This window comes from Salvia splendens, chromosome 20 (assembly GCF_004379255.2).
Source record: "Salvia splendens isolate huo1 chromosome 20, SspV2, whole genome shotgun sequence".
Lineage (NCBI taxonomy): Eukaryota > Viridiplantae > Streptophyta > Magnoliopsida > Lamiales > Lamiaceae > Salvia > Salvia splendens.
Window position 1 is genome coordinate 6,869,385 of NC_056051.1, and position 144,179 is coordinate 7,013,563.

At 38.5% G+C, this 144,179-nt stretch overlaps 4 protein-coding genes, 3 long non-coding RNA genes and 4 pseudogenes across 10 annotated transcripts in view; 4 read left to right on the top strand and 7 right to left on the bottom strand.

Moving 5' to 3' along the window:
• Window positions 1–32,729: 32,729 nt before the first annotated feature.
• Window positions 32,730–33,664, bottom strand: LOC121781920. The gene is made up of 2 exons (XR_006046209.1): window positions 33,494–33,664; window positions 32,730–33,127 (listed from the first exon to the last, which is right to left on the bottom strand). It is a non-coding gene; the product is annotated as an uncharacterized LOC121781920 (long non-coding RNA).
• Window positions 33,665–49,530: 15,866 nt separating this feature from the next.
• On the top strand, window positions 49,531–52,931 carry LOC121782490 (FHA domain-containing protein PS1-like). The gene is made up of 6 exons (XM_042180357.1): window positions 49,531–49,895; window positions 50,422–50,630; window positions 50,722–51,048; window positions 51,143–52,070; window positions 52,157–52,533; window positions 52,619–52,931. Exons 1-6 carry the CDS (start codon window positions 49,601–49,603, stop codon window positions 52,856–52,858), a joined length of 2,376 nt encoding a protein of 791 aa, XP_042036291.1. The 5' UTR covers window positions 49,531–49,600; the 3' UTR covers window positions 52,859–52,931.
• An 80-nt stretch (window positions 52,932–53,011) lies between these two features.
• LOC121782491 lies at window positions 53,012–55,781 on the bottom strand (annotated as a pseudogene).
• A 6,034-nt stretch (window positions 55,782–61,815) lies between these two features.
• Window positions 61,816–68,579, top strand: LOC121782201 (annotated as a pseudogene).
• Window positions 68,580–71,687: 3,108 nt separating this feature from the next.
• On the bottom strand, window positions 71,688–76,947 carry LOC121782498. 4 transcript variants are annotated; one of them, XM_042180361.1, is made up of 7 exons: window positions 76,510–76,947; window positions 74,928–75,779; window positions 74,418–74,770; window positions 73,541–73,752; window positions 72,545–72,801; window positions 72,277–72,455; window positions 71,688–72,181 (listed from the first exon to the last, which is right to left on the bottom strand). In XM_042180361.1, the coding sequence occupies exons 1-7, from the start codon at window positions 76,715–76,717 to the stop codon at window positions 72,098–72,100; spliced, it is 2,145 nt and encodes a 714-aa protein (XP_042036295.1). In that variant the 5' UTR covers window positions 76,718–76,947; the 3' UTR covers window positions 71,688–72,097. The 4 variants fall into 4 exon arrangements, with proteins under 4 accessions (XP_042036295.1, XP_042036293.1, XP_042036297.1 ...); XM_042180359.1 differs by having other exon boundaries at window positions 76,504–76,947; XM_042180363.1 differs by having other exon boundaries at window positions 74,928–75,722; window positions 76,510–76,946.
• A 4,972-nt stretch (window positions 76,948–81,919) lies between these two features.
• Window positions 81,920–85,202, bottom strand: LOC121781093 (beta-amyrin 6-beta-monooxygenase-like). The gene is made up of 4 exons (XM_042178785.1): window positions 84,918–85,202; window positions 83,467–84,139; window positions 82,901–83,088; window positions 81,920–82,362 (listed from the first exon to the last, which is right to left on the bottom strand). The coding sequence occupies exons 1-4, from the start codon at window positions 85,179–85,181 to the stop codon at window positions 82,069–82,071; spliced, it is 1,419 nt and encodes a 472-aa protein (XP_042034719.1). The 5' UTR covers window positions 85,182–85,202; the 3' UTR covers window positions 81,920–82,068.
• A 605-nt stretch (window positions 85,203–85,807) lies between these two features.
• LOC121781381 lies at window positions 85,808–95,782 on the bottom strand (annotated as a pseudogene).
• Window positions 95,783–109,518: 13,736 nt separating this feature from the next.
• Window positions 109,519–110,836, bottom strand: LOC121782064. The gene is made up of 3 exons (XR_006046239.1): window positions 110,753–110,836; window positions 110,573–110,671; window positions 109,519–110,488 (listed from the first exon to the last, which is right to left on the bottom strand). It is a non-coding gene; the product is annotated as an uncharacterized LOC121782064 (long non-coding RNA).
• A 13,968-nt stretch (window positions 110,837–124,804) lies between these two features.
• On the bottom strand, window positions 124,805–128,368 carry LOC121781382 (annotated as a pseudogene).
• A 3,739-nt stretch (window positions 128,369–132,107) lies between these two features.
• Window positions 132,108–133,824, top strand: LOC121782586. The gene is made up of 2 exons (XR_006046432.1): window positions 132,108–133,454; window positions 133,561–133,824. It is a non-coding gene; the product is annotated as an uncharacterized LOC121782586 (long non-coding RNA).
• An 8,546-nt stretch (window positions 133,825–142,370) lies between these two features.
• The window catches only part of LOC121781869 (beta-amyrin 6-beta-monooxygenase-like), a 3,028-nt gene continuing 1,219 nt past the window's right edge, over window positions 142,371–144,179 (top strand). Inside the window, exons 1-3 of the mRNA XM_042179569.1 lie at window positions 142,371–142,873; window positions 142,986–143,426; window positions 143,930–144,117. Of these exons, the coding sequence (XP_042035503.1) occupies window positions 142,387–142,873; window positions 142,986–143,426; window positions 143,930–144,117 (1,116 nt within the window). The 5' untranslated portion in view covers window positions 142,371–142,386. The remainder of the gene's footprint in view (window positions 142,874–142,985; window positions 143,427–143,929; window positions 144,118–144,179) is intronic.

The following is a 144,179-nucleotide window of genomic DNA, read 5'->3' on the forward strand; positions in this document are numbered from 1 at the left end:
AATTTCATAGTTTTTATCCGATTGATTTTGTTCTTGCCTTGCTCTTGTAGTTATTTGATTATTCTTGGGTTTATTCCTTTCAATTGCTTGATCACCACTTGATTGTGTAGGATTAATTAGATTAATCGGGAGATGAAATAGTTAATCCGGAAAGAAGAATAAATCACACCTTAATACAATAGAACTCGGGAGAGTTGAGGTTTTGAGTGAGGTCATTAACCTAATCAAACTTTTGGGAGTTAGAGGTTTTAGGATTAGAAGGGGACTTCAATTCTAGCATCTAATCTACAGGTTTCTCACCTCGGGAGGGGGTTTAATCTATAATCGTGGTTGACTTAGTAACTCTAGAGACACCAAAAGGTAAGGCGAATCAATTGGATAAGAGCTTGGAATTGTGCATCGGATCCTTGAGTTCTACATTCTCTCCATATTATCTCTCATATCATTATCGCACCGCCTTTTCTAGTCCTTAATTGATACTTGCTTATTATATGCTTTTATTAGTTGTTAGAACAAACAAAACTGCTCTTAATTGTCTAGATAGTAGTTGATCTTTGTTCGTGGTAGTTAAGCTGATACAAAATTGTCTCTGTGTGATACGATACTCTTGCTTACTGATTGCTACACTAGCCTCGTACACTTGCGGGTACTACTTGTGTTAAAATAAGTTGAGTCAAGTTTTTGGCGCCGTTGCCGGGGACAATTGTGTGTCATTATAACTTAATATCGTGATCATAATTGCGATTACTAGTCTAGATTTTACTTGCTTTATTTTTACTTTGTATTTTGAGTGCTCTAATAGATGTGTTTCCTTGTTCAGGTTGTATGCACATGCGTTCTAAAGGTCCACCATTAGAGCCTATCGATCCCGAGATCGAAGCAACCAACAGAAGGAGGAACGCACAGAAAAGGTTAAACCAAAGGAATCGGGTTTCTTCACCCGCTCATAGGCGACTACCTTCTCCTATTCAGAGAACTCCATCACCCACTCCATCTCCACCTCCATCACCTATCCAGTACGAGCCTCATTCCCCAATTCTAATGGATAACGGGGAGGAGAACAACAATGAGGATCCTGTCATTCGTGCACTCCGTCTGCAGTTGGCTGATATGCAGAGGCAATTGGATGAGCAGAATGTGAGGCCAGTGCCCGTACAGAATCAGTTTGCCTACAGATTGGTCACTAATCCCCCTGTGAACAATGCGGGGATAGCGGCCAACAGTTTCGAATTGAGGCCGGGGTTGATAGACAGGGCAGAAGCAAATGCATTTGGTGGGACAGGCTCAGAAGATGCCAACAAGCACCTCACCAAGTTTATACAGATCAGCAATACAGTGAAGGCGAACGGGGTCACAGATGAGCAAGTTCGCCTCAGATTATTCCCATTCTCTTTGAAGGATAATGCAAAGGACTGGTATGACAGCATGGGTCCTAACTCTGTGCCCACATGGGATGCAATGGTGGAGTTGTTCTTGGAGAAATACTATCCACCTAGCGAGGCACTCAAACGCCAAGCTGAGGTCATTCAATACAAGATGCACCCTCAGGAGAATATCATGGAGGCGTGGAAAAGGTTCAAGCAGCTGATGAGAAGATGCCCCAATCACGAGCTAACTCCGGGACAACAGATCTTAACCTTCTACAGGGGAGGCACGCTGGAAGCAATGCGTGAACTAAACATGAGCGCCGGGGGATCTCTCTTGAAATTGGGGGAAGCTGAAGCACTTGAAGTGATTGAGATGGTGGCTTCAAATGATGATGGATGGAGAAACGACAGAGGCAAATCTTATAGGGTGGCATCCACCTCCGATAATGATAGAATGGATGCAATATCCAAGCAGCTGGAATTCATAACTGACAAGCTTGGGTATATGGGAACGAGTCAGGTTGGGACTGAGATGCAACCAGGAGTCGAAGATGTGAACTACGTTCATCAAGGTGGCAACAACAGAAATTTCAACAATTACCGCCCCAACCAAGGAGGAGGCAATTACAACCACTATGGGAACAAGGTGCATCCCAACTTGTCCTACGGGAACCCGAATAATGCCCTGCAACCACCACCCGGATTCCAGGTATCAAATGGCCAAATCGTAGAACCGAAGAAGGATGAGCTGAAAGATGTGCTAATGGCTTTATGAAGCAAACGGGGGAGTGCATGAAGGACTCCAACAAACGGCTAGTGCAGGTTGAAGCTAATGTGAATGACCTGAATATTCACATGAAGAGCATCGATAACCAGATGAGTCAGATTTCACAGGCTGTGGGTATTCAGCATCAACCGGGCCAATTTCCATCACAAGCTCGGCCGCGTTTGGAAGCGGAGCTATCTCCTTTACGGCCAATCCGGCACCAGAAAATCCAGCTTCATCGCCGTGGCAACGAATCTCCTAAGCTACGACGTTTACTACCTCAATCTCTCGCAAATTACTAATGCGGAGGAACTAAACTCGCTCCTAATTCAAATTATGAGCAAGTCTCTGATCTTCGTGGAGGATCTCGATCATTACGTTTCCGATTCTAGGTCTAGTTCACGGATTAATTCATCATGTTTGCTGAATTTCATGGACGGACTATTGAATTCGCAGGAGGAGTGGATTTCGATCTTCACGATGAACAGCAAGGACGGAATCGATCCGGCGCTGCTGCTCCCGGGGAGAATCGATATGCACATTCACTTCCCCTGTGCGATTTCGCCTCTTTCAAAAATCTATCGAGCAATTATCTCGGAGTGAAGGAGCACAAGCTGAACTCCGTCAAAAATTTGTGACGGATTAGTGACGGATCAGTTTCTCCCAATTAGTGACGGATTTGTGACCCGGTAATGAAAACCGCCAAAAATTTGACGGTTCCGTCCAAAATGGACCAAATGTGACCCGTTTTTATTTGTGAGGGACTGAATAATTCAAAAGATAATGTTTTGGATCAAAATAAAAAAAATCACTATATGTTAAGGACCAAAAAGAGACTTTAGTCATTAGTTTTATAAGAAAATGTAAATGAGAATAAGTTAGTGGAATGTAATGATAAGGATTGGGATACGACGAAGGACCCGTTGGATATATTGATCCAAGAACCCCACGTATAAGATTTGACAGCGGACTCCCTTGATTGATAATCTGATTTGATCCACTTCCAGAGCTTAGAAAACCTCGACCCGATGGCTATATGATCAGCCAAGAACCTCGGTATGGTTGAACGCCACAAGAACTTGCTCAAAGTATCTTGATAAGTTCCAAACAAGTGAAAACCTCTACAAACAGAATTCAACTCACAAGACAAAGTCTATTTCGTATTTGATCAATGGTGTCTTCAAATGACATGCTTACAAGCCTATTTATAGGCTAGAATGGACTCTTGAAAGTCTCACATCATTAGTCCAACTTAAGACACTTAAAAATGACTCATAATAAAAGAAAAGTAACTCCTAAACCTTTGGTGTAACTCTAGGATATCTAAAGTCACTTATTTAACATAAAATGTAACTAAAATAGACCCTTCATTTTGGCTGCTCCAACTTGGACGAAAATACATCATGTATCATCAATTTGGGCCTCCAAAATGTGATATGTAGTGACTCCACACTTCAAGTCTTGGGCTGCCCACAAACTTGAATAATATTCACCACTTGGCCCAATGTAGAATGGTCTTGTAATTGGGCTTTTATTTCAACAACTAAAAGCAACATGGACTCCTTTATCTTCTTAGCTCTAGCTCTTGTAATTGGCCCACTTGGAATGATCAATGGATCCATCTTCTTGTCCTTGAAAACTGTCAAAAATTTGACGGTTCCGTCCAAAATGGACCAAATGTGACCCGTTTTTATTTGTGAGGGACTGAATAATTCAAAAGATAATGTTTTGGATCAAAATAAAAAAAATCACTATATGTTAAGGACCAAAAATAGACTTTAGTCATTAGTTTTATAAGAAAATGTGAATGAGAATAAGTTAGTGGAATGTACATTACCAAAAATGGTAAAAAGTGAAATGTGACAAATTTTGTGGGACGGACGAAAATGAAAAAAATGTGACAAAATTTCAGGGACGGAGGGAGTAATTCTATTGCCATTATATACATAAATCGTTTGATGATTTGATGATTTGATGATTTCAGGTGGAATACCAAAGCAATTTGGCAACCTCAATTCCCTTAGAGTGCTACACCTTGGGTTTAATCACTTGACAGGCATGTTTTCCAATTTAACAAAACACCAATGAATTTTATTTGATGTTTAAATAATTTTTAGTTAAGTCATATATGTCTCATATGCAAAATCAGCTACTCAGTTTCCTAAAAATAAAAATTCTTTCCTATCTGATTTCTAAAAATATTCCATTTTAAGAACCTATGGCACACCAAATGTAACTTTCGGTATTTTGTATGAGACTATTTTCGGTGACGTACGAAAATGAAAATATGAGACTATTTTTTGTGGCCCGGTAAGAGGACCTCTCTCTATATATATCGTTGGATGATTTGATGATTTCAGGTAGAATACCAGAGCAATTTGGCAACCTTACTTCTCTGAGAGTACTCCACCTTGGGACTAATCACTTGACAGGCATGTTTTCGAATTAACAAACACCAATTAGTTTTATTTGATGTTTAATTAACTTTTAATAAGATTGGGGTTGATCAGTACGTTTGACACGAAGAGTCCTAATTTATTCTAAGTATACCAAAGTGAGGACATTTATGTCTCATATACGAAATCAAAAAATTGTTAAAATTAAGTTACTATTCATTTTGCATATTTCACATTATAAACTAAAAAAAATACTCCTCACTTAACATAAAGTTTTGACTTTGACCATTAAGTGAACAATAAAAGTAGACATAATATAGGGAATATTTTTTCAATTTAATTTTCCGCTAAAGTAAAACGTTTTACAAACAAAGCTATGCTTCACTGCGTAATCATCTTATTTTGATCATGCCAATGTTTCAATTAAATTCGCCAAAAGATAATTCCAATTATGTGGTAATTTGATGATTTCAGGTGGAATATCAAAGCAAGTTGGGAACCTCGATAGCGTTAATCCTTGCCGACAATCATTTGACAGGCATGTGTTGATTGAATAATACTACCTCTGTGTCGTAGAAATGAATATTGAAAATAACACTAATTTTAATTTTAAATTGGTAAATTATGAGAAAAATGGAGAAAAAATGGGTAAAGTAAGTGACGAGAATAGAAAAATTACTTCCTCTGTCCTATTTTAGGATGACCTCTTTCGTTTTTCGCACGTGTTTTGTAAAAATCATAATAAATAGTTAAAGTGGAGGGAAAGTAAATTAAGAGAAAGAAAAATGTAGAAGAGAGTCTCTTCCATATTATACTATCACTAAATTTACTTTCCTTCTACTTTAATTATTTAGTACTCCCATGATTTTTACAAAACGCGAGCGAAAAACGAAAGGAGGCATCTTAATTGGGACGGAGGGAATTTAGTGTTAGTGGATTTTGGGGTCCATTTCCTAAAATAAAAAGTTTATGTTTTTAGGAAATAGACCAAAAAGAAATAATTTCTATTTTTTGAAAACAAAAGGAGTATTATAAATTATTATCTCTACGTCCTACAATATGAGTCATATTTTATGTGAGTACAAATTTTAAGAAATGTAAAGAATAGTAGATTGGAAAAATTAGTGGAATATGGAGCACACTTTTTTATATTGGTTTCATAATAAAATGTGAGTAAAGTGAGTTAGTGGATTGTGAGACCTAATTACCATTTACAGTAAAAGTGAAATGCGACTCTTATTGTGAGAACCGAAATGGTAAATTGTGACTCTTATTGTGGGACGGATCGAAATGGTAAATTGTGACTCTTGTTGTGGGACGGATCGAAATGGCAAATTGTGACTCTTATTGTGGGACAAATCGAAATGACAAAAAGTGTAACTCTTATTGTTATGGACCTGTTTTTAAAAAGTGAATGTTTTGGATCAAATTCATGTTTATGTTTTTTGTCATATGTTTAGGATCAAAATTGACATTTTCGGTATTTTTAAATTCACACTAAATGATTAGAATGTCTTATTTTTTAAACAGAATATTTTACCAACTAAGTTAAGTTGTGTGTTGTATCTTATTTTAGTCTTGCTTATTCTTAAATTTCACCCAATGAGATTTCCAACAATGGGTTATATACACTTATATGGGTGGCAGGTGAATTAGCAAAAGAGCTTTGTAATTTGCAATCACTGAATACAGTCCGTGTGCCTATGAATTTGTTATCCGGCTCCATCTCACGCCACCCGCCATCTTCAACATATCAACCTTGCAAATATTAGACCTTTCAATCAATCAGTTTTCCGGCACCCTTCCTTCAACCGTGGGCTCCTCACTCCCCAATCTCAAAATCCTCGCTTTACAAAACAACAAACTCACCGGCCCCGGCCATTCCTCCCTCCATCAACAACGCTTCACTACTTGCTATCCTAAACTTGCAACTCAACACATTCAGTGGCTCCATCCCCAGTTTTCCTAGTTTAAGCCTCTTAACCATGTTTGTAATTGACAACAACAACTTGAGCTCAACCCGGGAAATGGAATTTCTCTCTTCATTCCCAATATCTAAAGGTTCTTCACATATCAAATAACCCACTCTTGGGCTGTGTTCTACCTTCTTCCATTGGGAATCTATCCCGATCTCTTGAGAATTTCCAAGTGGTCAACACAAGTATTAGAGGTGCCATTCCTTCTCAAATAGGAAACTTGACCAATTTGATTGATTTAGGAGTAGGTGACAATGAGTTAAGTCGATCAATTCCGGCAACGATAGGGCATTTGAAGAAACTCGGGAGATTATCCCTTTTTCTGAATCAGTTGCAAGGATCATTGTCAAATGAGTGAGTTAGCAGAGGTGTTAATTGGCAACAACGACCTCCAAGGTCCGATACCTGAATGTTTGGGTGGAATGCAATCGCTGAGACTGATTCGACGTTTAACTTGAATTCCACCATACCTTCCAATTTCTGGAATCTCAAAGACCTCATCTTTCTCAACTTGTCCACAAACTATTTGAGCGGTCAAATCTCACCTCAAATTGGAAAATTGGAGGTAATCAGCTATGTTGATTTCTCGTTTAATCAATTTTCCGGTGATATTCCCAGCTCGATCGACCGTTGCCAATCATTAGAATGCCTAAATTTGTCGAACAATAACTTTGGAGGATCTATGCCTCAATCGCTGGGAAATATAAAAGGCTTGACAACACTGGATTTATCCAATAACAGTTTTACTGGAGTGATACCTAAATCTCTACAAAATCTCAAATTCCTGGAGTATTTCAATGTGTCTTACAACAGATTGGAAGGGGAAATTCCTAATGGGGGTTGTTTTTCCAACTTTACTGCTCTATCATTTGTGCACAAAATTAAAATATATTAAAAATACCCAGAATAATATTACAAAATACATTAAAAATTAAAAATTACATAATTAAAATCCTAGAAAATAAAAAGTACATAATTAAATTCCTAAAAATTAAAAATTATATAATTAAATTTATAAAATTAAAAAACCCACTACTCGTGGCCGAATTTCACCCACATGTATTTGATTAAGTCTTCTTGTAGCTCAACGTGGGTTCGGGTATCGCGTATTGTGTGTCTAGTTTCGATCCTCTCACCCACCGTCGTATGCACACCTCAGCGTGGGGGAGACCTCGCGCTAGAGCTTCCGGCTTCATCCTCGTCGTAGAAGCTAGCCGCCCTCCGTCCTTCGTCGGCTATAATCATGTTGTGTAAGATAATACACGTGTACATGATGTTGGTGATATTTTTCACTTACCACAGCCGAGCTGGGGCCTTCAAAATGTTGAATCGGGCTTGAAGGACACCAAAGGCTCTTTCGACGTCTTTCCGCGCGGACTCTTGACGCTGCACAAAAAGAACCCGTCTCGGGTCTTGCGGGTTGTTGAGCGTCTTCACGAAAGTCGACCACCTTGCGTAGATACCATCGGCGAGATAGTAACCCATGTGGTATACATTTCCGTTGACGGTGAAGTCGATCGCCGGTGCTACACCATTCAACACATCATTGAAGAGGGGTGAAGAATAGAGCATGTTCAAGTCGTTGTTGGATCCGACAACACCGAAATATGCATGCCAAATCCATAGGCAGTAGTCAGCGACCGCTTCAAGGATAAGTGTTGGGCCGCCGCCTTTGTGGCCGCTTAAGTGTTGCCCCCTCCAAGCAGTCGGGCAATTCTTCCACCTCCAATGCATGCAGTCAATGCTGCCAAGCATTCCGGGAAAGCCATGGACTGATTCGTGAAGAAGAAGCAACCGTTGGCAATCATCGGTGGTGGGTGCCCGAAGAAATTCATCACCGAAATCTGCACGAATGCCCTCGCAAAAGTTTTTAAGACAAAGGATTCCAGTGGACTCACCGACATGCAAATACTCGTCGAAGAGGTCGGCCGTTTTCCCAGTAGCGAGTTGTCGGATGACACACGTACACTTATGCAACGGCAAGAGACTTTGCCGACCGGCTGCATCTGGACCTGTTTGGAAGAATTCAACACTGGCGGACAATGTGTTGACAATACGCATAAACAAGCGCTTTGACATGCGAAAACGGCACCTAAAGTAATCTTCCGGAAACAACGGCGGGTCGGCAAAATAGTCGGCAACGAGCCTTTCGTTGGCTCCCTCCTGGTCACAATGGATGTAGCGACGAGTTGATCTAGTTGGTTGAGGAGGAGGGGCGGGGGTATTCGCTGCGACATATGCTTCATAAGCGGCACGATGTTGTTCGTAGTATTCTTATTCTTCGCACTCAGCTTCCGCAATGAGATGGGTGAAATCCATTTGAGGTTTTGAGTAAGAGATGAAGGTGTAGATAAATTGTATGAAAAATATGAATAAGAGATGATTTGATGTGAAAAATGAATGATGAATGTGTGTATTTATAGATGATTTTGGGGAAAAATATAAAATAAAAAAATACAGAAAAACGGGCAAAAAAATGGCTATTTTTTTGGGATTGGGAATATATATATTTTTTAATTTTTGGTATTAGTTTCGATGTTTTAAAAAAATGATTTTCCAACGAATATGCCGTTGGCCAATCACACGCTGCCACGCCGCCTGCTCGCTGCCACGAACGTGCTCGATGCATCGAGCAGCGCCGTGCCAGCGGCAAGAGCGCAGCGGCGGACAGTGGTGCCGTGCCGCTGGCACGGACGGACGGACGAGCGCCTGCTCTCCATTGTGCATGCTCTTAGACGTCTGGTGCACCACGTAGGAATCAATCAATCAATCATTAAGGTTGGTCTCGCTGCGGTCATCAGACGGCACTAAATTCAAAAGTAGGGTATATACTCCAACCCTTATCGAACTGATAGCTAAATAATTTTACTAAAGCCCTTATCAAGGACTTAGCAAGACTCAATTTGATTTAATCCATTCACTCAAGCAAACACCATTGTATAAATTAAAGTAACCATATCGAACATGCAAATGCATTTTCACTCAAATTCCTTTCCTTCTATCTATAGTCATTTCTACACCCATTAATGGAGATTTATTTAGGTGTTTTGGTGTTGATATCAAACTACTTTTCCCTCACCTTCTCCGCACCACTCTTCAATCTCTCCACCGATCAATACTCTCTCACTATCTTAAAAAACTCCATTGCTTCCGATCCTAATGCCATCTTGCATAAAAATTGGTCAATTCACACTCCCATTTGTGGATGGATTGGCATCTCTTGTGGCACCAAACATCAAAGGGTCACTTCCCTAAACCTCTCGAGCTTCGATCTCCAAGGAACCATCCCTCCACACCTTGGAAACTTATCGTTTCTTCGAGGTTTAGACATCAGCTCCAACACTTTCACGGGCGTCTTACCATCTGAGCTGTCTAAGTTGCGACGTTTAGAAGTGATAAAGGTCGCAGCTAACAACTTCTCCGGAGAGATACCATCGTGGTTCGGAGCCTTACCCCTGTTGAGAAAAGGGGAAGTATCAATAAGCATTAAAGAAGAATAGAGTTCCAAGAATGGAGTTCCAAGAAGCATTGAAGATGTGCATGCATTGTTCCAATAGTAGTGTAGTTCCATGAATATACATTTATTGTAGGATCTCAAAAGTCACCAACATCCCTATAAATATATGGGTGTTGAGTACCATTTCATCATTCAATCAAAATACAATAATCTTCTCACATTGCTTTCTTCTCTAAATATGTTGTCTATACCATTTAACATGGTATCAGAGCGGGTTTGGACTCAGATAAGGTATCATCATCGTCCTTGATACCTTTCTCGGCCCCTTCCCGTTTTTTTGCTTTTCCTTTTTCCGCTGTACCTATAACCATAAGCCAAAATGTCAAATGACAACTATATAGTAACCGAAACCTCAGATTCATCTATGGCAGATGAATTTGCCCGGCAATTTGCCAACTTTATGCGCAATAGTTTTGCGATGAACCAACCAAATCCACCAGAAACAGCTGCCATGCCATTCAGAATTGACACGCAGTCCCTCCACATTGGTGGGAATAAGTTGAATGGACAAAATTACGCCCTTTGGTCCGTATTGATGAAGACGGCAATAAGCGGTCGGGGAATGGTATCTCACGTCACCGGAGTGCCTCCTTCCCCACCGCGAACCGATCCAACCTTCATACAATGGGAACAAGCCGATCACTGTGTGATCACTTGGTTAATACAAAACATTGAGCCTCGACTGGTCAGTCGAGTTTCACAACATCCGACGGCAAAGCATATATGGGATGTGTTGGCCGTCACATATGGGAGCGGAAGAGATAAAATCCTGGTGTATGATCTTCAGTTCAAAGAAACCACACTGAGACAAGGAAGCAGTTCATTAGAAGAAATATGGAGCCGGTTGGGAGAGATCTGGATTTCAATCGACCAAAAACAGACGAACCCAATGAAATATCCAGAGGATATGGAGATTCATAACAAATTCATACAAGATCAGAGAGTATGTCAGTTTCTCTATGCAATTGATAGCAAATATGAACCAAGAGGGAGATATTGAAAATGGACCCGCTTCTCTCCGTCGACTATGCGTACAACCTGATTCAGCAGGAGGAGACACGACTCCGAGTGTTACAATAGGCAAACACCGGCGGAGCAGCTGCCATGGATGGAATTGGAACTGGCCTCGCCATCCGAGGGTGGCAGAACCCTACCGGCGGCTCTCGGGGTGGCGGTCGCGGCAGCAACGGTGGTGGTCGCGGCAGCAACAGTGGTGGTCGCGGCAGTGGCAATGATAGAAATCGGCGAAGTGATGAAGAAGACAAGTCAAAATTGGTGTGTTCCTACTGCAAACGGAAAAGACACACAAAAGATTCATGCTTTGAACTAGTTGGATATCCAGATTGGTGGGAAGAGAAGCACGGCAAGCCGCCGCAACCGCAAACACCCTTGAACCGTGGCGGGCACGCCGCCGCAGCAGTTGAAGGCGACGGAGGCAACGCCGTGCAGGGGGTCGCGCAAACCGCCGGTGCTGTCCAGCCAGGAGGAAGGACCAGAAATGAAGCTGCTCAGCCGGCGAACTCAACCGGGGCAGCAAACTTCGTTGCCAGCGGAAGTGGGAGTGTAATTCACGATTGGAGTGAAGAATTTATGAGGGGAGAGGCGGCGCCCGATTCAGGTAGATTAGGGTTAGGGGGCTCTTTTATTGGAAGCCCCCAAATCTTTGGGAAATTGCAGGTTTTACCCCACCAAAATTCTCAGTCACAATTAGCCCCCAAATATCCTGAAAATTCCATAATTTCCCAAACCACTTGCCAAAATCGATTTCAGCCTCTCGAGAAGCTTGGAGTTGTGTGTGCAGTATCTAATGGCCATGAGAAAAATGACAAATGGATTTTTGACTGTGGGGCAACCGATACCATAACATATGATGCCTCAGACCTTACCAACCTTCAGAAACCTCTAAAATCTCATATCCAAACTGCCAATGGGGAATTTACGGTGGTTAAGGGGGCTGGAACCGTTAACATTTCCCCAACTTTGCAGTTATCAAATTGTCTATATATTCCTTCGATGTCTCATAAGTTATTATCCATTAGTCATGTCACAAAGGAATTGAATTGTACGTTACTAATGTAGCCATAATTTTGTCTGTTGCAGGATATCCGAACCAGAGAGATAATTGGGCGTGGCACTGAACGTGATGGGCTTTACTATGTGGATGAGATAGCTCAAAAAGGGACTGCCATGTTAACTCACGGATCAGCTGACCGGAAAGCTTGGCTTTGGCATCGGCGCTTGGGTCATCCATCTATCGGTTACTTAAAATTGTTATTTCCTAGTATTATTCATAAGCATGACATGTACTGTGAAACTTGTCTTTTATCCAAAAGTCATCGGAACTCTTACCCATTAAGTAATACTCGTGTTGAAACCCCATTTGCCTTAGTACACTCTGATGTTTGGGGGCCCGCACCAGTTATTGGGGGGCAAGGTTTTCGATATTTCTTAGTTTTTGTGGATGATTGCACTCGCATGACCTGGATATATTTCATGAAACAAAAATCTGAAGTTTTGTCACACTTTACCCATTTCTATAACCTTATCCAAACTGAGTTTCACAAAACCATTCAGGTCCTTCAGTCAGATAATGGGGGGGAGTTCGTTAATTCTACCATGAAACAACTCTTCCAAAACAAAGGCCTTATACACCAAACCACATGTGCTCATACTCCCGAACAAAACGGTGTGGCTGAAAGGAAAAATCGATCTCTCCTCGAAATGACTCGTTCTATGCTTATAGAGTCAAAAGCCCCGAAACATTTCTGGCCAGAAGCCATTGCCACCTCAGCCTATCTCTTAAACCGATTGCCCACAAGTATTCTCAAACACAAAACTCCTCTACAAGTCTTGTCCACCTTCACAAAAATTCCTTCGCCCTTGACTCTTGAACCTCGCATCTTCGGATGCTCCGTTTTTGTCCACATTCCTAAACATGAAAGAACTAAACTATCCCCTTGCGCTATCAAATGCGTTTTTGTAGGATATGGGGTAAATCAAAAGGGGTATAGGTGTTTCGATCCAAAGTCCAACCGGATGTTTGTTACAATGAACTGCAACTTTCTTGAAACTGAGTACTTCTTTACCCATCTTAGCGGTCAGGGGGAGAGTAATGTTAGGGATAACAATGATACGGACCCGCTAAGTTGGATCTCAATGCCACTGCCAACGCCAAGCAATCCTGATGCGGATCTATCAGAGAAAACAGTAAGCAATTCCGCTGAGCAAGTCTCTAATGTGGTAGAGTCCATCGTAGAAAGTGGCATCGCCTCAAATATTTCTCCGTTAAGGTTATCCAATGTAAGTAATCCTGTGGATACAGATAATTGTTTGGCTAACACTGTAAGTGCAGAAGAAAATTCAATTGAGGCCGAAGAAAGGGAAATTGAGGAAGTCGAGGTCGAAGGAGTTGACCCTGACACTGGGAGGTACATACTTCCACCAAGGTCAAACAGAGGAGTTCCACCCAAAAGGTATACGCCGGAGAGGATTGACAAGAAAAAGCGGTACTCTGTTGTGAACCTAGCCAAAGGCCATTTATCAGAGATGGCTCGGGCTTTCGAGAATGCACTATATGAGGAAGAAGAAATACCACAGACATGGGAAGAAGCTATGAAATACAAGAATTGGAGGGAAGCAATGAAGAAAGAGATTGATGCACTGATTCGAAACCACACATGGGAGAAATGTGCTCTACCAGAAGGGAAGCGACCAGTGGGTTGTCGATGGGTCTTCACTATCAAAAGAAGACCTGATAGCTCGATAGAAAGGGACAAGGCACGACTTGTCGCAAAAGGCTATACTCAGACATATGGAGTTGACTATTCTGAGACCTTCTCTCCAGTAGCTAAGATGAACACAATTCGGGTGTTGTTATCCATTGCTGCTAATAGGGACTGGCCATTACACCAGTTTGATGTGACGAATGCCTTTCTACATGGAGAGTTGAAGAAGGAAGAAGAAGTTTACATGGAGGCACCCCCAGGTTTTGCAACAGATTTTAAAGCAGGTGAAGGGTGCCGATTGAGGAAGACCTTGCATGGATTGAAGCAATCTCCAAGAGTATGGTTTGGGAAGTTTGCTGGGGCAATGATTAGCTATGGATATACACAGAGCAATTCAAACCATACGCTATTTTTTAAGAAGCAGGGTGATAAGATCACATGTTTAATCATATATGTTGATGACATGATTATTACAGGTGACGACCTAGAAGAGATTGAGGAATTAAAGAAAAATCTTTTTCAGGAATTTGAGATGAAGGACTTGGGGAATCTCAAGTACTTTCTTGGGATTGAAGTGCTAAGGTCAACCAAAGGAATTTTTCTGCGACAAAGGAAGTATATCTTGGACATCCTAGCAGAGACTGGCCTACTGGAATGTAAACCAGCAGACACTCCTCTGGCAGTTAATCACGGATTACAAATCAGATAAGGAGCCAAGTTGGCTGACCGTAGTCGATATCAGCGACTAGTCGGAAAACTCATATATCTCTCGCACACTAGGCCAGATATTGCCTATGCAGTTGGGGTCGTAAGTCAGTTCATGCATAAGCCGCAGACAGATCACATGGAGGCAGCACTTAGGATTTGTCGGTATTTGAAGGGAACTCCAGGGCATGGAGTGTTGTTCGCTAAAAATGGGCATCTTGAGATTCATGGTTATACAGATGCTGACTGGGCAGGGAACCCAAACGATAGGAAGTCTACAGCAGGCTACTTTACCTTTGTTGGAGGTAATTTGGTAACATGGAGAAGTAAGAAGCAGAAGGTGGTGGCTCTTTCAAGTGCCGAAGCAGAATTTCGTGGGATTAAAAGTGGGTTGACCGAGATTTTATGGTTAAGGAGATTGATGAAAGAGATTAATCTCCCTCCAAGCAAGTGCCAGTTGTATTGTGATAACAAAGCCGCTATAAGCATCTCACAAAATCCAGTACAACATGATCGAACGAAGCATGTGGAGGTTGACAGACACTTCATCAAAGAAAACATTGAGAATGGGATTGTCGAACTCCCTTTTGTTCGCTCTGAGGATCAACTTGCCGACATCCTAACTAAAGCAGTCAACTCAAGGAGCTTTGAAGATGTGCTTTCCAAATTGAGTTTTGGAGATTCCACCACTCAATTTGAGGGGGAGTGTTGAGAAAAGGGGAAGTATCAATAAACATTAAAGAAGAATAGAGTTCCAAGAATGGAGTTCCAAGAAGCATTGAAGATGTGCATGCATTGTTCCAATAGTAGTGTAGTTCCATGAATATACATTTATTGTTGGATCTCAAAAGTCACCAACATCCCTATAAATATATGGGTGTTGAGTACCATTTCATCATTCAATCAAAATACAATAATCTTCTCCCATTGCTTTCTTCTCTAAATATGTTGTCTATACCATTTAACAACCCCAGCTCCGACACATGAATATGTCCGACAACGGATTCTCAGGCAGAATCCCTTCTTCGTTATTCAATATTTCGAGGCTTCAGAGTGTGAATATGAGCTTCAATATTCTCGATGGAAACATCCCTGAGGAGATTGGTTGGCTTTCTTCAGTGGAAAGAGTTAGTTTACGAAACAATCGGTTGAGGTGGTCCATACCATATACTGTCTTCAACATTTCTTCATTGAAGTCAGTCAATTTTGGATATAATATGTTATCAGGAAAGCTACCAAACAACATGTGCAGTAATACTCCTAAGATTAAGACAATTCACTTTCTATAGAACCAACTTGATGGGGAGATTCCAAGAAACATAAGCAAATGCGAAGAGCTTGAGCTTCTGCAATTACAATACAATAATTTCAGCAGCAACATCCCGAGTGAAATTGGAAGTTTGAGCATGCTCCAGGATCTGTATCTATTGGCAAACCAATTCAAAGGCACTATATATATTCTTTGAAACATTATAATTGCCATTTTAGATAGAGAGATTTGGGGAAAAAAAGGTCTTCATTCGCATGCCTTTCAAAATTTGGGATTAAATTTGTTGACCTTTTGAAATTGGGATTTCAAAATTTGGGATTAAATTTGCTGACCTTTTGAAATTGGGATTAAATTCTCTGACCTTTCGAAATATAGGATCATGGCATGCGAATTTTTTGGAATAAGGAATTTTTGAATTTTTATCTATTTTATCTTCTTTTTTCTTATTATCGCTCTAACAATATTAATGAATTGACTAATACTTTCTTCGCCGCCTCCACCCACCTGCCCTGCTCTGGCTTGAGCTCCTTCTCCGCCTCACTATTAAGTATTAGCAGAATAGTTTGCTCTGGCTTATGCTTCTTCAATGCTCCTTGATACGAGTATATCTTCGGAAATATCTCCCATATCTTTATTATTATATTATCATATCTTTTCCATATAATTGTTATCTTATTCACCAAGTTAGGTTATTCATAGGAGTATTATAAATAAGACCTATTGTTATTCTCATAATTCAATCAATGAAATCAGAATTATTGTCTTTTATCTTTATTTAGTTTTTCCGTTTATAATTTCCGATTGTCGACAGAGCAAGGTTTCTCTGCGACTTTCTTTATCTTTTTCACTTGATAAGGGTCAAGATGAAACTCGTTGGTCTTCGGGGCTGCACGGAGGAATCATCGGGGCTCGTGGTGGCGGCGGGGCAACAACCAGAGGGTAAATCGGTTGGCCCTGTAGTGGTAGGTTGAACCCCGACAACAGTCCTGAGGTGGGCTGCTGCCAATCCGAGTGAGCATTCGGTGGTTCCGGCCTAGGAAAATCAGGCGGATGGAGGCTGTCTACGCGACGGTCGGTGACAGCAAGATGAGACTCCATCTCGACAAACACCTCCATCCTCCGGTCAGGCGGTTTAGTGAGCGGTGGGTGAAATCCCGCATCAACTAACGACGATTGGTCGTATGGTGGCGCTGTATCTGTGGGCTGATTGTTGGTCGGTGAGTGACAATGCCAATCTGGTGGATCAGGATTGGGTTGCTGTTGTGGGCGGGGATTCCAGAAAGTCTGATCAATTGCGCCCCAATTGTAAGGCTGGTATGGCTGCTGCCAATCTGGGGGGTCGGGCAGTTGAGTGTGCGGTGGGTGAAACCCTGCTTCGACTAATGGCTGGTGGCCGTATGGTGGTTGTCGGATAGCAGATGCAACCGGCCAATCAGAGGATTGTTCGTGGTATGCGTGTTGCTGTTCATCAATCTCGTCCAACTTCTTGTGTATTCTGTTGCAGGCAGCCATTATCTGGTCACATAGGTAAGATAGATAGATTTCATCGTTGGAAGTCATGGTGAGATCGCAATGAAAGCACCAGTTGATAAGGGAAAGACCCTTATCAAGTGAAAAAGATAAAGAAAGTCGCAGAGAAACCGTGCTCTGTCGACAATCGGAAATTATAAACGGAAAAACTAAATAAAGATAAAAGACAATAATTCTGATTTCATTGATTGAATTATGAGAATAACAATAGGTCCTATTTATAATACTCCTATGAATAACCTAACTTGGTGAATAAGATAACAATTATATGGAAAAGATATGATAATATAATAATAAAGATATGGGAGATATTTCCGAAGATATACTCGTATCACTCCTTCACAATAAATATACTCAGCGGCCTCATTCCTCCCTCTATCAACAACGCTTCTCAGCTTGAAGTGGTTGCGCTCAAGTGATTGTCGTTGATGAAAAACATGGTTAAGAGCCTTAAACCAAGAAAACTGGGAATGTGGCCAGTGAATGAATTCTGTTGCAAGATGAATTCTTCAAGCTGAGAAGCGTTGTTGATAGAGGGAGGAATGAGGCCGCTGAGTTTGATGTACTGTAAAAAGAGGACTTGGAGATTGGGAAGTGAACGCCCCATATTTGAAGGAAGGGTACTTGAAAATTGGTTCCATGAAAGGTCTAATACTTGCAAGCTTGATATATTGAAGATGACACGAATTCTCGAACACAACTAGCTCACCTATAGATGCCAAATTAGAAAGCTCTTTTGGTAATTCACCTGTCATATACCAAAAAATTGGAAACATCTTTCCATATAAGTTATACTTGAATAATGGCATAACCAAAATAACATTACTTAGTTGACAAGATGCTTCTCTTCATTCAAAAGTTTACATATTGGATTTATAATAATTTGAACTTGAGTCTCAAAATTCAAAATGAAATAAAAACATGGTGGAAAAAATCATAAACTTTGATTTGGTTTGGGATTTCCCACAATTGACGATTCTGGCAAAATCAAATCATGCATGGGTTGTGTTCTACCTAATTCAAGTATCTAGAGGATATTGACATATCAAATAATCTGCTATTGGGTTGTGTTCTACCTAATTCCATCGGGAATCTATCGCAATCTCTTGAGCAGTTCCTGGCGGTGAACACACGTATTAGAGGTGCAATTCCTTCTGGAATGGGAAACTTGACCAATTTGTTATATTTATATCTAAATGGCAATGGATCAATTCCACCAACAATACGTAATTTGAAGGGATTATCCCTTACTCATAATCAGTTGCAAAGCTCTTTGATGAAGATATGATAGCTCACATTGGGGATTTTGGTATTGCAAAGCTCTTTGATGAGGGGGAGGCCATGGTTCACAATAAAACGCTTGCTACAATCGGTTATGCAGCACCAGGTGATGTTTTCAAATTTGACAAAAGAATTAATTTACTTTATTTTGTATGTTTGTACATTTGTATTCTCTTATGAATTGGGTTATTTTAATAATCATAAACTTGTGATTCAATTAGAATCATAAACTTGGATATGAAAATGAATTGGCTGACATCAGTGTTTGAATTGGCAACGAAATGTTTAGCCAATTTGCCCGATGAAAGAATCAACATGATTGAAGCAGCAGCCACACTCAAAAAGATCAAAGCAAAATGTGTAGCAAGAGTGACCACAAGGTATCAGCAACATGCAATTACCATTACTTGAGATGATGGTTTCTATAACGTGTTCGAGTATAGATGGAGAAGATGAGGTTACTGTTACTAATGCTCGATGTTAGTCATTTCTTTTTTTTCAGTTGTTCTTCATGGGTTTTTCTTTTGTTTGGTTGTTTCCCATGTCATAGTCTTTGAACCAAATCGGGAGTCTATACAAAGGGACGTATCTTGCAAAAGATTATAATCATTTAATACAAAACCTTTCCTTTCTCCCCAACTCTAGCTTCTCTCGATTACTTAACTTATTATGGAAACATTATGATTCCTTGGTGTTCTAAGAAGCAATCCAGCTTCTCTGATTTCTCTCTGAACTCAAAAAAACAAGCCTTCTATTCTTCACTTCGAGAACGAAGCATATTGAGTTCGACATTGACTTCGTTCGGGACAAGGTGGTGGTGAAAGAAATTGAATTGAGACATGTAGCTTCGATGGATCAGATAGCAGATACATTTATAAAAAATTTGAGCTATCAATTCTTCTTGAAGCTCCGGAATAAGTTGGGAATTTGTCCTCTCTGTTTGCTCAAATTGAGCGGGAGTGTTAACAATTAACATTAGTATTTTTTATGAAGAGACTGAAAGTGATGTCCATCAATTTCCTTATTTCCTTCAAATTTTTCTTCAGTAATCTCTTAGAATGTTTAGTTTATTTTTCCTAGTTTGATTTTGTTTAGCATTCTTAAGTTAGTTGACAAGCAGGTTATGGGCGATCAGTCCATGTCGGCTATTGGATAGTACCGAACCCGGCCCGACCCGGTTTGGGAAATGGGGTATATGGAATATTTAGAGGCCCAATTTGTAATGGGGCTTACAAATCTTCAATGGCCCAAAACCTTGATAAAAATAGGCCTACTGCAAATTCCCATCATATTTTAACCAGTGTACATATAATTTTATTTTTTATTTTTTTAGTGCGAAGCAATTATGTTCGACTAAAAATTATAGTTGTATGAGTAATTGCTTTTACAAATATAAATATCGTTATAATGAATGAAAGTGTTGTTAGATATGGAAAAACTGTTACATATTTTATTTTCGATAACTTTTTTCTCTAACGAGGTGAGACCCATTATTCACTGACAATATTTCAATTACTTTTTTTTCTATGTCCCTCTTATTTTATCAATTATCTACTATAATTTGTGTCGTCCTAAATGCCCATATTTTCATGGAACGAAGGGTGTATTAGTTTTATACTAATAAAGAATATGAGTATAATGAGTTAGTGGAAAATTGTCCATTTACCATAAATAGAAAAAAAAATATGGACATTATTGAAGGAGAGAGTATTAACCAAGTAGTACTAGTTCATCACAATTCTTGAGTTAGCTCATCACAATCACGCAATGCGGTTGGTCTCGCTGCGGTCATCACACGGCAATGAGGGAGTATTTGTTTTTATGTGAAAATATAATTGTTTTTTGATAAAATGCTTACATTCTGAAATTTGAAAGTTACTCCAAGTTTGGGATCGAATTAAACGCATTTTGTTACTTCTATTTTTATACTCTAATTAGTTGAACTTCGTAGTTATTATCAAGACTATTATTGTACTACCTAATTAGGGTACGTATATAATTTTTTTTAGAATTTATTATCACTTTTATCAAATTAATTTTTTGAAAAGGTTTATGACATAAAAATTGACTATTAGAGTTGAAAAATTCAAAAGTAGGATATATATAATTTTGATTTTATTTTTCATTTTTAGAATAATTTCTATTAAATATAATGTGTTATGATGTAATAACTTCTCAGCGTATATTTTGGTCTGAGATTACTTACTACTATTGATTAAGCAGTATTACTCACTTTCTTGTACACTGGTTTGAAGGTCTTTCCCATCCTTTTCATCTAAGTTTGAAGGATATTATACATTTCCCCATTCTCCCTGCAACTGAACAACCTACAAACTTACCCAAATCTCACTCTTCTTGGTCAAGGTCACAATAGCTAACTTGTCGATAGGCAACGACCTTCTTCAAACAGTGAGTTACAACCCACAACTTCCATTTCCTATTTCCTCCCTGATCTTACGTGCCATTGGCTCGAGATCAAGTATTGAATTTGTTAGGGAGATTTACTGAATCATGAACACTTTCAGATCAAATCAATTTGGTGGTTCTATGATACGAACCTCTATTATTATTATTTAGTTTAGATATTATAGGGATTTAACATATCTTTTTCTATATCTTTTTTTCTTGTTCATTAAGTCAGTAGCATTATAAATAGGATAGACTGTTATCTTTTTTATTCATTCAATCAATTAATAAAATCATTATCGTTTGCCCACTTGTGGAGTATCAAGAATCTAATATTATCTATCGCTGCCGACAAGATTCATTCTTGCGCCCAGCTCTATCTCCGAAGATCACCTCCGACCCAAGACTTGGGCGCCGGATTAATCAACGGATTTAAACTCTCAACGCTGCCGACGGAGACTCCTCCGCGCCAGCTCTATCGTTTGTCCGTCGACCCAGCCGGAATTGTGGTGTTACGGTTGTGAATTCAGACGGAATTCACTGTTAGGAGCAGGAGGCTCTTAACAACTGGTGCTTTCATTGAGAGCTGACCCTCCCACCATCTCGAACCGAAGCTACACCGCTGCCCGACGGAAAACATTCCGCGCACAGCAACTGCTTTGGTTGTCGAGTCCCGCCTGTCCGCCGAGCTCTAGCCGCAGGACAACACTACTTCTGCAACGCCCGACGGGAAGGATTCCCGCGTGCCGCGTCGAAGTCAGACGATCATCATCCACCACAGCCACGCCTCAGTCCGTCAACATGTCATACGACTACGCCGGCTATCGTCGTCGTCAATACGACTTCCCTCACGCCACACAGCCATTCCGTCCCTACCATCCGGCCCAACCTCGCCGTGTAACCAGTTGGGACCCTCTGAGCAGCCGGGTGGAAGTACTCCGCCCGCCGTCGTGGCCTGATCCAGAATCACCCTACACACCACTTGGATCCACCTGATCGTCGCCCACGGCCGAGATACCAGCCCATCGGGTACCGCGATCGCGAGCAAGACGCTTGGCCCCGACACCGCGGTGGCTACGTCGAGAGGGGTGGCCACCTATCTGATCGCGGAGATTATCAGACCCAATTAGGGTTTGATTGGTACCCGCCAACCCCAACGCAGCGGCACCGCCCAACGTACTGGGACCCACCGGCTCAACAGGAGGACCGCGGCTACCCGACCGTTGACCGGCCCCGACGCTCGGAGACGTGTTGGGACCGACCTCGCCCTCGGGAGGAGGTGAGAGCGCGAGTCCAGCCCGCCTCCCACCGGCCCCGCTACTCCACCGAAAAGCCAACGCGAGACCTGTACAGTCAGCCCACGCGTGTGACCAGTCAAACTCCAGAGCAGCCACGCCTGCCGCTAATACGGGTCTCCCAAGCGGAGAAGTCAGAACGGTCCAGGTTGGGTCTCTGCTGGCACTGTCTTGAGAAATGGGTGATGAGACATGTGTGTAAACAACGCATTCTCTGTTATGCGGATGATGGGAAGGAGTTTGAGGAGAACATTTAAGATGAGAATTTAGCTGAAGAGAAAACTGATAATACTCCCACGATAGTATTCGGTGATGATGTTCCCAATGACATTACCGATGTTCACAATGATGGCGCTCCTCTTGATGTTCCAAACAACGAGTCCCCTGGAGAGTTCGTCAAGAAAAAAGGGATTGTTAAGAACGACAATGAGTCACCGCAAGTGCTCGTTGGGGTATATGATGAGAAGATTGGTGAAAATGAGGAGACATTGCTAGAAGATAAAGAGGAGGATGGTTCTATTGGTGAAGTGAAGGTCATAGTATCATTTAATGTTGCTCGAGAGTCACCCCATGATGTTCAAAATTGTTGGGGTAAGGAAGGAGGTGGTGATTACACTGTTTTCCACGAAATTGCTTGTGTCTATAAGGATTTGAATGTTGGTGATGTTACAAGTATGAATCAACGGTCAACATCGCTCGACACCGATGCAAGGTTGATTCCTCCGCGAAATAACACGCCGTGTTTAAGCATTCAGGAATGTGTGGCCGAGCTTTCCATTTTAGCGTTGAATTTGGACGACCACATTAGTCTACCTTCGTTGATTTTTTATGGAGGTGATAAAGGGAGACATCCAGCTGTTCGATATGTGTTTGATCCAGGAGGAGAAGTCTAGCCAAAGCTTTTGCTTTCAACTCTTGTCCTTGGTTCGTGGTTCCCACCTTGAGGCGAACCTCTATTATTATTATTTAGTTTAGATATTATAGGGATTTAGCATATCTTTTTCTATATCTTTGTTTTCTTGTTCATTAAGTCAGTAGCATTATAAATAGGATAGACTGTTATCTTTTTTATTCATTCAATCAATTAATAAAATCATTATCGTTTGCCCACTTGTGGAGTATCAAGAATCCAAAATTATCTATCGATGCCGACAAGATTCATTCTTGCGCCCAGCTCTATCTCCGAAGATCACCGCCGACCCAAGACTTAGGCGCCGGATTAATCAACGGATTTAAACTCTCAACGCTGCCGACGGAGACTCCTCCACGCCAGCTCTATCGTTTGTCCGCCGACCCTTAAACGAGGGCGCCGGAATTGTGGTGTTACGGTTGTGAATTCGGACGGAATTCACTGTTAGGAGCAGGAGGCTCTTAACATTCTACCAATATTTGATCAGATACAATTCAGGTTTAGAAGTTTAGTATGTTGATTCTGCGATCACACTTTGAACCGAAAAAGATCAATAAGAAGAGGCCTGAAACGAAACATCGCGTCTCTTCACGAAGCATTGCGTCTCGATCCCAGCCAGGGGCTCTGTCCCTTGGACCCCGCAACTCGGGGGCACTGCCCCCGAACCCCCCTCTAATCATAATGATTTCAAACAAGTGTGCACTCCGCACTTCCAAAACTTATATGATGTCTCATTATGATAATATTGATCAATCAAATTTATCCAATTACACTAAAATAGCCAACATTCTAATTACCCAACCTAACAAAATTTACAAGGCTCGGTCTTATCTAATCCATTTAAATTAACAAAATATCATCTTAATTAGCAATTTCACTCAAATACTACACTTCCATCGGTCCCAAACTAGATGTTACATTTTTCTTTTTTGTTGTCTAAAAAATATACATTTCCTATTTTTTGGAAATAGTAAATCACGATTAATAATTTAATATGAATAATTACACTTTCTCTCTCGTTAATACTACGCCAATCATCTTTTTCTTTCGTTTATTACTACTCCAATCAACTTTTTCTTTCTTATATTAATATATTCAAAGATATTTTCTATCTTCACTTAACACACTAAACAATATTGTATCTCCTCAAATCACGTGGCATTCCCAAATTTGGCGTCTACTTTGGGACCGAGGGAGTATATTTTTATAAAACTTTGAGGCTTCCCTTCTATAGATAGTCATTTCCATATCCGCTATTGTTACACACAAAAAAACTATCACATGAAACCATCCATGGAGATTTTCTTGTTTTATTTTAGCGTTTTGGTATTGATATCAAACTACTTTTCCTTCACCACTTCAACACCACTCTTCAATCTCACAACCGATCAATACGCTCTCACTTTCTTAAAAAAACTCCATTGTTTCCGATCCTAATGCAATCTTGCAAAAAAATTGGTCAATTCACACTCCCATTTGTGGATGGATTGGTGTTCATTGTGGCACCAAACACAAAAGAGTTACTGTCCTAGACCTTTCTCGGAAACTTATTGTTTCTTCGAGTTTTAGACATCAGCTCCAACACTTTCACGGGCGTCTTACCATCTGAGCTGTCTAAGTTGCGACGTTTAGAAGAGATAAACGTCGCAGCTAACAACTTCACCGGAGAGATACCATCGTGGTTCGGAGCCTTGTCCCTGCTACAATGAATTTTACTATTAATTCTTGAGTTCATTCCATGATTGTTGACTTCTCAATTCAACATAAAGGTAGGTCCCGTTGCCGGCGCTCATCACACGGCATAAATATGAACTATTAAATGCTTTAAATTTTCACATTTGAAATTAGTTCGAGTTTATACTAGCTTTTATCATGAAGGTTTTTAGTGTACGTAGGTGATACGATCATATCCCAATTATTTAGTTGCATATTTGATTTACAATATCTTTACCATATCTTTCCGATTTATATTTAGATATTTGTTTCTTAGTCAATAAGTTAGGGTATTAGTATTCTAGTATTATAAATAGGAGAGATTATATCATTGTATCAAGAAATCAATCAATGAATCAATGAAATATTTTCCCTAAATTTATCTTGTGCAACGAGCATATTATCGTTCCCTATTGCTGCTCATCGGAGAACGTCCGAGAACCGGCAAATCGTGAGCTTTCCTTCGAGCACGTCGAAGGTTTGGTCACAGCAACTCGCGCGAAGATCGCCATCCGGTCACGTTACGGAGGACGTCCGTAACAACTGGTGCTTTCATCCCGTGCTCATCCTCCGTCTTCGTTCATCCATATTCCCCAAATATCTTCATTCATCCATATCCCCCAAACAAATCACCAAAAAAAAAATACAGCCACAGTACCTTCCTCGATCATCTCCCACGGTCGACCTTCACCGCCGCCGTTCAACATCATCATGTTACGCAACTACACCGAAGTGGGGCATTATGAACAACTATTCGATCAATTGGATGCCGCTATCTCCAGGTTGGAAACACGTTGTGACAAAATCGAACGGCGTAGGACAAACTTGCTTGCGTCTAAAGCAACGTATACATATCAAGCGTGCTACGATTCCCGCAGAGAGATTCGCACTCGTCCGCGGCCGGTGCCACCGCCACAGCCGGCTCAAGACCTGCCATACTATTCCCTGCCTCCCTGGGACCCTCCGGGCCATTGGCGACAGTTCGGTAAGGCTGCATATGAGCCGCTACCTGCTCGCCCGATGTCGCACCACCCTGGTCGCCGGAACCCAATGAGATCTCCCCCCTATGATCAGCCGGAACCCTGCCGACGACAACACAACACATGGGCGTCCATTCAGCCTACCTGTCGGGAGACACAGGGACAACGCACTTTCCGTGGGTACTCGGCATATGAACAGCCCCTGCCTAATTGCTGGGATCCGCCGAGAAGGTGGCAGCCGCAGCGGGAATCAGCCACACCCTACGGGGAGCCGACTTACGGTCAGCCCACATGTTGGGACCCGCCGAAACAGCAGGAATACTCGTCACATGAACCACCAAACACAGGTGGATCCCCTTGACCGTGGGTTTGTAAAATTTTGACCTTTGCCACAGCCAACACTGCCGCATCGCTTGCGGAGTGAGGTAGGTGAGGGCAGATGTTATAAAGAGGTCGTTACTCACACGCATTCGCCCACACTAGACGGCGACGAGAGACTTTGTGATTTAGAGGACTCCATATTAGAGGAGGAGCATTGTGATTTAGAGAACTCCATATTAGAGGTGGTAGCAAGGAAACTCATGGATCGTGGCTTGCCTAGTGAGAATCGGGGATCGAGGGAAGGTAGAGATGGCAAACTCGAAGACCAACAAGTTTCATCTTTTGCGGAAATCTACCCACCGCGCAGCCCCGATATGAGTAAAGAGAAGGAGGAAGAGGCATTGTTAGACGATGTAGAGGAGGACGATTCCACTGATGAAGTGAAGAAGGTCATCGCCTCACTCAATGTTGTTCAAGTGTCATCCAAAAATGTTGTTGGAAATTGTTGGGGCAAGAAAGGATATGGTGCTTACACCGAATTGCCCATAATTGCTTGTGTCTATGTGGATTTGAATGTCGGTGATGTTCCAAGTATGAATCATCGATCAACATCGCTCGACACAGATGCAAGGTAGATCCCTCCGCGTAATGACATGCCATGTTTGAGCATTTTGGGAGGCGTGAACAAGCTTCTCGTTGTGGCATGGAATTTTGCCAACAACATTGGGTCTCCTTTGTTGATTTTTGACAAAGATGATAAAGGGAGACATTCAGCTGTTCGATACGTGTTTGATCCAGGAGGAGACGCCTTGCTAAAGCTCTGCTTTCAACTCTCGTCAATGGTTCGTGGTTCCCACCTTGAGGACAAGGTGAATTTCAACCGTGGGGGAGTTGATACGATCATATCCCAATTATTTAGTTGCATATTTGATTTACAATATCTTTACCATATCTTTCCGATTTATATTTAGATATTTGTTTCTTAGTCAATAAGTTAGGGTATTAGTATTCTAGTATTATAAATAGGAGAGATTATATCATTGTATCAAGAAATCAATCAATGAATCAATGAAATATTTTCCCTAAATTTGTCTTGTGCAACGAGCATTTATCGTTCCCTATTGCTGCTCATCGGAGAACGTCCGAGAACCGGCAAATCGTGAGCTTTCCTTCGAGCACGTCGAAGGTTTGGTCACAGCAACTCGCGCGAAGATCGCCATCCGGTCACGTTACGGAGGACGTCCGTAATAGTAGGCTACATAATTAGTTTTTATAATTATTTGTCATTTTTATTAGTTAATTTTTCTTGAAGGATTTATTAGATAAAACTGATTAGTAGAGTTGAAATTTCAAAATGTAAAACTAGTTAAAGTTAGAACTATTTTCTTTTACTTCATCCCTGCAAGGTAGTACTCCCTTCGTCCAACTATTCCAAGGCAGTTGAGTCGTTTTTTTTTGGATTGTCTCAAAGTAATTGAGTCAATTTTTTTTTGGCAAAAAGTCTATCTGATTCTCTTAAACTTTACTCTCTCTTTCTCTATCTACCTTTATTCTCCCTCTTACTTTACTCTCCCCACTTTAACATGTATCACATTAGTTTCTTAAATCCCGCGCCAAAAAGAAATGCCCAACTATCTTGGGATGGGGGAGTATAAGATTCTAATTTTGAAAATTCAACTACACTCCTAATCGGTGGTCCTCATTCTCTACTAACGTCAGTACTTTCACTAATCTTTCTCTTTTTCTTTATTTTACCAATTGTGAATTGTGGATTAAAGTCTGTATCCAATTGAAGCTTACACTTTTCAAGTACGGAGTTAGGCATGCACAAGAGTCGAAAACCGCCGGTTCAGGGTCATGAACCGGCGGTTCAAGGGTCGGGGAATGTATGAACCTGAACCGGCCCGCCTAGCTCCCGGCGGTTCCGGTTCCGGTTCAAAAAACCGGCGGGTTACGGGGCGGTTCAAAACCGCCGGTTTTCGGCTTGAACCGCCGGTTCGACGGTTCGACGAATTTTTTTTTTTTTTTTGCATTTTTCAACTTTTCAATTTTAATCAACTTACATTACACTTTTCAAGTTTGTTTTTTGTATGAAATGTGAGTAAATAAAATTGAAAAAAATACGGATAAAGCTGCAATTTTATTGAAATTGCATGTTTACAAATTACACGTTACAAGTTACAACAATTACAAATTGAAAACATATGGCGGTCTTGAAGTCTTAAACAAAATTTAAATACAAGTGAGACTACTAGTGAAGAACTAATTACAAATGACAAGAAACGATGTTGAAGTTCTTAAACGTATAAGTGTATTATATATATACTCTTAACCGGCGAAGAAGATCTTTCTACATAACTAAATTAAGGACACCTTTAGCAATTCAACTTTAAATGTTGAGTTTCGTCTAACAATCAACAAATATAGTAGAATTGTCAAAAGTTTCCCTCATTTAGCCGTATAGAGAAATATACTTCATCGACTAGAGTATATACAAATACAATTATGTAATTGTTTTTGCATATACAAAAGAATATGGCGGTTCAACCCTAAACCGGCGGGTTGTCCACGGTTTCCGTCAGAAAACCGACGGTTTCTGACCGAAAACCGGCGGTTTCTGACCGGTTTTGCAGGCCTACACACTGACCCTACGGCCTAGCCTCTGAAAAGTTGCCGGAACCGTCACAAACCGGCTCCCGAACCGGCGGTTTACCCATCAAACCAGCGGTTTACCCAGCGAACCGCCGGTTCCAACGGCTATACTAAACCCCTACGCGAACCCTACGAACCCCTAACCTACGAAACACTATTTAACCCTTTGAACCGGCGGTTCGAACCGCCGAACCGCCGGTTTTGAACCGCCGGTTCAGGTTCAATATATTGCCGAACCTGAACCGGCCCTTCCGACCCTTCAACCCTTCTGCCGGTTCAACCCGCCGGTTCCGGGCCCGGTTCCGGTTCATGAACCGGCGGGCCCGAACCGGCGGTTAACCGCCGGGCCGGGTCGGTTTGTGCATGCCTATACGGAGTCCATAAAAACCGAACATACATTTCACTTACTCTTTCTTCTACTTTTCTTAATAATGTTAAAGAATTTCTTAAAATCCTGACCAATCAAGCCCGCCAATCAATTATAAAACAATTAATGGGGGCCCGTATTAAGTGTTATACCTCTAACATAATATGTGATAGAGATTGATGTTCAAATGTATAAGTGTGGAGTACAACTATTTTGACTTAATTAGAAATCAAAAGAATTTAATTTATGTTCATGCATGCCGTTGGCGTTGGGGTCACTCCTATAAACATGACTTTAATCTAAAGCTGAATTTCCACTGTCGTGGAAAATTCATGACAAAAAGTTATTCGTTGATAAATCCCGATGTGAAAACAAAGGATTGATTATAACTTAATGATTGAAAAAGAAGTGTCTTACCAACAAAATTAATATTCAATACTAAGACAAGTTAGATAAATAATACTACTAACATACTTTATCACACGCTAATAAAAGTATTAATATCATCCATAACTAGACAATGAATCAACCTCTCATTCTATATATAGTCATTTCCATTCACATAATTGACATAAAAAATAGAAGTATCACATCAATGGAGATTTGCTTGTTTTATTTTAGTGTTTTGGTGTTGATATCAAATTACTTTTCCTTCACCACTTCAACACCACTCTTCAATCTCACAACCGATCAATACGCTCTCACTGTCTTAAAAAACTCCATTGTTTCCGATCCTAATCCCATCTTGCATAAAAATTGGTCAATTCACACTCCCATTTGTGGATGGATCGGTGTCTCTTGTGGCACCAAACACCAAAGGGTTACTTCCCTTAACCTCTCCACCTTCGAGCTCCGAGGCATCATCCCTCCACATCTAGGAAACTTAACGTTTCTTCGGGTTTTAGACATCAGCTCCAACACTTTCACGGTCCATCTGAGCTCTCTAAGTTGCGCCGTTTAGAAGAGATAAACGTCGCAGCTAACAACTTCTCGGGAGAGATACCATACCATATACTATCCCACGGGAGATTGGCGGGCTTTCTTCACTGGAGAGTGTTAGTTTAGAAAGCAATCAGTTGAAGGGAACCATACCATATACTATCTTCAACTTTTCTTGGTTGATGTCAGTCAAATTTGGGTCTAATATGCTATCAGGAAAGCTCCCAAACAACATATGCTGTAATGCGTCAAGATTAAGAGAATTCACTGTCTATTTTAACCAACTTGAAGGGGAAATTCCAAGAAACATAGGCAGGCAAATGCAAAGATCTTGAGCTCCTGCAATTGCCACTCAATAATTTCAACGCCCAGATCTCGAGTGAAATTGGAAGTTTGAGTATGCTCAAGCATTTGTATCTATGGGGAAACCAACTCACAGCCACAGGTATATATCATCTCCCAACTTATTCTTTAAAACAGTTCACTTGATACCATTTTAGATGTGTGGTTTGATAATTTGATGATTTCAGGTATAATACCAAACCATCTTGCCAACCTCACTTCTTTAAAGGTGCTAAACCTGGTGTCTAATTACTTGACAGCTATGTTTTCGAAATGAAAAATAATCCAATGCATTTTAAGAACATTTAGGTCTCACTTCAAAATTGGCTAGGATTTATTAAATTTATGGTTATTGCCTATTGGTCGTTGAAATCACAAACTATGGTCGGATTCTAAATTTTCCATAAACTTAAAATTTAGTCGTAAAAATCATGTTTGAAATTTACTTAGACGGTTAACGCAGATTAAATTAGGGTGGTTCACATCTGAAATTTTCTTGTTCTTAGACAAAATTTAGTGTTGAGTGCCTATGGCCATGCATGAAAAATCCCTAACACGATCAAAGTTTAAGATTTTTTCTACCAAGTTCATGATGTTAGCAACCAATATCCCTTTAATTTCATTTTGAATTTTGAGCTTATCATGATTTTTTAACCGAATTTCAAATCACTATAAATCCAATATATATTTCAACATTCATTTAATAACCCTAGTGCCAATACATTAAGCAAATGTACTCCCCCATTGGGAATCTATCCCAATCTCTTGAGTATTTCGCAGCCATCAACACAAGTACCAGAGGTGTCATTCCTTCCCAAATAGGAAACATCACCAATTTAAGCAACGTGAAGCAATATTATAATCTGTTGAGTGGATCAATTCCCGCAACGGTAGGAAATTTGATGAAACTTGGGGGATTATCCCTTGGTGCTAATAAGTTGCAAGGTACTATCCCCCCTCGAGCTTTGTCAGATGAGTTCATTGGCACAGTTGTACTTGAGCAACAACAAGCTCGAAGGTCCAATACCCGAATGTTTGGGTGTAATGCAATCGCTGAGATCGATTGATCTTGCATCAAACAAGTTAAATTCAACCATACCTTCCAATTTCTGGAATCTCAAATACCTCGTCTTTCTTAACTTGTCCTCAAACTATATAAGCGGTCACATCCCACCTCAAATTCAAAACTTGAAGGTGATCAACAGAGTAGATTTCTCAGTTAATCTATTTTCTGGTGATATTCCCAGCTCAATCGATAGTTGTCAATCACTCGAATACCTATATTTGTCGAACAACAACTTTGGAGGATCCATCCCTCTATCACTGGGAAATGTGAAAGGCTTGATAACATTGGATTTATCCAATAATAGCTTTACTGGATTGATACCCAAATCTCAAATTCTTGGAGTATTTCAATGTGTCTTACAACAGATTGGAAGGAGAAATTCCAAATGGAAGCGGTTTTTCCAACTTCACTGCTCTATCATTTATGCATAACTCAGCTCTTTGTGGTCCAGCAAGATTTGAAGTGCCGCCTTGTCCAGAAGTTGAAGGAGGATCAAAACCAAAGACTGTTGCTCGATTAATGAAGTACATTTTGCCTCCTCTCTTTTTAGCCATGGCTATAGTGATCATTGTAGTTATTCTTATAAGACGATGGAAGCCTGTAAAAGTGAGACTTCCAGTTTCGAATTCGTTAGGTAATCCTTGGAGAATAATCTCTTACCTTGAACTATCGCGAGCAACAAATTCCTTTAGTGAGACAAATCTACTTGGGAGAGGAAGCTTTGGCTCAGTGTTTAGAGGGGTATTTGATGATGGATTGAACTTTTCGGTGAAGGTGTTTAACATAGAGTTGGATGGGGGTAACAAGAGCTTTGAAACGGAAAGTAGAATACTAAGCACCATTCGACACAGAAACTTAGTTCGAGTTATCGGTTGTTGTACTAACATGGAATTCAAAGCCTTGATTCTTGAAATCATGCCAAATGGAAGCGTGGAGAAATGGTTATACTCCGATAACTATTGCGGAGATATTCTACAACTGTTGAACATCTCAATTGATGTTGCTTTAGCTCTGGAGTACCTTCATCACGGCAATACTATCCCCATTGTGCATTGTGATATAAAGCCAAGCAATGTGTTGCTCGATGAAGATATGACTGCTCGTGTTGCTGATTTTGGTATTGCAAAGCTTTTTGATGAGGGGGAGGCCATGGTCCACACTAAAACACTACCTACAATCGGTTATGCAGCACATGTTTTCGAAAATTGGGTAAAAACATTAATTTTCTTTACTATATGTATTCTCATATGAATTGAGTTTTTTTGGTGATCACAAACTTGTGATGCAATTAGAGTATGGATCGGAAGGAAAAGTATCCACGAGTGCTGATGTATACAGTTTTGGGATAATGCTGTTGGAGATGTTCACAAGAAAAAAGCCGACAGATGACATGTTTGATGGGGAAAAGAGCTTGAAGGAGTGGGTGAGTGAAGCATTGCAAGCAAATGAAATCAGTCAAGTATTAGCCCCTGATTTGCTTCCAGCACGAGATTGACATGTCGATATGAAGATGGATGGGATAACATGTGTGTTTGAATTAGCAATGAAATGTTTAGCCATTTCGCCTGATGAAAGAATCAACATGATTGAAGCGGCAGCAACACTAAAAAAGATCAAAGTTTTAAATTAGTAACAATTTTATTCAAGTGGGAGTCTTTATATAATCTAATACTCTCTACTTTTAATTTTTGAAGTAGTTGGATGTAAGAGATTTAAAAAAAATTAAATTTAACAATATTCTGTTAAACCGAGTCAGCTAGAAATAATATTCTGTTAAATTTCTCATGCTGAAAGTTGAACAAGCATTTCATCGAACACGTTGTGTACAGTGTACTTCACATAAAGATTTCTCATATCACAAAGCATTAGGAAACCACAATTCTCACAAATCCATTACAGCATTACTCAGGCCACCACAATAACTCAAACAACGCCAGAAAACGAAAGAAATTCGAGGCAAACAACTGACCTGAAGCGCGACCAATGGCGGTGGTGGAAACTGGCGGTAGCCACCGGCGACATCAGTGCAGTGAATTGAGATAATCAAATAGGCCGAACCCGACCCGATTAGGCTAATGTGCTAGGGCCCACTGAAGTATGTTTCGTGGCCCAATTTGAAAATTATTTTGGATTTATAAGAATAAATTCCTTTCATATTTTAACCCATTCATATAGTTTTATTTTTGTAAGTATTAAGTTTATAGTGCTATGTAGTACTCCCTCCGTCCCGAGCTACTCGCTCATTTCCTTTTCGGCACGGAGATTAAGGAATGAGTGTATAGGAAAGTCAAAAATGACGGCTATAGGTGAAAATTTTTACTAAAAATGGAAAGAGTGCAAGTAACTTGGGACGCCCAAAAAGGAAATACGTGCGAGTAGTGCGGGACGGAGGGAGTACTACTTTGTAAAATTATGCTAGTATCTATTTTTAGAAATAAATAGTTTGTTACTAGTGATAAATAATTGTTGTTAGAGCATGCGCAGCGGTGGCGACGGAATTGTTGTTAGAGCATGCGCAGCGGTGGCGTCCGTCGCCACCGCCGTCCGCGCCGCTGGCACGGCGCTGCTCGATGTATCGAGCACGTCCGTGCCAGCGGACGCACACGTGGTGCGCTCCCATTCGTCAACGGCATAGCCGTTGTGTTTAAACATTTTTTATTTTTTTTAAAAAAAAAATCGGTTTTTTATTAAAAAAACCGATAAAAAAAAATTCACTTCCCCAAAAAAATATATCAGTTTATAACCGTTTTTTACACCTTTTTAATTTTTTTTTTCATTTTTTTTACCCCAAAAATACACACTTTCATCTATAAATACCCTCAATTTCACCTCAAAAATTCACATCAAACTACACAACTCTCATCATCATTCTCCAATATCCATTCTCATCTCCATTCTCTCATATCCATTTTCATCTTCATTCTCTCATACCCTACAACATCACTATGTCCGGCCAAGACGATAACCCTTCGGGCTCCCACGGTTGGAACCCCGAATGGTTCGGTTCACAACCGTTTCCTAGTCCGGAAACGGAATATTCGGCCCCTCCTCTCACCCAAGATTCGGGCGTTACGGGTGGCTACCGGCCATACCCAATCAACCGAATGTAATTTTTAATTTTTAGGATTTTAATTATGTAATTTTTAATTTTAAGGAGTTTAATTATGTAATTTTTAATTTTTAGGATTTTAATTATGTATTTTTTAATTTTATTTGTAATTTGTAATATTTATTGTGGTTTTTAAATGAATTTTAATATTATGGAAATGTTTTTGTTTAATTGAATTTTATATTAATTGTGCTCGTCCTTGCGGAAGAGCACAGTTGTGGTGTTGTGCTCTTGCCAGAGAGCAGGCATGAATAGTACCGCCCGGGCCCACAACAGTGCCGCTGGCAAGAGCACGGTTGTGGATGCTCTTATAAAAACATTATATGTTATAAAGAATTATCGTTCTAGAGAGGATCAAATCTCTTTTTATATCAATTATCATGCTTTATTAGCAAGATATGATAGATTTCAAGTAATCTTCTTAATTTTTCTCTATCCATTCTTTCTACCGTTTTTAACTTCTATACATTTTAGTTATTGATCCAGAGGAAATAAAAGAACTTTATTATCCGACCATAAACTTTTGTTCTTTTACTTCTCTTTATTCGAAAAGATAGTTATTACTCCCTCCGTCTCACTCAATATGGCCACATTCTTGAGTGACACGTGATTTTAGGAAGTGTTGTTAGGTGGAATAAAGTAGATAAGAAAAAGGTAATTAAATATTTTAATGATGAGAGAGGAGAAAGGAGATTATTTCCAAAATTGGAAAGTGACCAGCAATCGTTCTGGGCATCTTCAGTGGCTTTCGCCCAGCAATAACCCAGCCACAAACTCCTCCTGCCACATCATCAACATTAAAAATCATCCTGCCACATCATCAGGACAAGCAAATAGTCCAGCAATAACCTAGCCACATCACCCCTAATTATATAAAACAAATAATTGACAATCACACAAAATACGGAATTAAATTTATGACACAGATACGGAAAATCCAATTATTTTATTTAAATTTTAAAAAAAGTACATTTAAAAAAATTACATAATTAAAAAAAAAACTAACGCCGTGCAATCCTCCGCGCCCACAACTCTTCAATTAAATCCTTTTGGAGTCGAATATGAGCATTCGTTTGGCGCATGTCGGCATGTGCTTGGAGGAGGCCGGCTTCATCGTGCGGGACCCCATTTCGTACGTTGGGGGTGGCTATGTCGTGGCTTGGACCGGCTTCATTATCGTCGTTGGCCCAACTAGTCAGTCGTACACCTTCATCTTCGACAATCATGTTGTGCATGATAATACATGCGTACATTATATCAGCAATGCAGTCGATATGTCACAAACGCGTTGGACCCCTAATTGCCACCCATCGAGACTGGAGCACACCAAATGTGCGCTCCACGTCATTGCGCGCCGACTCCTGGCGTTCCGCAAAGTAGGCCTTCCTCTCATTCGATGCGCATCTGATCGTCTTCACAAAGACAGGCCACCTAGGGTATATCCCATCCGCCAAGTAGTAGCCCATATCATGTTGGGTCCCGTTGGTGACAAAACTGATGGTCGGACCGACGCCCTGGCATTGCTCATTGAAAAGGGGCGACGAGTTGAGGACGTTGAGGTCGTTGTTCGACCCGGCTATCCCAAAATACGCATGCCAAATCCATAGCCGGTAGTCAGCAACGGCCTCCAGGATCATCGTGGGATTCTTTCCCTTGTAGCCGGTAGTGTAGAACCCCTTCCACGCAGCGGGACAGTTCTTCCACTCCCAATGCATACAATCTATGCTGCCTAACATACCCGGGAACCCATGCGCCTCCCCGTGCATCTGCATCAGAAACTGGCAGTCTTCGCGAGTAGGGCTTCGAAGGTACTGATCACGGAAAATGTCACGACCGCCCTTTAGGGTTAATAAATACGGGCGATCGTGATTAAAAGAACTTAGCAAACAGACGAAGGAAACTAGGGTTTCAATAAAGAGTTTGACAAATAATTAATATTTAATAAAAAGGGGCCAAGAGGTTGACATTATCCAAATAATTAGGTTCAAAGCTAAAAGATTGATGAGTAAAAACAATGTCTCGGCGGAAGCGTTCAAGAGAAAGAGTGACGTCATGTGTGGAGACACAACGACTCTCGTAGTTCACAACTAATCAAACCATGCTTCACTTTTAAATTTCTCAACACCACCAATTGCTCGTCGCCGCTCAACCTGCACATAGGGAAAACACTTGTAGGGCTGAGTACTTAATATACTCAGTGGGCTCATGCCGAAAATATTTTCAATAAAAATATTATTTATCATGCCATACATAAGTAACCATCGGGGTTTAGCTTTAGAAAGGCCCGAGGCACTCAAAATCATTTCCCATTGTAAAAGTCGACTGATCAGTCATTTTCCCATAGACGTTAGCCATATCTGCCAATACATGACTTGGAATGTGGCCACAAACCAAGCCACTAGACCGGCCAGCCCGTATACTAGCACACGATCTACCATAGGTGTACACTAATCCAAGTAGGGTTTGCGGCCCTACGAGGACCCGAATTCGATTTATATAATAATGGCATAAAACCACATCAGATAGGCACGTTAAAAAAATCAAATCACGGCATGATAAATACAGTTTCATCCCCATCGATAAAATATTTAGGACGTTGTACGTATTTAAAAGAAATCACACCTCGATTGCTTAATCCGAAACTATTTTCTTTCCTTTGCGTTCACGATTCCCTTGCGAGATATCACCTTTAGAATTAAAATAACACATAAATCAACTCACTTTCAAATTAAATAAATAAGATGCATGCATCCTAGGCGAAGTTATTTATCTCGTTTTATCTCGGTTTTCGATTAATCGGCAGCCGCCCAAGGCGTCGCCTGAGACGTCGGTCGGCTGCTTACGCCCATAATTTCTCTGTTGGCTCCTCGTATTTTTCCACCACGATGTCGAATTAGTTCCCAGAATTGCGCATAACTGAATTATCGCAACTATTTCCCTATTGTTAAGAAAATTACATATTCCGAACTTGGGATAAATTAATCATACTTCAAAAATTATTCCGGAATTTAATTACATAATTTCCCACAAGGAATTAAATTATCAGCCCAAAGATTTATTTGAAACTGGCCCAAGTTCTTATTTTATTTCCCAGGCCCAACTAATTATTTCACCCACCTTAAATCTTCTAAAGCCTAAAGAAATTAGAATGAAGCCCATACTTTACTAATTCATCCAATTCCAATTAATGAGGCCCAATTCCTGAAAGAAAACAAAAGGCCCAAAATTAATTATACTCCCCAATTCTCCCTCACGCCTATCTCTCTCTCTTCTTCTTCTCTCTCTCTCCCTTCTCTATCTTTCGGTCGATTGAAAGGAAATTCCAAATTCCCGTCAGCTTCCTCACTCAATTCCAGATCAGAAACCACGACTTGCCGGAGGACGTCGTCGTCGTCGCTGCAGACCGCACGGAGCTCGCCGCTGATTCCTTCTCAGCGTCCAGCCACCGTCGATCGTCCTCGGCGTCCACCGGTCAGGCTACTGCTGTCGGTCGCCGGCTTCTCCAATTCACCTCACATAGCCGACCGCCGCTCACCGTCGCACTCACGATGGCGCTGCTGCTGTACCGGAATTGATGCTCCAGCCTTCGTCGCCGGGAGGAGCTGCTGCTGCCGTCGCCGGGAACCACTGTCGGTCAGTCCCTATTCACCTCCGAACAGATACCACGCAGCCCCGATTAACTCCGAAAGATAAGTTCTCATTCAAAAACGTTTCTTTTCGTTCTTAGTTTTCAATTCGCAGCAGGGGGTTCCAATTCGTACCGTTCGATTGGTTTTGATTGCTTGATTGCTATTGATTAGTTCTTTGTTTGGGAGATTGATGCTGAGTATGTGATAGATGTTGCAGAATGCGATAATTTATGTTCAGAATTTGGGTAGGAAATTACCTCTTTGAATTGAATTTGGGTTGTGAAGTTCACAAGGCTGAAAGGCAGGTTCTTGAAGCTGGAGAATTTTGATTACTGCTGATAGCAACAATTTGATGTTAGATTCTGAAGCAGGAGAAAATTTTGATACAAACGATAGAACATAGTTTACCTTGGATAGGAGTTGAAGAAGAAAAATTTGATTGCAGAAAATGATTGGTGAGGGAAGAAATAACTGATTAGAGATTTAATATAGGGGAAAGGGGGTTGAGATATGGGAGAGATTTGTGGGAGAGATGGAGGACGGTTTTTTCCAACGTGGGGAAAGAGTAGGATTCAAATTTTCTTTCTTTTTTTTCAACGTGATTTTGATTAAATCTGGGTTTGTTTGGTATTTTATTTGCAACTTACGGAGGAGGAATAATTCCATCACGGAGGAGGAAAAATCTGCGTAGAATCTTTAATTAAAATTTGAATTAAAGATATTTTATTTTAATTAGTTTAGTTTAAATCACCGCCCATTGTATTTTATTTTAAATTGTGCAGTTCACAATTTATTTATCATTAACTGGATTTTTATAATATTTATTTAATTTGTCGGATCCAACACGAAATTGAGTCCAATAGATATTCTTCACGAACATGAATTAATTAAATTCGCGCAGTCATTTATTTCACAAATCTCTAGTCCAGCAACAATTAATTCACGGACTTCGCAATATTAATAGCATTAATACAAGTACTTTAGGGTTCGAAAATTAGGGTTCAAAAAGTGGGGCGTTACATCCTACCACCCTTAACAGAAATTTCGTCCCAAAATTTTTTACCCTCAAGTAAAGTGTTCTGGGTACAATTCCATCATCTTGTCCTCATTCTTCCACGTGGCTTCTTCATGTCCGTGATTTTCCCATAGCACTTTCACACAAGCAACAGGTTTATTCCTCACATTCTGGATCTTCCGGTCCAAAATGGATTGGGGTCTCTCCTCATAGCCCAAGTCTGGATTCAACGCGACTTCCTCAAAACGGATCACATGCTTCGGGTCGAACACGTATTTTCATAACTGCGACACATGAAACACGTTGTGCACATTACCAAGGTTTGGTGGTAGCGCCAATCGATATGCAACGGGCTGACTCCTTCGAGAATTTCGTAAGGTCCAATAAATGCGGCTTCAATTTGCCCTTGATGCCAATCGTGTTATCCCTTTTGACGGAAATACCTTCAAGAAAACTTTTATCGCCAGCTTGGAATTGCAAGTCGGTTTGTCGGACATCCGCGTATGATTTATGTCTGTCTTGAGCTTTTTTTATCCTCTCACGAATTTATCGAACGATTCCCACCATCTCTTCGACTGCATCAGGTCCGAGTATTCTTCTCTCGCCAACTTCATCCCAGTAGAGCGGTGATCTACACTTTCTTCCGTATAATGCCTCGTACGGTGCCATGTTTATCGTTGCTTCAAAACTGTTGTTGTAGGCGAACTCGATCAGTGGTAGTGCTGCCTCCTAACTTCCTCCTCGGTCGGGTACCACGACTCTCAACATATCCTCGAGAGTTTGGATTGTTCTTTCGGACTGTCCATCGGTTTGCGGGTGAAACGCTGTACTGAAATTCAATTTGGTTCCAAGCTCCTTCTGTAGACTTACCCAAAATCTTGAGGTGAATTTCGGGTCACGGTCGGACGTGATAGTCACTGGGACTCCATGCAATCGAACTATCTCCCTTATGTAGATTTGAGCCAGTTTGTTGGACCCATAGCTTATGAGAATCGGTATGAAATGCGCACTTTTGGTAAGTCGATCTATAATTACCCAAATGGCGGTGTTCCCTCTCAGAGTCCTTGGCAAACCTGTCACGAAATCCATGGCTATGTGCTCCCATTTCCACTCGGGAATTTCTAGTGGTTGTAACTTCCCATACGGTCGTTGATGTAGAATCTTCACTTGCTGGCAGATTACGAATGACGCTATATCCCTCTTCATATCATTCCACCAAAAGGACTTCTTCAGATCTTGATACATTTTCGTACTTCCTGGGTGAGCGGTGTAAGGAGTCTCATGGGCTTCACTCATAACCTCGTTTTTGAGCCCCTCGTTATCCGGCATGCATAATCTTCCTTCGAAAGTAAGAGCATTGCCACCTTCTTTACTAAAATTTCCAGATTCGCCAGTTCGCACTTCTATACGAATTTCATCCAATTTCGCATCCATCCGTTGTGCTTCAATAATCCTCAACCTTAGATCAGGTTCAACAGCTAGAGTGGCGATTCGTGCATCCACTGTTTCAGGTGCCCTCACCACTTTAAAACGCATCTTGTTCTACTCGCGAATCAGGCTTTCCTCTTTGGTGAGAAAAGTGTCCAGTTGGGAATGGTCCTTCCGGCTCAATGCATCTGCCACTACATTTGCTTTGCCGGGGTGATAATTGATGCCACAATCGTAGTCCTTTACCAACTCGAGCCATCTTCGTTGCCGCATGTTCAGATCTTTCTGCTCGAAGAAATACTTCAGGCTTTTGTGATCCGTGAAGATCTCACATCGGACTCCGTAGAGATGATGTCTCTAAATCTTTAAGGCGTGCACTACCGCTGCTAGCTCCAAGTCATGGGTTGGGTAGTTCAACTCGTGTGGCCTCAATTGTCGTGACACGTAAGCAATCACCTTGTTATTTTGCATCAATACGCATCCAAGTCCCGCCTTCGAAGCGTCAGTGTATACGACGTAGTTCACTCCAGACTCAGGCACAGCTAGAATCGGTGCACTGGTTAGCTTCTCCTTCAACAATTGGAAACTTGCCTCACACTCTGGGGTCCATTTGACTTTTACCCCCTTCTTGAGTTGTTGGGTCATGGGTCTCGCTATCTTGGAGAATCCCTCTATAAACCTTCGGTAGTATCCTGCCAAGCCTAGGAAACTCCGAATCTCATTTGGTGTTGAGGGTGCTTTCCATTATTGTACCGCCTCAACCTTGGCGGGGTTCACTCGGATTCCCTCTGCTGACACAACGTGACCAAGGAAGTTCACTTCCTTAAGCCAAAACTCGCACTTGCTGAATTTGGCATACAGTTTCTCACTCCTCAACGTCTCCAATGTGATTCGCAGGTGTTCCTCATGTTCCTTCTCGTCCTTCGAGTAGACAAGTACATCATCTATGAACACCAAAACGAATTTATCCAAATATGGATGGAACACTCGATTCATCAAATCCATGAATACCGCAGGTGCATTTGTCAATCCAAACGGCATTACCACAAACTCATAGTGACCATATCTCGTACGGAAAGCAGTCTTCGGTATGTCTTCTCGTCGGACTCTCAACTGATGGTATCCGGACCTTAAGTCTATCTTTGAGAACACACCAGCTCCTCGAAGTTGACCGAATAGGTCATCTATTCTCGGCAGTGGATATTTGTTCTTGAGAGTCATCTTGTTCAACTCTCTATAATCGATACACATTCTCATCGATCCATCCTTCTTCTTCACAAAAAGCACAGGCGCGCCCCACGGTGAAACACTGGGTCTAATGAAACCCAAGTCCATAAGCTCCTGTAATTGTATCTTGAGTTCTTCCAACTCTTTAGCCGCCATTCGATATGGGGCCTTAGACACCGGTGCCGACCCTGGCTCTAGGTCGATTATGAACTCCAATTGTCGATCAGGCGGTGGGCTAGGCAAAGCTTCAGGAAAAGCGTCTGGAAATTCTCGTACCACAGCAACATCCTCCACTTTCCTTGCTTTCTTCTCATCTCCTTGTAGATAGACTAGATAGGCAGGACGCCCTTTTCTCAACATCGTTGTGGCTTGGAGTGCGGAGATGATGGACGTTTTTCTGTTCATCGTGATTCCATGATACACGATTGGTTCCTTTCCAGGGGTTCGTAATGATATTTGTCTCTCCTTACATCGAATCGTAGCAAAATTCGCAGTCAACCAATCCATTCCCAAGATTACATCGACATCTTTCATGGCCATAACTTGTAAGTTGTGCGCGACTAGCCTAAGTTTCCCCATAACAATTTCTACGTTCGAGCATATTTGAGAAATCTCTATTACCCCTCCCACTGGTGAGGTCACCATCATCTTATGTTCAGATCTAGTAACTGGCAAACTTAATGTGTCCACACATAGTTTTGCCAAATTTCCGCTCTCGTGACTCCCTTGTTCAGTCTTGGTTTTTCTAGAGCTCAGCGCATATGCTCTAGCCTGGGAGGGAAGTCTTGGGCGGTGAGGTTGTTGTTGTCGCGGAGATTTATCACGATTCATCCTTAGTTCAGCCGGTGGTGCCCTCGACTGCTGACGGAATCCTTGATGGTTCTACCTTGTCCCCATCCCCATATTCTTGCTCGGGCACTCTCTAGAGAAGTGGTCATTTTCCCCACAGTTAAAGCACTTGGTAGTGTTCTGCATTCTACACTCTCCAAAATGGTACTTGGGCACACATTGCATTGTGGTGGTTTGGGTTGGAAGTCACCCCTCTGGTTAGAGAAATTTTTTCTACGCCCCCATACTGTGGTCGGTTTTGGGTGAGCTGGTACCTCTTGTTTTCATAGTGGGTCATGTTCCCATCCCACTTCCTCTTCTTCCAGGAATGATGTGGTGAAGGTAAAGTCAATGTAGTGTTTCACATCGCCCTCTCCTTGGGCATAGCTTCCTCCTCGTATAGTACGCGGGTCAACGATCCTACGTATGTAAGTCTTCCAAGGTTGGCCAATGCTATCCTATCTCAAGCCTTAAGACTGACAGAACTTCTCAGCCATCTTCTTATTGGTATCCCTTGTTCGGGTGCATGCCGAGCCATGTCGCAAGTGTGCGGCCATATTCTGTCACTACCATTTGCCCTTGTTCGAGGTTGTAAAACTCGGCCGCCTTCGCCTTTCGATAACTTTTTGGATATACTCGTTGTATATTTCCGCCTTAATGTCCTCCCATGTCATTGTATCCACTTGCGTAGGGGTCAGGTCCCTTGCTTGGTCCAACCAAAAGTTGGTCAAATCCGTGAGTTGGTAGGTTACATAAACCAAATGCTCTTCCTCAGTGCACTTCAAGAATTCGAAGATGCTCTCCAATGCGCATATCCAAGTCTCGGCCTTTGCTGGCTCTCCTATCCCATCGAAGATAGGAGGATTTTGCTTTAGCAAAAACTATTCAATACGTCATTTTGGCTTAAGTGGAGTAGGTGATGGTGATAGTGCTTGCACGCGTTTCTCCTTTCGATTGTTTCCCATTTTAGTTGATTCAATTTCACCACTTGCTTGTCGATTTCCTCTCGTCGACGACCTTCCTTAGTATATCTTAATCTATCAGGGTGCTCGTATTTTCATTCCAATACTATCGTACAGCGATGATCTTATGCGACGATCTTAAATACACTGACTCACCACTTTCTGTTGTTATCCGTATATCCCTTGATCAAACCACTTACATAAATTCTGAGCCGCAAAACGTGATAATTTGGAGTACACGGTTTCTCTCAGCTTTTTGTTTCTCAAGACCTAATGTCTGGTATGGCATAACGTTCAATTCTTTGGCTGCTTGCTACAACTAAGCATAGATGCGAAAATATTCGACTCCTCGTGTTGTTGGTGTATCATTTTGTATGTGTCTCTTGAAACTTATTCCTCATATGTGTTTGTAGAGATCGAGCCATTGTCTTTCTTGAGAGTCTTGTATCAAGAATTTAGAAATCTATTTAACAGTCTTACTTGGATCAGAACGGGTTTCAACATGAGGAGCACCATTGAAAATGCCCTTAAGAATGGCTCCGAAAATGACTCAAGAGGAACAAGATTGAGTCTCTACTTTCATTAAAAGGAAACAGTGATGCATCACTTGCAAATTGCGGGTCAATCAAAAGTTTTAAATGCACGAAAAGAATACCATTGTTAAGGAGCTTCATAGGAGAAATTTCTGAGAATCCAAGTAAGTACTGTCAATTAAATTCATCCATTCTAGCTACAAATGTGGCACTCCGTCGTTTCCCGAAGATAATAGAAGCGTTCTCGAAACCCCTAGATTCTAAGTCTAGAATCCTTAGCGTCGTTACAACAATTAACTGTCCTTGAAGGTCACATCTTCATATTATTTTTGGCACATCATAGCAGACATTCTCATTAAAACGTGGTAATAACCCTCATGGCCTTAACGTGTCATAAGTGTTGTCATATTTGTAACGCATCGTAGCATTAACATGTTATGCACGATTGCATTCACTTTATTTGATCGCAGGCACAATTTCTTGTCGTTGTAAGGATACATCACCTAACATTTCTTCTTATCTTAATCTCGTTAGAAACTTCCTTTCGTTTTGTTCTTCTCATCCAGGGAAAACAATAGGCAATTATAATAATCCGTCTAGTTCGAAGTATATGTTTTCGTTTGTCCCATCACTCAAGAAAGTGATATTGTAGTTATTAGTTTACAGCTACGTTCGAGCACGTTCAGCCTAGCATACTTCTTAGGCACTCTATGTTTTCCAGACGTAGTTCATAGTCTCATACTTCAACACATATTCGATCGTTGCTTAATTCAAGCTTCATATGAATTCTACGTTCGCAACAAAGTTCAAAATTCCACATCTCACTTTCATATACGATACTTCGTACTTCATCAATCATGAATTATCATCACATAAAACGTCATTTATATATATTGTGCAGTCAAACATGTTTATCCATATAAACCATTTGGCATTCCATAGCATTTCATCCAGCGTATATTAATATTAAAAAATAGTAATTCAATCAATCCATCGTCCATGAAATCACATCCCATAAATCATACAGTTCATGGACATTACAATCACAAAATTGCAACTATACACTCATCATGCTTTGTATTCACAGTTTCGTAATCATGCAAATTTCGACCACATAGGCATAAAGATAAATTGCAGTTTCCCTGAAAGAATAGTAAGGCTGGATGGAATGAAGGGGAAGGGTTTACAAATAAATCATACTTTATCTATTCGAATTGTTCGAAAAGCAACCCCTGTGGGGTATGCCGTCAGAGAACCCAAAGTCCGAATTTGTATTCTATGATCGATCGGTATAAACACCAACAGCTACGAATTGGATTAGTTTCGTCGTTGTGACTAGGCTCGAGATCCATCATCCGGGCGCCGTAGATGAATAAAGCTCGGACATCGGCCGCAGGTGCCACATAGAAGAACATCCAGCTGGGTCAACGGGAAGTAAGCAATTTGCGAAGGGGGTAGCGATCAGAGCTTTAGCTTTGTACAAGATTCAAACTTAGGAATGACGAAATATTGTTTGATATTCCAGTCAGTTAGCTTCGTCTCAAGTAATCAACATGCATGTCCTTCAAGTTAAATTCGCAATTCAAACATGTAATAGCAAGTCTTCATCTCAAGCATGCGATTCATTTTCACACTTAAATATCCATCACATTCAACACCTTCAATAACATACTCCCATAGTGTCACACGTCCCATATGACCACAACATTTTCCAAAAGCCATAGCATTTACTTTAAATTTCCAATAGGCCTACAATTGTCGTTTTCACAACGAACCCTTTGTCCATCAAATTTCAAAAAATTTCAGTGATTCATTTCAAAAGTCACCAAGAATATTCTTACATCTTCTTTCGTGGTTGGGCGTGATTAAAAGAACATAGCAAACAGACGAAGGAAACTAGGGTTTCAATAAAGAGTTTGACCAATAATTAATATTTAATAAAAAGGGGACAAGAGGTTGACATTATCCAAATAATTAGGTTCAAAGCTAAAAGATTGATGAGTAAAAACAATGTCTCAGCGGAAGCGTTCAAGAGAAAGAGTGACGTCATGTGTGGAGACACAACGACACTCGTAGTTCACAACTAACCAAACCATGCTTCACTTTTAAATTTCTCAACACCACCAGTTGCTCGTCGCCGCTCAACCTGCACATAGGGAAAACACATGCAGGGCTGAGTACTTAATATACTCAGTGGGCTCATGCCGAAAACATTTTCAATAAAAATAATATTTATCATGCCATACATAAGTAACCATCAGGGTTTAGCTTTAGAAAGGCCCGAGGCACTCAAAATCATTTCCCATTGTAAAAGTCGACTAATCAGTCATTTTCCCATAGACGTTAGCCATATCTGCCAATACATGACTCGGAATGTGGCCACAAACCAAGCCACTAGACCGGCCAGCCCGTACGCTAGCACACGATCTACCATAGGTGTACACTAATCCAAGTAGGGTTTGCGGCCCTACGAGGACCCGAATTCGATTTATATAATAATGGCATAAAGCCACATCAGATAGGCACGTTAAAAAAATCAATTCACGGCATGATAAATACAGTTTCATTCCCATCGATAAAATATTTAGGACGTTGTCCGTATTTAAAAGAAAGCCCACCTCGATTGCTTAATCCGAAACTATTTTCTTTCCTTTGCGTTCACGATTCCCTTGCGAGATATCACCTTTAGAATTAAAATAACACATAAATCAATACACTTTCAAATTAAATAAATAAGATGCGTGCATCCTAGGCGATTTTATTTATCTCGTTTTATCTCGGTTTTCGATTATTCGGTGGCCGCCCAAGGCGTCGACTGAGACGCCGATCGGCTACTTACGCCCATAATTCCTCCGTTGGCTCCTCGTATTTTTCCACCATGATGTCGAATTAATTCCCAGAATTGCGCATAACTGAATTATCGCAACTATTTTCCTATTGTTAAGAAAATTACATATTCCGAACTTGGGATAAATTAATCATACTTCAAAAATTATTCCGGAATTTAATTACATAATTTCCCACAAGGAATTAAATTATCAACCCAAAGATTTATTTGAAACTGGCCCAAGTTCTTATTTTATTTCCCAGGCCCAACTAATTATTTCACCCACCTTAAATCTTCTAAAGCCTAAAGAAATTAGAATGAAGCCCATACTTTACTAATTCATCCAATTCCAATTAATGAGGCCCAATTCCTGAAAGAAAACAAAAGGCCCAAAATTAATTATACTCCCCAATTCTCCCTCACGCCTATCTCTCTCTCTCTTCTTCTTCTCTCTCTCTTCTCTATCTTTCGGTCGATTGAAAGGAAATTCCAAATTCCCGTCGGCTTCCTCACTCAATTCCAGATCAGAAACCACGACTTGCCGGAGGACGTCGTCGTCGTCGCTGCAGACCGCACGGAGCTCGCCGCTGATTTGTTCTCAGCGTCCAGCCACCGTCGATCGTCCTCGGCATCCACTGGTCAGGTTACTGCTGTCGGTCGCCGGCTTCTCCAATTCACCTCACGTAGCCGACCGCCGCTCACCGTCGCACTCACGATGCCGCTGCTGCTGTACCGGAATTGATGCTCCAGCCTTCGTTGCCGAGAGGAGCTGCTGCTGCCGTAGCCGGGAACCACTGTCGGTCAGTCCCTATTCACCTCCGAATAGATACCACGCAGCCCCGATTAACTCCGAAAGATAAGTTCTCATTCAAAAACGTTTCTTTTCGTTCTTAGTTTTCAATTCGCAGCAGGGGGTTCCAATTCGTACCGTTCGATTGGTTTTGATTGCTTGATTGCTATTGATTAGTTTTTTGTTTGGGAGATTGATGCTGAGTATGTGATAGATGTTGCAGAATGCGATAATTTATGTTCAAAATTTAGGTAGGAAATTACCTCTTTGAATTGAATTTGGGTTGTGAAGTTCACAAGGCTGAAAGACAGGTTCTTGAAGCTGGAGAATTTTGATTACTGCTGATAGCAACAATTTGATGTTAGATTCTGAAGCAGGAGAAAATTTAGATACAAACGATAGAACATAGTTTACCTTGGATAGGAGTTGAAGAAGAAAAATTTGATTGCAGAGAACGATTGGTGAGGGAAGAAATAACTGATTAGAGATTTAATATAGGGGAAAGGGGGTTGAGATACGGGAGAGATTTGTGGGAGAGATGGAGGATGGTTTTTTCCAACGTGGGGAAAGAGTAGGATTCAAATTTTCTTTCTTTTTTTTTCAACGTGATTTTGATTAAATCTGGGTTTGTTTGGTATTTTATTTGCAGCTTACGGAGGAGGAAAAATTCCATCACGAAGGAGGAAAAATCTGCGTAGAATCTCCGTTCATTCGACGATCGTACTCCTCATCATCCCCACCACTACCACCACTACTACCACCAACGTTGCTCATTTTCTGTTGTTGATCTTGTACAGAAATTAAGATAGAGAGAGTACTCGTTAAAACAAGTGGTGCGAATGAAAATGACATGCAAATCGCGTATATATAGTGTTTCGAAAATTAAAAAAAAAACATTAAATTCGCTCGTCGATTGCTCGCCGGTCCTGAGCCTGCAATGGCGGCGAGCAGACCGGCGAGCGCTGGCGAATCGGCCAGAGCTCACCGATTTTTTCGCCAAAATGGCGCTCGCCGGTTCCAATGGTTCGGCGAGCGGACCGGCGAGCGCCGGAAATCGGCTAGCCGGCCCGCTCACCGTCATTGGAGATGCTCTCAGGATTTGTACCCTGTTTTGAGATTTGCAAGTTAACATTTTCATCAACCCTCCAACATTTAAAGTATTAGGGTTGATCGTTCAGGATTTCCATATTTGTAGTAGTTTGATTGGACACAGATTTTAAGAAATGTAATGGAAAGTGGGTTGAAAAAGTTGATAGGACGTGGATCCTACTTTTAAAGTATTAATTTTATAATAGAATGTGAGTGAGAATAAGTTAATAGAATGTGAGATTCATTACCAAAAATGGTAAAAAGTGAAATGTGAAAAATTTTATGAGACGGACAAAAATGAAAAAATGTGACAAAATTTTAGGGACAGGGGGAGTAATTTTTACTCTCACGCACATTCAATTACACATTCCGCTTTGTAACTAGCAACGTCAAACTTGTTACTTAAAAATTCCCAATATATATATAAGCTGTTTTGGAATGAAATTTACGAACTTGGACTATCATGAATATTAAGAAAATTATACACCAGGAAATATTAAAATCAATAAATATTAAATGAAACGGTAACCATTTTCAAACGATTCAATTCAAATTCCCTATATATATAAAACCTCATTTCCCCCCTCCAACACAGTCAAAACCCCCCATTTTTTCACTCAGCTTCATCCTCTCTCAACAATGGCGGAGAATCAAGAACAAGTGGAGCCAAAGGAGAGGCAAATCCCGGTTTTCACAGTCTTGAAGAACTGCTGCATACTGAAGAATATCTTCGTTTTGGATAATCCTCCTCCGATTTCTTCATCTTCCTCAGGGGAAATTTCCGGTCAGAAACCGGAAATTGAAGAGGTATTGCTGGTGGGGAGGCACCCCGATTGCAATATAAAGCTGGAGCACCCGAGTATCAGTAGATTCCATCTCCGCATTCACTCCAAGCCTGATTCTCGATCACTTTTCGTCACCGATTTATCATCGAGTAAACCTCCACTCCGTGTTTTTGTGTGTTAAACTGATTAAATCTGTTTGTGTAATTTTGATGGTGTTGAGTTTTTGTTCACTTGTTTGAAACTCTTTAGTTGAATTGCAACATTTTTGCATCAGGGCATAAGTTCCTGAACAGAATTCTCTGTTTTTTGGGGGAAAAATGTTAGGGATTTCGATTTGATCGAAAAATTTAGGTGGAGAAGGTTATTTGCGTGTCTAAACTATAATTTAGGCAATAATCTTGTTGTGTGTGTATGTTTGTTCCTAATCTTGATTAGTTTTGGGTTTTTGTTGATAAACTCTTGAATTTCTTCTTGATGATTGTAGAGATTCCAATTGGATGCCAGTTGTGTGTGTGTGTGTGCTGGTTTCTAATCTTTATAGAAACAATCTAACACTACAGTTTGTGAATTGATATGATTTTTGTGTTTTATCTTAATCCAATGTGGATGAATGCGTAATTGATGCATTGGATTTATTCTGTTATCTTTACTGAATTCCTGCCTTTCTTGAATCAGTCCATGGGACTTGCATTTCTGGGAAAAGAATCGAGCCGGGGATCACAATGGAGCTAGTTCCAGGCGACACGCTGAAGCTCGGGGAGTCGAGTAGATTGTACAGACTTGGCTGGGTTCCGATCAGCTCGGCTTATGAGGTAAACGACCCGTTTGTACCTCAGCTGGATGCGTTGGACATTGTCGATGAAAACACACAAGGAGCGGATCAGGTAGCTTAAAAGTCTGCTTGTATGTCAGCATGTATGTTATTATTGTGAACCTGGGATATCTGATTATGCTGATTTAGCATCTGATTTTCAGGAAGAGAATCATCTGTCTCATGAAAATGAATTGGACCGGGATCTGACTGACGAAATAGAAGCTATAATGTGGCAATTCTCTGAGGAGAATCAAGGTTTGTCCGGGCAAGAAACGGCTGCAGAAGTAGAGAACAGTCGCTCACCTGAAATATTCAATGACGAAAATAAAGCATCTGAGATGTTCAATGACGAAAATGAAGCATCTGAAATGTTCAATGACGAAAATGAAGCGTCTGAAATGTGCAACGACGAAAATGAAATCTCTGGCAGCCAGTTGTTGTCGTTGGGTGCATCATTTTCTGGTGATGGTAATGAAGAAGCGGAAGAGGTGAGGGATCATGTAATATGGTTGAGTTTAGGGATGTGGTTTTTTGTAAATGTCAAGAGTTGATCTTTATTTCATTCTGCGTTTTGATTTTCAGGATGATGAAGGGAATTATCTAATTGAAACTATGGAGGATCGGCCGTTATGTGAAGAGGAAACAACGCCTCCACGGCCAGAAGATGAAGCGGAGATTGTCAGTTCGCCTGAGATATGCAAAGATGAAAATGAATTCTACAGCAGTCAGCAAGGCCGCATTCCATTGACAGAAATCGTGGAGGCTTCTGAGATACGCTCGGAGAAAAGGTTAGGTATGAACATTTGGTCGAGGAGAGGTAAATCCGAAGGCGTCAAGATCAGAACCAGCAGAAGCAAGGCGGCTTGCACGAGCATTCATATGAGCGCGCAGGTCAGATCACTTCTCGTTGAAGATCGTGTGAATAAACCAATGGTGAAAGATCAGTGTGGTGCTAGTCCGGATAAGGATGAAGAGAACTTCATCCCGAACAAGGAGAACGCCTCCCCAGATTCCTGTCTAGTTAGATCCTTGGGAAAGAAATTCGACCAGGCTTTGAAGAGCGAATCAGTCTCAGACGATGAAAGTTTCACTTCAGATAAGGAGAACATGACTCCAAACAGCCATCTTCTTAAGTCCATCAAGAATGTCGGGAGCTCTCAAGAAGCTAGGTGTCCAAACTTGCACACACCTTCGCCCTTGAAGATCGATAGTCGCGTTATTCTACAGGAACTTAAATCAGTTTCCAAAAGCCATTGTGTTTTCAAGGCAGCAGAACGGGAACCGTTTCTTCCGCTGCCTGTGGTTTCCAGCGGTGATAATAAGTCCACACCGACACCTCCAGTTCGTGAATGCATGGAGAGGGAAGGAAGATGTGTCAATTACTCCAAGGCGAGTGGGAACAGGTGGATTATTGTAGTAGACACTGGTTGTCTGCTGAACAAGAAGTCGAGGAGAGAGCTGCAGCTGTTGAGAGGTCTCCGAGGGACTTCGTTGGTCATTCCAAGAATCGGTATGATTTGATCCAACATTATCCTCTGTAAAAATGAAACTTTTCTTCAATTTAGATGAATTATGCCTCTCTCTTCTGAATCTCAGTTTTGAAGGAGCTCGACTGCATGGTGAGGCGCGCTAGTTTCCTGTCAAGAATGACGGAGGCTTCTTCCGCGCTGCAATGGATCGAAGAATGTATGGCTTCAACAACGTGTTGGATTCACGTGCAGAGCTCAGCAGAGGAGAGCAGGCTCGTTCCACCAACTCCGCCTGCTGCTGCCCCGGCGCGCTGGTTAAGCGAGGAGGAAGGTGCATTCCCTGTCGGCTCAGCCCCCTTTTCTCCCTATACTTTGCAAGAAATCGTCACTCCATCCCCTGCAGACCACATCCTCGAATCTGCTCTCTACTTCAAGCAAGCCATGGACGGGAAACTTGTCCTTCTCAGTGATGATGTCACTTTAAAGATCAAAGCCATGGCCGAGGTAAGCGCATCTCGTTCCATATACAGTTCCTTTAAACCGTCGTTTGAGCTTGCAAACGCATCTAACTGATTATGGTCCGTTGCAGGGTGTCATCTGCGAGACAGCTAGAGAATTTCGCACCAGTCTTGTCAACCCTTTCTCAGCGAGGTTCTTGTATTCCGACAGCTCTCCAAGAGGGGCTACTTGGACCTGTGTGGATGATACAGTCCTTAAGGAGAAATACTACCCGAGCCCCAAGAAGAAGGCTACAAGATCGGGAGACGGAGCTAAAGGTTTGAAGCTGATACTGCTGCACAACTCCAATTTCAGACAGATGAGAGCTTAGGCTGTTGAGAATTTATGCCCTAAATTTGAGTGCTTCTCAATGGCTCAATTTATGTTACTATATTTTGGTAATAGGTATAATCAAATGGAAGTTTTACTTTGATCTGTTGTCACAAAGGATTTATAATACATATAATTACAAGAATCTGCAAAATTATGAATTTAAATGCTTTTCTCATTGACGAAAAGAGCAGAATTGGTAGATCACAATGAAAATGATTTATTTGATGTCAAAGAAATAATACATTGATATGCATTACTTAAAGCTACGTTAACGGAGAATGAGAACGCCTCATTCAAGATCGTTTGGAGCGGCGTACCTTCCATTCTTCGGAGAGTAGTCGCCAGAACCAGAGAGAAAGAACGAGAAGGAGCTCTCTGCGTCCTCAAATAGAGGTCGGGGGAATTCTTGAAATCCGGCCAAACTACTCGTGTCAAAACCCAAAGGCGAGAAATAGTTTGATGGGTCGTCTCCGGACCTTTCCACCTCCATTAAACCTTGACACGAGTTGAAGTCCAGCTGTTCGACTTTGTTTGTTGCTTCACTCCTGCTTTGTCCTTGATCGGACGGCCAGGCCCCGGCCCCTTCGTGAGGGATGGCCGGGGTGTGGCCTTGAAAGAGGGCAATGTGGCCGAAGAGCTTATCCTTCCTAGAGAAGGTCGTGCCACACGAGCAAAGCCACTTGTCTCTCCCACAATGCTTCTCGTGCGTTTTCAGATCTGCAATGACCGAGAATTTCTTCGTGTGGCAGCGGCTGCAGGTGTAGTTCTTGTCGCAGTGGGTTCTCTTGTAGTGGTTCTTCACGCACAAGATCGTCTTAAGAGGCTGAAACTTCTTGTGATCCTTGTTGCGCTTGCAGCCGACGTAAGGGCAGGAGTACCTCTTGATGAAGATTGGATCCGAGCTCGATTCCTTATGGGGCTTGGCGAGAGCTGCCGGAGTCTTGTACTCGTCGCCATGGCCTCTCATGTGCATCCGTAGATTGGCGTCTCTCTTGAACCCCTTCCCGCAGATCGTGCAGAAATGGGTGCGGCGATCCTCCTTCAGCATCGTCATCGCTCTTTACATCATGATCCTCAGAAACGCCCGTTGGATCATGGCGATCCTCCATCTTGTTAGGGACAACATTATCAGTAACTCCGGCTAATTGGGTCGCGATCCCACCAAACTGCCCGAGCTGGCTAGCCAAACTCTCAGAGTTCTTCAAAGACGGGAGAAGGCTCCCTGCAGTGGATATCAGCTGAACTATAATCGAGGTGAGATCAGCCGTGATAAGCTGCTGTTGCTGAACCAAGATCTCGTCTGCTTGGTTCATAGCTTGGCCTCTGCGCCCGACAACTAACTGGACCAAATCCTGCAGCTGATGAATCTTCTTCTCCAAAAACAAGAGATTGTTCAGCATGGCGCTCGGATCCCAATTCTGCATATAACCCGACTCATGGGCCTCGGGTATCTGCTTACCATGAAGATCCTTCTTTTGCCTCTGGCTATCAACGTCAGACGCAAATGACCCCTCGAAACCAGAAAATTGTTGGCCTAAAGTCCTTACTCCACAGCCATTAAACGGGGATTCTTCCCACTTCGGGTGGTGTCTATCAAAATCTGTGAAAGGTCGGTTATTTGAATCCGTGTTGAGTGATTCATGACCCGATGAAGACTTCACCCACGTTTCTGCACATAGCTTCTCGTCCGGGTCCATATTAAGTTTAGTATTTGCAACAGGAGATAATAAAACTGCAATCATAGGGTAGGAAAGGTGCAAAAGCCTTAGCAGAAGTCAGGTGATAAACAAACCAAAAACCAACACGACGATGAACAGAATACACGTCAAGCACGCCTCAACGACTTTCCACAACCAAAACACCATGAATTTCAAGCCTTCCAAAGATGCAGATCCTCATTCATCTATTCATCAAACCAACCACTAGTTGGAAGCAAAGAGTTTTCGAATTGATGGGGAACGAGAAGAGCTTCGAGAAAAACTAAGAATCTCTACATAGTGAAGGGTCTTATCCACAAACCAAACTTGCATCTTTACAATCTTTGGCAAATTATCCCCAATTAGAATCCTAATGACCTAAAATCAGCTCCCTCAACAAAACCAGATAAAGAGAGAGTAAATCATCCTGCTAAATCAAAATAATCTTCTATCAACTTGTAATTAGGAACTTATAGTACTTATTCAATCATTGATTTCTACTCCCAAGCTATAAGATAAACACCAATAGAAGTAAATTTGCTGTAATTTTAATAGCACCTTTCCATCTATTCCTAAACCCTACATCCATAAATAAGAAGAAATTAAGCATCTCTGTTTTTCATTGTTTCCTTTCTCAACTACAAGAAATCCCAAAGCACCAAATAAGAAAGAGATTACTTTTTTTTTAGTTCCCAACATTCACAGAGAACTCAGAGTCACATCCTAATTCCTTTTTCGATCAAATCAAGGGATTCAGCTCAGAGCAAAGCAATTCAAGAATCAAACTAACAAATCAAGAAAATTCAATCAAAGCATAAAATTCAAGAACAATTGAAGCAAAGCATCTAATCAAGAACCCAAAAAGGAGTAGCAGATGCAACAAAAATGAAGACAGATGCAATTCATTACTTATACACATCATTTATTTCTATATTTATACTCCATATTCTATTTCTACGTTTCCCAACAAAAATGAAGACAACAAAAAATAGATAGAAACTCACCAGATTAAAGAGAAGGCAGATGCAAATTGAGAAAGGTCATTTCTAAGTTGGAAGTCAATGTCAATCCATATATATCACCATCTCATCTCTCACCATGGATGTCAATTCATTACTTAATTTCTTGCACAAATTTTTATATTTTTTAGCTCAATAAATAAATACTTATACACATCATTTATTTCTATATTTATACTCCATATTCTATTTCTACGTTTCCTTTTGAATTTCGAGGACTATTAAATTTTTTCTGAAATCGAAATTGAGAATCTTTACTCTTTTTAACTATTTTCTTGCTTCATTTAATTAATCTGTTCATACTTTGCCTCTGTTATTGGTTTAATTTTGTGTATTAAAAAGTGGAATTATTGCGATCTTGACTTTGAGTTGGGAGTGGGTATCTTCCAACTAACATGGATGCTTCTCTAAATCTCACTCTCTCCATCGATTCTTGTAATGAAAATATTGTGTTTTCTTCAATAATAATATTGATATTAAATTTACTTGGAGACCGTGTCATAGTAGATTTAGAGCAAAATACTCACTTTGACAGTTCCAAAATTTCAAATTGCATAAATTAAACTATAATTAATGAAATGACTGGGATATGGTTGACACAGTAACAACATATTAAAATAAATTTACTAAATTTCAAAAATTAAAATAGAAATGATAAAATCACTAAAAAATTTAGGTAAATTTGATCATTAATCCTTAAAAGAAAATTAACACAGCTTGTATTAAGCGATAATAGCTTGTATATATTAGAATATTACAAGTGGGAAGATGAATTCAATATATTTGCAAGACTTTTTCTCGTTTGATTGCGACCATTGACTTTGGGAATTTGAAATGATGGAATAAATGTGGAAGCACGTTGTTTTACTCAGGGCAGGCGAAAAATATCGAAAAAGTGATATATCGCTCGTATCGTATTGAAAAATATTAAAAAATTATCAAATTTTCGGTATATCGTAATTTTCGATACGATACGATAACGATATGAATTTCCTTATATAGCGATATATTGTTTTATATCAAATATACGATATATATCGATATATCGAAAATCAATACATATTGGAATTATAGATATATACCGTGTATATCGAAACATATTGAAATTCAATACATATTGAAGTTTAAAATCATATATATATATAGGGTTTTGATCCATGCAAAACCATTCTTAATACAAAAATGCAGAACCAAGCATACAAAAGTCATTTTTAGGTCATTGTAAGCTTATTTTTACGTCATTATAGTAAGGATGACATGAAATGATCTTAACATGACCTCAAATCCAAAGTTTATAATATGACCTAAAACTGTTTTACAATGACCCTCCGTGTTTTTATTTAATTATTGACCATTGGATTGTCAAATCTCATGGTCAGGATTTGGTCTGGATTTTATATATATAGGGTTGTGATCAATTGAGATTTTTTAGCCTAATTGAGAATTGAGATGCATTATAAGCCACTCATTTTTATTAAATGAGTGGTCCAGAATTTGCCACATGGAAAATATTTTTACATTAATTAATTGTGAAAGGGCATATTTGTAATTTCATCATATATTTTATTTAATAAATATTTTTTTTATTTTTTTAAAAAAATATATTTTTTTTTCGATTTTTTATTTTTTTATTTATTTTATTTATTTTATTTTTTTTTGTCAACTACATATACAATTCATGTCAACTACACACATGTAATGTCAACTACATATACAATTCATGTCAACTACACACATATAATGTCAACTACACATATATAATGTCAATTATAAGCTGTTGACATTTGATGTGCAGAGCTATTGACATTTGATGTGCAGACTACACATCGTAGTTGACATAATGTCTCAGTAGTTGACATCGCGCGAAAATTTAAAAAAAAATTAAAAAAAATTAAAAAAAATTAAAAAAATTAAAAAAATTAATTTTTTTTTAGTTGTTGACATTTTAATACGAGTTGTTGACATTTGATATTCTGGCTATTGAAATGAAATGACAATAATACCCCTTAGTTGACATAATCTACTTGCAGTTGACATTTCAAAATGAGTGGCTGAAAATGCATCTCAATTCTCAATTAAGCTAAAAAATCTCAACCTAACAAGACCCTATATATATATATATATATATATATATATATATTTATATTCATTTAATTCATTAATATATTTAGAAAACATATATATTCATTTTATTGTGTTGAAGTTTTATTAATTTTTGTGTTATTTTTCAGTTATATTTTTCGATATACAGGTATTTGAAACGGTACGAATTTCGATATATCGTATCGATCTTTCATATATCGTTCTGAACGATATATCGAAATATAGATACGGTAATGATATTGATATTATCCATATAGAAAGTTTCGATATATCGAAACTTTCGATACGATAACGATATGAAATTCTTTCATATCGATATTTTTGATATGATACATGATACAACGTTTTCGATACGATAAATCGTATCGACCCAGCCCTAGTTTTACTATAATTTTAATACTAGCATTAAATATATGTGTTTATTTAAATAACTCCATCATTTTGTTTTACTGAGTTACAATTCTTGTATCATAATTAGATTCAATAATAGAACTTCTAGGGTAGAATACAGGGAAATCGTAGTTGCATCAAGTCGGATCCAACGTTTGAGTTGGCATAAGACCAAAGTTCACATCGAGGCACCCTCGAAAATGAATTGGTGATGCCAAAAATTCAAATAAATGAAAACGGTGATGCCAAAAAGAGTTGGGATGAACAAAATCAATCATCCAAAAACCAAAGCATTACCAACAAATACAATTTGGCACCAATGCATATGAAATTTCTTGCTTCATTTTGCAACGACATAATTTTTAAAAAAATAGGACTCACATTTTAAATTTCTAACAATTTAAATTAAAATGTTGTAATAGTAGTACTATCATTACAAGTTCATTTACTCAATTAATTATATCTTATTTTTAGCAAGTTCATATTACATGCGAAATGAATTCTATTTTTTCGAAGGTAAAAAAGAAATATTCTGTCGGTGGACAAGATTTCATAAAGAATATCGAAAACCCCTTTCGAGATTTTATTTTCATTCCAAACGGAATAAAAAATCAAAATGAAAGTGTCACTTTGGAGTTTTCATAGACATGTTTATTTATATATTTATCCACGTGCGTTTTATTGATTTTCAAAGCAACCCAATTAAAATCGCATTATATTCAAGTGGGGGGGAGTCATGTGGTGTCACATTTTTTGTACTAGACAATAAATATGGGAAATTGATATTTTTATATCTATATTTCTTTTAAATAAATTTAAATTTGGTTTGGCAAATCGAATAGGACTTGTAATGGTCCTTACTGGGCCTGCTTGGTGGGCTTGAATTCGTCATTTTCTTGTGTTAAGGATCCATTCTTTTAAGTTGAATATTAAAAATGTATCATCAAGGTTTATTTACTTTTTAAGTGAAACATTTTTTATAGTTAGTGTATATCAAATTCAATTTTATAAGTGTTGAATATTTGGGCTGTGAACTTTATTTGGGTTGTGTTTTATGTTGGCCCAGATAGAATGTGGGCTGGTGGCTGCCCTAGCCTAATACTCAGTTGATACCTACACCCTGCCTTCTCCTTTTTCCGGTTGACATTCGAAGCTGCTCTCCCTCTCTCTACTCTCTTGACTCAGAAATTCCTCTCTTCTCTCTCTTCTTCTCCGATGAGTCTCCGGCTGTTTCTCTGTGATCTTTCACGGTTATTTGAGTGATTGATCTTGTGTGAGTGTTGGAGAAGGCAACTGCTTCGGTTGCTGTAGTGTTGGTGAGAACTAGGGTTTTGTGTGTGAGGTTCTATGTGAGTCTGTGTTCGGAGGTTCCAGATCTGGTATGGTGGAGTCGGTTGGTGTTGGTATCTGCGGTGTGAGGTGCGGTGTGAGGTGAATCACTGGTGGATTCAACGTTGCTCCCTTGGATCTGGTTTCTGGAGAATAGATTTGTGCTATTGGCGGGTGGCTTAGCCATTAAGATCTATTCTGTTTCTTGAGTTTCCTGTTTACTTGTGTGCATTACTCTTTAGATCCGAGAGGATTCTGTGTTGTTTTGCTAACGAGTTCATTTAGTGTGCAGGGTCTCCTTGGTGATCCAGTAGCATCCGGTCAAAGAGTGTTAGGATTACTTCAACGAAGGAGTTTAATAGCTATATATTATAATCTTGTATCCTAGCTAGTTTCTTTGTTAAGTCAGCCGCATGAGTGAGAGTTTGACTGAGCTCTCTTATAAAAGAACAAATAGGTCTCGGTAATTAGTGAATCCGGACTTGTCTTATCCCTACAATAAGTTTGTGAAACTTGTACATCAAGCACACTTTGAATTATTCGAACCTAAATGAGATTCACAACATGTTTGAAAAGAGCCCTCACTGTGCCTTTCTATAGAAGATCTTTTCATATTCTATGTTTGTAATCGAACATTCCTTTCTTTGATTAAAAATAAAATAAAATTCACCACTTCTTGAGTGGGTATTTTTTGAAAAAAAAATTAAACTTGATTTATAAAAAAGTAATAAATATCTAAAAATCATATTTCCTCTGTATGTGAAGAGCATGAACAATTTTTTAAACACGAGTTTAATGCATAATTAGTAAGTAAGAGAAAGATATAAAGAAAAAGTTTTTAAAATATTATTAGTGGAGAATGAATCTCATCCCGTTAGAGAGATAGAAGTTTTTAAGACTAAAAAGTCCATACTTTTCAGGAACGGGCCCAAAAGGAAGTAGAGCACCACGAATCGAAAAAGAGACCATAGTCAAAACTAGATTATAATCGATCAATTATCGGAATTAAAAATATGTTATGAATAGTTCATATGCTCTAACCAAAAATTAAAGTTAAGTAAACCATAATCAGTGGCTGACACAGGTGGAGGAGGTGAGGGGCTTAAGCCATTCCCAAACTTTTTTTTAAAATAAATTTCTATTATAATTTTTTCAAAATTAAAATACTCTATCTTCAGCCCTTCCCAAATTTATATCTTTTAGGTTTCATGGGAAAGAAATTTAGTGGAAAGGAGGGGCTGAAAGATAAAATTACAGAAAAAACTTAACTTCTTGAAACAATGGCTGCTGGAGAATTGGGACGAGAAAGAAGATAGAAATAAATAAAACCTCTTAAAACTTAAATGAATATAATAATAACAGTTGAAAAAGTCAATCCCTACCCCCAACTTAAATGGTTGCACGGTTTAACTTTTATCTCTCCAAATAATATGAATAGTGTAACTAAGTTTTAAATACTTATAGTAACATTTTTTAAATTGTTTCCTAAATTTAACGTTTTTATTCAAACAACAATTACAACTTGTAATTGGTGAGGTGATAGTCAATTTTTTCTTTTGCTTTTGTCATACTCTCCATTTTTAAAAAAATAAAATTTTTAAAAATAATACGAGTTTTAATCCAAATTAATCTATTAAAAAAATAGAAAAAGTAATGAAATTAATACTAAAAGGTCGTGGGATCCATTTCCTGAATGGAGAGTTTCTATTTTTAGAAAACAAACTAAAAGTAAAGAATTTCTATTTTTAGGAAAGGAAGGATATGCATTTTGACATATTAGATATTTATTGTTTTAGCAAAACAAACATAACTAGAACATGAATTATATTATTCTTTTTGTTAAACTTGTGCTGGATTAATTTTATATATTAGATATTTATGCATTTTTGTAATTTTTACTTCATTCGTCTCAAGGTAGCTGGGGTGTTTTTTTTGGCACATGATTTAAGAAATTGATGTGTTAAAGGTTAAAGTGGAGAGGGTAAAGTAAGAAAGGGAATAAAGTAAGATAGATGAAGAGAGTAAAATATAAGAGATGACGGAACAAAAAAATAGTCTCATTTGTGGACAGCACGGGTTCTAATGAGAAATTAATAAAGTAAGAGAGAAAGAGAAAAAGTAGGTAAAGTAAATGAGATAGAAAGAAAAGTAGATAAAAATATGAGAAATAAACTTTCCATTTTTAGAAATGGGACTAGTCGATATCCAAAAATGGCAAAACGAGACTATTTTTTATAGATGAAAGAGCGTATGAGAAATTTTAGTAAAGCCCCTACCAAACTTTATTCCTGCGTCCGCCACTGACCATAATGTACTTCACGCTTAACCTACAATTTGGTATTAATTCAAAACTACAATATAAATGAACAAAATTAAATAAATTGCAATTGAAAAATAAAATATGAACACACATTTACACACTCACTTCAATATTTCTTGACATTACCGGTAAAGTTAGTTGAGCTTAGGAAGTTCCGCCTCCTTTCCTTCGATGGATTCAAGAAAAATACCATCTTTTTACCCCTCTTCACAGCAAATACTCTAACACCCATTTCATCAAACACATTGTCTGCCTTCTCCATATTTTTCACCCCAATTCTCTCTCACTAAAACCATGTCTAATTCTCATTTTCTCCACACTTCCTTCGTCCCCACAGCTCGCCCTGCCCTCCGCCGCCGCCCACCTCCCCCGAAAGCCCCATCAGATTCAATCCAAGATCCGCGAAATCTTCATGCGCTCAGCTCCACGATGACGGAGGGAAAGATCGTGTCTTGGGTCAAATCGGAGGGGGGTAAGCTGGCTAAGGGCGAATCAGTCGTCGTGGTTGAGTCCGACAAGGCGGACATGGACGTGGAGTCGTTTTACGATGGGTACTTGGCCGCCATTGTCGTCGACGAGGGCTCTCAGCTGCGGTTGGATCCACCATCGCTTTCCTCTCGGAAACTGAGGAAGAAATCGCCCTCGCCCAATCGAAAAGGTCGTCTTCTCCTGCCTCTGTATCAGCCTTCGCCGCAGCTGGCAGCAACGATGCCCCGAAGGTGCTCGATGAAATGCCGAGCCCAGTTGCTGCTGCTGCTGCTGCTGCTGCTGCTGCTGTAGCTGTAGCTAGTGTCAGCAGCAATGCGGCTGCGGTGGGGTCGGCTGTGCATCCGGCGTCTGAAGGGGGGAAGAGGGTGGTGGCGTCGCCTTACGCGAAGAAGCTGGCGAAGGATTTGGGGGTGGATTTGAAGGGAATTGTTGGAAGCGGACCAAATGGGAGAGTGGTGGCTTCAATGGAATGCTTGTCTTTTCAGTTTTTGTTGGATTAGATAAGTTTGTAGAAGTTAGTATAAGACTGAGCAGTTACATGTTTGCTTTTTATTGAAGAAATGAGTTTTATGAAAATGACACACGAGGGAATAATTTGCAGTTTTTTGCAGCATAGACAAAACTGGTTTGGGAATCGATCGAATTGGTGTAATTTCAATAGGGTTTGCTTCTAAGAAATGCATGTTTTCTCGGTTTTGTGGATCAGATTGTTTGGCCTGATGTAATATTTACCGATTCCTTATCAGATCAAGCCTAAAGGAGTGACTATGACAGCGTTGCTAGCCAAGGCAACGGCACTTGCTCTGGTCCAGCTGCAGAGACGGCAAGAGCTTTACGTATAACAGTCATATCAACATTGCAGTAGCAGTAGCCATAGACGGTGGTTTGATCACACCAGTACTTCAAGATGCTGACAAGGTCCATAATACTCTCTCGTCTTTTATCAAGTTTCCTGGACAGTTTTTTGTGTTGGCTGCCTTGTTTCACTTTTGCTCATCCTCTTCGTTGTCCCCTTTTGTCTCTGATTGATATTTATTCATTATCGAGAAAGTGGAAGGAGTTGGTTGATAAGGCACGAGGGAAGCAGCTCCAGCCCCAAGAATATAATTCAGGTAATGATACGAACCTCTATTATTATTATTTAGTTTAGATATTGTAGGGATTTTGCATATCTTTTTCTATATCTTTGTTTTCTTGTTCATTAAGTCAGTAGTATTATAAATATGATAGACTGTTATCTTTTTTTATTCATTCAATCAATTAATGAAATATTTTCTCTCCCAAAGATAACGTATTTTTTCCAATCCTAATTTTGGATTCCCTCCGCCGATCCTAATTGGACGCCGGAGTATTCTATCAATCGCCGAGTTATCTGCCCAACGGAAGCTCCTTCTTGCTATCACGTAGATCCGGTTTTGCTATCTGCAGAGCAAGAAATTCTTCTTTTTGATTGCTGAGACTGACACATACACCAGGATCGAATGCGCGCACGGTGATCATTTCGATCATCTTAAGTATGTCACTATCTTTATTGTCTTTACTCTCAACTAAACCCTTCGGTCCCATCCCATTCTCTTTCCATTTATCTTCAACAATGTTCTTTTCTCCCACAAAATCACGAGAACAAGGCACAACTTTATTTATCAAACCATACTCACCAGCCTTTTGCATATTCATTTGCCACTCCTTTGGCCTCGAGCTCGAGACAGCAGCTTGCGGAAGACGATTAGAGGCCAACAATGGAGCTGTCTCCGGTAGCGGTTGCAAGGGTTGGAGAGGGCATGGAGTGGAGTAGGGCGGCAGCTCCAAGGGCTGTGCTGGACTCGACTGCAGCGGGTGATTTGATCGCGGCAGCGGCAGTAGCGGCTGGTAGGGTTGGTGGATCTGGTCTACAGCAGGGGTGGCCATTAGAGGGGGTTCCCAACACGAAGGCTGACGCGCTGGGGTTTGATCGGATTTGGTGCGGTGGCATGGTGGAGTCGTTGATTCATTGGGGACTAAACGCGAAGGCCCAAAAGAAGCCTCATTATTTCTTGATGGAGGATATGCCATCTTTCGGAGTGGTGCAGCAACATGGGGCTGATCAAGATCACGTTCGGGCTGCGGTAAAGTTCGGAATTTGCTAAACCAGCAATTTGTGGCATCGAACCAAGTTTCTATCTTGTCACATGCTTCCAATAAGCGGTCTAACTTTGTGTTAATCGGGTCCTCCGCTTTGGTGGCTGGACGAGGGTGATATTGAGGCTGCCACGGGCGATATCGGGCGTAGGAGTTTCGCGGCTCGACGTATGAATCCGGGACCATACCTGGATCACGATATGGTGGTGGATAACAGTTATCGGTTCGTTGTCGGGGCGGATCCCAACAAGTGGGGTGGCGCGTCTGGACAGACCCCATTCGGTGAGGTTGCGGCGGACCGTAGGGTTCACGCCTGTACCTGGCTGGTGGCTGATCATAGGACAAGCGTTGATAACGGTGATAGCCGGCATAGTCGTATGACATGTTGACGGACTGAAGATATGATGTTTTCTACGAAGGAAGGGGGAAGCTTTCTGTTTGGTGGTTTTCTTCCTTTTTTTGAATAAATTGGACGAAGAGGGCCACTCTTTTCTTTTGGGTGGTGAGGTATGGGTTATGGATAATGGTCTGACTTCAACGCGGCACGCAGGAATCCTTCCCGTCGGGCTTTGCAGAAGTAGGATTGTCCGGCGGCTAGAGCTCGGCGGACAGGCTGGACTCGGCAACCAAAGCGGGTGCTGTGCGGAATGTTTTCCGTCGGGTAGCAGTGGAGCTTTCATTGGTGCAAACAACATTTATTGTGCTACGCTGGAGAGGATGGAAGTGGGGATGATGGAGAGAATAATAAGTTGAAGAGTTATTCGCAAGATCCAGAGGAGCTGAGGAAGCAGAATGTGAAATCTCTGGAGGAAGGGAAAAGTAAAGGGCATGGCGATGTGGATGTAAACATTTCAGAGGAGGAGCTGAAGAGGTTAAAGAGTCTGAAGAAGAAAGAGATAAAGGTAAAGTTAGAGAAGATTAGGGAGGTGGCTGGGACTGAAGGAATCTTTCTAGATAAGGATGATTTGGAGGCTGAATTTGATCCTGAAGCACATGATAAAAAGATGAATGAAGCATTTGGTGAGGAGTATTATGGTGCCGAGGATGTTGATCTGCAGTTTGGGACTGATGGAGATGAAGATGAGAAACTGCAAATTGACAATGTTCTTTGGAATGCTTTGAATATGCTGTCGGATGATGATAAGGAGCTGCCACATGGAGGAGTTATGAAGTGCTCGCTAGCCACAAAGACATTTAACATCGGGCTAAACATGCCGGCAAAACCAGTTGTCTTCACGAATGTTCAGGACTTTGATGGGGATTACTATGTCGGGAGACGTTTGCCTATTTGGCGTGTGTTCGATCCAGGAGGAGACGCCTCACCAAAACTTCTGCTACCGGCTATCGTTGTTGCTTCGTAATTTCCACCTTGAGGACAAGATGGATTTCAACCGGGGGAGAGTTGATACGAGTCTTCACTTAATTAGTTTAGATTTATTAAGATTTTGCATATCTTTACATATATTTGTTTCTTGTTCAATAAGTTAGGATTAAGTGTTATAAATAGGGAAGATTTTGCGCACAGCCGGTTCTTGCTACCGCCGATCCTTCGTTAGGACGCCGGTGAAACGGGATACGACGTAGGGTCGTATCAACTGGTGCTTTCATCCTATGTACTCATGAAACGCTTCAACAACAACGGTAAGTCGGTTTGGGGATCGTCCCGACCCGATGTCTTTTCACGTCGCCAACAGCCGGTTGGATGTCGTGATTTTGGGAATTACAACTGTCGGCCGTTCGACGACGGTGAGATGGAGAACAGACCCGGAGAGGGGTCACACCATGATGATCCGGTTAGCCTTAAACTGGATCGCCTGCTGGATCGCTTGGATAAGCTGATTGCGTGGAGAGACAAGACTGATCGGCGGTTTGAGAACCTGGAACCCGCATGGTCTCGCTATACAGAACCTCCACTGGGATACGAGTACGGAGAGGACTTCGATGGTGAAGATTTTCGTCAACAGAAACCTTGGGAAATGGGTTATCGCCAATCTCGTAACCAGTCCAACGGGTACGATCAGTCAGTCGATCGCCCGCCGTCTTGCTGGGACCCACACCAGAGGTTTCAAATCGCGGGGTATGTCAAACCGGAGTGGGTCAAAATGCATCCTCCTCGTTTCGCGGGGACAAATGCATCAAATTGGATCTCGAGGGTCCAATCTTACTTCAATCATTTGATGATGCCCGATGCCCAACGATTGCACTACGCGGTCATGTTATTTGATCAACCAGCGGCGGATTGGGTATTCAACTATTTTGCAAATAACGATTTCGTGACGTGGCAGGATTTCTTGGAGGATGTGCTTGATCGTTTTGATCGTCAAGGCCCTAAACCAGTTATGAAGGAGAGGCTACAGTTGAGTACTCCGGCGCAGCAGTCATCGCAACCTTTACCGACGCCGTTTCAGACCCAGGGAGGTCCGGGACGTGCGGTTGATCAGGCAAGACCGCCGAGGGTCCGGGTTTCGCAGGCAGAAAAGGCGGAACGAGCTCGGTTGGGTCTGTGTTATTACTGCCCAGATAAATGGGTGGTGGGTCATGTGTGCAAACAGTGTTTATTGTGTTACGCCGAGGAGGGAGATGAGGGCGTGGCCACTTACGATGAGAAAGTTCCCAACAATGCCGCTCACAATGGGGGCTCTAATCTTGATGTTCCAAACGACGAGGCCATAGAAGAGATCGATAAGACCGACAATATGCCGCTGCAAGGGCTCGTCGGGGTATATGATGAGAAGATTGTCGAAGAGGAGGACACATTGCTAGAAGAGGAGGAGACATTGCTAGAAGATAAAGAGGAGACATTGCTAGAAGATAAAGAAGAGAGTGGTTCTATTGGTAAAGGGGAGAAGATAATCGCATCTTTCAATGTGGCTCAAATGTCATTGACGGATGGTGCGAACTGTGGGTTTAAGAGAGGTGGTGATTGCACTGGTGTAAGGACAATTGCCTATTTCTATGTGGATTTCGTTGATGCCGATATTCCAAGTATTGTTCATCGTTCGACATCACTCGTTGTCGATGCGCGATTCATCCCTCCGTGCAATGACGCGCCATATTTGAGTGTTCTTGGAGGTGATAAAGGAAGGCATTCAACTGTTCGATATGTGTTTGATCCCGGAGGAGATGCCTCGTCAAAGCTTCTGCGTTCGACACTTTGTTGTTTCGTAGTTTCCACCTTGAGGACAAGGTAGATTTTAACCGGGGGAGAGTTGATACGAGCCTTCGTATAGTTTAGATTTATTAGGGATTTGAATATCTTTTCATATATTTATTTCTTGTTCATTAAGTAGATATTCTAGCATTATAAATAGATAGGGTGTTATCATTTTAGGAATTCAATCAATCAATGAAAGAAATATTATTTTTCCACAAACAATCGTGAATTGTTCTATCAACCCTAGTCACGCCGCTGCCCGACGGAGGAGCTCCGCGCACAGCCACGAACTAGATCGCCGCCGATCCTACGTAAGGACGCCGGAGAAAGGAGCTGCCCTTAACAGGTAACTTGTTAATCTCATAGCTTGAAATCCGCTCGATGCCGTTGATTTACGCTTACCATCGTTGCCTCATTGCTTCACAGGCACTTTCACAGTGTCTAACCTCGGAATGTTTGGCGTGGATCGCTTTGATGCTATATTGCCACCGGGAACTGTAAGCTTTTTATACATAAATCGAGAAAGAATGATTGTGTTGCCCGTAGAAATATCATTTTGGTGTGCCGTCTTATGCAATAACGAACCATATATATGATTTCCATAGGGTTCAATCATGGCAGTCGGAGCTTCTGAACCGTCTCTTGTTGGTACAAAGGATGGCCGGATCGGACAGAAAACTCAGATGCAGGTAAGATCACGCTCGTGATATCCGGTTATATTAAAACTTTACATGGGATCAACCTAAACTAAGAACTTCTCGACTCTATTAGGTAAATGTAACAGCAGATCATCGCGTGATATATGGTGCTGATCTGGCAGCCTCCTGGCCAAGATAATCGAGGACCCTAAAGACCTAACGCTGTAGATTTTTCGTATCATAAAGGGAGATTAGAGATTCCGTTCCAGTATCACCTCGTCCAGTTAAACTACAAGGATGCCATCGCTCAAGACGAATCAAGATGAGGATGCCTTCGAACAACAGGACCCGAGCCTTTGATACATAACGAAGACGTCGTGTTTCACCAGGTCTTACTTTTTTGTGTTTATATATTTTTCAAATAATTCAAAATTTTAATTTTTTTACTTCTTCCATTTTAAACTACTAGTAGTAATTTGTTAGTGAAAAAAAGAGCTCACCAAATAGTAAAAATAATGGCTAAAAATAAAAATGGACTATTTTCATGGGATGTAACAAAGGAAAATAGTGTCTATTTTTATGGGACGGGGGAATGTATACTAAACATAAATTGGAGGGTTAATTTTATTTTGTTATTAATTTTCATCATAATCATCATTAAAGCGTAGAACAAGTTCTCAATTAAGGTAGTAGAAGAATAGGTAATAGTTGCACCTAAGAGGCTAAGACCAATTTACTAGGTTCTGAATTAGCCTTACTCAGGTTGTGGGCTAATTGGTTGGATTGTAACTTCGCGAGAAATCCATCGCCAACCATCTAAATTTAACTATTTATCCCGTGGGTTCTAGACAACACTGACATCCCTAGTTGCAAGTATTGTTTCTTAAGTAAGTGATAGGGTAAAAAGTGAAGTAGGACCCATCTAAGGGAATAGATGGATTATTCGGAGCAACCTATCATATTACACTACATCATGATATATTTTCATCCTACACCAATGGCAACATTAGAAAAGTAAGAATGACTTATGAGTTCGAGTCACCACGTGATAAATGGGGAGAGTTGTTAATGATCCTCTTTATAATTTTTTTTAAAAAACCCTAAATAATTTTATTAGACAAAAACAAGTTAATGCAAAAAAAAAAATAAAAAAAGAGTAGCCATCGGTTGAACTGAACCTTTCACACATAATCAATGACTTACAATCAAAGCAGTTCGAGTCCGCTTATCTCCAACATTGTATGAAATTGAATTTGAAGTTAAATACTACTATTGTATGTAACAATTCCAAATTATTTGTTTGATTACATGAACTAGATATAAAATTTTGTTGTGGTTCTAAATTAGTAATATTCCATTTCCAACCATAAACCACCTCAGTTACTATAAACTCAACCTCAGTTCATTCCAAAAGCCTATGCTCCCATCGTCATTTTCTTCCAAATACTTCAATGTGTTTGACAAAGTGACACATCAAATATTGAATGAATCTTAGTTGAATAGTCCATTTCATGGGATAGCTTTATTTTTCTGTTTGATTGCAACATATATACTATAAAGATACAACCGTTTATCAGTAGTTGTCAAATATCAATTAAAAGTGTTCAGTTACACTATAAACTATGCAGCCACGTACATAAATCAATAATTCTAATTAATATGAAAATATAATTCAATTATTTTATTTAAGTAATGTATAATATCTAAGTAATATTTTGTTTGAACAACCATAATGTGACCGCTTAACATCGCTATCAAATAAAAGTTGCAATGCAGTATACAAGAAGTTGTTAGCCTTGGCAAATCAGGACTAGTTGAGATATATTAATGAGAGTAGTTGGTTATTGACAGAATTGAAGCCTTCTTACTAATTGAAAGGGAAAAGGAAATGTAACACACTAGTAGGGGTGAGAAAAAAACCGGAAACCGAATATCCGAACCAAACCGAATTTTTGAAGTTCGGTTCGGTTATTTCGGTTTTTCGGTTCGGTTCGGTTTTGAAAATACAAAAATTTCGGTTTTCCGGTTCGGTTCGGTTCGGGCGAAGAAAAAAACCGAAAAACCGAATAACCGAATTATATATATATTCTATTAATTTAATATATTATATTATATATAATATATAGTATATTATTTTAATAAATTCTACTATATTATATATATTATATGTATTATTAATTTTATATTATATATAAATATTCTATTAGTATATATAAAATAAAATAAATTACACATATATATATTAATATTATATTTATTTTGTTCGAGTTTTTCTGTTTTTTCGGTTTTGTTCGGGTTTTTCGGTTTTTTAAGTTCGATTTTCGGTTTTTCGGGTTCGGTTCGGTTTTGATTTTTAACTAAATTCGGTTTTTTGGTTTTGGTTCGGTTTTGACAAAAAACCGAACCGAAACCCGAATGCACACCCCTACACACCAGCCATGAAAAAAAGTCCAAATAAATTTCTTGGAAATTCAAAGATCGATATATGTAGTATTGATGGTGGCAAGTGGCAAAATCTCACACACAATAATTACGTTGGGCGAAGTAGATTTATTGGCTCCCAATCTCAATTCAAAACAATTACTCCCTCCGTACCTCAATAATTGTCCACTTTTGTTTCGACACAGGTTTTAAGAAATGTAAAAGAAAGTGGGTTAAAAAAGTTAGTAAAATATGAGTCCCACTTTTGTATATTAGTTTTAGTTTTATAATAAAATGTGAGTGTGAGAGTTAGTGGAATGTGTGGTCTACATACCATGTAAAAAATTAAAGTGAACAATTAATAAGGGACGGACGAAAATAGCAAAAGTGAACAATTAATAAGGGACAGACAAAAATGATAAAAGTGGACAATTAATGAGGGACGGAGATAGTATATTTGTTCTAATATAAACTAACGTAAAAAAAAGGAAAAAAGAGACACAATGACCAAGATTGATGGGTGTTGGAAATATAGAGTTTGAAAAGAACTAAATCAGTCCACAACAGTTTAGTTTACTTAGCTCAACTCGATTTCCATTATGAGTGTGATTAAGGTTTACTATTTTTGCCTATTTATATAATAAAATTCATTAGCATCACAAACGTATATACACATCGTATCAAAAGAAACACATCTACTATCGCGGAATGGAGGGATTATAATACTACAAAACACGACACTTAAGTATGAGGTTTGATTGTTAATTATGAATTTTGTTATTGGGGTTTTGGTCCATACAAAACTAGATCTAAATATAAAAACGCAGAACAAACTCATAAGGAGGGCACTTTTAGGTCATTTTAATAAATGATAATCTAAAATGATCTAAAAATAACATCAAACCCGAATTTTATAAAATGATATAAAACAGATTAATAATGACCTTCCGTATTTTTGGTCAATTATTGTTCATTAGATCACCTAATCCTATGGCCAAGATTTTCTTGTTTGCATTTCCCTTGTTATTGGATTGGAATGGATAATCCCCTATAATTCAACCATAAACAAAAATTTAACTAAGAAAAAAATATTATGCTTTCTTCAAACCTACAATTGATATGTTCTGCAAGCAAAAGAAAATCTTGGAATAACCACCAAAATTTAATCAAGTTAATAATGACAAGAATATATGGCGTATAAACTGTAACAGTAGCCTATCATAATGAATATGGTTACAAAGGATATTGGTCGGGTGCTAAATTTTTGGGCATTATAAAATCAATATATCACATCAATGGACTCGAATTGAGGCTCAAGAACATGATGTATATGTTTTTATGTAGTTCTATAATTCAATCAAGTTGCAGATCCAGCAAGAACTAACCTTCGCCTCGCTTGTATCGTATTGCGTCGGTGGAAGCAATGCGCCTTCACCATTCGACGTAGCAAGTTGCAAATATACATCGTACGAGATTGTATCCACCACTCCCACATTGGCACACAGATCAAAAGAATGAAGCCGTTTCCCTGTGATGCTAGACGAGGCATGATGGACAACTTACCCCGTCTCGTGTTGGAGGGATTTCCTCTTCTCCTCAGACCTGTGATGGTACAGTTTAGCAATCTTTCGCCTCTCGCAGTCCTGAAAATTGGATAGTGTGGGTTCAATAATCAAAACACCAGGAATTGTGATGCTTGGATGTATTTATGTATGTATATTTTGAACTACAATGACACCTTGAACATGTGGAGATAAAACGGTTTCTCCGGATTAGTCCTTCTCAGTTTGTGATATGTGTAGGCGAAACTCAGCTGGTCACGGGGAGTAAATCGTTCGACCTCGTTGAACCAAAGGCAGGAAAACAAGTTTGACATTGGCGTGTGAGCCCTAACAATGAAAGAACCTTCAGGTACATCTGCCATACGATTAACGTGTCATATACAGGAAAGGACATAACAACCGGAAAGGAAGGATTTTGTAAAGATCAAATTGTCAAAATCATACTGCTTGGAAGAAGTTTGCCAGGATCTGATGCATTGAATCTTCTCATCCCATCTGCTCGATAGAATGCAAACTGTTCATCTATAACGGTATGGTTATACTTGTTGAGTTTCTTATTTTGGGCCACCTCTTCCCACAAACAATGGCGATCATAGTGATTCGAAATAGCATATTCGTGACCTTTTCTCCACAAGAAATATTCCAAAATAAGCATTGGATCAAGTTGGAGACGAAGTTTGCTGTCCAGCCAAATTGAGTACCTGAAATCATATGCAGATGGAGATGTTGATGCTGATAATAAGGTGCTGAGAAATACATTGTCAATCATTCAAAATTTCAATAGGCAATCAATACTAAGTTAGCAAAAGATGTGCAAATTGTAAAACTGCAAACCCAATCCCACAAGTAAAATGAGAGTCGGACAGAGGGCATTACTAACTTGAATACGTTTGAACCACATTGGCTACTGGGTATATAAGTAGCATATAATTCGTAAAATAGGTACTCCGTATATACTATATAATACTACTATGAGAAGAGTCCTTGCTGAAATACTACAAATATCATTTTCCTAAGTCCCCTGCATTTTGAGGCCAACTTTTAGAACTATATATCTTTCAACAAAATTAGGAATGGAACTATATACAATAAATTGCACCGGGAATTCAGATCGTCAATGAGAAAGTATAGGTAAAGAGTGTGATGTTAATCCATTGCTTTAAAAATTGGACAACATTAGAATTATAAACCACAAATGTAAATCTAAAATACACATTTCACATTATCCACCGTCTAGGTGCTGGGATAAAACTACCAGTATAAAAACTCCAAAGATCGTCAAGGTCCCAGAAACAATTGTGTTGATGTGACATATTGAAAATAAGAAAGTACAGTAAAAGACATGCTTTTAAAAGCTAGCAAAAGATTAAAAGTATAATGCAAGCAAAATGAGAATAAAGATGCAATCCATCTTGAAAGTTTTCTAGCTATTCTTTGTACCTTGCTGAAGTAAAAAGTCGGTGGGGCAAAAGTTTTGGTATTTTCCCTACTCTCCGCATATCGGTGTAAGGAAGATTCTTTACCACCACAATTTTCCACAACCCAACAAAGCCCATCGTATCAGGCATTTGACCTTCTGACGAAAGAGTTTGTAAAGTCACTTCATCAACGAACATGACAAAGCATACATTTTTCCTTGACATACGAGAGACCTGGTGTATAAATGAAGTGAGTACATTTTTGGTAGGAAATTTATGATCTCTCTTTAGGTAGTAACCTAATCAAATCAGTTTTAGTTCCATCATTAGTGACTACCACTTCTCCAGATAAATGACATGTGAGTTCAAACTGATATCAGCAACATTTTACGACCTCAAACCCAAAAAAAGCTCTAGCTTCAAGAATGTCATTGAATCAGACAATTATGTAAGGTATACAAAAGTGAATAATGTCAACTCCAATGATGACAATAACCAAATACAGAAAAAATACCCACTAGACATTCAGGTGCATAGTAATGAAAGTAAAATTAACTAAGAATTCCAAACAGATGAATAAGGCTCACTTATTTAGAGCAGATCCTCAATAGCTTCAAGTGTAAGGAAGAATCGTCTTCCAATTTATTGAATAATGGGACTTCTTTTTTAGAAGAACTTTTTATGAAGGAAAATACGAAATCTAATCCTGCATAATTTTCAATTTTCATTGTTTTCAATTATTTTCATACAAAATTGAGAAGCCAGTTACAACTTACAATTACCTATACTTCTAAATTCTAATAAACTTAAGTATAAAGTTGATTTTATCAGGTATGCATGACGGAAATGAAGTCAAAAGCTACAACTAAAAGGCAGGAAAAGGGTCCATTGAATCTTACAGCTTTGCCGATTGGTGATCTCAAGCGGTCAGAATTACCAAAAATGCAAGACATTACAGCAATGTGGCAACTGCTAATGTATTTTGCATCATCTTCAGCCAAGTCAAACCCAGTACTTGCTGACCCTTTAGGACCTTTCACAAAGCCGCAATTGATGTCCTGATCCTGGGCATTAAAAGATTCCTCCCTTTCTAGGAGACTCTGATGTCCAGCAAATCTAGGTTGCCAATTTTCATCTTCAGTGGGCTTCTCTTCTCTTTCTGTATATTGCAATGAAAATCTCGCAAATTTTCGACTTTCTATGGGCTCCACAATTAATGCAGAGGCATCCATAAATTTCATCTCACAAGAACCTAAAATTGCATAGCATCAGCATTGAATCCAAAATTCCAGATATGGAATAAACATGTGTAAAAGGGAAAATGACTCAAACTAACTAGCAGAAAAGTTTGTCAATCACTGGATTAATAGGACTTTCAAGAAAAAGTGATTGATAATTAGATAAATTACCAGAAAATTTCCGACGCTTGGACTTCTTTTTCGAACTCGGGCGCTTTTCAGGAACAACCCTCTTAACAGCCTGACCTTCCGCAGAACTGGCCTGCTCAGAAACCAGGTTAAATTTAACTTGATGGGAGTCTGAAAGAGACTCCTGCCCATATACATCAGCAGAAGCCTCATCAACTTCCTCATTGTTATGCTGCTTACTTTTACTAGTGTCATGCACAAGAGAGGTCTCTCTGTTTCCACTGTGGGGTTTAGTGGCAGTGGAGTGGTCGATGTCATAATTACCAGTATCATCACTTTCCTCCAGTAGATCATCCTGTAAGTCAATACCATCATCATATTCATCCACCTCATCTAGTGCTCTATGTCCCCTCCCATCAGTGTCCTGTGACTGCTGGTTTCTGTGATCATCTTGATCGGTGGCCTTCCCATTGCTCTTTAACGAAGCCTCATATTCAGCTTCATACATTTTCAATTCATTGCGCCCAGCCTCATTGTATAAACCATTCCTATGGTGACCCGAGCTATGGTCATTAGAAGATACTTTATCTCTCCTTTTAACTGGAACGTGAACCTTATGCTCAGAAACATTCTGGGCTCGCTCCTGTTCCTCCTCAGTATAGTCTTCATCTCTTCTTCGATCATCTCTGTCCCAGTAACGTGAATCCCGGCCATGTGCAACAGATCCGTCGCCAAACTTAAGGTCCCTGGGTCTCTGTATTCGTGTCACATTCATTAGAAAATCTGTATCATTGCTAATGTCTTCATCTTCAGTCCGGTGTCTATTGCTTTCCACTCCTGATACAGAACGGATGAGTGAGTTGCAAATCTCAAACTCTTTGCTAGCAAGTTGCTCTGCATATCAGCATTTGTAAAATCAAGTTGAACTGAATTCAGATATAAATAGGTATAACACAAGAGATCAGCTTACGCCCATTTATATGGCTAGATGCAGTTGGATGAAAAAATCCAGATACCGGGAATTCCAAAAAGCTCCGTTTAGCAAACATAATCAGCACAAACAATTGGTGGATTTTAAAATTTGGATTGAATGCTGGAAATAAATGTTCAATTTCAATATCCATCACAAAAGCGAGGCTTTAGTCACCATCTACATACCTAGGATATTTGTGTTTGAGAGCACGGATTTGGCAAAGATCAATTCGACTTATATCTTATACTCTATAAAATCTCAGCACCTTTGAAACATGTACCAGAGATTACTGCAGATCTAATACTATAATAACTAAATGGAGGTTTTACAAATCCTCTAATTTTGATCAAAGTTGACTTGATTAAACTTTAACATCACAAATATAAGAATCAACTTCAAAATCACTTGCAATTCGCCTTGCTACTTTAATCCAGAAAAATCACTAAATTTACTCTCCAATGCACAAATTTCCCCACTAGAAAAACATTATCTCAGTTCAAAGACCACAAAACTATCAGCAATCAACCACTCAACACAAAGGCTCATCACTTAAATTCCCGAGCTCCGATTCACTATACCTAATTAGTCAATCGCCAAAATTTTCAACTGTAAAAGCTCACTAAAACCGAGAGATTACTCACAAACCTTTACCCTGCAGCGACAAGTAGAAGAAAGCGGAGATCGACAGAATGAGAGCGAGTATCAGAACGCAGAATCCGAGAGAGATCTTATGCGGCGGCGGCGCCTTCGATCGGCGGTGGTGGAACTGCCTGGAGCCGCCGCGGACACTGAGCGGTAAGTGATCGGAGACGACGCCGTTTCGCGATCCATTGGCGCCGGATTGCCTGAACTGAGGCATCCGCGCATTATTGGACGTAGATACACAATGCGCGTATGTATACCCAGCTCCGGCTAGGGCACGATTGAAAATAAGGGGATTCTTCAAGGGTGTAGCAGTGATTTCTGAAGGGTGTGGTGAAGACAACCGGAGGAATTTGAGGAAAGCTCACCGGAGAGGAATTGATGTCTGATTCAGAGTGTGAAGAAAGAAAGGAAGAGGAGTGGGATTTTTTAATGATTGATTTGATTTTATCTAATGAGTGTTTATTTTTTTGACATTTTAAATATTTCTTATTAAACGATCTCTCATTATATTTAAAATATTATTTTAATTATATTAAAATTTTAATTTTAAATTTATTATCTAAAATAAAAAATTACGAGTAACATGGATCGATGTGAGTAATAATATTGATTTCTATATATCACAAGTTAGAGCATTATTGCTAAAAAATCATTGGGTGTCGTTTAGCAATATTCTTTTCTTCTTTGGATTATATAACCTGACAGCTGATTGATGTGAGAATAATAAAAAATCAATATCAAGCTAATTTTAGTTTAAATAGTACTGTAGATATTAGCTGGATATTTTTTTTCCTGTAATATGAAATATCCAAAATTCAAACACTTATTTTTATATGAATTGCCTAACCCAAATCTTCGCTTATAAGTCCACACACATCATAGCTATTGTATTAATTTATGAAATTAATTAATAAGACAAAACGAACATAAGTCAAAGTAACCTTTGAATTGTTTATTTCAGATACACTTTATGTTGCATTCGTTGTAATTAAGTTTTAATTATGATTTTCAAAATTTTAGTAAATTCTGATTGAGATTTGTATGTACACAAAATTCGACCATGTATTAACTCATTTTCTTGAATCTAAACGTTTAGATGCAAACAAATTATATTTCACATTTTGTAAGATCATATAAATCTAGCTATTAATCCTTTTTTCCTTTAGAAAATATATATGCACAAAGTCACGTTCGATATCATAATATTAAGTCCAAATTTTCCTTTAAAGTATGTCATTGATGTTGAGTTCTATTGGTGGCTTGGCGCTTTCAAGTGACAAATCTAAGTGTATAGTTTCAATTTTTAAGATATTTTGTATGTGGCTATGTTCATTATTAAAAAGTAAAATATATCAAAATATCAGCATGCATATTGAAAAAGTACCGAAATATCTAAATTTTGGAATAACACGATTTCTTTTATGGTATGATATAGTACTAGAAAATTTTAGTATTGTTTTATAAGATTTAATATTATCACGCATTTAAGCATATGCTTTTAAGATATGGATACTCGTATTAATTGTTGAGTACAATAAAAGATAGTGGTACATAAATAATACTTTCTCCGTCCAACAAAACAGACTAGTTTTATTTTACCGCTTTCGATAGATCGATAAAAAATTAGATTAATCCTAAATAAGGAAAATTGGGACGATACAATCCAAAAACACTACTTTTACTTTATTTTTTCATTCTTTCTTACTCTACCAATTATGCATTAAAAATTCATGTCATTTCAGGATGTATCATTTTTATGGGACGAACGGAGTAAGGTAGTAGTATATTTTTTAGTAGTAATTATTTAAATATTTTATTTATTATTAATATTTTATTGTGTCTGAACTTAAATTTAAATTTCTGAATCTGTCATTGTATACTATACCTAACTACTTCTAATTAATAGGAGTACTATAACAAGCAATGTCGAATAGAGAGAGAACAACTAATCATTTTAGCTCTATACACAAGTCTAATATTGGGTTTGATAAAATCGATCTTCAAATAATTATATTGCCTATTTTTCACTATAAAATTATTCAATTCAATGTTATTATATAGTTTCCCATACAAATTTATTCCAAACATTACATGAATCCTTCGACTGCAAATTGGCTCATATGAATCCTCAACATTTGGTCTTATTTCTTGCAGTGTCTCGAGCAAGTTCGATGGCACTTGGCTTTCCACATCCACCTATAGTGGCATTTCTTTTTGCATGCTTTGATGCAATGTTCTGAACAAAACAACATCATGGGGAAAATTAGATGGTCAAGTTGTCATTTAAATATGAAAGATAATCAAATTTTAGTCCATTTCATATTTTTTAAAAAAAGAATGAATTATGAACAACAATGTTCGCATTTTTTGCAATTATCCTATTCAACTCCTAAAAAATCAATTTAAGAAATGAGTAATGCCGGTGGTAGTGGTGGTGGTAGTGATGGGGATGCTGATGAGTACGAGCGTATGTTGAACGAAGAGCTAGATGCCTATACGAGTCGTGAGGTTGATCAATTTTCCTGTATTTATCTCATAAATTAAATTCCGTATGTTGCTACAATTGTAAATTAAATTTATATAATTGTTATTAGTGATGTGGATAGGCTATGTGAGAGCTATTTGATGTCCAGTTGCATGTCCAGATGATGTGACAGGAGGATTTTAGTGCTAGATGATGTGGCAGTGAGAAAGCTATGTGAGGGCTATGGGAGGTCCTAGACCATTGTGGATGCTCTGATACGGATGAGATAAATGCAAATATTGTAAATTTCGTGATTACATAATTCAATTTGTAAGAAGTGTGGGACGAATCAAATTTTGACCATCTTTCGTGATTTATATGACAACTTATCCTTAATTTATCTCAATCTTTGAATTTATCAATTTATAATTGATAAAAATTAGAAATGTTAGGATAGAGTCACTAAAGGTTAGGATTGATCCGATTATTCACCGGATTAGAAATGCATTAATTGTTTCAAATTAGCAAAAGATTATTAAAAGAAAATGTCATTAGTTACCATGTTTTGCTCTACTTATATGCTTGTGAATATGATGGATCGAATGTCCTTTGGCCTCCTCCTAAACATGATTAGAAAAATATATTTGGGTCAATTTGATTTGCAAACTAACATTATGCATATAATCAAATATTCAAGTTGAGGCGATTTACTACTTGAGTAAGAAAATTATCTGTAGCTCCACCCACTGATTCCGCCTCTATGAAATCCTGAAAAAGGATGAAAAATGGACAAATTTAATAAACAATAGATATAATTTTCTAGTGTAACCATACTTTAATTAATTAATTTAAAAATTATTACCCCCTTTATCCACAAAAAATAATCTCACTTGAGGACGACTCGGGTTTTAATGAGAATTTGGTAAGTAAGAGAGAAGAAGAAAAATAGGTAAAGTATGAGATAAATTAAAGCGAAAAAGTAGGCAAAGTATGAGAAATAAACTTTTATTTTTAGAAATGAGACTATTTTTTATGGATATCCTAAAATGACAAAATGAGAATATTTTTTTGGATAGAGGTAGTATCATTTATCAAAACGGGTTCGAACCAGACAAGGTTGATGAGGTTCGAACACGAGACAGTAGGGCATTATTTTATTGTCAAATTTACCTGTATGAGTAGAAGGGAGATCAGTAAAACTAAGAGGAGCTTCTTCATCTCAGATAATTGAAAGAATATTTTTATTTTAAGTTATTTGATTGTCAGTGAATATACCTATTTATTTATATAGACATATAGTTCTGTTATTTTTATCCATTTTTCAGGTTCACATGAAATGATCCTTAACAAAATCATAATTTTCGTGTGATTAAAATAGATAAAGTGTCCCCGCTCTTTATATGTTCGAATTTATTATGATTGTTGAGTTGTTGTCTTATATGCAAATCCAATTACTATATATGATTAATAATTGTTGAAATTATAAATTGATGATTTACATTCAAATCTTTTTTCGATAAAATAGGTTTCTCCAACACCTAAAGAGTGGGTGTGTAAATTATAGTATTCATTCCGTCCCATAATAGATGTCACACTTTCTTTTTTAGTTTGTCCCACAAAGGATGTCACATTTCCTTTTTTAGAAAAAGTTCTCTCTCACATTAATATAAATATACTATTTTCTTTCTCCACCTATCACACAAAACAAAACATTTCCTAAAATCCCGTGTCATTCTCCAACTATGCCATTTATTATAGGACAAAGGGAGTAGTATTTTATTTGCTTTCCCATATTTATAGGTTTTCATTCAATTTGTTAGGCGAAAGCTATGAATAGTCATTGGGCTTCCTTTAATTCGGTCATGATATTGCAATATTTTATTAAATATAAATACCATTTTATATAGACTTATATTAATGTCCGCACGTGTGAATTCACATTCGTTTTACTTATGGCAGCCGGAAATCCACAGGTTGAACGCTTGGCACTTATAATAACAATTAAAATGAATAAATCAAAAGTTAAATTAACAAACCCCTGATGAAAGGGTCAGTCACAACAAGAATATAAAAAAATTGCATAGATTATGAATCGAAATGTTGTGTACTTGGCACTTAAAATATAAATAAAATGAATAAAGCAAAAGTAAAATTAATACTCACTCCGTACTTTCCGGCAAGAAGATTAAGAAAAAGATGTGTAATGTATTAAATAAAAAGATAATAAAGTAAGAGAGATGAAAAAGTAGAGAAAATAAAGTAAGAGAGAGGGAAAAGTAAATGAGAATAAATGTATTGACTTTTACTGAAAAAGAAAATGGCTCCACTAATATGGAATAGAGGGAGTAAACCATTAATGAAAAGGATCAGTCACAACTTAAATGTTAGTGTACCCTTCTTTTTTTAAAAAGAAATTACAAAATGATGTCATGAGGGCTCAAACTCGGCACCTCATACAATAATATCTAAGCTCCTTGCCGTAGGTTTTGGACTAAATGTTAGTATACCTTGAATCTGTATAGTTTGCCGCTAGTCGAACGGGGGTATCGCTGTGATATGTTTCTGTTTTAGGCCTTAATTGTTATGTTGGGCCTAGCCTGTCGTCCGTGTGCCTATTTATATAGAAGTAAGGCGCATAACTCTGTAATCTAAAAACAATATGAATTATCTTTTCTCCGTTTTCTGCCCATGAACGTAGCCAACATAACATTGGTGAACTGCAATTTCCTCCTTTCTATAGTATAGAAGTTTATTTGTAATTTCCTCCTTCATATATAGGAGTTAATTTTTTTTTAAAAAAAACATTGGTGAACCATGTAAATTTTGTGTCTGTTTATGTTTGTGTTTGTTTTGATTACACGATTGCTCTATTCTGTCAAAACAATAAATGTAAAAAACATGTTTGCAATAAAAAATAACTAAGAATATCAATTCAAATTTTTTTAACCCAAATTCAGCTGAATGTAAAAAACAATTTGGTATACATATAATCGAGCAAACAAACTTAACACTAGGATTTATTTGTAGTTACTAGTTAAGGAGGGTAATCCTGAATTACTTATATTTGTTCTTTCAAATTTTAATAACTCAATACAATTTGGCTAATGAGGATAAAGGTGGAGATGAAGGCCATGACTTGGCGTAGCCGCAAAACCCGAAATCATCTTCTCATGAGGGATAACCTTTTCAATTCTGAACATTGTCACCAAATTGTGCACTAGCACCAACATTGCAAGTTTAGCATAGGTTCTCCCGGGGCATATTCTCGGTCCTCCTCCAAACGGGACGAATGTGTAGGGCGCGGGCCCACTCCCCTCGAACCGCGATGGATCAAACTTCTTCGGATCCGGGAAGTATTCAGGGTTGTGGTGGGAAGAGTGCGGCGTCCACAACGTCTGAAATATTATCGGGTTATTACAAGCAAGAATTTAAAAAATTAAATTAAAACATAATTCAACTTACAATGCAACCAAAAAAATCCATTAAGGACATTTGTTATTGCAATTAAGGACGCAAATTTCTGTTTCTAAATATACTACCAACCCTACAAAAAGTGTACTTATTGTTAGTGTCTCAACTATTAAGAACACTTTATTTTGCTTCGCTCCGTCCCATTCAAAATGTTCACATTTCATTTTTAGTTTGTCCCACTTAAGATGTCAATTTTCTATATTTGAAAATAAATTTGTTCCCTCCTCTCCCCTTATTAAAATATTCAACTATTTTTTTTCTCTCTACTTATTCCACCTAACAACTTCTCCTAAAATTCCGTGCTACTGAAAAATGTAGACATCTTGAGTGGGACGGAGGGAGTATTATTTTTTAAAATCTTCCAACGCAAGTATTAGCTTCTCGATTTTTATATGCTTAAAAATTAAATTTTTGTAGTGTTAATAAAATGTATGGTTTTCCTAATCGGGCCGTGATTCATACCTTCATTCCTTTAGGAATGGTGAAACCTGCGAAGGAGATATCGGCCATGGCTTCTTGAAATGTTCCCGGTGTAGCTGGCACGAGCCTGATCGCTTCACGTGCAACGTTCCACGAGTACTTCATCTTTTCGATATCCTCCCACGTTAGCTTCTCACCTGGGGCTTTGGATTTTGCAATCGTCTTTTGTTCTGTATAAAATTGAGTATTTTAAAATGACCGCATGAACTACAAAAAACTCGTTTTATGGTGACAGATTATTCCGTCACTAATAAGTGAATTTATGTCCCTTATTCTGTCCCTAATTAGTATCAGACGCTTCCAATCCTCGTCACTAGTTACTAAGGGATTGACCTGCGACACTAATTCCCTCACTACATAGCGTTTTTTTTTTGTAATTAATTGTACTCCCTCCCTCCGTCCTACCATAAGCACAACGCTTCTTTTAAACACACGTTTTGGAAAATTGACATTAAATAGTTAAAGTGGAGAGAAAGCAAAGTAACAGAGAACATAATGTAGAGAAGACACACCAACTATTTTTCTCAAAACTCATGTCACACTGTTACCTTTGAGAACCTTCTCGTACACATGTGGGTACTCTGCAAGAAAGAACACAACCGAAGTGGCCGCAGAAGCAGTGGTGTCATAGCTAGCCACCATCAAACCCACAAAGAAACTCACAATCTTATTCACACTCAAACACTTCCCTTCCTCATCCTTCAACTCCAGCATCTTCGACAACAAATCCGTCTCCTCTCCACCCCTCTCCTCCCTCCTCGCCTCCACGATCTTCGCCATCTCCTCTCTCACCTTCTTCCCTGCCTTGATCCCGCGGCCATAAGCTGTCCACGGCAGATCAATCGGCAGGGACATCATCCCGTTCCTCATCGGGGCGAACGGCCTCGAGATCCTCTGCATGCTCTCGGGGTCGGTCACATTGAAGAACAGCCTGCACGCCAGCTCGAAGATGTACTTGTTGATCAGTGGCTGGGCCTTCACGGTAGAGTGAGGCTTCCAGCCGTCATCGCGGAGATGGGCGCGGGCCATGGCGTCCATCACCGGGATGTATTGGCGGAGGGCCTCCGGCTTGAGGAGGTCGTATTGGATGTTGTGGAAGAGGCTCACGCCTTCTATGTAGGACGAGTCGAGGTCGAAGTCAGGGATGATAATTTTTCTTAGGGATAAGGGTAGCCAAGGCGTCACGAGCTTGCCGTCGTTGGTGAAGATCATCTTATTGCCCTGACGTTGACGTTGTAATGTATGTAAAACTCAATCTTATTGCAAAAACTGAACTAAAACATAAAGATCATTTTTAGGAAATATGATCAAAAATAATCTATAAATGACCTCTATATTCTTAAAATCTAATGTTTTCTAAAATGATTAAAAAATGAAATCCATGTTATCTAAAATCGACGGTTATGTGTTTTGTAAGACCATCTCTAACCGAAAAGTAGAACGTTCATTTTTGTTATAGAAAACTTCTCTAACAATACAACAAACCCAAAACTATTTTTGGGTTTTTTATGGAACAACATGAAATATGGTGTTACTGCAAAATAAAATAAAATGAGTTATATACTCCCGCTGTCCAATAAAAGATGTCTCACTTTCCTTTTTAGTTTGTCCTACTAAAGATGTCATATTTCCATTTTTAGAAAAAGTTCCCTATCACAATAATAGAAATATTTTATTTTCTCTTTCTACCTAACACAGAATAAAACTTTCTAAAATCCCGTGCCGTCCTACAAATGTGACATCTTTTGTAGGACGAAGGGAGTACAAAAAAATGGTGTAAAATATTAATTTAGTGTAGATAGTTGGAGTAAAACTATTTTTAGTGTGACATATATTCAAAAATGAGTTTGAGTTTGGTCTAAACGATTGAATATGACCGGTGATTAAATTTTGATGACATATGTTTAAAGATATATGCACTTGATTTGATTGTATTCGAGTAGTGTTGAGATACAAATACAAAATCATGATGCTTGACTCGACTTGATAACGATCCTACCTGGGCCCCACATAAGACTGCGACTTTTTCGCCAAGGACTGAGGTGAGGAATACGTCGGTGGAGTATTTCTCCATTCGGTCGCACACGAATTTGGAGAGACCGAGAAGGCCGAGCTCGATGTTTTCGCCGAAAATAGGCCAGCCGTTGGTGCCTGGGGGAAGGTTTTCGGTGTCATCGGAGGACTCTTTTTGGAAGAATAAGATGAGGTAGATAGAGAAGGGGAGGAGGAGGAAGATGAAGAGGTAAGGTATGAAGATGTCCATGGTTGTGTTTGAGATACTAGATAGAGATGGTGATTAATGTTTGTGAGTGAGATTGAATTTATATAGGGAGAGGCTTTATAATTTAATTATTTTGGCCTATAGCTACTTTGGGTTAGACACCACTTTTATTTTAAGTGTATTTATTGGCGGATGAGATTCAGTGGACCAAAATATTCTGTGTGACATCCTATCCTCAGATTTGATTTTAATTTCAAAGAATTGAAGTTATATTAAACTGAATATTGGCGGATTATTTAATGCTATTCCCTCTAAAGTCTAAAAAGTTCAATATTTTGCCTATAGTTTTAATCGACGGAGATGAGATATCATTAATATTTTTTGGCTTCTCATATTTATTTTGTGGTTATGTCTATTTTATTTTCATGAACGGTCATTCATTTTGTTAGGCGAAAGCTATGAATAGTCATTGGGCTTCCTTTTAATTTTGTCATCATGTTTAATAAAGTGATACGATCCCACGTGGAGGACCCATGACGAGGAGGTTAAGGGAGGGGCTCTTCACTTTCTTTCAAAGGGCCAAGCGGGAGGAGTCTAGGAAGACCGAGGAGGCCACGACAAGGATCATGCTGAAAAATGAAGGTCGAAAGCATTCACCTAACCGGGTACTACTCGCTGGAGGCATCAAGACCAAATTGCTCCACCGGACCGGGTACCAGCACCACCAACTCGTCCACCCGGCCGGGTGTTCCGTCGAAGGCGTGAGAGGGACCGGGTGATTTTTGGTCGACCAGCCCACCTGGTCGAGTGACACACCGCATGCAGCAGGGAGTTACACCCAGTCGGGTGACTTAGCGCCCATAAGTCCACCCGGCCAGGTAACATGACGCAGAAACTAAATTTTGTGGCCTTTTTTCTTGGAATTGGGGCCTAAGCTATAAATAACACTTTTTCTCATTTTTCTTCTCAGTTTTGATTGAATTAAGAGCTTGAGAGATTTGTTTCCCCCTTGAGGATTTATATCCAAATTCCTAGTTATAGGTTGTTCGTATCCATCAATTCTTAGTGAAACATGGATCAAGTAAAGGTAGACTTTTAGGCTTGTGGATCTCTTGAAGGTTTAGCCATGGATACTTGTTAGCATGGTGTAAGTGTGTTTTGCTTATTCCATCAATGACATTTATCTTCCTTTCTGTATTCTCCATTCCTTGATCTTCCATTATTTTAGCCTAGATTCAATATTTGTTGTTGGATCTATTTTTATCTTTTGCTTGCTTTTAGAAATTGAAAATTGCATTAGAAAAAGTAAGATCAAACATCAATTTGAATTTTCCTTGGGAAATGGATCTCACAATACTAGGATCCATATCATAAAATTTAGATTTCATGTATGTGATCCAACATAAACATATATAGAATCAATATTTACCCAAGCAATAGGAATGTAATCAACTGCAAACTTATATATTGTACAAACTCCAAACTATGATCTGTACCATTAGAAAATGTCATTATATGACAAAATAATATCAACATTAATTATCAACACAGTGTCAACGGTTGACACCATGTTGACATTGTATTGACATTGTGTTGAAATCAAAATCATGAAATTTTATACTGTGTTGACATTGTGTTGACGTTGTGTTACTGTGCTGAAAAATTCAGAGTTTGTACAATATATAGAGTTTGCATTTTATCCCTATCGATCACCATATTCCAAAAAAAAATTTGAAACACAGCGGAATTAAATGGAGGAATTGCGGTAAGATTTATGCTAAAATAAGAAATTATTACTATTATTCTTTAAAATGGAATGTTTTTCATGTAGTCTCAAAATTCTTTCCAAATACTTTAGGAAAATAATCACAACCTCGTATGCAATAGTAGTTATTTATAGAGAGAGCTGTTAATTATGTACGAGTCAATAATTGTGAGAAACTACAATAACATACTATAAGTACAATTAAGTTAAAATGGCAAATACAATTATAATAGGCAAAAATTCCCCAACAAATATTTATACTTCTATATATAATTCATAATTTGGTAGCTAGCCTTTTGTTGGGTTCAAACCATCCCATCGAAAAATTAGAAAATGTTGCATAAATATATAAGTGTAACCCTACTCTATTAGTATAAGACATTTTAGAAAGTGTCTCAAGAATAAAACAGTGAGGATTATACTTAAAGAAAACATTATAACAGTAATTTAATTTGAAATTTGGGTGTGTATCGTTGAACCATCACACCTTCTATTTCTATATCTTACACCATTTAGTTTAATTTTCAGATTTGATTAACCCGTTAGTTTTTCTCTTACTTAAAATCCACACTGGCCCCACTTGTTTTGAAGAGATTGTACGGTAAATAAACCCGATTTACAGTATTAAATTCATGCATTTGGCTAGATATATAAGAACATACGAAAAGTATTCTTATTTTTTCATTTTACAGTTCTCAAATATATCGTTAAACTAAAATATACAGTTCAAAACGAGAAATTATATCAAACTAAAGGTACTTTTATAATAATCTCACGACATCCTTATTCCATATGTTCAAACCAATAAATTTTTTGGAGTAATATTTTATATTATGTTCAAATATTTTCAAAAAGCAGTCAAGTGCATATAAACTGATATTAATATTACACAAAATTGATATATTTTGCATTATAAACTGATATGTCCATTTATGTTGTTAGTGGTAAAACTTACAGTTTATAAATTATAATGCAAAACATGTTTACAAATAACAATATATATAATTGGGCATATCAGTTCAGATATTTAAACCCGTATTCAGGTGAATGTAAAAAACAATTCGAGTTACATATAGTCGCCAAACAAACTTAACACTAGGATTTATTTGTATTTAAGGAGGGTAATCCTTAGTTACTTATATTTGTCGTTTCAAAGTTTAATAACTCAAGATGATGAATCCGCGAATTTCTGATGTTTGTAAAGAATGCTGGAAAAACGCAGATCACGACACAGAGAATTTACGTGGTTCGATTTACTGAGGTAAATCTACGTCCACGGGAAGAAAAGAGGGCAGAGTTGTATTGCTTGATCTGTTTTCTACAGCTTACAATACAGACTTGCTATTTTGTATTTTATCTCTAGAAAGCGAGAGAGTCTAACAGAACTTAACCCTATCTATCTGATCTAGGTTCTATTTATACATTGAACCAAGATCGTGGCATGCAGCCATTTACTAGGTAGTGGATGTCGTGGAGATCGTGGCGATCTTGCATGGGTCCACTATCCTGCATGAGTTAATGACTGCTTGACACCACTAAATAGATCGTGGGTGTGGTGGAGGTGGAAATCCTGCATGAGTCCACTGTCTCCTAGTTCGGTCGAATACTGAGACCGAACTGCTGAATTATTGCCGAGCAGCTTTTGCCGATCTGAGAGTAGAGCTTGATGCCGACCTGAGAGCAGAGTTTGATTGGTTGGCTTTTACCGAGCTGTAGGCTGGGGCCGAACTCTTTGGTTGTGCCGAACTGAACTCTTTAGTCATGCCGGACTGATACTCTTTAGTCATGCCGAACTGATACTCTTTCTTGGGCTTTACTGCTGTTGGGCTTGTTTAGTACGTACTCCATCACTACCCCCCCCGGAAAGCGAAGTGAATCACTTCGGCATTCTGGATAAAGGTACGGGGTAAGTTGATGTTTGTCTTCGGTCTTATGAAGTGAACTCTTCTTTGACCGGACTCGTCTTTGATCTGATGAAATAAACATCTTTGACCGGACTCGTCTTTGGTCTGATGAAATAAACATCTTTGACCGGACTCGTCTTTGGGCTGATGAAATAAACATCTTTGACTGGACTCGTCTTTGGTCTGATGAAATAAACATCTTCGACCGGACTCGTCTTTGGTCTGATGAAATAAACATCTTTGACCGGACTCGTCTTTGGGCTGATGAAATAAACATCTTTGACTGGACTCGTCTTTGGTCTGATGAAATAAACATCTTCGACCGGACTCGTCTTGTGTCCTAATTTGGCGAGTTTTATCGCTCGGATCGGACTTTCCGTTGTCCTAATTTGGGGATCGGACTTTCCCTTGTCCTAATTCGGCGAGTTTTATCGCGTGGATCAGACTTTCCCTTGTCCTAATTCAGGCAAGTTTTATCGCGAGAATCGGACTTTCGTTGCAGTTCGTTTCAGACGAAGTGCTTGATTCTTAAGCTGAATTGTGGTCTTGTATCCTCTTTAGAAGCTTGGACTTCACAATCGTTGGCTTATTGCAGCTCGTTTCAGACGAACTGCTTGTTTAAGCTGAATTGTGGTCTTGTATCTTCTGTAGAAGCTTTGACTCACAATCGTTGGCTTGTTGCAGCTCGTTTCAGACGAACTGCTTGTTTAAGCTGAATTGTGGTCTTGTATCTTCTGTAGAAGCTTTGACTCACAATCGTTGGCTTGTTGCAGCTCGTTTCAGACGAACTGCTTGTTTAAGCTGAATTGTGGTCTTGTATCTTCTGTAGAAGCTTTGACTCACAATCGTGGGCTTATATATGTTCTAAGAAGGGGATCAGCCTTTGAAGAACAAGATACCTCAGTAACATTTGTAAGAGACGACACGCACAGAGACAGACAAAACACACAGACAAAACGCACAGAGACAAATAAAGACCAAGCAAACCAAATAAAGCACATTGACCGGACAGGACTCAAGACTGACTGACCGGACTGTCTCTTACAAATGAAACTTCTTGAGGTTGGAAATGTGCCATGTTCGGGGTACCTGTTCTCCTGACATGTGAGCCAATTTGTAAGACCCTTTGCCGAGGACTTCTGACACCCGATACGGACTTTCCCCTGTGGGTTCGAGCTTGCCCAGCTTTTCTGCTCGGCTTACTTCGTTGTTTCTCAAGACGAGATCTCCCACTTGAAATTGCAGCTTCTTCACCCTTTGGTTGTAATACCGGGCTACTTGCTCCTTGTACTTGGCTGCTTTTATGCATGCCAATTCTCTTCTTTCTTCGGCAAGATCTAGCTCGGCTCTCAGTCCGTCGTCATTCATTTCTGCTGAGAAATTTAGAGTTCGGGGACTGGGTATGCCGATCTCCACCGGAATCACGGCTTCAGTGCCGTACACAAGACTGTACGGAGTTTCACCGTTGGAGGTTGTGGGTGTAGTTCGGTAGGACCATAGGACTTGAGGGAGATTTTCTACTCATTGTCCTTTGGCTTGTTCTAACCGAGCTTTTAACCCTTTCACCAGGATACGATTTGTTACCTCCGTTTGTCCGTTTGCTTGTGGATGAGAGACCGAAGTGAACCGCTGTTGAATGTTCAGCTCTTGGCACCAATTCTTGAACGTCTTGTCGGTGAACTGAGTCCCGTTATCCGAGATGAGGATGTGGGGTATGCCAAATCGGCACACTATGTTCTTCCAGACGAAGTCCAATGCCTTTGAGCTCGTTATCGTAGCTAATGGTTCAGCTTCCACCCACTTCGTAAAGTAGTCCACGGCAACGATTAGGAATTTCATTTGCCGAGGAGCTTGAGGAAGTGGTCCCACTATGCCTATGCCCCATTGCATAAAAGGCCAAGGGCTTTGCATAGTGGATAGATCGGTCTGCGGCATCCTTGGGATATTTGCATGGATTTGGCACTTCGGGCATGTCTTGACGAGCTGCACTGCTTCTTGTACCAAGGTTGGCCAATAATATCCCCATCTCAGAACTTTTTTAGCTAAAGCTCTGGCTCCGATGTGGCTACCGCACGATCCTTCATGAACTTCTCTGAGGATGTAGTCCGTCTCTTCTGGCCCTACGCACCGTAATAATGGCTGGAGGTAAGACTTTCTAAAGAGGACTCTTTCATGAAGTTCGTACCGAAGTGCTCGGCACGTGATCTTCCGAGCTTCTCTCTTATCCTCGGGCAATTGTCCTTGATCCAGATACTGCAAGATCGGCGTCATTCCGTTCGGCGAGCTGGATACTGAATGTACCTCGGCTTCATCAATGCTTCGATGCATTAATTCTTCCGCCTTTGAGCTCGAATCTGAGGCCAACTTACTTAAGGTATCTGCTCGGCTATTTTCCGCTCTGGGAATGCGGATTATCCGAAAATAGGAGAAACTTCGGCTGATGCTTTGCGCTTTGTCCAAATACTTCTTCATTCTCTCGTCACGAGCTTCACTTGTACCCAACATGTGATTTACTATAACTTGTGAATCACAATGGACTTTGAGAGATTTGACGAGCAGACTTTGCGCTAACTGGAGTCCGGCCAGGAGGGCTTCGTACTCGGCTTCGTTATTAGCAGTTGGGAATAAGAAACGAAGTGAATAAGTTACCTCGTGTCCGTCGGGAGCGATAAGTAGAATACCAGCTCCACTTCCCGTTTTATTCGAAGCTCCATCTACGAATCCACTCCAGCAGTCCGGCGGCTCTTCTTCGGATTCCAAGGGCTGTGCTAGTTCGGCATTGGCAGAATTTTTCTGTTCGGCAATGACAGGGATTGTTTGATCGAACTTGGCCTCTGCAAGAAAATCTGCCAAGGCTTGTCCCTTGATGGCTTTTCGAGGTAGGTACTCGATTGAGTGTTCTCCCAGCTCTATGGCCCATTTGGCGATTCTGCTTGATGCTTCTGGCTTGGTCAAAACTTGCCGAAGAGGCAGATCGGTTAAGACGCATACCTTGTGAGCATAGAAGTATGGCCGCAGTCTCCTTGCTGCATTTACTAACGCCAGAGCAATTTTTTCCAGAGGTTGATACCTTGTTTCTGGACCTCTTAATGCTCGGCTTGTAAAGTAGATGGGAAACTGCTTTGGGCCTTCTTCTCGTACAAGCACCGCGCTGATGGTTTGATCGGATGCCGCTAAGTATAAGAAAATCACTTCGGCATCTGTTGGAGCAGAGAGAATTGGAAGCTCGGTTAAATAACTCTTGAGCTCGTCAAAAGCCTTTTTCTGCTCTATGACTTCAGAGACGATTTAGTCTTCTCGGCAGGGAGAGCGTCAATAGTTAGGATTACTCCATCATATTGCGGCTCGTTATCGTCTTCGGGATCCTGTTGCCTTTTCGGATCCTGAGGAGCGCAGTTCGCACTTCCCTGCTTTTTGTTCCTTTTCGGCTGCTTGCTTTGGTATTTTTTTAACGTCCCTGCTTTCACAAGGGCATCAATACCTGCAGCCAAATGTCGGCACTCCTCGGTATCGTGACCGTAGTCTTGATGGAAGGAGCAATATTGATCCTGAGGTCGGCGCGCGGCCGATTTCGTCATCCGCCTTGGCTTTTCGAACATATCGGAATGCAGTTCGAAAATTTCCGCTCTTGACTTGTTCAATGGTACGAACTGAGCGGGCGGCTTCTCAGGATTGAGACGTGGTCCCAATCTGCCTTGTACCGGTGCCCTTTGAATTCTTTCAAAAGGAGTTCGGCGAGAAAACCTCTGATCGCTATGATCGGGCTTCTTTTCGTCTCCTCTAGATGAGCTGTCTAAAGACCGTTTTCGACGGTCTGCCTCATCGGCACGGGAGAACTGGTCCGCAATGTCCCACATCTCTTGAGCTGTTTGCGGACTGCATTCCACGAGCTTTCTGTAGAGAGCTCCGGGCAAGATTCCATTTTGGAATGCCGAAATGACAAGTAGATCATTGAGATTATCTACTTGTAGGCATTCCTTATGGAATCTCGTCAGGAAGTCGCTGATCTTTTCGTCGCGACCTTGACGTATAGAAAGCAGCTGAGCCGAAGTGATCCGGGCTTCCGCTTTCTGAAAGAACCTCCTGTGGAAAGCATCCATTAGATCTCGGTAGGATCTAATGCTGCCTTGAGGAAGGCTGTCGAACCACCTTCTGGCGTTCCCGATGAGCAGCTCGGGGAACAGCTTGCACATATGGACCTCATTGAGACCCTGGTTCGCCATATTATATTGATAGCGTCCCAGGAAGTCATGAGGATCCACCAACCCGTCATAAGTCATTGACGGTGTCCGGTAGTTCCGCGGCAAAGGAGTTCGGGTGATATCATCCGAGAACGGAGTCTTTAATGCTCCGTACATGACGAACCCGACATCTCTTCGGTACGGAGGAGATGGAGTTCTCCTGTGGTTCCGGTACCGAGGAGGAACAGGAACATGTCGGGGTTGAGGATTCTTTCTCCTGGAAGACACGTCACTACTGCGGTAGTGACTTTCATGCCTAGATGAGGAGGGAGAATCCGTCGTTGTCTTCTCCGGCTGTTGGCTCTTCTGCAGGAAGGTTAAGAACTCCTCCTGCTTCTCGGCCAAGAACAGCTTGACAGCTTCATTTAAATCGGGCTGCTGGGAAGACTCGGTGCGATGACTCCTGGAGTGGCTTGTTTCTTCTTCGTGAGAACCGGAGGTAGATGTCTCCCGAGGCCGTTTTTCAGACCTGCGAGCTGGACTAGCTTCCTCACGGTTATCACGAACGGTATTACGGGTAGTGTGTGATCTGGTATGCATTTTTTTTTGGGGTAGAAAAAGGGTCAAAAATTCGCTTTATCACAAATTTGGTTCTCTGTTTCCCACAGTCGGCGCCAGTGATGAATCCGCGAATTTCTGATGTTTGTAAAGAATGCTGGAAAAACGCAGATCACGACACAGAGAATTTACGTGGTTCGATTTACTGAGGTAAATCTACGTCCACAGGAAGAAAAGAGGGCAGAGTTGTATTGCTTGATCTGTTTTCTACAGCTTACAATACAGACTTGCTATTTTGTATTTTATCTCTAGAAAGCGAGAGAGTCTAACAGAACTTAACCCTATCTATCTGATCTAGGTTCTATTTATACATTGAACCAAGATCGTGGCATGCAGCCATTTACTAGGTAGTGGATGTCGTGGAGATCGTGGCGATCTTGCATGGGTCCACTATCCTGCATGAGTTAATGACTGCTTGACACCACTAAATAGATCGTGGGTGTGGTGGAGGTGGAAATCCTGCATGAGTCCACTGTCTCCTAGTTCGGTCGAATACTGAGACCGAACTGCTGAATTATTGCCGAGCAGCTTTTGCCGATCTGAGAGTAGAGCTTGATGCCGACCTGAGAGCAGAGTTTGATTGGTTGGCTTTTACCGAGCTGTAGGCTGGGGCCGAACTCTTTGGTTGTGCCGAACTGAACTCTTTAGTCATGCCGGACTGATACTCTTTAGTCATGCCGAACTGATACTCTTTCTTGGGCTTTACTGCTGTTGGGCTTGTTTAGTACGTACTCCATCACAAGACAATTTAGCTAATGAGGGTAAAGGTGGAGATTAAGGCCATCCACAATAGGAATAGCCCAGCAATAGCCCATCCATAGCCTAGCCACTGCTACATCATCAGCACTAAAAATCCTCCTGCCACATCATCAAAACAAACAAATAGCCCAGCAATAGCCCAGCCATAGCCTAGCCACATAATATCCACATCACTATTAACAAATATATACAAAATGAAATAATTAACAATCACACAATATACGAAATTTAATTTACGAGACATATACGGGAAAAATTTAATAATACTATTAAAAATTTAATAGCCTAGCTACTCCCGGAACTAGGCTCGTTGTTGAGATCCATTTCCCGTTGTTGATCTTGTACAGAAATTAAGATAGAGAGAGTACTCGTTAAAACAAGTGGTGCGAATGAAAATGACGAGCAAAGCGCGTATATATAGTGTTTCGAAAAAAAAAAATTTAAATTTCGCGCTAGGCGGTGCGCTGGGCGATCCGGGCACTACAATAGCGCCGAGCGGATCGCCCAGCGCCACGAAACCGCCCAGCGCTGCGCAGTTTCTCTCTCCATTCGTCCGCTGGACGACTGCAATAGACCGCCCAGTGAACCGCCCAGCGCCGGCGCTCGGCTGGGCGGTCGGCTGGACGCTATTGTGGATGGTCTAAGGCCATGACTTGGCGTAGCCTCAAATTCCGAAATCATCTTCTGATGTGGAATAACCTTTTCAATTCTGAACATTGTCACCAAATTGTGCACTAGCACCAACATTGCAAGTTTAGCATAGGTTCTCCCGGGGCATATTCTCGCTCCTCCTCCAAACGGGACGAATGTGTAGGGCGCAGGCCCGCTCCCCTCGAACCGCGATGGATCAAACTTCTCCGGATCCGGGAAGTATTCAGGGTTGTTGTGGGAAGAATGCGGAGTCCACAGCGTCTGAAATGTTATCGGTTATTATAAGCAAGAATTTTAAAATATTATTTTAAATAATAATTTAACTTATACTACAATAAAAGAATCCGTTAAGGATGTTTTTTATAATTGCAATTAAAAACGCTAATTATTTCTGTTTCAAAATATACCACCAACCCTTCAAAAAGTGTAATTATTATTAGTGTCCCAACTAACAATTATTGATAGAAGGCATAAATGGAAGCGTCCTTAAAATGCAAATATTTTAAGTTAATTTGTCCTTAATTTATGAGCGCTTTATTTTCCGTTCTATAATGTCATGTCTCGAATTTTTTGTCCTTAAATATTAAGTTTTTTGTAGTGTTAATAAAATGGCGAGTGTGCCTAATAGGGTTGTGATTCATACCTTCATTCCTTTAGGAATGGTGAAACCCGCTAAGGAGATATCGGCTATGGCTTTCCGAAATGTTCCCGGTGTAGTTGGCACTAGCCTATCGCTTCACGTGCAACGTTCCATGTGTTCTTCATATTTTCAATATCCTCCCAGGTTAGATTCTCACCGGGGGATTTGGATTTTGCAATCGCCTTTTGTTCTGTAGCAAAATGAGCATTTCAGAATAAACACATGAACTATGTAGGTCTAGTACTCCCTCTGTCCCATCATAATTGAAATGCTTCTTATAAACACTCATTTAGGAAAAATGATACTCTCTCCGTCCCTGAAATTTTGTCATATTTATATCATTTTTAGTAGTAGACCCCACATTCCACTAACTTATTCTCATTCACATTTTATTATTAAACTAATACTTTAAAAGTAGGATTCGCCTCCTACCAACTTTTTCAACCGACTTTCCATTAAATTTCTTAAAACCCGTGTCCGGTCAAACTGTGACAATATTTGGAGGACGGAGGGAGTATTAAATGTTGGTCATAGAAAATTGACTGTGATACAAAGATACACTAACCGGGCGTAATACAACCCAATGAAGAATGGAGAAATTAAACGGAAATAAACTGAATTGAAATTACAAAGAAGAATTCGAAACAATAAACCGTAAAGATGTAAGCCGAGTCGAGGAGTCCTCTTTCCGCAAGACGAGATACGCCCCGTTAGTGCTCTCAGATTGGTGTGTCGTCCCCAAAGATAAAACGGCTTCGTCTCTGAAGTAGCAACCCCGCTAGCAGCAGAGCTCCGGCGAACGGGAGTAAGGCAGGGGCAGAGCTTCGTCGGGAAGATTATGCAGAGAGGGAGAGAGCGTGTATGCAAGAATGCTTGTGTATGTTCTGTGTAGAATGCAATGGATGCATGCCTATTTATAGGCCAAGTCCACCGTTGTTGATGGAGTCAACAGCCATTATGTGTGTCATGATGGCTTGACTGTAACTGCCGGGGGTTATTGACTGGTGCACTAGCCATTGGGAGCTGAAGAGACACGACGCACCTGGACATGGTACACGACGGGATACACCATGGACCGTCGGGGTCCATCGGGGACCTTTTGTCTCCTGTTATGCATCGGGTCCAGCGGGACCTTTTGTCTCCCGTTATGCGTCAGGGTACAGCGGGAACATGACGTGGACCAGGACCCGTCGGGGATAGCGTGGAGTTTGGGGTGGTCTAAAAAGAACAAGCGGAGCTTGAACCATGCTCAACGACCAGCTCCAAAGAACAGCCCAAAGACCAATTGCCAAGGCACAAGGCACTAGGCACCCGACACACGGGTCACGGGTAACGGTGCGCGGCTCGCGGGCAGGCAGCTGCGGCGCGCGCGCGTGCGCGCGTGTGGGCTCTGTCACCCATCTTATTCGACGATAATTATTACACATAATAATTCATCTTATTAAATACTTCATCAAAGAAGTTTATCATCCCGATGTGGGATAATTAACACTTAGTTAATTAATCCCTTAGTTTTTCTCATAGCTCATTTCTAGCTTTATTGTGACCAACTTTAATATATTATTTCTCACTCACCGGGAATCAGATTTGAGAAAATGAATATACTACGGTAATCTATTCGGAACGTAGATCGACGCTATTGCATTTAATTTCATAAAATTAAATGTCTTGTAACATTTATTATTAGCCAAAGTCGTTTGACCAAGCACGATCCCAACAATCCCACACATGAGTGGAAATTGCCAAATGCATATGTATGCAGACACAAGCTCAACCCTCAAGAGGTATGTAAGCATAAGGATATGTAGTTTTTGATTTTGAACCATCCATAGTCAACATCATCGGATATACATGCAGACTAGTAGCGCGATGCTTTGAACTATTCATCCACGGCGTGCACCGAGACAATGATGTTAACTCTTAAACACCTCAACCCCATCCGTTCTCACGTTTTGTGTCCATTTCAGGCCTTGGACACCACTTTGGATTCATAAGTGTATTGTTTGAAGCGACCACACTTCACACTTACATAGGTGATTCCTCGTTAAGTATCTTGCCATACTTGGTCTCCTTGAGAACTTCATTTTAACGAGATCCTTTAGGGATCATTAAAAGTCATAGACTTAACCTTACCACTAGGCAAGTTTTTCAACACTCTATTTGTCACGACCGCCCTCACTAAGGATAGTAAAGACGGGGAAATCGTGACTAGGGAAGGGACGAAGGTGCAGGGAAGAAAAAGAGGAAAGCAATGAAAGACAACATCTTAAACAAAGCTTCAAAAGAAGAGTTTTAATCGATTAAACAATTAAGGAGCGGGTTAATATCTCAAGGTAAATAATGTTAAAAAGTAGTGTGGGGCAAAACGAAAGACTTTAACAAGAACGATTCGAAACACGGCAGCGGAAAAACAAGTATCAGAGGAGAGTCATAGGATGACGCCCATGTTTGAAGACACGACGCATCCGAGAATTCCTAAAGCTCACTCAACATCCGCCGCAACATCACCCCTCAACCTGCACATAAAGAAAAAGGATATGCAGGGCTGAGTACTTGTTGTACTCAATGGGCTCATGCCGAAAACATTTTATAACAGTTATGTCATCCATACCGGTGAACCCGAGTTTTATATGTAGTAAGAAATATCACGAGTATCACAAAAACACTTTTCACAGACCGGCCGGTCAAAACAATCTCCCCACTTTCTCATCAATCAATCAATCACATCCTCTTACCATAGTGCGACGAAAGTGTGGCCACACTATTCGCCCACGAGACCGGCCGACTAGCAAGGACGGCTCATGATCCCCTCTGTGTACACAGCCAGATAGGGTTTGCGGCCCTACTCAGACCCGAATTCGTTTATCATAGCCCTATAGCCTAATGGAGCGAACTCACAAACTAGGCATCAAGCACAATCTCAACATAGCCTTATAGCCTAACGGAGCAAGCTCAAACGAACTAGGCATCAGGCAACAATCTCAACATCAAAACAATCACGGCATGACATAACACTTTAAACCACCCTTATAACACCACACCATATTTTCGGAAAAATAAAGAGGTTTGAAAAGAAAGCCCACCTCGTTCGCTTAACAATTCACAATCCAACTTATGGCAACTCTCGTTCCTCGAGTTTACGAATACAATCACCCTTGTCAACGACAACACAAGTCAGCCTTCCACAGAATCATATTACCATGCATGTCCTATCGTTTCTCTCTCATCGTTTTTCTCAATTTGCCCAACCCAATGTTCGTCACAAAGATGGAAAAACACACCATAATATATTTCAACGTATCTCACGTGATCACATCATTAAACACGTTCCTTGGACATACATGCATCATATAATACTTTTAAACTTGAAAATAAATATCCTTTTATCAAAGCAGAAAACTGGCAGAACTGCGCGACCGTTTTATAAAAATCACTAAAAATTCACCCGACCTCATATGAAGCTAAATTTTGGTCACACCACAGAATACACATTCAAGTTCATCCAGACAAATTTTCACACTGAAATAACGTCTTTATTCAGTCAAAACAATAATTAAACTCTCTGGTCGGAACATAAAATTTCTGGCAGCACTGCGCAGTTCATTTGAAAAATTTACCATAAATTCATCCAATGCCCAAAAAGGCTGAAAATTTAACACGACTCAGAAGACACTTCAAATTTTCATCTAGTTTAAGAATCACATCAATCGGAGGTCATTTGGTCAGTCAAAAAGAAAACGAAACATTATTGGCGAGAACACGAGTTTCTGGCAGATTTGCGCAGTCAACTTCAAAAATTTATTAAAAATTCATTTTTCGATAAAAAGGCTGAAATTCATACGAGACACGGAAAACACCTTGGAGCTGAAGAACTCCCGGAGGAGAAATCCTTGAAAAAATCGTCATCTTCATCATAATAGAAGTGGACGAAATTTTCATAGTGAAAATTAATTAATTTCTGTCTCATTTATTCTCCTATATATAATAGTTCATATTGGGCCCAGTCAGGGATCTATGGAAGGCTTTGGATATGGGCTTCCCCACTTAGCTTTTTACTAATTAAATTGAACCCACAATTTAATACAAGCTTATATTGGAATATTACGAGCAGCCACTACAGACGTAATATTGAACTCCCCATCCAAATCCGAAATTACAAGTAATTCGGGTTTCCACTTTGTCTATTATTCATTTCCCGCGCTTAAGATATAAATGCCCATTAATTAATTAAAGTCTGCTATGGACTTAATTAATTAACATCTTATTAACTCCAAGAGTAGACTTAGCAAGAAACACTTATTTATTATTCATAGAGTAATAAAACTCCAACTGGCCAGTTTCCGAATAAAAAAACCTTGTTCAAGCTCCTCTTGAGGACATTATCAAACGAGACTCACCTCGTGCGCGATTCAACATAATAGCAATCCTAGCACCGCTAGATAATGATCACCACTACCCAATATACCTGGATCGTTGGGTGACGAAAAACCCGCACCTTTGGTAAGTCAAAGTAGTAGATACTCAATATCGTATGCTCAATACTAACGTATGTAGATTAAGAAATAGATATTTATCAAGACCTAGTCTTTCAGTAGATAGCATAAAGACAAGTCTTGCTGTTAGATCCATTCAGTGCTATACCACACCAATGTCATCTTATTTCAATAAGGCTTAGAAATAATCGGACTGACATTGCAACCTTTCACGATAGGTAGCCAAAGCCTATCTAGGTTGTAAAATTCTTCTTTTTCTTTTGCAAAGCATTGCATAGAACCGACTGTAGTTACCTTAAAGTGGACGACGCCCACAACCAGTCTACTAAGCAAAAGACTTAGGCTTTGTTTACTTCTTATGCATTTAAATGTTTATAAAACATCTCATAAACGCACAAGCAAACACAATGTAATAATATACTGATTCTATTCGTGCGAAATGCTCGAATAATACTGAATCGGGTCAAAAGTGGATTGTAGAGTTTTTACGTATACATGCAACGTTATATTCGTGCGAACTCTCGCTCGAAACATGCTTTTCAGTATACTAACCCTAACACTGAGATGGTGTCGCCCCCTATCTTCGTTCCACTCGGCTCTCCACTTGGTTGTTTCGGTCGAGGTCCATCATAAGTAGTTTCTGACCTCAATGTAACCTTACTCACATTCGCCTTTTCGGGTGTTTGGACTGTAGACGGGAGTTTCCCTGCATTTCCTCTTATTTCACCCATCGAACTGGCCAGTTGGGCCAACTGTCTATTCATCATATACATGTTTGCTTTATGTTCCTTCTGGGCATTTTGCATCCCCTGCACTACTTCGTTGTGGGATTGCAACTCGCCCTTGATACCTTGCTATGACGCGAGCAATTCTCCCATCATGTCCTCCATGGACCTCCTTGACCTGTTAAGGTATTGTGACTGAGTTGGGCCTTGGTGCTGGTTATACTGGGAACTTTGGTTGGGCTGGAAATTTTGAAAGTTTTGCTGTTTCTGGTTAGGTGGGTATTGGTCATACTGGCCAGGAGGGTTATACTGGTCTTGGTGATATTGATTCTGATTTTGGTTTTGGAACTGATTTTGGTTCTGATGGTGTTGGGGTGCTTGATTCGGCTGATTTTGGTGATTGTGGAAGTTTCTCTGGTGGGGTGGTACATAAACAGGGTTTTGGTTCTGGTTTTGTGGGTGTTGGTTTTGGGATTGTTGGTTCCTTCCTGACTAGTTGAATTGGTGGTCCGGGTTTGCTAGTCCACGGTTGGGGTTTTGGTTCGGGTGGGGGTTATATTGGTTCTGACCTTGACCTTGGTTTTGATTTTGGTTCCCATCTCCCCATCGATAATTTGGGTGATCCCTCCATGGTCCATCCCGTTGTCTCCCTTGGATCCAGTGCCCACTAGAATTGTAGTACCCGGCAGCATTGACTTGCTCCATACTGACCAAGTCGTTTGGCTGATCATAGCTCGGTCTTTGGTTTCCTGTTCTGCACCCTTGTAGTTCCCAACTGGGGAAGTCGGCGGTGTATTCTTCTCGATTGCATCCAGGAGTGACTTCTTCAGCTCATCCATTTTCAAATCCATCTTCTGTTCAAGCTTCTGCTCCTGGTCAGTAGACGAGGCACTTGCAACCCTTTCTCGGTTGTGTCCATCCCTTGAATGGTCATACTCCATCTTCGTACTCAGTAGCTTCCTTAGGACCCTCTTTGCTTCGCTGACCCGTAGCTGCGTGAAGCTTCCTCCCAACGACGAATTGGCCAGGTCCTTGGTTGTTATGTTCATCCCCTCATAGAAGGTATGATGTATCTCAATGTCCGCCATGCGATGATTGGGACATGCATCTAAAAGGCCCATATACCTCGCCCAATAATCGCTCAAGGGTTCATCGTACCCTTGCTTCACACTAGTTATTTCCCTCTTCAGCGCGCTTGTCTTGGATGACGGGAAAAACTCGCCTAGGAATACTGACTTGAAATCAGCCCAACTCTCAATGGAGTCGGGGGGCAGGCGCATGAACCAGGTGTTTGCCTCCCCTTTCAAAACGAACGGCAAAGCCTTCACTCTGTAATCATCCTCGGTCGCCCCTGCTGGCCTCCTCTGCGCCCTACAAATCTTACAAAACTCATGAAGGAACTCGTAAGGCCATTCGTAACTCTTCCCGCAGTACGTAGGCAGAATTGCGATCACATGAGGCTTCACATCACAGGCAGTTTGCCCTGGGGTCACAACTATGGCTTGAGGTGGTTCTCCCTCGGTATGTGCGTTCAGCGTCCCGATCTCAGGATCTTCTTCTCCTTGAGCGGCCATCCTTCTCGGGTTTCCCTCTATCCCTGGTATCTCTTCCGGTATTGGTCCTTCTATGGTGTATTGCTCCTCGTCACTACTCGAACCTAAGTCAGACAAAGCCGTCGACAAGCCGGATCGAGTGGTTACGAGTATAGTCCCTCGCTGAAGTACCTTCGGCCTCCACTGGTCAGGAGTCGAACTGCTTCTCATAAACTGAAATAAAAAGAAAGAGAAAAAATTATCCACAATATATACGCCAAAGTATCACTCACAATAACAGTTAATAACGTCATTCATCCCCGGCAACGGTGCCATTTGAAAGAGCAGGTTTGTGCAGGTGTCGTTAAAGCAAGGATGTATCCTACTGATCCGTATGGAAGTCACTGCTAATCCTGAACCTGGTATCAATAAATCCTCAACCCTCTTCTATTGGGTAGTATAGTGAAGGTAGGGGTCGAATCCCACAGAGATGGTGACGGTTGGAGTGATTGTGGTGATATTCTGGAAGGTTTGGTTAGCTACCACGCTTTGGGTTGAGACTTATCTAGGCTGGAATTTAAGGTGGTACTCTATTGACTAGGAGGCGGGAAAGGTGTTAGACAGGCGGCTGTGTACGTGGAAAGTGGGGAACATGGTTTTCAGGAAGTATATGGAAAGTACTAGTTTACTATAAAAGGTTAAACAGAATATCAGAGGAAAAAGAGGTAGTTAGGTGACTAGGCCTACAGGTCTGAAAAGTAACAGCTGAAAAGTAAGGAAAAGTAAATGACAAAAGCAAAAAGTAACTAAAAAGTAAATGTGGTCCCAAATTTGGATGTGCACATTGTCTTCTCCAGCGAGTCTGAACACAAATCAAACAACTTAGGATTCATCACCATAAAAACACAGATTAACAACTTCAAGAACACAGATCTACCATTAACACTTCGAATCAAAAGATCGAACACTGAAACTGCAATTATGCCTACTGGTCAACATGCAGGGTGGCAGAATAATGTAAACTCGAATTTCACACTAAGACACTTCTGGAAAATAAATCTAAAAAGCAACTGAACTAACAAATCACAGATCGAACAACTCCAAATGAAATCATGCTTCCAACACTTAGAAATTACTGCAACAAATAGATCTAAGCTACCTAGGCAGAATGAAACAGATTTGAACAGAAAGAGATGCATAAAAACAACTTCATTGCATAAAACGTTTGGATCTCAACAAAACACTTCAAAGGATGATAAGTACTGAATATGCAGCAGATCCAACGAAAGAAAACAAGTAAAGGTTAACTAAGAAAGCGAATAAAGATTGTTTTGCCACTCCGGGCGATGAAACTGCTACGACTACGGAATAAACTGGCTGGAACGAGAGAATGGAACTCCGGCGAACTGATGATCTTCAAGTGACCATGGCTGTGGCGAGGAATGAGACTCTGGACTTGGCTGAAGGACTGAACTACCGAGAGAATTCTACCTAAGAGTGATGATGATGAATGAGTGCCCTCTTCCTCTCTCCAAGTGGCTTCCTTTTATAGGGAGGCTTACCCTTGATTTTAGGGTAAAACCTCGTGGCGAGATGACTTCTTTGCCCTTAATTGTGGTTGATCAGTCCCAGCTATCCTTCTTCTCCATCTCGAGCCATTTTTGCATGTATACTGGTCAGTATGTAATCGTTCTGACGCCCTTTTCACCTGAAGTATCTGAAGCTTTGCCTACTGGCTAGAACACTCAACCTGCACACTTTGAGCAACTGTTTTGCAGATATAATCAATTATGCACATCATACTGACCAGTAACCAAGGCCTAGATACGACTTATCAATTACTCACTTCGTCTTCAAAGAATATGCACTTTGAGTTCGGCAAAGGTTTTAATGCAAAATTGGTAGAGTAAGAGAAAGGAAGAGAGAAAAAAGTTAATAAAGTATCGTCAGTGGAGAATGGGTCCCACCTTATTAGAGAGAAAAAAAGTTTTTAAAATTAAAAATTGCATATGCTTGTGAGATGGGCTAAAAAAAAGAGTGTATATTCTAGTGGGACGGAGAGAGTAATTATTTTGGCTTATAGCTACTTTGGGCTAGACACCACTTTCATTACTTTAACTTTATTCATTGGCAGATGAGAATCAGTATTGTGACATCCTACCCTTTTACTTTCTACATTCCAACTAAGTTTAGTCACATGTCTACTTTCTACATTCCAGCTAAGTTTAGTCACATGTGTAATAGATGGAGATGGGATATCATTTACTTTGACTACTCGTAATAATTTTTGTGGTCACGAACGGTCATTCATTTTGTTAGGCGAAAGCTATGAATAGTCATTGGGCTTCCTTTAATTTTATCACGATGTTCAATTTTTTTTATTACATAAAAATTAGAGTAAGATTTCTTGTCCGTGATCCAATATAAACATATACGAATTTAGAATAATGATAAATATGTATAAACTGCAAATTTTATATTTTGTACAAACTCCACACTCATCAATATAATGTTAATACAATGTGAAATTTTAAGATTTTGATGTCAACATAGTGTCAATAGTTGGTTGACACTATGTTTACATTTTTTTGTTGATGTTATTTTGTCATCTGTTGACGTTTTTTAACTGTCCAGATTATATTCTGGAGTTTGTACAATATTTATATTTTGCATTTGATTACATCTCATACATAATATCCCTAAATTTTAAATTTAACTAATTTATATTGCGATTTAGTTTTGCTAGTACTTCGTATAGGGTTGTACTCAATTACTAACTAATTAGCAATCCCAAATTAAGACCAAATCTTAGCCATTAGATTAAAAGATCTAGAGGTTGAAATAATGCCACGTGGATTATATATAAAATTTACAATATTGTGAAATAAACTTAAAAGGGTATATAAGTCAATTCTATATATGGTAGTTAAAATTAATCACATTCTCTCTTCTCAAAATCATCTTAAAACTTGAACTTTACGGATTTAAATTATTTTTTGGTAAAACATATATCACACTAAAGGTAATTCACTACTAGAAAATTCACATATTATGACATGTATAAATGCAATTAGAAAACTATTATCTTGACACTTTAAGAGTAATGGCACTTATTGCACGTGTGAGGAAAAAAAGTGTGATAACAAGCAAAGTGTGAAGATAAATCCTTCTTTATTACACTCCAAAGGTGCCATGAAACATAATGTGTAATGTCACTTGAAAATGCCACAATATAATTTCTTAAACTACACTAACTTTTGGACAAAAATTTACAAATTACCCCCATAAGTTTTTATTATTACAATTTACCCTACATTTTATTATTACAATTCACCTACATATTTGTAGAATTTATATTATTGTCCTTCAAATATTCATAAATTATGTTTTAATCCTTCAATTACATTTTAGTTTCAATGTACAAAATTCATTATATTATTATTAAATATTCAATAATACCCAAAGTATCAAATGATGTTATCTAATGTGTTTAAACACAAGGATTAAACATAAGTGTTGGTCATCTTTACTTAAACTACAAACAAAATTAGTATTAAAAAAGTAAAAATTATAAAGTCCTAATCTATTCCAAAAGTGCTTATAGGGACACTGCTTGTTTCTTTAAAATGTGAGCCTCTTATGCCTGTCAAAAGAGCAAAGTACCACTCCAACGCCATGCGACCTAAAATAATTAAGTACAAAATTCCAAGTTAATACAATAAATAACAACAATATACATGTACTTTGAGAAAATAACAAAGGTTGGAGATACTCATATATATTACATAAAGCTCAAATTGTGAATGAAAGTTCAGGATGAAAGTGACTTTTGGCAAGGATTTAACTATATAATAATAAGAAAAAGCACCTATGCTGGTTCCTACTCATAACTTTATGTACATAAGTTTCCTCGAGATTTAGACAATGACCAATGTCCAATGAATTTCATAGCTATATCCGAAAGTTGAAATATGGAGAAGGAGAATGTCATATCCAAGATAAGAAAATGAGAGCAAGGCTACAAGTACTTGTAAAAAGACTAAAACTAGCTTGCAGTTACAAGTATGTCTCTTCAACAAGTAGCTATAGTGAATGCACAAAGTATATATCACATTGGTTTTTTAACAAAAAACAAAGAAAATTAATAGTGTAGATAATAAAAGATCCATCAGGTGAATAACATAAGGCAAAGAATCAGAATTATCAAAGTTTCATAGATGTGACTAAATCGAAGATTTAAAGAGGGTTATTAGACCAAATAAACAGTGCATTTGTTCTCACTTTTTTCACTGTTGGGTCACCATCCATTAGAACACGTATTCTAACAACTTAAAACTAATCATACATTAATGCAAATCTATAAAATAACTACAGAAAATAGTATACTGTAATATCCGCATACAAGGGCCAGACAAAAACAATACATGTAGAGCTCTATCTAGTGAATTAAAATACAGATGTCCAACTGAAATTGAAAGCAATAATAGTAAGTCCACACACAAAGAGAATGCAAATGTCCACTAAAAAGTAGTAGTATAAATCAAGACAAGTAGTTCAAACAGTATAATTAGTAATCAAATTTAGAGTATTGTCATCTAAATGTGGATCGAGAAATTATAAACATCCAATGGATGTCACTCAGTGGGTGTCACCTGCATGTATAGGACGTGTGTGAATTATGAATCAAACTGAAATGCATTGTTAATTATAAGTTATAAATGATAGAATATACCAAAGCTATAGGCCAAGCAATTATATGACCAAGTACTAGGGAAAGCTCTTGAAAGTTATCATAGGGCCTGATCAATTGCTCCTTGGGTTCAATCATGGCTACGGCACATATCTCACACCAATTCAATCCTAACATGTGTCCGCCAACTCTTGTAGTTGGATCAAGGCTATAAATAAATCCCTTAGCAACAACTTTTTAGGTGAGAAAACTCCTTAGAGAAACATATGTCCCAACCTCCAAGAAAACAAATAGATTAATAACCATTTTTAATATGTAATATATTTCAAAATTATAGAAAAAAAAAAACAAAGATACCAGATCAACTTGAGTTGTAGCCTGTGATGAGAGAGACTCAGAATTTGTCACATCTGGCCTTATGTCTGCTTGCAAAGCTCGAGGTCTTTGTTTTGCGGCAAGCATTGCTTCTAGTCGTGCAATTTTATCTTTGTACTCTATTAGCAAACGGTCTGATGTACTTCTTGGTGTTCCACTCCACACGTCTGTGGGACACACTCCCTTACCCATCATCCTTACGTGACCTGGTTTGTCATTTCCCATGATTTGGGAAAATATGTCATTTGGAGCAATTTGATCTTCGACACCTTCGGGAAGTTGGCTACTACGTTCGACCATTGCTGCCTGTTCACAAAATTATAAAAATTAATGTACATAATGAAATTGCATAATATATTCCATAAAATGGGAAAATGTAATGAAACATACAATTTTAGTTGATAAGTCATCACTCGCGTTTCCACTCGAAGGAACAAAACAGGAACTAAAAAGTTAAACACGGGTTGGGCATCGTCCGTGTTCCTTTGTCTATGAATATGTATTATATATAAAATTTACAATATTGTGAAATAAACTTAAAAGGGTATATAAGTCAATTCTATATATGGTAGTTAAAATTAATCACATTCTCTCTTCTCAAAATCATCTTAAAACTTGAACTTTACGGATTTAAATTATTTTTTGGTAAAACATATATCACACTAAAGGTAATTCACTACTAGAAAATTCACATATTATGACATGTATAAATGCAATTAGAAAACTATTATCTTGACACTTTAAGTGTAATGGCACTTATTGCACGTGTGAGGAAAAAAAGTGTGATAACAAGCAAAGTGTGAAGATAAATCCTTCTTTATTACACTCCAAAGGTGCCATGAAACATAATGTGTAATGTCACTTGAAAATGCCACAATATAATTTCTTAAACTACACTAACTTTTGGACAAAAATTTACAAATTACCCCCATAAGTTTTTATTATTACAATTTACCCTACATTTTATTATTACAATTCACCTACATATTTGTAGAATTTATATTATTGTCCTTCAAATATTCATAAATTATGTTTTAATCCTTCAATTACATTTTAGTTTCAATGTACAAAATTCATTATATTATTATTAAATATTCAATAATACCCAAAGTATCAAATGATGTTTTCTAATGTGTTTAAACACAAGGATTAAACATAAGTGTTGGTCATCTTTACTTAAACTACAAACAAAATTAGTATTAAAAAAGTAAAAATTATAAAGTCCTAATCTATTCCAAAAGTGCTTATAGGGACACTGCTTGTTTCTTTAAAATGTGAGCCTCTTATGCCTGTCAAAAGAGCAAAGTACCACTCCAACGCCATGCGACCTAAAATAATTAAGTACAAAATTCCAAGTTAATACAATAAATAACAACAATATACATGTACTTTGAGAAAATAACAAAGGTTGGAGATACTCATATATATTACATAAAGCTCAAATTGTGAATGAAAGTTCAGGATGAAAGTGACTTTTGGCAAGGATTTAACTATATAATAATAAGAAAAAGCACCTATGCTGGTTCCAACTCATAACTTTATGTACATAAGTTTCCTCGAGATTTAGACAATGACCAATGTCCAATGAATTTCATAGCTATATCTGAAAGTTGAAATATGGAGAAGGAGAATGTCATATCCAAGATAAGAAAATGAGAGCAAGGCTACAAGTACTTGTAAAAAGACTAAAACTAGCTTGCAGTTACAAGTATGTCTCTTCAACAAGTAGCTATAGTGAATGCACAAAGTATATATCACATTGGTTTTTTAACAAAAAACAAAGAAAATTAATAGTGTAGATAATAAAAGATCCATCAGGTGAATAACATAAGGCAAAGAATCAGAATTATCAAAGTTTCATAGATGTGACTAAATCGAAGATTTAAAGAGGGTTATTAGACCAAATAAACAGTGCATTTGTTCTCACTTTTTTCACTGTTGTGTCACCATCCATTAGAACACGTATTCTAACAACTTAAAACTAATCATACATTAATGCAAATCTATAAAATAACTACAGAAAATAGTATACTGTAATATCCGCGTACAAAGGCCAGACAAAAACAATACATGTAGAGCTCTATCTAGTGAATTAAAATACAGATGTCCAACTGAAATTGAATGCAATAATAGTAAGTCCACACACAAAGAGAATGCAAATGTCCACTAAAAAGTAGTAGTATAAATCAAGACAAGTAGTTCAAACAGTATAATTAGTAATCAAATTTAGAGTACTGTCATCTAAATGTGGATCGAGAAATTATAAACATCCAATGGATGTCACTCAGTGGGTGTCACCTGCATGTATAGGACGTGTGTGAATTATGAATCAAACTGAAATGCATTGTTAATTATAAGTTATAAATGATAGAATATACCAAAGCTATAGGCCAATCAATTATATGACCAAGTACTAGGGAAAGCTCTTGAAAGTTATCATAGGGCCTGATCAATTGCTCCTTGGGTTCAATCATGGCTACGGCACATATCTCACACCAATTCAATCCTAACATGTGTCCGCCAACTCTTGTAGTTGGATCAAGGCTATAAATAAATCCCTTAGCAACAACTTTTTAGGTGAGAAAACTCCTTAGAGAAACATATGTCCCAACCTCCAAGAAAACAAATAGATTAATAACCATTTTTAATATGTAATATATTTCAAAATTATAGAAAAAAAAAACAAAGATACCAGATCAACTTGAGTTGTAGCCTGTGATGAGAGAGACTCAGAATTTGTCACATCTGGCCTTATGTCTGCTTGCAAAGCTCGAGGTCTTTGTTTTGCGGCAAGCATTGCTTCTAGTCGTGCAATTTTATCTTTGTACTCTATTAGCAAACGGTCTGATGTACTTCTTGGTGTTCCACTCCACACGTCTGTGGGACACACTCCCTTACCCATCATCCTTACGTGACCTGGTTTGTCATTTCCCATGATTTGGGAAAATATGTCATTTGGAGCAATTTGATCTTCGACACCTTCGGGAAGTTGGCTACTACGTTCGACCATTGCTGCCTGTTCACAAAATTATAAAAATTAATGTACATAATGAAATTGCATAATATATTCCATAAAATGGGAAAATGTAATGAAACATACAATTTTAGTTGATAAGTCATCACTCGCGTTTCCACTCGAAGGAACAAAACAGGAACTAAAAAGTTAAACACGGGTTGGGCATCGTCCGTGTTCCTTTGTCTATGAATATGTATATTGTTAGGATACTAATATGTCATAAAAATAATGATGAAATTAAACATAGAAAAAAGAAAACATTACCAATTTTTCTTTAACTTGTGAAAATGACGTCTTTCCTGTTCTTTGATTTATTAACTTCTTTGCTCGAGCTTTTTGATTTCTCTTACTTATATTCTAATAGCAAGTCATAAATCAAAATGATTAGATTCATAGCTTAAATGAAATATCATTACATAGAGAAAAACTAGAATAAACCTTTGCATTTCCGTTCTCTAGTAAGTAAGACAATTGATCCATTGATCTTCCAAAACTCTGTCATCCTTTTCATGTATTAAATGCTCGATAGGTACGTCGGCCCAATACCTTGTTTTCAAATAATGCTTCCAAATTCTCCATTTAACTCCGATGGAGGCCACAACCCATTTCTCAGCAATGATAGGGATAGTGAATCGTGCCTTAGACAAAGACATACATTGTTATAACTATGTATATATAATTGCCAGTGGTCTTGAACGAAAAATAGATCACATTAATTTCTAAGAGTTAAAGTAAAATAGAACTTAAATAACAATTAAGAAATGAGAATTATGTAGTGTGATAATCCAGAGTGTTCTGAACTTATGTTCAAAAAAGTACTCTTAATAAAACTAGATCCAATGATTTAAACTACATGCAATAACACATATATGTGCCAGCTTCACAACAAGTATTGAGTACTAAATATATGTGATAATAGGATTACCATGAAAAGTGAGCATTAAAAAGTCAGGTCAATGCATGTCAAAACATAAGCCACATGTTAAATAACATAACAAATGCTTAACAAATGTAGTAAACGAGAAAGCTAACTTAGTCCAAAAGCATAGAACAATTAAAGAGCATGATAAATTAAATAAGCTACACTCTTTTGAAATGTTTTTACCTTTATGAATTTGAGCATGTCATCTTTTTTCCCCTTCGGCATGGCATGCGGATTATTAACATCTAATGGACAATATCTACCATTTCTTGCAATTGAACCTAAGAAATGGCAAAGCTTGCTCTTTTCACCACCTATAGGCTGACCAAACTCATTATACTCTACAGAAATGAGTGGTAGGTTTGGAGGGCGGCCCCAAATATCTGACATATAGGTCGGGCCTCTGCTTTCCTTTCCAATAGTTTCATGTCCCGATGCACTACCTTTAAGCACAAAAAATATATGATTAGTCTATTATCTAAAAGATTAAGGAGCTTATTAGAGTGTGTGATTACCCATTACCATCCTCCTCTTCTTCTTCGATGTCAACACTTATGTCCTCATTTGGCAATGGTGGCACACTCCTATGGATACGGTTCGAATATGTGACCATATTCACAGCTTCTTTATTTCTGCTCATTGTTGTCTTAGTTCTAAAACCTGCTAATCATTATAACAATTTATATTAAAAATATATGTTAATTACCTAACAATATAGTATGCTAAACAAAAAGATCTACTCAATCTGGCTGATTTAAATTTTCACAAGGATTACAAAAATTACTAGTAAAGAATGAAGTTTTTAACATGTAGACTATATTTTTGAGACATCCGAAATAAAATATTATATTATGTCATTGGAACGAATGAGTGGTGATTATAACTCTATTATTGAAACTCAGTTAATGATGAAAGGCCTCTCAAATTAACCACTACTAGAGATAGCAATGGATCTACTCAATCCTAATTCGACAGGTTTAGAATTTAACTAGACAAAGTACTAAAAATAGGAAGAAAATTTAGAATTTAATAATTGTTCATTGAGATTATTGAGATTACATTGCGGTAAAAATGGAGTTTAGGGGTGTAATTATTTGAATCTGGATGTTTTATTATTTAAAAAAAATCCATCAGATTCTATTTAGTTTCACTATTTAATCGAAACATAAAATGGTTTTCCTTCCCTACTATCACCTAGAAGCCAAGCAATTTTTTTTTACCTTCACTAGAAGTAAACCTTTGAGCTGACATATTCCTTTTCTCCTGTAAACGACAACTTTTTTTAATCTGATTCCCTCCTTTAGAAGCCATACGTAACTACATACATTGGAATGAAAGTAAGTAAAGACAATAGCGGGTAAAATATATAGTGAAACTTGAGATCATTTCATCAAACACTTGAGGGTAAAACAAAAATTACTTTAAACTTGATCACATCGCATAATAAAATTCAATTGAAACCTATAGTATGTGATTAAAACATATAATCTATGTTAGAAACAATTGATTATCATTCCCGTGAATATATTACACCGTTCGTTCTAAAAATAATTTCATTGAAAAAACTCACCTTGCAAGAATCAAAGGAAGGTCTCAACTTGATTTTCTTCTCGTTCTTGTTCTCTTTGCTAATGCGGAAAAAGATAAATTGCAATTGTATAACAAGGATTGAGAAAAAAGGAGGATTTATTATTCATCAAACTCCAATCAATCTACAAACAACACACGAGCTAACTATTTATACAAAGAGCTAGATATTTCTATGAAGCAAGTAACTAACTTCTTAACTAACTATCTAACCAACTTCTCAACCAACTTCATGCTGACTGGATGCTCGGTCACTGACAGCTGGATGCCCGGTCATTGACAGCTGGATGTTGGGTCAGCCAACTTCACATCTCATGCAACTCTCTTTTATTCCATGCACACGCATCTCTGTCACAATCTCTTCTCATCTCTGTTTCATGCGCGATTCATTCTTCACTCCATATCTTTCACATGCCCCTTCAAGATGGATTGTAGAGGCTTTCAAAATTCATCTTGCTAAGTATAGAATGAAAAGCCATTGGCCCTAACGGCTTGGTAAATATGTCAACCACTTGCAAATTATTTTTGATATGCAAGGGCTTAATAACTCCTTCCAAGAACATTTCTCTCACGGTGTGGCAATCTATCTCAATATGTTTTGTTCTTTCATGAAACACTGGATTAGAGCAAATGTATATGGCTGATTGGTTGTCACAATATAGAGGCACAACTTTATCAACTTTCACTCCAAAGTCAGCAAGGAGAGCAACTGCCCATACTACTTCACAAGTGGCTTGAGCCATTGCCCTATACTCAGCTTTTGCTGAAGATCTTGAAATGGTAATCTAATTTTTGCTGAAGATATAGATAGAGTAGAGTGGTTTGAGGATGAAGGAGAGTCAGTAGTGTGTGTTGGGACATCAGCAGATGCAGGTGAAGGATCTGCTGTATCTGATGGGATTGGAAAAATGGCTGAGGGTAAGTGTGACAGAGGAAAAATATCCTCATGAAAAACAACATCTCTTGTGATGAATTCTTGCATGGTCATCAAATCCAAAACTTTATATCCTCTGAAATCTGAGGGATATCCTAGAAGAATGCATTTGATTGCTCTAGGTGAAAACTTATCTCTGCCTCTTTGTAGTGTTGAGGCATAACATAAGCATCCAATCACTTTCAAATGGGAATATGAAGGTGGTTTTTGGAAAAGAATTTGGAAAGGAGTCAAATTTTGTCGTAAAACAGTGGATGGGATTCTGTTTATGAGATAGGATGCACTAAGAATGCAGTCCCCCCAGAAATGGACAGGTAAGTGTGATTGGAATAGAAGACTCCTAGCAACATTCAGCAGGTGTTGATGTTTTCTTTCTACCCGGGCGTTTTGTTGAGGAGTCTCAACACATAAGTGTTGTACTACAGTACCAAAGGAAGAATATAGGGATGGAATGTTGAATTCAGGGGCATTATCACAACGAATGGCTTTGATTTTCCTTCCAAACTGAGTGAGTACTGTGTTAAAAAACTGAGGCAAAATCACCCCAGCATCAGACTTGTTTTGCATCAGAAAAGTCCAAACAAATCTAGAGCAATCATCAACCAATGTGAGGAAATATTTAAAACCTTGATTGGTGGAGGGATTGAAGGGACCCCAGGTATCACAATGGATTAGATCAAAGCAATTTTCTGCTATGCTATCTGATCTCATGAATGAAAGATACTTCTGTTTTGCAAGGGGACAGATTTCACATAAAGAGGGGGCAGTTTTATTGATGAAAGGAAGTACATCAGACATGTATTTTAGTTTACTATATGACAAATGCCCCAATCTCTTGTGCCATACATCAATACTAACAACAAGATTAGCACAAGGAGCAACAAATGAGGCTGAAAAAGAAGAAGAATCTGAAGAAATTATTGGAGAATAAATGGCAGAACCTTTGTTTTCTGGAGAGTCAGAAATATCCAGTGTATATAGGTTGCCTATTCTGCTACCCCTCCCAATCACAGTTGCCTGAGAAACTCCCTGAATTTCAAAGGAATTGTGAGAGAAAACAATTGTTTACTGAAGTGAGGAGGTCAAGGAGCTGATGGAAATGAGATTGAAAGTAAATCTGGGAACACAAAGAACCGATATAAGAGTGATGGATGAGTTGAGAGTTATGGAACCAATGTGTGTAACTGGTGCAGTTGCACCATTTGGAAGATGAACAGAAGCATTCTTAATGGCAGTATAGCTATCAAACATGGACAAATCACAACATACATGATGTGTAGCCCTTGTGTCTAATAGCCAATGTGGATTTGATGTGATTACTGAAGCTACAAAAGGTATGAAGGGGATAGTACCTGTGAATGAAGTACAGTTTGTGGATGGGGAGGCATTATTTAGTGCAGCAGAATGAGAAGGTGTTGGTGAGGATAGAGTGGCAGAAGCAGCAAGCTGAGTCTGCAAGAGATGAATTAGCTGCTGACATTGCTCAGAAGATGGCATGGCAGCTCCAGTAGATGTTTCACACGAATCTTCAAAACTATTCTCCACATAATTCACTGATTTGGAGAAATTGTTATCCTTAGTAATCAGTTTTCCTCTTCCTTTGCCAAAATTGGGAGGAAATCCATGAAGCACAAAACATCTATCAACTGCGTGAGTGGTCTTGCCACAGTGAGAGCACAGCCTGTTGTTTCTATTATATGATTGAGCGACATTGGCAGAATATAATTGCTCGCTCATCGAAGGATTGACAGCAGAAATAGGAGATGAATTCCCATCAATTGTGCGTTGCTTCTCTTCCTGCAAAACAAGAGAGAACACCTTGGATAAAGGAGGTGTAGGAGTCATAGATAAGATACTTGACCGGATCTGAGAGAAGCTGGAGTTAAGCCCGATCAAAAACTGCATACTACATTCTTCTTCCTGGTATGTGTGCCACTTTGATGCACTATTGCATCGACATGTGCCACAAACGCACCAAGCAATAGGTTGTGAATGCCTGTACTCGTCCCAAATTATTCTCAAATTTGTAAAATAAGTGTTGACATCATCATTTCCTTGCGTGAGAGACATAATCTTCTGCCTCAATTGATATGCACGAGCTGTGTCAAGTTATGAAAAACGATCGCGCAAATTTGACCAGATTTCATGCGCATTATCAATATACATGATGCTCGAACAGATCTGAGGTGAGATGGAGTTGCGAAGCCATGATACAACCATACTATTGCATCAGAGCCACGCTGGAAACAAGAGATCATCATCGGCCGGTCGAAGAAGAACTCCATTGACAAAGGCAATTTTATTCTCCGCCAATAACGCCGCGGTAACCGATCTGCTCCAGTTGATGTAGTTTGATCCGGTGAGAATGTGAGGAACCAGCTGGAAACTAGGATTATCACTCGGATGAAGGTAATAAGGTGAAGTATCCTCCATTGGAGGAATTGCAGGTGGATTTCCACCGCGTGGATTGCGGTTCATTGTTGAAGAAAGATGTTGAATATGAGCGGAAGCGAAGAAATTGATCAATTATGATCAAATATCGAGCTCACTATTTATACAAAGAGCTAAATATTTCTATGAAGCAAGTAACTAACTTCTTAACTAACTATCTAACCAACTTCTCAACCAACTTCATGCTGACTGGATGCCCGGTCATTGACAGCTGGATGCTGAGTCAGCCAACTTCACATCTCACGCAACTCTCTTTTATTCCATGCACACGCATCTCTGTCACAGTCTCTTCTCATCTCTGTTTCATGCACGATTCATTCTTCACTCTATATCTTTCACAGCTAAACTATAGATAATTGTGAGTTCCTGAATCTGCTTGGAGTTGTGGGAGGAGTGGACGGTTGTAAGATCCATGTTTAATTTGGCGCTCAATGTTTCTCCCGCTCAATCCCTAATCTAGGGTTCCTAATTTATTTTCTAATTTATGAAACAGAAACTGCCGAATGGAGTGATTGAATTGCTTTTTAAAGCTATAGTTATCGATATCAGCCATTTAGGCATAAATTGGATAAATATTTTAAAAAGGCATTAGATATGGTACATATCGATATAGATATGTTTGTAATAATGATAAAATAATAGAATAAGTATTCCACCAATTTTCTAAATACATGTTCATTTTATTATTTAATATTCCACCAATCCGATTCGTTGTGATTCTGGTAAATTTATGGAGATATTCTGTTAGGTTTACTGTAATTATGACAATTTGCAATGAAGCCCATTATATTTACTTTAAATAAAAGTGGAGTACAGGAGAAGAAAAGGAGTAAATTGCAAATTTATAATTATTCTTGTACAATAAGCGAAGAAGTAACTGATTGAATATTTTTTGGGTCGTCATTAACCACCACTCACCATTTGAGGAGAAGAGGAAGGTGATTGGTGCGCTAGCTTGCCCTCTTTCACTTCATTCCAAAATATTGTTCTTTTTTTGTTGCTTCACGAATTGTTGATATATTGGATCCGTGAAATTCATATCCTAGCTTGGTGAATTGATTTTATATTTTTATTTGCAATTCGTATTAAAACAAAAGTAAAAACAATACATGTATGATTTGTTTATTAATTGAAAAGGGCAATCTTATCCTAATTTATGAACGTGCATCTAATATTTTTAATAATGAAAAGAAGTAATTTTAAACAAAATTTAATCATTAATAGAATATATTTTTAATATATTCTATTTAATCTAAAAAAGAGCATATTTATTCTCAATACCGATTAACATTTTCTATTTAAATTTATATCTAAATTTAGGTTTAATATTTAGCATAAGACACGTAAAGGAAATGTCATTAAGTGAATCCTCTTTTGACATTTATTTAAAATGCAGCAATAATAGATATTATAAATGCCATGAAATATTGATGTGATTATTGGATATATATGTTGACATCTTTTATGAAGTGCCATATTGTAAGTGTAAGAACAACTCATTTTTCTAGTAGTGATTTCATAAGGATTCTAGCGACATCCCATGGAAATATGTCATATTTCTTTTTTCGTCTCTCCCGTATAAATAGTCTTATCCATTTATGGCAACCTTTTCTTCTTCTCTTTTACTTTATCATTTATGGATTTCACCATCTACTACACAATGTAAACTACTTTTTTTTGCCTTCTCTCTTACTTTACAAATTATGCTTTAAAATCTTTATCAATCCTAAATGGCCTATTTCTGTATGGAGGGAGTACAATATTTTGTACAAAGACTAAAAATACTAAACTCCCGAGGTTTTGTCTTTCTATAGATAGCAATAAAGTATACTCTTTCTTTATCGGATTCGTTTTGTTAGCCTTTCCTCAGGAGAAAAATATAAAAAGAATTGTAGATATACTTTTAGGAGTGCGTTAGGGTGACACCACTCTTAAAGTGACAATGTGACAACAGGTAACATGCAATCTGCAATACATACGCAAGCAATATGTGATACATAGGCAAGCAATTCCACATATGGTTCTAAGCAACATGAGATACGAAATCATAGCACTATCGTGATACCATAGTTAAAATAACAACCTAGGCAAGCAATCTGCGATTCATAGGGAAACAATCTTCAATACATAGGAAAGCAACTCGGCATATGGTTCCAAGCAATATGTGATATGAAATCAAAGATAATCAAGCAATCTATGAAACATAGGCAAACAAGCCTACCACGTGGCAGGCTAAGATTGAATATGCTCCTAAATCTAAGGAATCACATTGGTAGTACAATACCATCTTAAATGGTGTTATCATTTTAACACAAACTATACTTTTATATACACATAAATAAAAATATTTTGTATAGATGGTTTAATCTGGACTTACATAAAAAATAATATTCACTTCGTATATGGAGCACATGATAGTATGCATATTATTAACCACTTCCTCATAAATAAAATAATAAACACTATATTGGAGGCATATAATGGAGCTACATGGAAATAAATGCTTTCACTCCAAAAAGTGAAGTACTACTATAAATTCACGGTGGATTATTGAATGCCATTCTCTCTAAAAAGCAATAGCTGTCCTCGATTGGGAGATATCATTAATATTTTTTGGCTTCTCATACTCCCTCAATCCCATAAATATATATCCAATTTCCATTTTTATCCATCCCACAAAAATATGTACATTTTATTTTTGGAAAGTTATATCAATTTATTAATATAGGTCATATTAATATTACTCTAACTATAATTCTCCTCCTCTCTCTTACTTTACTAATTTATCTTAATTTTTGTGTCATACTCATTGCCCATATTTCGGAGGGAGTATTATTTTTTTGTGGTTATGTCTGTTTTATTCTCATGTACGGTCATTCATTTTGTTATGCTAAAGCTATGAATAGTCATTTTGTCATGATGTTCAATAAAAATAAAGGTTAGGTTTCATCTGTGATCCAATAAAAATAAAGGTTAGATTTTGAGACTATAAACACTTTTGATTAAATTACATCACCATATTCAAAAAAATAAAAGTAGAATACAGCGGAAAGGGAGAAACGGTAAGATTTATGCTCTTTTATGAGATTATTATTATTATTATTATTATTATTATTATTATTATTAAAAATGGAATGTTTTTCATACAGTACTCCCTCCGTCTCACTTAAGACGACTCACTTTCGTTTTAAATTTATATCACTCACGGTGGTTCATTATCAAAAATAGAAAATTATTTATCTGTACTTTATTCCATTGCTCTTACTTTATTCCCTCCACCTAACACATAAAATAAAACCGTATAATTCTCATGCCGTCTAAGGAAGAGGGCATTTTCCTTGGAACGGCGGGAGTAATATCAATGCACTGCACGTACTTTAGGAATTTATTCACAACCACGTATGCAATAGTAGTAATTATATAGAAAGCTGTTAATTATGCACAAGTCAATAATTGTGATAAAGAAACTACAATATTAACAAGCTACAAATTAAATACACATTAAAATGGTAAATACAATCACTATAGGAAAAAATTCCTCAATAAATTAATGATTGTACTTCTATTTTTCAATTTCAATAACTCTTTTTACAAAATTTGTAATTTGGTAGCCAGCCTTATGTTGGATTCAAAATTTGTAATCACTATGTGACAGTTTGAATCCAGAAGGCTAGCTACCAAATTACAAATTTTATAAAAGGAGTTATTGAAATAAATGTAAATGTAACCCCCTACTTTATTAGTGAGGCATTTTGGAATGTATTACAAGAGCAAAATGCGTGGAAATTTTCTTAAAACAAATAATATTATAATAATTTGGAATTTGGATTGTATCGATGAACCCTCACACCTAGCGCTGGAAAATCGTGCGGATTGGGTCGTTATCGGGTCAACCTGATAATGACCCAACCTAATAAGGCCTAACATGAACCCGACCTGTTAAGGAAATGTAAATCCGAACACGAATCTGACCTGCTACTTTCAAATCCGAACACGACCCACACCCGACACGAACCCGTTATCGACACGATATAATATGGGTTAACACGACACGGTAACAAACCGAACCTGATATTACACGATTAAAACTTAATATTACATGATTAAACCTTAAATTTTAACCTAATTTACACAATTAAAATTCATTTTATACTATTTAAACCTAATTTATAAGAAATTAAAAAATTAAAGTAATATGTATTTTTTTAAATAATAATATTATTTCCTAATGGGTTACCCGTATCCGACCGCATCCGACCCGAACCCAACCCGAAATTATCGGGTTCTTAATGGGTCAACCAGATAAGGACACAGATTCAATAAGACTTGACCCCAACCCAATAATTTCGTGTAAATTCATGTCAGATCATCGTGTCGTGTTGAAAATTGTCAGCCATATTCACACCTTCTATTTCTAGATCTTACTCCATTAAATTTATTTTTAACAGATTTAATTAATCCGTTAGTTTTACTATTACTTAAAATTGCACTAGCTCCACATGTTTTGAAGAGATTGTACTGCAAATAAACCAAATTTACGATATTAAATTCATGTGTTTAATTAGACATATGAAAATGAGGAAAGTATTCTTATTTTTGCATTTTACAGTATTCAAATATGTCATTAGAGTACAGTTTAAAATGAGAAATTATATCAAATTAAATGTACTTTAATTAGTAACCTAACGGCGTCGTTATTCCATATGTTTAAACCAATAAATATTATAATATTTTGAATAAATGATAATTTTGATCTTAAACATATGACCAAAATATAAATTTTGTCCAAAACATTCCTTTTTGAATAATAGTTTCATTGTTCATATGACCAAATGACCTTACTTTTACTCTAATATTTTTATTATATTCTACTCTTCAAATATATTCATAAAGCAATCAAATGCATATAAACTGATATTGATGAAACGTAGAACTAATATATTCTGCATTATGTCCGCAGGGGCAGCGCAGTTGGTTGCGGATGGGCAGATTTATATGAATCGCCAAGGATCAAATCTCACTACTGTTGGAATAAAGAAATTAATTAATTGGAGAACAAGAAGGCAATGAATGAAGATATGACAAGAATAAAGAAGGAAATCAATAAAGATTATGGAAAATCAAATAAAAAGGATATCAGTATAATTAGAATATATTTTCCATGTTTAGCTAGAATTAGAGTCTATATATATTTGTGTAACCATGGAGAGAATAGAATTCAAGTCATTCACAATGTAGTCTTTAAAGTTCTCCCCGTATTTTACTTTCCGCAATAATCTTTTATTTTCCGCATTGTATTTTCTAATATGGTATCAGAGCAGCTAACGATCCTTCGTTAGTTTGTTCAAAACCAAAAAAAAGAAAAAAAAAAGAAAAAAAGAGAAGGTTCCTTTTAATCGGAGTTCTTAAACCCAAATATCACAAACAGTTGCACCAAATATTCTGCTTGTGGAGGAATCACCACTGTTATATTCCCACAATTTACAAAGTTCTCCACCCCATATTTTTGTTCAAGAAATCAAGACAGAAGAAATAATTCCAAGTTCCTATCAAGTTTTGGAAGAAACGGGACTGCCAAGACGAAGAACGGCAGGCAGCAGCTGCCCGAACTAATCCGGACAATAGCAACGGGGTGACCTCGGCGAGCTCCAGCAGCCGATGGCGGACAGCGGCTAGAAGTAAGGCTGGCGGGCGCTGGCAGAAGCGGCGAATCGATTACCCGCCGTAGAGATCGAGAGCCCAAAGATGGGCGCCTTGAAGGCTGCCGAGAAGATGGCCACAGAGAATGAAGTATCCCATCGAGAAGAGCTCACAGTGGTCGGACGGTGAACTGGAGAGGTTGTTGACTGCCTCCTGGTGACCGGTTTAAGGAGAAAGAGCAATTAAAGATTGCAAATTGGATGGATACTACTGGTTACTGCAAAGTGATATCAGAAGTTTGGTGTCTGCTTGTACTGATGCCACTCAGGGATTGGAGTTGAATAATAAGAAAGTTGTATCCAAGCTGACATGAATTGGTAAACCTAGATGGAAGAATCCCCACGGATTCGGAAACAGATAATGGTGATGAAGAGATAACACTTGCTACTGACCATGTAAAGACGGCTCGGAAGCTAATACTTGCTGCAAGATGGAATCAAGATATTGGTATGGTGTTTCAGGAATTTCCCGGTAGAGGGGGAGATGAAGTACCCTCCGAACAATTCCTCTCTTCCTCTTCGAACATAGGAAAGAACCAGTGGGAAGAGGTTGCCGTGAAGGTAGCAGCCCGAGTCTCCAATCGAAGAAAATAGAGGAGTCATCGGTTTGTTCGGCCGAGAAGCTTGTGTCGGCTTCAAGTGGAATCCGTTACGGGGGGAGAAAATGTCACCGGAAAGCTGATAGTATGGAAGTAGTCACCGAAAAGAGATCAGTTGGCTGGAGAAAAGAACAGTCGTGAGAGGCTGCAGACTCATGTTATAATGGATGAAGCGTTTGGCCGAGGCGGAGATATCAGCCACTGTCAAACGATTCAATCTCCGAATCAAGGAGATAATTGCCGAGGATGAAGGCGGAGCAGCCAACGTTTGTGCAGCGAGGGGGAGAGAGCTAATGCCGCCGCCACACAACCGCTGTGAAGAGTTGGTGGGAATAGGATGTCGTCGAGAGGACATTGAGAACCCATTGCCATAAGATGATGTTAAAGGAACAACCGCGGGAAAAGCCAAAGCCAATAAGAGAAGATGATGCCTTCTTAAACTAAATGGGAGAAGATAGTGTCGCCACACAGAGATGGGGGACGCACAATGGCCGCGAAGCGTCGACTGTTGAGAATTAGAAACTGGATTGAAGGAGTGATTAGAGAATTCTCACCGTCGAGAAATGAGCAGACTTCAGATGGACGATTAAAAGTATTGTCAGAAAAGAATGATATACGGAGCAGAGACTATATATAGTTCAGCGATTACTCGTCAGAGGTGGCATGTTTGAAGTGTATGTCACCGAGAAAAGATCCATGAAGAAACATAAAGGAGGTTGATGGTTTCACGTCTTCATTGTTAGGGTCTCCAAAAAGGAGAAATAAATTTGGGCCTAATGGTTATTAGGCTCAAGAAATAAAAGAAATGAATGGGCTCAAAGTTTTAGCTCAAGAAATAAAAGAAATGAATAGGCTCATAGTTTGAGCTGGAATGGACCGAGAATGGTCTGAATTGGCTCTTAGACAAGAGCAAAAACTGTCTAGATTAGCTCCTTGACAAGAGTCAAAAATGCCTGATTTAGCTCCTCGACATGAGTCAAAACTGTCTGAATGAGCTCCTCGGCAAGAGTCAAAACTGTCTGAATGAGCTCCTCGACATGAGTCAAAACTGTCAGAATGAGCTCCTCGACAAGAGTCAAAACTGTCAGTCAGAATGAGCTCCTCGACAAGAGTCAAAACTGTCTGAATTATCTCCTCGACATGAGTCAAAACTGTCAGTTAGAGATAAAAAAAATCCTTGACACGAGTAAAAACTGTCAGTCAGAAAAAAATTGATTTGGCTCCTAGATACGAGCTAAAACTATCTAAGATGACTCCTTGATATGAGTTAAAACTATCTAAGATGGCTCCTAGATACGAGCAAAAACTATCTAAGATAGCTCATAAATATGAGTAAAAACTGTTTAGACAAGCTCCTTGACACGAGTTAAAACTGCCAACAAAAAATTGAAGAGCACCTTGAAACGAGTCTAAACTTTCAATGATGAATGAAGAGCTCCTTGAAACGAGTCTAAACATTCAATAACTCTTTGATACGAGCATAAACTGTCAATGGAAATTAAAGAACTCTTAAATAGGAGTATAAACTATATATCAAACTAAAGATCGTGCAAGTTAAGTGCCGAAAAAGTCGACATTCAACTTGAGTGGGAGTGTTGGAATAAGGAAATTAATTAATTGGAGAACAAGAAGGCAAGGGATGAAGATATGACAAGAATAAAGAAGGAAATCAATAAAGATTATGGAAAATCAAATAAAAAGGATATTAGTATAATTAGAATATATTTTCCATGTTTAGCTAGAATTAGAGTCTATATATAGTTGTGTAACCATGGAGAGAATAGAATTCAAGTCATTCACAATGTAGTCTTTAAAGTTCTCCTCGTATTTTACTTTCCGCAATAATCTTTTATTTTCCGCATTTTATTTTCTAATAACTACTGTTGTGTAGTTGTAACACTGGTTAGGCCCTCCCCTTTAACGGGTCACTGCGTACCCTTATTTAACACCCCTCACAATACTGGCGGACCGAGATGTGGGAGGCCCTTAGGATTGAGGTTTCAACCCTTTTTTTTGTATGAATATATTTTGCTTTATAAACTGATATGCTCATTTATATCGTTTATTGGGGAGGGTAATCCTTATATTTGTCGTTTCAAAGTTTAATAACTCAAGACAATTTAGCTAATGAGGGTAAAGGTGGAGATGAAGGCCATGACTTGGCGTAGCCTCAAATTCCGAAATCATCTTCTGATGTGGAATAACCTTTTCAATTCTGAACTTTGTCACCAAATTGTGCACTAGCACCAACATTGCAAGTTTAGCATAGGTTCTCCCGGGGCATATTCTCGCTCCTCCTCCAAACGAGACGAATGTGTAGGGCGCGGGCCCACTCCCCTTGAACCGCGATGGATCTAACTTCTCCGGATCCGGGAAATACTCAGGGTTGCTGTGGGAAGAGTGCGGCGTCCACAACGTCTGAAATTTTCTCGGGTTATATATTTATAAATTAAATATTAAGTAAATGTACGGTTCGCCTAAATGGGCCGTGCTTCATACCTTCATTCCATTAGGAGTGATGAAACCTGCGAAGGAGATATCGGCTGTGGCTTCCTTAAATACTCCCGCTGCAGTTGGCACTAGCCTAAGCGCTTCATGTACGACATTCCATGAGTACTTCATCTTTTCCATATCCTCCCATGTTAGATTCTCACCTGGCGCGGATTTTGCGATCGCCGTTTGTTCTGTAAACAATTGAGTATTTCAGGATAAACACGTGAATTATGTACGTCTCATACTCCCTCCGACCCACCATAAGCAAAACGCTTATTTTAAACACTCGTTTTGAAAAACGATAAAGTAAGAAAAAATAATGTACAGAAGACCCTTTTTTTCCAAAACTCATGCCACACTTCCATTACACCTATTTCTATGCTAAAGCGGGAATTTTATATGTTTACATTCCCACTATAAGCGGAGTCACATTCTTTTTTGGGATTAAACGACTCTTACCTTTGAGAACCTCCTCGTACACATGTGGATGATGTGCAAGAAAAAACACAACCGAAATGCCCGCAGAAGCAGTGGTATCATGGCTAGCCACCATCAAACCCACAAGTAAAGTCACAATCTCATTCACACTCAAACACTAGCCACCATCAAACCCACAAGTAAAGTCACAATCTCATTCACACTCAAACACTTCCCATCCTCATCCTTAAACTCCAGCATCTTCGACAACAAATCCCTCTCCTCCCTCCTCGCCTCCACGATCTTCGCCATCTCCTCTCTCACCTTCTTCCCTACCTTGATCCCGCGGCCATAAGCTGTTCACGGCAGATCAATCGGCAGGGACATCATCCCGTTCCTCATCGGGGCGAACGGCCTCGAGATCCTCTGCAGGCTCTCGGGGTCGGTCGCATTGAAGAACATCCTGCACGCCAGCTCGAAGATGTACTTGTTGATCAGTGGCTTGGCCTTCACGGTTGAGTGAGTGTTAAAAATTCATAATTCTTGTCCCACATCGACTTGGTAACAATCCTAGCTCACCTATATAAGTGTGGATAACCCTCCCCTTATGAGGCCTTGTAAGGGGTGAGTGGCTCATTTCTAATATGGTATCAGAGCGGGTCCAAGTCGATCGATTATATCTCTTTATCTCTTCTCTTGCCTACCCACGTGATGGAAGTCTGATGTGTCATTCCGGCCCACACGTGAGGGGGCGTGTTAAAAATTCATAAATCTTGTCCCACATCGACTTGGTAACGATCCTAAATCACCTATATAGGTGTGGATAACCCTCCCCCACCTATATAAGTGTGGATAACCCTCCCCTTATGAGCCCTTTTAAGGGGTGAGTGGCCCATTTCTAATAGTGAGGCTTCCAGTCGTCATCGCGGAGATGGGCGCGGGCCATGGCGTCCATCACCTAGATGTATTGGCACATCGACTTGGTAACGATCCTAGCTCACCTATATAAGTGTGGATAACCCTCCCCCACCTATATAAGTGTGGATAACCCTCCCCTTATGAGGCCTTTTAAGGGGTGAGTGACCCATTTCTAATAGTGAGGCTTCCAGCCGTCATCGCGGAGATGGGCGCGGGCCATGGCGTCCATCACCTGAATGTATTGGCAGAGGGCCTCCGGCTTGAGGAGGTCGTATTGGAAGTTATGGAAGAGGCTCACGCCTTCTATGTAAGAGGAGTCGGGAAGCAAGATTTTTTTATCAGGGATAAGGGTTGCCAGGGCGTCACGAGCTTCCCGTTGTTGGTGAAGATCATCTTATTGCCTTGTCAAGGGCGCATAAAATTTGTTTAGTAGAGGTTATACTGTAAATGGTTTAAAATAGTGAAGAAGTAGCTTAAATGATATTAATTCAAACTTGATAGACCTCAAGTTTACTAAAAAAACAATAATTTGGCAAAGTTCGCGTAACTAAAAAATGGTTCCTTCTTAAATTGCTACAACTAAACACTCCAATTTTATTAGATATATTAATTATCTGAAAAACTTTCAATCTAAACAACTCAACTCAAATCAATAATTTTCAATAAATAAAAAATCCTGTAAATTAAACTTTCTTATTACTTCTATTAATTTCATCTAATAAAGTAAATATGTAGAAATACAAATTTTAGTAAAATTAAATTAAAAAATTGACAAGAAAAAAACTAAAATTACCAAGCAAAGTGAGTCTCTGATAAGCTGAATAATCAATTCTAGAGTATTTGCATACTTCTAGTCCAAGAAAATTTTAAATTAAAGAAGAATTCGTTTTGATTATAGTTCTACTAAATCAATTTTATAATATTTAAAACCTAATTCTCGTACAACTATGCAATATCTATTAAAGGCACTCTACCAGAAATTCTGAATATTTCAAAATTTTGAAAAGCTAATCCTCCTACACCTATGCAATATCTATTGAAGGTACAAGAAATTCTGAATATTTTAATCCGAAACAGTAAATGTACATTTAAAGAGGCAAGAATCAATTCTCCTAAATCCTAATCTAGTGGCTAGATTAGGTTAATGACTCATACAAATTAGTAAAATTTTCACTTGAATGGTTTATTTAATTTGATTTATTATTTAGAAATCTCGTTGAAACTAAAGGAGTAGCGGAATCACCAATCTCAGGTCGTATGTATTCAAAATTACTATTATCGAGACACTTTAGTCTATCCCCCAAATTACTACATTTTCTATTTTTAAAAAATTTTCCGCAAATTATACTACTCCTTCCAATCTAGCCATTGAATCATTTTTCTATTTTGAAAAGCTCCACAACATTTCTATATTTGATAGTGACATAACACATTTTCTATTTGTTACGTTATCATCGTTGTTACTTTATTCTCTCTAAATTATTCATTTTCTTACTTTATTTCTCTACTTTGATATCTCTCCTAATTTATTCATTCTCCATTTAACACAATTAGCATATTTTTTCCTTAAATTTTCTCTCTCATATTTTCTTATTTCTTTCTCTCTTCTACGTTTTCTCTATTTTAACCTTTAATCTATCATTTTTTAAATCTTGTGCCCATGAAAGAAATGCCTCAAGTACTTAAGACGGATAGAGTATATCACCCCCTACCTGACACTTTAAATTGTATATGTCCCAAAATTGCAAATTAAAGTATTATTTTGTGAAGAGAGGAACAGAAGGAGTATTATTTAACTTGTATGATTACTGGAATAGTCTCATAAATAAACTGTGACATACATGTATGCTCCCTCTCCATTTTGGGTTGTCCCACCACAAGTGATTAATTTCCTTTTTAACAAAAAAACAAAACTTTAACTCTCTCTTACTTTATTTCTTATCTCTTACTTTATTCTCTCATTCTTACTTTATTCTCTCTTTATCTCTCTGATTTTTTCCTCTCGCATACTTTATTCTCTCTACTTTAACTCACTATATATCATTTTCTTAAATCTCGTGCCCAAAAGAAATCCATCACTTGTGGTGGGATGGAGGGAGTATTAAACTGGGGTGGGTAGTGGGGTTCCTTTTTAAATTTATTTTAGTTAATAAAAATTAATAAATAGAAAATTTAAATTATAATATGAATTATAATTGCTATAAGAAAAAAAATAATCATGAAAGATATAACAACATTAGATTTATCAATTAATTTTAATCTACACAAAATTCCAATATACTTCCTCTGGTTCAAAAGAAAATGCACTTTGAACTCAGTGCGGGTGTTTATATAAAATTGGTAAAGTAAGAGAAAGTTAATGAGAAAAAGAAATAAAGTAGAGTAAAGACCAAATGTGGTCCTAAACATATGACATTTTTACGATTTTGGTCCTGAGCATTACGTTTTGAATTATTTGATCCCACACATTTAAAAAAGGGCTGAATTTAGTCCTTTTTCGGACGGCTCTGTTTCAAATTGACTGTCAACGGCCATGTTAGCTATTTTGACTGGATTAGGGTTAGATTAAAATATTTAATTTTTTTCTTATTTTTGAAGTACGTTGCCAGCAACGGCTGGGTGTTGAAAGCCACCGCTAGTCAGGAGTTATTAGGGATTGGGATAGCGGCACAGATCCTCTGGCAACGACAATTCTTCATCCCATTTCGAAAATCAATTTGAATCATCTTCCCTCGTTCTCTCTATCTACCAAATCCCTTCCCTTTTCTGTTAAAAATTCATTCTCATAAAAGATGATTCTTGGCTAGAAACAGAACAAATTTATATATCTGGGATTGGGGAAATCTAGGGAGTTCGATTTACGTCCATCTCTGTGAATCAAGGAAAACATTAGAGATTAGAGAGAAAGATACAAGGGGAGGGGGCGCTATCACTGAGGAGGGTGGTGATTATCGCCGTCGTACTGGAGTTATCGGGGGGGTGCTGAGGGGGATGCATGTGACCACCACGATACATAAGGGGATTCCGGGAAGGAGACTCTGCTTTTTGCAAGCCTTATTTCTTCTTTGAGATGGTATTCGGAGTCGGTCTTGTACCAGATAGCCTAGATGAAACCCAAGGAGAAGAGTAAGGGGCCGAGGGAGGGGAATCAGGAGGGCGGCAGAGGTGGGGGCGTGCGGCAGCAGAGGAGAAGGGGACGAGGAGGGCGGTGGAGTGGACGAGGAAGAGGAAGAGGAAGAGGAAGAGGAAGGAGAGGCGGTTGAGGATGAGCTTTTCCTCTTTGAGCCACTGCTTGAGGAGGAGTTTGTGAGTTGGCTTTTCCGGCGATCTGGTGGAGGGGATCCACTGTCTTTGCTTTAATTAGAGAAGATGATTTTGTGTTGAGAGAGAATTTGTACTTCAAACATAAGAAAAAAATTTAATACTCTAATCTTGCCTCTAATTTAGTCAAACTAGCTTAAATAACCGTTGACCGTCAATTTTAAACGGAACCGTCCAAAAAGGACTAAATTCAGACCATTTTTAAATGTGTGGGACCGAATTATTCAAAACGTAATGTTCAGGGCCAAAATCGTAAAAACGTCATATGTTTAGGACCACATTTGGGCTTTACTCAATCAAGTATTATTAGTGGAAAATGAGTCCTTCCTCAGTAGAAAATAAAATCTTAAATAAGAAAAGTGCCTATTTTTGTGGGACAGATTAAAAAAAATGCATATTTTTATGGACAGATGGGTATGAATTAGAAATCCTATGAAGTTGGACGGCTCAATTATTATGACTCAGGAAGTAATAGACCAAAATATCTAAGACCTTTCGTGACGGATTTAATTTCCAAAACGACTCGGCACTTCCGAAGCCCTTCTGCGCACATATGAATTGCTTCGATTTCATTTTAATCAATCACCCCAAAACAACTTGGAGAAAGAACAAATGAGTGGCTCAGCAAGAAATTTTTATGCAAATTAATTTTGTGAGTTGAGTGAAGAGAATAAAGTAAAAAAGAGGGAATAAAATAAAGATAAATGTGTTTCTATTTTTTTTATAATGACACTAAAAAAATCGCTAGATAGTGACGTCGGCTGCCAACTCAACAACTACTGACGGAAAAAGCGTCAGTCACGAAATATTGACAGATTATTCCGTCACTAAAGCGAAGCCGCCATCTATATTCTGTCACTATTTAGCGACTGTCGCTTTTCGATCATTATACGTCACTAATTGTGCACGACCATAACTCCCTAGTACTAGTGAGCGTAGCTATTTCGCAACTAAAATAATCTCATCAATCATGAACTCATCGTAAAAGAAATAATTAACTCGAGGGAATAGTCTCGAAGGCGAATGAGTACAAAGTCAAGTCATAATCAGAGTATCGAAATCAAATTCATAGTTTCCAGGAACAACATTTAAATGCAACGGAAGGTTCCAAGACAAAATAGTATGTATGAAGACATACTACTTTGGGCTACCTAACTACTTATTAACGGCCTCTTCCCAACACCTTCGTCGCCTCACTCACGTTCAACCTGCTCGTTAGAAAAGAAACATACAGCGCTGAGTACTTGATATACTCAGTGAGCACAGTGCCAAAAATAGTTCTATTTAATTTGTCAGCCATAGTTGAGTGAACACATAGTTTTTATTTAAAAAGGTCCGAGTCACTAAATTCCTTTCATTTCATAAAATGGATTGTGCAATCACATAAACATAAATACCATATCTGAACGTATGTGAACCGGGAATGTGGCCACATTCCACGATGGTCATTGGACCGGCCAACTCGAAAGCTAGCACACCGTCCCCATATGTGTACACTAGTCCGAGTAGGGTTTGCGGCCTTATTGGGACCCGAATTCGATTTAACATATTTGGCATAGCCAAGCATATAGGTAATCTAAAACAAAACATGGTGTGACAACATATTTAAAAAATATTCACATTTTCATATAAGATCACGTTCTGAAAAGAAAGCCCACCTCAGAGCTTAATTCCTTAATTGAAAGTCCCTTGACTCGGTCTTACTTGACGTGCGACGACGCCCCTTTAGGAAAATAAAGTACACTTAAATTAGGCTTAAGAAGCTAGATATTTAACGTGTATACCTTCCTAAGCGTGAGATCATTTCTATTTCTCTTTTCCTTATCCATAGAAAAGTTCTTAAGTATTAATTAAATTATGCGGTTTAATTTTTAGCGGAGACCTACCAATTATGCGTTTAACAAAAGGCGTTACCTCCTATGCAATTTATTAAAAAAAAAATCCAAGGTCTATCCACAATTCGGAATTAATTAGCGTACCATTCCAAGGTCTATCCACAATTCGGAATTAATTAGCGTACCATTTTCTAACATTAAATATATTCGAGTACTAAACTAAAGTCCGTGAGTTACTTATTATCGTGGAATTAAATTAGTGGTCCGTCAATTATTCGATCGAATAACACATTAGGATGGCCTACTATTTAATTTACTCAGCAGGCCCAAATGTCTTTCTAATTCCTTTGGCCCCAAAAGAAATGCAGTGGCCCAAATTATAAAAAATACAACTGGGCCCAATTAATATACCCCCCCTATCTCCATCGGTCCCCTTCCCCAACCCCTTCATTCCCAATTTGGAAAAAAAACTCAATCCCTAAATTAATCCGCCGCTCCCTTTATCTCATCCATTCGGCGCTTCACTCCGGGCAGCCGTCTTGCGCCGCCGTCGTCTCCCCCTCGGCGTCTCGCGTTGGGTGTAGTCTGCCTGCGCGAAGTCGGTGCCGCCTCCGTCTCCAGCCGACGCCGCGGCAGTGTAGCCGCCTCAGTCGGGTCTCCCCCGTCGCGTCGAGGCAGTAAACGCCCGTGCCGGCGCTGTCCCCTCTCCGGCGAGCTCGTCGCCTCCTCGGTCGACTCTCCGGGATTCCGTCGCTGCATGCCCGTCGGTCACTGCCGCTGTTGCGCCGAGACCAGCCCGTCGTGCAGTTCGAGCTCACGGAGCTTCTTTCCGTCGTTGCTCGGAGTCTCCGGATGGCTCTTTCCTAAGCTAAGTCTTCCTATCTTAGCTATTTAGGTGGTTTCTTTAGGCAGAGTCTGTCCTTGTTTCATAGTTTTAGATTTAGGCAGATTGTAGTTGTTCTTCGAAGAAATCGGCATATTGAACAATCTGGACCTTTGGCTTACAGTTTTGAACTTATTTCTTACTGATTGTGAGGGGTAAACATTACTTGAAGGAACTTGTGTATACATGATGGTTTCTATATATGTTTTTTGTTCTCACAAGTGCAGATAAGAATGTGTGTATTGCAGTGGAGAAATTGTTGTGATTCTTGACACATGATTTTTTTTCTAATTTTATTTCATACACAAGGAATGTGAAAGGGGTCCCCTATCTTGGTTGTTACTGATTCTTCGTCGTAGGTTTGCTAAGTGATATTGTTGTACTTAAGCATGATTGTGTAGTGGTGTTCTACATGGATGAAATGAGTCATAAGGAGAGTTGTGTGTTACTACCTCTTGAAGGGGGTTTCTGCTCTTGAGGTTTCTGATTAGTACTTGGAATTTCTCTTACTTACTCAACTTGCTATGTTGCTGAAATTTTCGAAATATGTGGAAGGGGGAAATTTGATGAGTGTGAAAGGGGTTTTATAGGCAGGTATTGGTGTATTTTTTGAGGAATTAAATGGGCTGTCCACCATCTTTGTTTTCATATTGCAGAAGATCCCTTGTTGGTGATCCTCACTACTCCTTTCAATTACTTCATTCGTCTCTTTCTTGAAGTATAAGTACTCCCTTTATTAAGGTTACTTGTTTGGATGTGCAGGGAGTGAGGTGGCTGTTAGGAACAGGTGCTGCAGGTGTACATAGTGAGGATGCAGAGGTTTGTTGGAGGTGAGAGTGCAGAGTTGCAGCTGCTGCAGGCTGATCTTGAGGGAGAGAGTGTTTCAGACTTTGACTTGCCCATTTGGGTAGGTTCTTGGTCTACCATACAAAAGGGGTTGTCTCCTTTCTTCAAATAAAGGTTTCATTAATTCCCTTTGTTCTTTAACATTTAATACTCTTCTTGACTTGTAGGTGGGAAGAAGACTACTTGGATGCCATTGCTGTACACGGCTGCTGTGTTGTTGCTGTTTTTAGAGGGCCTGGGCTCACTGCCCTGGGCCGACGGGCTGACCGGGCCGCGGTGGGTGCGACTTGGGCTCGGACGACAAGGCCCAAAGTTTAGCATTCCTAAAATTTGTAATAGGATAGTGTTTTCCAAGTTTTCTTTCTTTCCATTCTCAAATCATATGTGAAACATTTATAAAAGTTAATATATATTGTTCTCGATCCCCCTTAGTTCGGAATAAAAATATCATCGTCCTCCCTTCTCTATGTTTGTTTTATATATTTTTTTATTTACATAACATATATTGTTTTAGTTTATTTGCTCATCTCTTACACTTTTGGTTTTGCGAACTCGGTTACATTAAGCTAAAAAGGCAACGAGTTTTATTCGAAATAACGAGATAAGAGAGTGATAAATCTCTAATTCGACAAAAACACTACTAAATAGGGAGTTTTAAAAAAACGGTTATTACAAATTGTTGAGCTTAGGGCTGGGAAAATATACCGAAAATACCGCACTTACCGTACCGAAAAAATACCGAAAATACCGAATTTTCGGTATACCGTACTTTTCGGTACGGTATCATACCGTACCGACAGTTTTAGGTACGGTAAAGGTATGCAGTTTGCATATACTGCGGTATACCGCATCATACCGCAATTGCGGTATGGTTCGGTATGATGCGGTATACCGCAAATACGGTATATACCGCAGATATATACCTGGGTTTTTAATTTTTATTTGGATTTTTCTTTAATCGAGAAATTAGGATTAAGAGTTAATCTGCTGACGTGGGTGATTACTCATTCTTTAGTCATACGCGCGCTATATAGATTATCGAATAGTAGTAATTATTTTATTGATGAAATTTTGAATAAGTTTACAATATTTGCAAAATTAATTTAACATTCGACAGTATTATGAAGAATTGAAGATCATATATGTAATTCAATTCAAAATTAAGGCCATAAGCTATTTTTCATTAATTAGTCTGTGTAGTTGTTGACCTACTAACCACTAATACGGAGTATTTAGACGTTTAACACGTCACTATATTACTGTATTTCGTACGTTCACATGATGTGGTGCATTTTATTTTGATACTACCTCTTTTTATAAAAAAATAGAAACATTTGAAATAACACAAGTTTTAATTCACAATTAATAAAATAAAATAAAAGAATTGATAAAGTAAGAGATATAATATACTCCATCCAATTCAATGAAAAATAATAGTTTATGGCCTTATATTTTAATAAAATATGAGATGAGGTATAATGTACTCCATCCATCTTTCAAAAATAGTTTCATTTTATTATTTTAGACTGTCTCACAAAATTGATCAATTTAAAAAAAATCACCACACTTTACACTACTTATAAGTTTAAGTTGAGTCTCACTATTCATAAACACTTCTTCATTTATTGTTCTTTTTTTCATACTTAACTAAATTTACATTAAAACTCGCATAGTCCATAAAATCTTTACTTTTAAGGAACTAATGAGGTAGAATAAAGAAAAATAAATAAAGTACTTGAAAATTAAAATTTCATTTTTATTAAAAAGAATAAATATGGAGTATCATTTCATTTGGACGTTCCAACTGTTTTTTACATTAAAATGATAATTTACATTAAAACTCGCATAGTCAAACTATCATTTTATGATGCAAAAGTATCATTTTATCATCCAAAAATCTAAAACTATCATTATGAAACAAAAGTATCATTTTATCATTTGAAACTATCAATTTTTCCCCTCAAACTATCATTTTATGATGCAAAAGTATCATTTTATCATCCAAAAATCTAAAACTATCATTATGAAACTAAAGTATCATTTTATCATTTGAAACTATCATTTTATTCCATCAAAGTATCATTTTATCATCCAAAAATCTAAAACTATCATTATGAAACAAAAGTATCATTTTATTATTTGAAACTATCATTTTATCCCCTCAAACTATCATTTTACGATGCAAAGTATCATTTTATCATCCAAAGATCTAAAACTATCATTATGAAACAAAAATATCATTTTATCATTTGAAACTATCATTTTATCCCCTCAAACTATCAATTTATGATGCAAAAGTATCATTTTATCATCCAAAAATCTAAAACTATCATTATGAAACAAAAATATCATTTTATCATTTGAAACTATCATTTTGTCCCCTCAAACTATCATTTTATGATGCAAAAGTACCATTTTATCCAACCAAAGAACTCAAACAATAAATTTATCATGCAAAAGTATCATTTTATCATTTGAAACTATCATTTTGTCCCCTCAAACTATCATTTTATGATGTAAAAGTATCATTTTATTATCCAAAAATCTAAAACTATTATTCTTTTTTTCATACTTAACTAAATTTACATTAAAACTCGCATAGTCCATAAAATCTTTATTTTAAGGAACTAATGAGGTAGAATAAAGAAAAATAAATTTAGTACTTGAAAATTAAAATTTCATTTTTATTAAAAAGAATAAATATGGAGTATCATTTCATTTGGACGTTCCAACTATTATTTACATTAAAATGATAATTTACATTAAAACTTGCATAGTCACACTATCATTTTATGATGCAAAAGTATCATTTTATCCAACCAAAGAACTCAAACAATCAATTTATCATGCAAAAGTATCATTTTATCATTTTAAACTATCATTTTGTCTCCTCAAACTATCATTTTATGATGCAAAAGTACCATTTTATCATCCAAAATTCTAAAACTATCATTATGAAACAAAAGTATCATTTTATCATTTGAAACTATCATTTTGTCCCCTCAAACTATCATTTTATGATGTAAAAGTATCATTTTATCATCCAAAAATCTAAAACTATTATTCTTTTTTTCATACTTAACTAAATTTACATTAAAACTCGCATAGTCCATAAAATATTTATTTTTAAGGAACTAATGAGGTAGAATAAAGAAAAATAAATAAAGTACTTGAAAATTAAAATTTCATTTTTATTAAAAAGAATAAATATGGAGTATCATTTCATTTGGACGTTCCAACTATTGTTTACATTAAAATGATAATTTACATTAAAACTTGCATAGTCAAACTATCATTTTATGATGCAAAAGTATCATTTTATCCAACCAAAGAACTCAAACAATCAATTTATCATGCAAAAGTATCATTTTATCATTTTAAACTATCATTTTGTCCCCTCAAAGTATCATTTTATGATGCAAAAGTATCATTTTATCATCCAAAAATCTAAAACTATCATTATGAAACAAAAGTATCATTTTATCATTTGAAACTATCATTTTATCCCCTCAAACTATCATTTTATGATGCAAAAGTATCATTTTATCATCCAAAAATCTAACTATCATTATGAAACAAAAGTATCATTTTATCATTTGAAACTATCATTTTATCCTTTCAAACTGTCATTTTATGATGCAAAAGTATCATTTTATCATCCAAAGAACTAAAACTATCATTATAAAACAAAAATATCATTTTATCATTTGAAACTATCATTTTGTTCCCTCAAACTATCATTTTATGATGTAAAAGTATCATTTTATCCAACCAAATAACTCAAACAATCAATTTATCATGCAAAAGTGTCATTTTATCATTTGAAACTATCTTTTTGTCCCCTCAAACTATCATTTTATGATGCAAAAGTATCATTTTATCATCCAAAATTCTAAAACTATCATTATGGAACAAAAGTATCATTTTATCATTTGAAACTATCATTTTATCCCCTCAAACTATCATTTTATGATGCAAAAGTATCATTTTATCATCCAAAAATCTAAAACTATCATTATGAAACAAAAGTATCATTTAATCAGATTATCCATAGTGTTTAAGAACGAAATTAATCAATGTTAATATCACTCTCATCTCATGTATTAAATCATTCCACAATAAGAACACAAATCTAACCATTCAACACTAGCTACTGAGCTAAAATATAGAACTCCATTCTATAAGAAAAAATATATGTTTAAAATATATGGATTAAATGTTTTTTTTCATAAATAAAAATTTGAATATTCGCCTTCAATATTTCTATTGTAAATATGTAAAGCCCGAATTCAGAAATGATTGTCATTATTTTTATAAAATATATTATTATATAATTTTATTAAACATAATACATAATTGGGGAGGAATTCGGTATTCGGTATACCGTACCGTGATTTCGGTATACCGCAAATGTCGGTAAGGTATCGGTATCGGAATTTTGGTATACCGACTTTTCAGTATACCGGTATGCGGTATACCGAAAAAAACGGTACGGTAAAGGTATGCATATTGGCCATACCGCACTTTTCGGTACGGTATGCGGTATGGCCATTTCGGCGCGGTATACCGTACCGTTCCAACCCTAGTTGAGCTAGCAGCCGCCGTCACTAATTTCTGTCACTATCCAGCGCTTTTTTTTAGTGAATCATTTTAATTGGAACAACTCAAAAAGGAAAATGGGTCATCGTACTTTATAAATTGGGCATACCACTTCAAATTATGTTGATTGGGTATTTTAAAATTATTCATTAAATGGTGGTCCTCGGCCACTTGTTCGATCCACGTTCACTCCAATTTCTTATCGGAAAGAATTAAATCGTTAGGTTAAAGTTTCAACAATAGAAGTAATAATCAATAATTCCATGTGCCATTATTCAGGTGTGTGATCAAATACTAACTTTTTATAGTAATAACTAATAATTAAATATCAATTTTGTATGTTAAAAATAACACAAAAATATAAATTTATCAATCTTTCTTGTGTTGATAAATTATGTCTTTGTGTTGATATTTAAATTTACATATTGTATTGATATAATTATGTCTTTGTGTTGATATTTTTAATACATAATATTGAAAGTTATTAGTTATTACTGTAAATTAGTTAGCACACTGACGCAGCACACTAACGCAACCCCATTATTCAAGAACCAATGTAGGTAATCTCACGTCAACTTCTGATAAATATAAATATTAAATGCAACATAAAAAAATGTCAAATAGTGAGATAGATATGTCATATACCAGCTGCCAAATATTTTACTTATAAAATTAGGAGCGGGTGGGGGTTCATTTTCTTCAATATTTTATGAAGAATAATTATTTAGTGAAAATTTGAAATATTAATTAAATTTTGATTTTCAACTTGTATAAGTACCCACTAATTATAATAGACATAATAATATAAAATTTATGCATTAAATGGACAATGACAAAAAAACAAAGACTTTGCATTTCTTATAAATACTACAACTAGTAGTATTCTTCAAATGTGGATTTAATTAATTCTTGATCCTCTTTACGTGGAGTTTCATACTCCTTCTGGCCAATAGAAAAAAGCTATAGTTTATTTTCTATCTTTCTTTTAAAAATATTCTATACTTATTTACAGAAACTTTTTTCTTTCTTATTTTACAATTTATGGATCCCACCATTTAGTAACACTTATTCAACTATATTTTCTCATTCTCTCATATTTTATTAATTATGCATTAAAACTCACATTGTCCTCAAAATAACCTATTTCACGGAAAGAGTATGGCATTAAAAGAAATTGATCTTATTGATTTTTTATTCCCAAAATTTTAATTCTGTACCAGCTAGTTGGAATATGCAACATAGAAAATATACCATGTTCCGTTCTCAAAAAATAGATAAATTAGTAAATGACATTTTTAGTGTGCAATTAGTAAAGTAAGTGAGATATTAGAAAAAGTAAAAGAGAAAGGAAAATGATAGTGAAATTAGTATTAGTGGATTGTGGGGTCCACTTATTAGTCGTGTGTAATTAGTTAAAACCTCTTTATATTTAGACGTGATCTAATTTTGAGGGACGACCTAAAATGATAAAACTTGTCTAATTTTTTTTTAGCATGAAGAGAGTACAACATATTCACATCATTGAAATTTGAAATGTTATGGAGTATATACGTACAAGATGTGATTATAAACACTAGAACTCGATATCAATGAGGTTATTGATTATTTTGATTCCCAAGACGTGAAAAGATTCAATATTGTTTTAACGTTTGTATTATGGTGACCTTAAATAACGTTTGGTTAATAATATAATCCTTTCTTCATCCCACTTAAATTGAATAATGTTTCCTTGTTGGGACATCCTCCACTTAAAGTGTAAACAACAAATTGCTCAAGTGTAAAAAACAAATTTTCTATTGATTGGAACTAATTGCAGAAAAGCTATTGGTCACTAAAATAACGAATTTGGGAAGAATATTACCGTTTCTTGTGAATTTTAAATTTAGTACTCCTCCTTTCCAAGATATTAGACTCAATTCGTTTGGCATAAGAATTTAGGAGGTGTTATTTAGTGGTGTAAGTAGAGTTGATAATAAAGTAGATTTTTACCATAGAAATGACTCAAATATGTTGAAACACCTCAAAGTGGTATACGAGTCTAATATCTTGGGACGGAGGGAGTCATTAAAATCACCAATTTAGATGGTTTTGCAAAAGTTTCAATACGGCAAATATGGGGCAGGTCTATGAACTTGTTCCAGCTAAGCCCATTAAATTTCGTAATTTGAGTCCTTTTGTCACTAGAATCTTTATGAAATACTACTTCCGTTGCACGTTAAGTAGTGTCACATTTAGGGTGGGCGCGAGTTTTAAGAAATGTAAAGGAAAATTGATTGAATAAATTAGTAGACTATGAGTTTCACTTATATATAATAGTTTTATAATAAAATGTGAGTAGAATTGATTGGTGGAATGCGAAGTCTACTTACTATTTATGGTAAAAGCGAAATATGACTCTTATTATGGGACGGACTGAAATAGCAAAATGTGACGCTTAAGGTAGGAAAAAGGTAGTAGATATTTTTAAAAATTTTATTTATTTAGAAATAAACACAAATATATTGTTCTTTACATGTGAAAACGTATCCCTTGGCACTCCAACTAGGATTTCACTTCTTTTCTTTTGTAGGTGACTATGGGTGCTTTCAAGACCTATCACATATTAATTTCAGGTGAAATTGAATTCGACATGACACTTCTACTGGACGTTGTCCATCTCTTCAATTTTAATTTTTATAACATCCCTGTCTTTCATCGTCGCCTACGAGCCACATTTTCCACCCACTTTTTTTAATATTTCATAAAATCCGTGTTGGAAAGAAATGGAACTCCTATTCGCAGACGGAGGGAGTACTTCCGTCATCCGCCAAAACTTGACATGTTTTGGTTTTTCATATTATCCGCCATTTAAAGACACACCTACCTTCAGGGCACCATATGCAGTACTTGAGCTTTAGTTTAGCTAATTTGTTCCTTTGTCCGCCAAAACTAGACGTGTTTATCATTTTGGGCGGTCCGCCATTTATAGACACATTTATCTTTTTTTCATTTTTCGTAAGTGAACTCCATACCTGACTAACTCATCACATTCATTTCGGGCTTACCACTTCAAATTATGTAGATTTAGAATTTTAATAATATATACTAAGTGGTGGTCCTCTGTCACATGTTCGATCCATGTTCATTGTACCAAATTGTGTCTTCTATTGTCGATGAAAAAGATCTCATTTTGCCATTTAACGATGTTGTGATTTAAAGTTCTATTATAAAACAATATATAAAACAATTATTACACTCAAATCCTTTTTATTTAACAAAGTCAAATAATTTTTTAAAAATCATGCCAAATTAAAATGAGACTATAAATGACGGACGAAAGGAGTATATAACTAAGAAAGAGGGCATCGGTCAACGCTTTTTCACAAGTTGAGCTTCTCCAATGCAAAGTTTTAGACAAAATTAAACCGTGGCTTAAGGCATTAGGTTCAACAATATAATTTCAAATCTTGTAATAAACAATTCCATGTGCTCCATTATTCAAGAATCATTTAAATAGTAAAGACATCATTTAAGAATGTCAACTACTGAGTTAGATTATGTCATATACCAGCAATCTAGCAATACTTAGCATATAAAATAACTGCACCATATTTAATGTCAACTTGTGAGTTAGATGTGAGGGGTTAAGTCTGAGGCCACAGATCTCGGGTTTGAGTCCAACATGATACACTCCCTCCATTCTATGTTAATAGAGTTAATTTACTATTTTGAAAAGTTCTAAATTAATTAAGTCATTTCAATTTTTGATAAAAAGTAACCATATCTCTTAGTTTATTCTCTCTTACTTTATTCATCATCCACTTAAAATACTATTCTTAATCTACATGTAAAACAGAAACGCCTCAATTAACAAGGAAGAGGGGAGTAACATTTAAATTTCTATGCATTTGCCTATCCAAAAAAAATTAAGAGTTAGATATGATTGGAATTTTAGTAGAGTTTGAACCTTAAATTTTACTGCTCATAGATTGAACACTAGTTAGTTTGATAGTAACTGATTGGAATTTCTCTCCACACCATTTCCGGCAATTTACATAATCTATAAAATTTAATACTTCCTCGTCTATAAAAATATGGACAATGAGTATGGTATGAAAATTAAGACAAAATTGGTAAAGTGAGAGAGATGGGGAGAATTGTATGGTAAAGTAAGAGAGAGGACGAGAATGGTAGTTAAAGTAGTGTCAGTGTGGATAGTAAGACCTACATTATTAAATTAATACTATAACTTTTCAAAAATGAAATGCACATATTTTTGTGGGTCGCACGAAGAAAGTATAGGATGGGGTGAGTGTTAAATCTTGAAGCATATATCGCTTATATATATGTACATTCTTGGCCGTCCACACTTACCTCTCTCATCTTAACCAAGCTAGCTGCTTATTAAATTATCAATGGATACCTTAAACCCATATCTTCTTCCTCTCCTTCTTCTTCCTCTCTCTATATACCTCATCTTTTCCATTCGAAAAAGGGCCTCCGGGAACCTGAAAAACCCTCCTCCTGGCTCCATGGGTTGGCCGTTTCTCGGAGAAAACATGGAGCTCGACCGTCTAGGCTCAGAGAAGCTAGTGAAGGAGAGAATGCAGAAATACTCTCGAGATGCATTCAAAACCTCGTTGTTTGGAGAGAAAATAGCGGTGCTATGCGGCGCACAAGGCAACAAGTTCATCTTCAAGAACCAAAACGAACTCTTCGCCCGGTGGTCGCTTCCTTCATTGGCAAAGGCTATATACCCAGATCTCGAAAGAACCAGGTGTCAAGAACCAAAGGCCTCCTTCGACAACTTCCAATACGACATCCTCAAACCGGACGCCTTGAAGAAGTACGTGCCAGTGATGGACTCGTTAGCTCGTGAGCATCTTGAAACCGAATGGAGAGGTAGTTATAGAAATCCACAAGGCCCATCAGACTTATACAGTGGTTTCAGTTTTCTATTGATATTGATGTGGGATATTTATATGTTATTTTTTTTGTTTTTACTTGCCAACAGGTAGCTCAGTGGTGGAGGCTCTTCCATCGACAAAGAAGTACGCCCTCTCGTTGGCGTGCATGATATTTATGAACCGGGGGGATTTGGATCACTCGGGCGATTTCTTGAAATCCTTATCTCTTCTGACTAAAGGGATCTTGTCTTTGCCGGTAAACTTGCCTGGGACGACTCTAAACCGCGCTGTGGGAGGAGGGAGAGTGGTGCGCCGCGAGCTGCTGAGGATCGTGCAGGAGAGGAGGGCGGCCGAGAGCGAGGGAGAGGACCTTCTGTCCAAGATGGTGGTGGCAACTAATCAAGATGGGGAATATATGAGTGATAGCACGATTGTTAATGTCTTTATTGGTTTGCTTATTGGCGCCGAGTATGAACTTTCTTCATTGATCACTAATGTCATTTATTATCTTGCCGAGCTTCCCCACATTTATCATCAGGTTTTCGAAGGTATGTTTTGGTGGTCTTTCTATCCTGAACTCAAATATTAGTTAGGTTAAATATGAACAAAATTTGGGTTTAAAATGGTTAATTAGAATGATAATTAACTCATTAATATGGTCAAAACATGGTTTGACTCTCAGTTTTTAATGTTATTGTTAATTATTAATTACTCTCACTATCATCTACTTTTTCATCTCTCTTATTTTACTTTCTTTTCATTAAATTACAAAACAACACTACATAAAATCTCGTGACGATTCACAAGTGTTTCATATTTAATGGGATAGAGAGAGTATTTAGGATCAGAAACTAACAAATTTGAGCAAATGTAGAGATCCAATTTTAGATGTGTGAGTGACCTAAAATATTGATTTGGACTAGTAAACAATGATGAAAAATACAAACTATATTTATAGTAATATTTTTAGGCGCAGACTGAAAGATGACCATGGTAGAAAAGTTCCCTCTATAATTTTTGTAGTAATGGAAGAAAAATAATATTGGAACAGAGCAAATGGAGATTGCAAAATCGAAAGGCCCTAATGAGTTGCTGGCGATGGAGGATTTGGAGAAGATGAAGTACACGTGGAACGTCGTGCGCGAATGCATGAGGCTAACTCCCCCTTCCATAGGAGGTATTAGTGAGAGCATTGCTGAATTCACCTATGCAGGTTTCACCATTCCTAAAGGATGGAAGGTGAGATTTATTTATGTGGAGTATACACTATTTCCTTCGTCTATGATAAGTGTGACTTTTTT

Coding starts and splice junctions, on each gene's coding strand:
- LOC121782490 (XM_042180357.1), top strand. CDS start 49,601: ATGGCGGAGAATCAAGAACAAGTGGAGCCAAAGGAGAGGCAAATCCCG. Junction 49,896..50,421: donor CGTCACCGATTTATCATCGA/GTAAACCTCCAC, acceptor TTCTTGAATCAG/TCCATGGGACTTGCATTTCT. Junction 51,049..51,142: donor GTAATGAAGAAGCGGAAGAG/GTGAGGGATCAT, acceptor TTTGATTTTCAG/GATGATGAAGGGAATTATCT.
- LOC121782498 (XM_042180359.1), bottom strand. CDS start 76,717: ATGCCTCAGTTCAGGCAATCCGGCGCCAATGGATCGCGAAACGGCGTC. Junction 72,802..73,540: donor CGACTTTTTACTTCAGCAAG/GTACAAAGAATA, acceptor ATATGATTTCAG/GTACTCAATTTGGCTGGACA. Junction 72,456..72,544: donor TGGCAAACTTCTTCCAAGCA/GTATGATTTTGA, acceptor ATCGTATGGCAG/ATGTACCTGAAGGTTCTTTC.
- LOC121781093 (XM_042178785.1), bottom strand. CDS start 85,181: ATGGACATCTTCATACCTTACCTCTTCATCTTCCTCCTCCTCCCCTTC. Junction 84,140..84,917: donor CAGTCTTATGTGGGGCCCAG/GTAGGATCGTTA, acceptor CGTCAACGTCAG/GGCAATAAGATGATCTTCAC. Junction 83,089..83,466: donor GTACGAGAAGGTTCTCAAAG/GTAACAGTGTGA, acceptor AATTTTATACAG/AACAAAAGACGATTGCAAAA.